This window comes from Anolis sagrei, chromosome 3, assembly GCF_037176765.1.
Source record: "Anolis sagrei isolate rAnoSag1 chromosome 3, rAnoSag1.mat, whole genome shotgun sequence".
Classification (NCBI taxonomy): Eukaryota; Metazoa; Chordata; class Lepidosauria; order Squamata; family Dactyloidae; genus Anolis; species Anolis sagrei.
In genome coordinates, this window is record NC_090023.1 from 171045434 (window position 1) to 171189612 (window position 144179).

General features: G+C 43.0%; 1 protein-coding gene across 1 annotated transcript; it reads left to right on the forward strand.

Annotated features, from left to right (window-relative positions):
• The first annotated feature begins 21171 nt into the window (after positions 1-21171).
• Positions 21172-100851, forward strand: LOC132771183 (hexokinase HKDC1-like). Its single transcript, XM_067465688.1, has 18 exons — positions 21172-21466; positions 55266-55428; positions 56459-56607; positions 62247-62366; positions 65300-65395; positions 67615-67714; positions 69847-70030; positions 72257-72412; positions 76492-76725; positions 80532-80836; positions 85239-85387; positions 85487-85606; positions 86590-86685; positions 89162-89261; positions 91718-91901; positions 92298-92453; positions 96004-96237; positions 99935-100851. Exons 1-18 carry the CDS (start codon positions 21404-21406, stop codon positions 100077-100079), a joined length of 2754 nt encoding a protein of 917 aa, XP_067321789.1. The 5' UTR covers positions 21172-21403; the 3' UTR covers positions 100080-100851.
• Positions 100852-144179: the final 43328 nt, after the last annotated feature.

The window sequence follows — 144179 nt, forward strand, 5'->3', positions numbered from 1 at the left end:
GGTCTCTTCCTTTCTGTTGAAATTGTCCACATGCTTGTGGATTTCAATGGCTTCTCTGTGTAGTCTGACATGGTGGTTGTTGGTGTGGTCCAACAAAATCTGGCTACCAGTATTAAAAAACTCAAAAATTACAACAGCAAAACAACAGAGAGGAAACAACCAGGCACAGATTAACACCCCCCAGCAAGAGATTTTCCCAGGCTCAGGCAGGCCTTCAAATGCTAATGAAGGTGATCAGCTAAACATTCACACCTAACTGCAGCAGGGAAGAGCTCCTTGCCCCACCCCAGCCATTCCACAGATATATAAACCCATTGTCCTAATTCCAACAGACCTCACCACCTCTGAGGATGCTTGCCATAGATGCAGGCGAAACGTCAGGAGAAATGCCTCTAGAACATGGCTCTATAGCCCAAAAAAACCCACAAGAACCGAGAGTGAACACTGCTTGTCTTTAAGCTTTCTTGCGGATTAAAGCTGCCCCAACCTAAGTAGTTTTAGGATTTCTAAAAAGTATTTGAGGTAAACTTTTCCCACTCCTGCCAACCCCGCTTTTCCCATGGCTCCCAAGATGCCTGTTTGATAAGAGGCTTTTCTGTAGTAGTAAGATGTTAAAAATGCTGGAATTATCACAAAGGCTTGTTGATAGAAAGATGTACAATAGAGACCTTTTTGAAAGTTAAATAGAAAAAGATTTATTTATAAAAAGACAACTAACTACTTCTGAGAGGTACAAAAAGCATGACTTGTTACAAAAGTACTTCAGCTTGATGGTTGCTTGAATAAGTTTCTTCACTTAGTCACAGACAGAATTAACCAAACAGATCTGACTGTTGGTAACAAAAACCCTCACTCTACTTCAGAGAAATAGTAATGAGTACTGACTAACCTATCCTAGGTAGTCCCTGGGTTATTAGCTAACGCTTCCCTAGAGTTCTTCCTGCTAACTACCCCAGCCTGGAGAGGCAATCTCTTGTGTTAACTCTCACAAGAAATCCGCTTGCTGTCTGATCTTTTCCTTGTCAGCTCACAGCACTGTCTGATCCAGACACTATCTCCCAGAAAACTCAGTTTCAAAAACACTTCTTCACACACCAGCTCCCACCTCTCAACTCTCACAGAAGCTGGAATCTTTCCCCTCCTCAGACTTGGCTCCTCCCATCTGCTCTAGCCAATCCTAGGAGACTCCAAACTCCTCCCCTCTTCTAACTATCCTCACTCAAGATGGCTGCTCCCCTGGCTTCCACTCCCAAAATGGAGGATTGCCATACTGTTATCCAGGCTTCCTTTCTGGCCTACTAGGTAAGATTCACTACAGACCACCATGGCCAAGTCAGGCCTCTCGAGGTATAGTTGCAGCTGGCACACAAATTTTAATTGCAAATGCCCTCCCGACCACCACTGACACCTGAGCTGTCAACGCTGAATCCATGAGGACCTCCTGACTGTAGACCTATGTCCTCAGGGGGAGTGTAATCCCGTTGAGCACAGATTGCTTCCCTATACTGCGATTGACCTTGCGACTGACCAGGAGGACCTCTGTCTTGTGTGGATTAAGCCTCATCTTGTTGTCCCTCATCCAGTCCATCAATTATTTGTTTGTAGACTACCTGTAGTAGTCTATTCAAGAAACAAAGGCAGTGTGATGTGAATTCCAAATCCGAGGAAGAGGAACAGGAAGTCTTGCAAGGGATGAAAGTAAGCCAGTGCAGGTTACACAAATGCAATTGAGCATTGGGCAAAAACACTGAGCATAAATGCTATAGCAGCTACAATTCCATCAATAATATTCCTCTGTAAACTCAATTCGATTCAAAGAGATTATAAATATGCACTTATTGTTCTGGTATAGCTGTACCAGGAGCTCCAATTTTGTTTGCTTTTCATTGAATGTTTGTTTGCAGTCCTAAGTTTCAGAGACTGCAGATAGGTGGCTTCTTTTTGGTTGCAGTTATAGGGCAAGCCACCTGTCCATCATCGTTGAGTTTGGTCCCGCCCCTTGCTCAGGGCAATTGGGAGGGGAAGGGGGCCATTTTTCAGTTAGTCTCAGCTAGGAAGTCAATGTACAGGACTTGTTCAGACTTTCTCCTGTACAAAGGCTTCAACCTGTAAGACTTTCCGGGGAGAACAGTCTTAAGAGCATCTAAAGATTCCCAAAGGTTCCAAGAAAACAGCCTTACAGCCCTGAGGAATTTTGGAGGGAATAACAGCTTTAAACACCAAGAACTCCAGCTAAGTGACTACAGGCCTACTGGTACGTCCACTTGGTTTTGAGACGCAGTTCAGCCCAGTAGTGGATCCACACCAATCAGGTTTAGGTTCACAGTTAGCCTGGGAGGAGCTAGAAAGGGATTTTCCTTTGAAGTAAAGCAAAGAAACAGAAGCCACCAGTTGTTTGACGACTGGAAGCATTTGTTTAACCTTAGAAGATAAAAGAAGTTTCTGTTTAACTGTTCATCAATAAAAGACTTCGTTGTATTTAAGCTGAAGCCTTCTAAAGACTGTTTAATGGGGGGAAATTCTCTAAGGGCTTCTCTTCGGGCCCCCTGGCTTCCCGTTGGACTAAAGTTGCATGTCCTGTTTTAAAGGCACTTCGTTTCAAGCCCAGCAGTGACAGAACACTTATCCTTTGAATGTCAGCTATCTCAAGACACAGTGAGTCATGGGACAAAGTACAGGCATGCTTCCCTAACAATACGTGTAGTTTGTCAGTCAACTCATTCCTCAAAGTACATAGTTCAACATATTGATATATTATAAATTGTAATATATTACTTCACAGGAAATCTGATTACTACACTGGCCAATTCAACTACCGTATATAGTTGAATTAAAGCCAGAATTGTTGAATGAACTTGCACAGTAGGAAAGTTTATTGCCACTTTTGGAAGGATAAGTGTAGTGGAGGAAAGGCCAAGGTTCTACTTAATGAAGGTATTGATATTGACAAGCTGGAATGTGTCCAGAGGAGGGCGACTAAAATGATCAAGGGTCTGGAGAACAAGCCCTATGAGGAGCGGCTTAGGGAACTGGGCATGTTTAGCCTGAAGAAGAGAAGGCTGAGAGGAGATATGATAGCCATGTATAAATATGTGAGAGGAAGCCACAGGGAGGAGGGAGCAAGTTTGTTTTCTGCTTCCCTGGAGACTAGGAAAACGGTAGTACACGCTTTGGTTACATCCCGCTTAGACTACTCCAACGCTCTCTATGTGGGGTTGCTTTTGAAGACTGCTCGGAAGCTGCAGCAAGTCCAACGCGTGGCAGCCAGATTACTAACGGGGGCTGGTACAAAAACTCTTGTATTCTGTATTCATCTCGCACAGTTGCCGAAATCTACTGAATCTTAAAGAGCGCCATTTGGACTCCTAACAGAAGAATTTTGTTCTGTGCCAGCAAGCTTCAGAACATGGTCGCAGGGCATGAGTGCAGTAGTACGCCCTTTTCCGTGAGCTCATGTGAAATTGGCATTCTTCGCCAAGTCTAATTCCGTCCACATCATTAGCTTGGAGGAAAACGTTCCTCTAAATAAGCTTTCAAAATGGATGAACTAGCTTCGGGGAGCTTACAACCGTTACTGTGGAGACACCATGGGAACATGCAACGAATTAAAGGACATGCTGGTCTCAGCAATATCCCAAAGAATGTCCTAGAGTTAATACGGTATTTATAATCCTTAAAACTTTAAGGATAAAAAATGTATGAACATTAACCCTTCAGGACTCACATGGCACAGAACAGATTATCATACCTCCTGTGCAGGTTCAACCCCCCCCCCCCCGAAATGTTTCAGATTTTTTTAAAAACCTGGTTTACTCATGAATTTTAACTGGTTAACCATATCCTCATGCTAAGTCTATGAGATGCAAAAAAATAAAGAGTCCCTCCAGAACTGCAAGCACTATCTCAGGCAAACATTGACAATTTATTCACACTGTTTGGGACTCGAATACCTGCGTGACTGCATCTCTGTGTATGAATCCACACGATCTCTTCGCTCATCTGGAGAGGCCCTACTCACGATCCCACCTGCATCGCAAGTGCAATTGGCAGGGACGAGGGATAGGGCTTTCTTAGTGGTGGCCCCTCGACTCTGGAACTCTCTCCCTAAGGACATCAGGCAAGCCCCAGCCAGGATAACTGCATGCCCACCCCCCTCCAAACACCTACCCTTTTCACCTGGTCATGCCCAGCACTTTTTAATTTTAATTATTACATTTGGCCCTGCCACAGATTCTAATTGTGTCATGGTGTGTTGTTAATGTTATTGCCTTGTTTTTGAGTTATTTTGCTGTATTGTTGTTGTTGTTTTTACTGTTGTATTTGGGCTCGGCCTCTTGTAAGCCGCACCGAGTCCTCCGGGAGATGGTAGTGGGGTACAAATAAAGGTTTATTATTATTATTATTATTATTATTATTATTATTACTGTCATTGTGGGGTGTGTGTGTTGCATGCTCTCATTAAGGAGGCCAGACTTGGTGGAGGTGGTTGACGGGGGTGGAGCTGCAGACTATTGAAGGCTGCTCTGCCCCCTGCTGTGCTCTTTGCTTCAGCGTGAGCTAGGAGGCAGGTTTCAACCCCCCCCTGTGAAATTTTCAAACACCCCCCCCCCCTGAAAATTTTAACCCCATCTGAAATTTTTTTCTGGCTACGGCCCTGCTCCTGTGCACTTGTGTTTCTGTGCTTTGCTTAGCTCAGGGGTCCTCAAACTATGGCCCGGGGGCTGAATACGGCCCTCCAAGGTCATTTACCTGGCCCTTGCTCAGGCTCAACTTAAGTCTGAAACGACTTGAAAGCACGCAACAACAACAACAACAACAATCCTATCTCATCAGCCAAAAGCAGGCCCACACTTCCCATTGAAATACTAATAAGTTTATATTTGTTAAAATTGTCCTTCATTTTAATTATTGTATTGTTTTAGGTGCTTTTAGCAGTACAAAAAAGATATGAGCAGTGTGCATTGGAATTCATTCATGTTTTTTTTCAAATTATAATCTGGCCCTCCAACAGCTTGAGGGACTGTGACCTGGCCCTCGGTTTAAAAAGTTTGAGGACCCCTGGCTTAGCTATTGGAAAATCTGTGCACGATGGGTTGTGGAAACAGAGTGTCGACTTCTTCCGTGACAACTTCAGAAAACTTGTTCATCGTTGGCTGAAATATCCAATTGTCTGGTGATTATGTGGAAAAGTAAATAGTGGTAGTTAAAGAGCACATTCTAAGGATTATTTCTGTGTTTGATTTATTAAAATATTCCCATCCAAACGCAAGTAACAAAGGTAGAGGCATTACTTTTCATTCAACCCTCATACCACAAAGCCTATTGCTGGGTGAAGTGACCCTCTGTGAAGTCATAGGGAAAGAAATGTGATGCGGATGAGGGGAAGGAAGACAGGATGCCAGAGTATTGCCAGGGAGACATTGTGAGATTGACCTTCTCAGAGCTGGAGAAGGGAGAAAGTAGGCAAGCAGTGGCCCATCTGATAGAATCATAGAATCATAGAATCAAAGAGTTGGAAAAGACCTCATGGGCCATCCAGTCCAACCCCCTGCCAAGAAGCAGGAATATTGCATTCAAATCACCCCTGACAGATGGCCATCCAGCCTCTGTTTAAAAGCTTCCAAAGAAGGAGCCTCCACCACACTCCGCGGCAGAGAGTTCCACTGTTGAACGGCTCTCACAGTCAGGAAGTTCTTCCTCATGTTCAGATGAAATCTCCTCTCTTGTAGTTTGAAGCCATTGTTCCGCGTCCTAGTCTCCAGGGCAGCAGAAAACAAGCTTGCTCCCTCCCTGTGGCTTCCTCTCACATATTTATACATGGCTATCATATCTCCTCTCAGCCTTCTCTTCTTCAGGCTAAACATGCCCAGCTTCTTAAGCCACTCCTCATAGGGCTTGTTCTCCAGACCCTTGATCATTTTAGTCACCATCCTGTGGACACATTCCAGCTTGTCAATATCTCTCTTGAATTGTGGTGCCCAGAATTGGACACAATATTCCAGATGTGGTCTAACCAAAGCAGAATAGAGGGATAGCATTACTTCCTTAGATCTAGACACTATGCTCCTATTGATGCAGGCCAAAATCCCATTGGCTTTTTTCGCCACCACATCACATTGTTGGCTCATGTTTAACTTGTTGTCCACGAGGACTCCAAGATCTTTTTCACACGTACTGCTCTCAAGCCAGGCATTCCCCATGCTGTATCTTCTCATTTCGTTTTTTCTGCCTAAGTGGAGTATCTTGCATTTGTCCCTGTTGAACTTCATTTTGTTAGTTTTGGCCCATCTCTCTAATCTGTCAATGAATCCTGCTCCTGTCCTCTGGAATATTGGCTATCCCTCCCAATTTGGTGTTGTCTGCAAACTTGATGATCCTGCCTTCTAGCCCTTCATCTAAGTCATTAATAAAGATGTTGAACAGGATCGGGCCCAGGACGGAACCCTGCAGCACTCCACTGGTCACTTCTTTCCAGGATGAAGAGGAAGCATTGGTGAGCACCCTCTGGGTTTGTCCATGTAACCAATTACAGATCCACCTCACCGTAGTTTTGCCTAGCCCACATTGGACTAGTTTCCTTTCTAGAAGGTCATGGGGGACCTTGTCGAAGGCCTTACTGGGATCTGAGCAGTGCCACACATATACGCTAGTAATTACATTAAATAACTAAAAATGTGCTATCTTTTCAGGAAACAAAAAAAAAAAAAAACAAAACCAAAAAACGGTGGTCTACAGCAACCACTTCATTGCCAATGGTAGGGCTGTCCAGGCTTTTCCAATTGTTTTAGGTCAGGAGGCCATCATTAACCCAAATTTGTGTGTGAGAACCATCCTCTTCATTTTCACAGTATATTTTCATGGTGATGATGCTGCTCTTGTTCCAAACCACCTTAGGCCATATTTGGGTCATAGCTTGGAAGGTGGGAAACTTCCCTCTCCAAGGGCTCATTTGAATAGTGTGTCATTGCATTGCTATTGTAATGTACTCAGTAACTGCTGTTCTTTAATTGAGGGTAAGTAGTGATGTCACCAGGATACAATTAATCTATTGTTTTCCTTTTTTATGGGATGGCAGAAGCTTTCTGACCGAGGTGCAAAGAGAGAGACGGGTTGGCCCATCTCTATATTGGTCTGAGGCAATGTAAGAACCATTCTGCATGCCCTAGATTTCGACAGAGGGAGAATCTTGGACCAGGGAGAGATGTACAGAATCATATGGAGTGAGTGAAGTCTTTGTTTGCATTGCATTGTCAGGATGGGGAATTGTGTCAGAATAATAATAATAAGCCTGTGTTGGATGGGGTCGCACTCCCCCTGAAGACGCAGGTTCGCAGTTTGGGTGTGATCCTGGACTCATCGCTGAGCCTGGATCCCCAGGTTTCGGCGGTGACCAGGGGAGCATTTGTACAGTTAAAACTCGTGCGCCAACTGCGCCCGTACCTTGGGAAGTCTGACTTGGCCACGGTAGTCCACGCTCTGGTTACATCCCGTTTAGACTACTGCAACGCTCTCTACGTGGGGTTGCCTTTGAAGACGGCTCGGAAGCTCCAATTAGTCCAACGGTCGGCAGCCATGATACTAACTGGAGCGGAGCGCAGGGAGCACACAACTCCTCTGCTGCACCAGCTCCACTGGCTGCCGATTTGCTACCGGGCTCAATTCAAAGTGCTGGCGTTGGCCTTTAAAGCCCTAAACGGTTCTGGCCCAACCTACCTATCCGAACGTATCTCGGCCTATCAGCCCACCAGGACCCTAAGATCTTCTGGGGAGGCCTTGCTCTCTATCCCGCCTGCTTCACAGGTGCGGCTGGCGGGGACGAGAGACAGGGCCTTTTCTGTGGTGGCCCCTCGGCTCTGGAAAGCCCTTCCCATGGAGGTAAGATCAGCCTCCTCGCTGATGGTATTCCGAAGAAGACTAAAAACTTGGATGTTCAAGCAGGCATTTGGCTAATTCGGTGCAATAAATGTGTTGATTACGGATTGGTAATATGGATGATGCAATTGGACCACGATTTTAGTTAGGAGATGTATTGGATTGTGATTTCGTGTAATATTGTGTATTATGTTTTTTATGGTTTTAATTGTATACTGTGCACTGTATATTTTGTTGTAAACCGCGTTGAGTCGCCAATTAGGCTGAGAAACGGCAGTATACAAGGACAGTAAATAAATAAATAAATAATAATAATAATAGTAATGTAATACAATATAATACTACTAATAATAATGCAATTTTATTTATTTATTTATTTATTTATTTGGAATTTTTATCTTCTCGACCTCCAGAGAGGGACTCAGGCCGGATTACAACAAGATTCATAAACAGTAGTTTAAAAACATCACACCATATAACACACAAATACATAAAATACATTAAAAGCAATCATATAATTACATAAAGCCAAGTCGTCCAAAAAGAATCAGAATTCATTACCATCCGTCCGTGTGGTCAGAAGTTCTTGACTCACTCATCAAATGCTAAATTCCAGAGCCAAGTTTTCACCAATTTTCTAAAAGTCAGGAGGGAAGGGGCAGTTCTAATCTCCAGTGGGAGAGAGTTCCAGAGCCGAGGGGCCACCACCGAGAAGGCCCTGTCCCTCGTCCCCACCAGAGCCAATTAACACATTTAATTATTATATTTGAATTCAGCATGTTAAATTTATTAAGAAACGGCACATTTCGTTTCCGTAACTGAGAAAAACTGAAAATTTGTAGAACGGTGTAATGTTCATTATTCGTGGTTTCACACTTCCATGGTAAGTCTAGGATGTGAGCAGGCATGTAGCCAGGGGGGGGGGGGGCTTGAGGGGTTTCAGCCCCCCCCCCCCCCCCGAAATTCTCATGGTGGTTCGCGAGAAGGCCTTACTGGTGCATTATTTAAACTGTTATGTTTATTCATATCATGATCTGATCACCATACTCAATATATCCCATATGCATGAGGGTATTGGGGTAATGATACAAAAGGCTTGCTAGGCTAGACCCTCTTTCACTCAGACTCAGCCCCCCCGAAACTCAGCCCCCCTGAAATCCCCCCTGAAAAAAATTTAGCCCCCCCCCCCCCGAAACGAAATCCTGGCTACGGGCCTGGATGTGAGGGGTTATATTACGTCATAAATTAGGTGTGTTGAGCTATATTTCACAAGAAGGAACTAGCAGAACCACTTTATAATATTCCTCGCTGAAGAAAACACTATGAAATTCATAGGGTCTCCATACGTTGAGATGAGACTTTGGGAATCATGTATGTAGCTCCAGATAACAGGATCTAAAACTGTTCTTTGCACTGTTTTTGATTTAGGTGCCCATATTTGTTATTAATGTCACGTAGTAATTTGAGTGTTGAATTACAACTCTGAAGACCAGGGTTTGAAGCTCCACTTGATCATGTGTGACCTTGGGGAAGTTGTACACTCTCAGTTTCAGAAAACCTTCTGAAAGGGTCTCCTTAGGGTTGCGGTAAGTCAGAAATGACTCAAAGGCACACAGTAGCAGCAGCAACAACAACAGGATCTACAAGCATTCCTTTTTTTTTTTGAACTTTGACTTCATGTCATTGTTTGAATGCGAGTAATCACACACGTCTTCTGTTAAGTAAATAAATAGGGGGAGGGGGAAGTGGATTGAAAAGATTTGAGAGAGGTATTTGACCTTTAGATTCAGGAGAAAAAAAAGACTTGCATAGAAACTAAAAACTACCAGTGTCAGCGAAGAGAGGATGGATGTCCAAGGAATCCCAGAGGACCAGATTCCAGTCCAGAGTATGAGGTTCTCCACCCCCGCTCAACACCAGGTTTCCGAAATCTATACACCTTTGTTTTATGCCCTCAAGGCTAGATGTACACTGCCCAGGATACAATCCCAGATTAGCTTCTTATCCCAGATTATCTGGCAGAAAGTCCATAAATTTGTTCAGGTTCCTTCTGAATCTAAACACATTTATGGAAGTTCATCACAAAAGATTTTTGGTCAGTGCCAAGTGTAGCCAGAAAGTTTTAAACACCAGCTTCCCAGGTCTGTTTATTCTAACATGATTTAAAATCACAATGAATAGGAACAAAATCTAGCACTTGCAATCACTCTGCACAAACCTTAAAGTGTCCCCAGAAACTACTGATCTCAGGATCTCATAGTTTGGAGGCAGGCACACTAAAAGTGTGTGGTGTGGAGTTACCGTTCATGGAGAGATCTGAAAGTTTTGCGATGAGGGTCTTGCTTTGCGGTGGTAGCATTTGACACCTAGAAACAATATTAAATGAAAGCTGACTGGCACAACATGGGGATCACAACCAGACACAGCGAAGACATCTGCCCTTGCGCTATGCTACTCTACTGCTGAGTACGCATGCCCAGTGTGGAACACATCTCACCACACTAAAGCAGTGGATGTGGCTTTTAATGAGACATGCCGCATTATCACGGGGTGTCTGCGCCCTACACCACTGGAGAAATTACATTGTTTAGACTGACTGTACCTTCTAACCTCCGCAGGGGTGGTGGACCCATTAGAATGGTCCGCCCCAGGAGACTCATGGATCCAAATGGCTTCCTGATGGCTCTTGGGGAATTTCCCACCTCCCTGGCTGGCGACTCTGTCGATGCCTTGGTGTTAGCTCACAGCAGCCGCTCCCAGAAAGGACACAGGACGCCAATCCGTAATCAATCAGGAAACTTTTACTACTGGATGCATATACACAATGAAAGCCAGGATTGGCACACAGACGCAAGTCAACCCTTATATACCCTCCCCCACATTCGAATCCCCTCTTCCCGCCTGACAATGGTCCCGCGCAATATTCCCCGCCAAACCACCAACGGTCCCTCCCAAGGCCACCAGCTGCAATTCCTTATCAGTTCTCCATGTCAGGAATCCGGTTTTTTGCGCCAACATCCAAGGCCAGGAAACCGAGTCCTGACATAACGTCCCCCTCCACCTCTTCTTCTTCCTGGAAGGGAAACATACGTCACCATTATGTCCCCTCTTTGTCTAGTGGGCCTTGGTATTTCTTTAGCAAACTACAATGGAATGTTGGATGTACCTTCCCCAATGTCTTAGGGAGCTTCAAAGTATAGGTTACTTCATTTATTTTGCTAGAAATTCTGAAGGGACCAATAAATTTGGGAGACAATTTCCGTGAGGGGGCATTTAGCTTGAGGTTCTTTGTGCTCAGCCACACTAAATCCCCCTCCTCCAACCTATCACCTTCCCTCCTTTTCCGATCTGCAAACAGTTTATATTTACGTTGGGCCTCTCGTAGTGATTTCGCCACCTCCTCCCAGTTCGCTTTCATTTTGTCCGGCCATCCTTCCCTTCTCCCCAGCTCTTCCCCCCAACTCGGCAGTTTGGGTAAAGGGGTTACTTCCATGCCGTACACTACTTCAAAGGGGGATTTCCCTGTGGATGCATGACATGCTCCATTATACGCAATTTCTGCAAACGGGAGTAAATCAGCCCAATCGGTTTGGCATTGGTTTGTGTATGTCCTTAGGAACAGCCCCAAGGTCTGTTGCGTGCGTTCAACTCCCCCATTGGTCATGGGATGGAATGCTGAACTCAGGGTCCTTTCCACCCCCATTAACTGCATGAATTCTTCCCAGAACCGGGCCGTAAATTGCACCCCTCGGTCACTAATCACTTGATCCGGACAACCATGCAACCTATAGATGTGTTTGATAAACAGCTCGGCCAACTTCTCTGCAGATGGTAATTTAGGCAGTGCTATGAAATGCGCTTGCTTTGAGAACAGATCCATTACTGTCCATATGTAACGTTGACCTCGGCTAACTGGGAGTTCGCCCACAAAGTCCATAGCAATTACCCTCCACGGTTGTGAGGGTTCTGCGACCTTTTGCAATAACCCCGTTGGTTTTTGTGGGGTTGCTTTGCTCTGTGCACACGCATTGCACCGGGACACATACATTTTGGTGTCATTCCTCATACCTGGCCACCAACACTGACGTGCTAACATTTTTAGGGTTTTTGTTACTCCCCAGTGCCCCGCTCCCTTATTGCCGTGGCATCTGATCATCATTCTTTCCCTCAGGTTGTCTGGGATGTATAACTTCCTACGTACAAATCCCAATCCGTCCTTCCATTCCACCTTTTCCTTATTTCTTTCCAGCCACTCATCCTCCCTACATGCCTGCCTTATCTCCTCCTCCCATCCTCCGTCTTTGCTCTCAACCCCCACCAACTTCTGGCTGCGTTCCGTTTGCGCTCGTGTTTGCACTGCCATGCCCCACTGCTGTTCTGAGAATACGCTCCCCTTCGGGCTTTGCCCCCTCCCTTCATCCTCCGGCATTCTCGACAACGTGTCTGCCACCACATTTTTTTCCCCTTTTGGAAATGCAGCTTAAAATCAAATCTACTAAAATACTGAGCCCATCTTATTTGTTTTGCTGACAATTGCCTGGGTGATGTGAGGTATTGCAAGTTTTTATGGTCGGTCCACACTTCAAAGGGGATGCCGCTTCCCTCTAATAGGTGCCTCCATGTTTCTAGAGCCCTCACCACTGACAGAGCCTCCTTCTCCCACACCGGCCAGTTCCGTTCGGTTTCGCTGAACTTTTTTGAGATGAACCCACAGGGTTTCAACCTCCCTTCTGGATCCCTTTGCATCAGAGCCGCCCCGTAAGCCCAATCTGATGCATCACAATGGATTATGAAGGGTTTAGTCAAATCGGGGTGGATTAACACTGGTTCCTCAGTGAACCTGCGTTTCAATTCTTCAAAAGCCTTTTGGCACTCTGCTGACCAGTTCAACTTCGCTCCCGGGGACCGCACTTTCACCGTTTCCCCCTTTCCCTTCGTTTTGAGCAGTTCAGTTAAGGGCAACGTTATCTGCGCAAAATCCCCTATGAACCCCCGGTAGAAATTTGCAAACCCGAGGAATGACTGCAACTGTTTGCGCGTTTGGGGAGGGCTCCACCCCCTGACATCCTCCACCTTTGCCGGATCCATTGCTATCCCTCCCTTGGATATCCGGTACCCCAGGAAGTCTATCTGTTCCTTATTGAACTCACATTTTGATAGCTTTGCAAACAGTTTTGCCTCCCTCAATTTCTGGAGTACCTCTCTCACCAATTTGACGTGGGATTGTCTATCCCGGGTAAACACAATTACATCATCCACAAAGCAAAACACCCCGCGATACAATAATGGATGTAACACCTCATTAATCATTTGCATAAATGCTGATCCAGAGCCTTTGAGCCCGAATGGACAAATTAAATATTCAAAATGGCCGAGCGCACAGGCAAACGCCGTTTTCCACCTGTCCTCAGGCCTTATGCGCAACTTGTGATAGGCCTCGATCAAGTCAATTTTCGTGAACACCCTTGCTTCTGACAACCTCGATAGTAAGTCCTTGGTTAGTGGCATGGGGTAGTTGTTGGTGGTGCTCACTGCATTCAGCCCCCTATAGTCCACGCACAGTCTCAGCGAACCGTCCTTTTTGTGCCTAAACAGCACTGGGGCTCCCAAGGGTGACTCGGATGGCCTTATAAACCCTCGGGCTAAGTTTTTTTCAATATACTTTCTCAGTTCCTCCATCTCCTTGACCGACATAGGGTACAATTTACTCCTAGGCAACTTAGCATCCTCATTGAGTTCAATCTTTACTTCGACCCTCCTAGGAGGGGGAAGCTGGTCTGCTTCCTTTTCGTCAAACACATCCTCAAAGTCTCTGTACTCAGGGGGAATTTCCTGCACCCCATCCACCGTGTTTTCTTCCCCCTTGCAACATCTTCCTCTTTCTTCGCTCTGGAATGTCATGCTGCCTTCCCTCCAATTGATCTGTGGGTTGGCTTCCTTTAACCATGGCATTCCTAGTATTACATTGTAAGTAGCCATAGGGGACACTACAAAGGTTATGCTGCCTTCCCAGCTCCCCACTTTACATTTCACCTCTCCCACTTCAAATCGCGCTGGGGCTCCAGCCGCCACTGACCCATCTAGCTGCGAGAATGCTATGGGGCTCTGCAAGGGGGTTTTCTCACATTTCAGTTCGTCTGCTAACTCTGGGGTCATAATGTTCCTTGAGCAGCCGCAATCCATGAGAGCTTTGCAGCTGGCCCACTTCCCCTCCCCTTCTAGCCTGATCGGGAATACTAGCATTCCTGGGCTGTGACTCACCAGATCTCCCACTGGGGCCCTAGAAGGGGGGTTCTCCTCCGCTCTCTTCCCTGCAGCCGGTTTGAACTTTGGGAAATGGGACTCTCCCCCTTTCCTTTGTCGGCAATCGGCGGCCCGATGGCCTAGGCGACCGCATACATAACAACCGCCCCTCTGCTCCTTGGGCCCTCCGGTTGGGGCTTTCCCGACCGTGCCTCTCTCCGTCCTCCGACTCTCCTCCTTCGCTCTCGTCTGCTGCGGTGCCGCTCCTTGATGCCTCTTGACCTGTGCCAAGGTCGTCTCGACGCGGCCGGCCAGCTCAATCCATCCGCCTATCTCCTCCGGGTCGTCGCGATGCAGCGCCCAGGTCAAGATTTCCTTCCGCAGGCCCTCTTTGAATATCTGGACTTTGGTGGTGTTGGACCACTCTGGGACCTTCTCCGCCCTCAACCGGAATTCCTCCACGTATTCGGACACGGAGCGATGTCCTTGGGTTATCGTCTGCAGCTTTTCCCTCGCCCGGACTCTCTCGAGCGGATCCCTGAAGCGCGCCTCCATTGCAGCCAGGAACCGCCTTACAGATCCCAAACATGGGTCGTGCCTGGCGTGGAGCTGGACGTACCACTCCGCTGCTCCCCCTCTCAGTGCTGCACCCACTGCTCGCACCCTGCTTGCCTCTGACCCGAAGGTAAGGGCGTTATCTTCTAGATATCCCCTCACCATAGTCAGGAAGTATGCGAGGTTTCCGGCTTCTCCTCCGAACTCGATTCTCAGCTCCTCCCTCCTGGGTTGGTATAGAAGGGGTTGCCTCTCCCGGTTCTCCGCTCGCGGTGGCCCTCCCTGGAGCCCTCGCTGCTCCGGGGGCAATTCCTGACGCCCTGTGCCACGCCCGGCTCCGGCCGGGGGCACCAGGAACGTCTGCTGGGACGCCAGTCCCCGGGGTCGTTCCTCCTCCTCATCGCTCTCCGCAGCGGCCCTCCAACTCGTCTGCGTCTTAGGACGTGCCCCGGGTCCCCGGTCACTCCTCTCCTCCGCGCTCCACATCGATTCCCCTCGGGGTGGTGGTTCCTCTAACAGGGGGGCCAGCCGCTCCATCACCTTTGACATCATCGCGAGGGTGGTCTCCATGGATGCCATCTTTTCCTCCAGGAAATCCAACCTCTGCGGGGAGGGAAAGTCTAGCCCGCTGCTTTCTCTCGCTGCTGCCCCTGCCCCCTTCACTCGCCTCTGTGTGACTCCGTTGGGCTGGGCGTACGCAGTCGATGAAGCCAAGGCATTCACTCTCTCCAGCTCCTCTTCCGCATTCTCGAAAGGGGAGGCTGGTTCTCCCCCCTCTGTTGGATCTTCCTCCTGTTGCATAGGGGTACCTCACCACAGCCGTGGGATGGCACTGAAGAATCCTGGCTTAATGTTAGTTCACAGCAGCCGCTCCCAGAAAGGACACAGGACGCCAATCCGTAATCAATCAGGAAACTTTTACTACTGGATGCATATACACAATGAAAGCCAGGATTGGCACACAGACGCAAGTCAACCCTTATATACCCTCCCCCACATTCGAATCCCCTCTTCCCGCCTGACAATGGTCCCGCGCAATATTCCCCGCCAAACCACCAACGGTCCCTCCCAAGGCCACCAGCTGCAATTCCTTATCAGTTCTCCATGTCAGGAATCCGTTTTTTTGCGCCAACATCCAAGGCCAGGAAACCGAGTCCTGACACCTTGGTCTCTCATTGGAACACCGAGATGACTAGGGCAATTGACACAATCGCTCCGGAACGCCCCCTCTCGAGTAACCGAGCCAATCCAGCCTCTTGGTTTACTGAGGAGCTGGCGGCAATGAAGCGAAAGAAGAGGTGGCTAGAGCGCGTGTGGCGAAAGAATCCGACTAAATCAGCCCAAACACATCTGAATGCCTTTCTAAGGTCCTACGGTGTGGCAATAGAGGCAGCACAAAAAACATCCTTTGCCGCCAATATTGCATCTGCGAAGAATCGTCCAGCTGAGCTCTTCCGAGTTGTCAGGGGTTTGCTAAATCCGCCAAAAAGCGAGATCCCTGACAGCTCAGGAGCTCGCTGTGAAGCGTTTGCTCGATTCTTCGCAGATAAAATTGGGCGGATTCGGTCGGATTTCAACGCCACTTTACCTGCAGTCTCTGAGGATGTAACGAGAGCATCTGCTTGTCAGGTCTTATTGGATTCTTTTCAATTGGTTCAGCTTGAGGATGTGGACAGGATCCTTGGAGAGGTGCGACCCACCACATGCATCCTAGACCCCTGTCCATCCTGGCTGATAAAAGAAGCCAGAGGGGGTTTGGCAGAGTGGGTGAAGGTGGTGGTTAATGCCTCCTTACAGGAGGGCAAGATTCCAGCGAGCTTAAAGCAAGCTATTATCAAACCGCTGTTGAAGAAACCATCACTGGACCCCACTCAATTAGACAACTATCGGCCAGTTTCCAATCTCCCCTATTTGGGCAAAGTCATGGAACGTGTGGTGGCAGCACAACTCCAGGGGTTTCTGGTAGACACTGATTATCTTGATCCGGCACAGTCTGGCTTTAGACCGGGACATGGAACGGAAACAGCCTTGGTCGCCTTGGTAGATGATCTGCGCAGGGAGCTAGACAGGGGGAGTGTGTCCCTGTTAGTTCTGCTGGACCTCTCAGCGGCCTTCGATACCGTCGATCACGGTATCCTTCTGGGACGCCTCACAGAGATGGGACTTGGGGGTACTGCTTTGCAGTGGCTCCAGTCCTTTCTGGAGGGACGGTCCCAGAAGGTGTTACTGGGTGACACCTGTTCGGCCCCACAGCCATTGTCATGTGGAGTCCCTCAGGGATCAATTCTGCCCCCAATGTTGTTTAACATCTACATGAAGCCGTTGGGGGAGATCATTCGGAGTTTCGGACTGCGATGTTATCTCTATGCAGATGATGTCCAGATCTGTCACTCCTTCTCACCTGTCACCAAGGAGGCTGTCCAGACCTTGAACCGGTGTCTAGCTGCTGTGTCGGACTGGATGAGAGCTAACAAATTGAAATTAAATCCAGACAAGACAGAGGTCCTACTGGTCAGTCGTAAGGCCGAACAGGGTATAGGGTTACAGCCTGTACTGGATGGGGTTACACTCCCCCTGAAGTCGCAGGTTCGCAGCTTGGGAGTGATCCTGGATTCACCGCTGAGCCTGGAACCCCAGGTCTCGGCGGTGGCCGGGAGAGCTTTTGCGCAATTAAAACTTGTGCACCAGTTGCGCCCGTATCTTGGGAAGTCTGATCTGGCCACGGTGGTCCACGCTCTTGTTACATCCCGAATAGACTACTGCAACGCTCTCTACGTGGGGTTGCCCTTGAAGACTGTTCGGAAACTTCAACTAGTCCAGCGAGCGGCAGCCAGATTGCTCACCGGGGCGACATACAGGGAGCATACCACCCCCCTGCTATGCCAGCTCCACTGGCTGCCGGTTCAATTCCGAGCACAATTCAAGGTGCTGGTCTTGACCTATAAAACCCTGTACGGTTCCGGTCCAGTGTATCTGTCCGAACGTATCTCCCGCTACGTCCCACCTCGGAGCTTGAGATCTTCTGGGGAGGTCCTGCTCTCGACCCCACCACTCTCACAAGTGAGGCTGGTGGGGACGGGGAGCAGGGCCTTCTCAGTGGTGGCCCCCCACCTGTGGAACTCACTCCCCGGGGAAATTAGAGCATCACCATCCCTCCTCTCCTTCAGGAGGAGGGTGAAAACTTGGTTGTGGGACCAGGCCTTTGGGCAACCAGGCAATTAAAGACCAGCAGGATGGACAAAATGGTATTAAAAGCGGAACTATGAGACAGCAAACACTGACAATGTATGGGAGGAATTTAGGTTTGTATTGATTTTATTGATTTTATTGATTTTTACTGGAATAATTGCATGAAGCTGTTAGTAACTGTGAAATTTTACTGTAAGTTGTGATGATTGTTGTGTTGCTGGCATCTAATTGTTGCCTTTACTGTGTAAGCCGCCCTGGGTCCCCTTCGGGGTGAGAAGGGCGGGGTAAAAGAACCCCCAATAAATAAATAAATAAATTGTTTAGCCGGTATTGCACAGAACAGAACCGTACAGGTTAGCTACAGAGCGGAAACTGAGCACAGTTGTTCCCGAGGCATGCCAGTACCCGACGCTCGCGCTCGTTGCGGTATGTGCGCGAACTACTAGTGTCTACAACAAAACGGACCTTACTTAAAAAATACCCCTCGTATATCCCGGATCCTCTTCCTCTGTTGCTCCTCATCAGACTCCTGCTCCCGAGTAGTCCTTTTCCTTCCCTTAGACCAATCCATGATGTTTCCTTCCTCCTCTTCACCTGTTGACCCATCATCCCCAGAGAAACCCTCGAATGACTCCTCATCTGAGGGTGCCATAATTATGTCCCGGACCCTTTTCCTCTGTTGCTCATCATCAGATTCCTGCTCCCAAGTAACCCTTTTCCCCCTTCTATTGCCCAAAGTACTGTTAGCATCGTTACTCACAGGCTCTACTATAACAACCTCAGCAAGTGAGAGTCCAAAAGTGGCAGGCTAAAACCCGGAACCTCAATCCATGGCTCATACCAAATGAGAGACTCCCTCCTGGGCATACACATGACTGGGCAACTTGGAAAGCGCTGAAAAGACTGTGCTCTGGCAACACAAGATGCAGAGCCCACCTTAAGAAATGCGGCCACAAAGTGGAGTCCACAATATGCAAGTGTAGAGAAGAGCAAACCACAGACCACCTGTTCCAATGCAGCATGAGCCCTGGCACATGCACAATGGAGGATCTTCTTGCGGGCAACACCAGAGGCACGCCAAGTGGCCAGATACTGGCCAAAGGACATTGAATAGAATGCCAAGTTTTCAAATTTTCAAAATTTAAGAAGACCAATTCAAATGAGGGAGTGGGAACAGATGTGGAACAAAAAAATTAAAATATACATATGCAACAGACTTAAAAGAAAATTGGATAAAAATGTTCCACAGATGGTATACCACACCGAAACAACTTGCTAAAATGTATTAAACAGTTTCTGATAAATGTTGGAAATATTCAGAACAAGTGGGTTCCTTCTACCATATGTGGTGGACTTGTAAAGAAGCAGTAAAGTTTTGGAGGGTAATTCGTGAAGAGACGCAAAAGAACTTAAAAAGAACTTTTCCAAGAAAACCAGAGTATTACTTGTTAGGCTTTACAGATTTGGATTTACAATTGACGGAACAAGAGGACAAACTTTTTACATATACAACGACCTTCGCTAGAATTGTTTTTGCTAGAGAGTGGAAGCAAGACTCAGTCCCACCCATACAGGATTGGGTGGAAAAAATCAGAGAAATAAAGGACATGGACGAACTGACTTTTTTGTTGAAGAAAAATACAGATATGATAATAAAAAGAACGAATTGGGACAATCTTCATGACTATCTGGACAATTTGCGAATATAAAAAACAAGAGAGACAATTTTATTATCTTTAATAATTTTTTAATATTTTTGAATAATAAGAATATTTTATCCAAGAAGATGGAATTGAAGTCACTTTTTTTCCCTTTTTTCCTTTATTTTTATTTTTTCTATTTCTTTTTTAATTTTTTCTTTTTTTCTTTTTTGTGTGTGGATGTATTCTTGTAGTTTATTTTTTTTAGGGTTTTATTTAGGATATCTTTTTTTACTTCTTACTTTATTGGCCTTTCCCTCTCTCTTTTTTTCTTTACTTTTCTATACTCAATTGTTCTCACTCTTTCGTTGTGTGCCGTCATGCTTGGGGGCTATTAGTCTTAATGAAGGAGGGATGGACGTGGCATTTTTCCCCCAAGGGATTGCTTCTTGCCCTCCTTTAGGAAACTGGAACTCCCAAAAACCCAAAACGATGTAAATAGCTCAAAATAAGTTTTATTGATCACAAAGTCATTTCTTCAGAGCAATAAGCTGGAAAACTTTAGAGGGGTGAAGAAAAACATACTCTACAGTCTCAATTAGTCCTGGGTCCAAGGGGTTTGAAGCTGAGAAGCCTCACCAAGTTTCCTCTTTCCTCAATGGCTGTGAATGCCGGAGCAAACCACAACCCCAGTTCAGATGGCCTATGTCTTGAAGATTCAGAATCTTCCTCTGGTGCCAAAAGAACCGGCTTGAAGGCTCCTGGGTCTCCTCAATAATTGTCCAGGACGATCTGGACATAAAGCATGAGTCCCAGGGGTAACTGGTGCTAAGAGGTAACTTAAATCAGGGTCCTTTAGAGTCAGGTCTCTTACTCACGTCCATCTGGTACGAACTCTGAAGGCAGAATGAAAAGAAAAGGAAGTTCTCCCCTCTTGCAGGAAGAGGTGGACCCAAACAGTACTGATTGACAGCTACAAGCAACCAATCCATACAACTGTACACAAGCAATGTAAAAAGGGGGCAGGATTAAGCATGATACAACAGTTTAAGTCTAACAACTAACAGTTCTATACATAAGTGGTGCCACTCGTGCCGTCACACATTGTATTCTATATAAAATTTAATAAAATTTCTTTTTTTAAAAAAGAATAAAATGCCAAGTTTTCAAACTTTGTGTTTTTGTTTTTGTTTTAAAAAATACAGTACAACTGTTTGGTTCGCTCCTGATATGACAAATAAATAAATAGCATTTGACAAAGAACCATCGTGAAGATCCAACTAGATAGGACATGAATGGGAAATAGGCGCAAGTGTGAGTGTGTGTGACATGCTTGACTGGGAAAACACACGGAAGGACTTGTCGAACCTTACAGTAGCAACCAGACAATAGGGGAAGACAGAGGTGCCCTCGTTCCCATAATCCCCAAAGTAAAAGCTGTAAGTGAGATATACTGCCTATTGAAGTGGGTTGTTTTTATAGCATTTTTTTCCCGTACTGGAAGTGTGCCATGCTGTGGAAATTCATGCTGGGCTTCGGTTGCACAAAGAAGGCACCATAGCAACCGGATTGTTCAGAGGTTGTTTAAAAAAAAAAACCCCCAAAGTTGGGCCAGTAACTAATCATTTCTTTTCTCCCCATTTGGCAGCCGGCCACCTGCTCAGTATGAGACTGTACCAAGTGGAGGGAGGGACTGCCGGGCTGGAGAGCAGGAGGCTGAGGTTTAATCATTGAACCGGCCACAGTGTATAGATGTGGCTGCTCCACGGGATTCTCAGAAATCGCTTGGGAAATGGCACGGCGGCTGAAGACGTCCTGTCAGAGCCATCTTACTGTGTGAAGAAGACCAGGAGTTATTAGTTCAACAACACAGTGGTTCTGTCTGCTTCAAAGAACCTGGGAAAATGTTCGCTGTACACTTGGTGGCCTTCTATTTTACAAAGCTAAAAGAAGATCAGATCAAAAAGGTAAGCTTTGATTGTGCTGGATTATATATTTATTTACGACATTTATATGCCGCCCTTCTCATCCCGAAGGCGACTCAGAGTGGCTTACAAGATATATATATATATATATATATATATATATATATATATTATACACACATACACACACACACACACAATATATTATATTATTAGCACAATATCAGTATTATATATCACTATATTGTACTATACCATTATATTATTAGTAATATTACATGTGATATAAAATATATAATTATAATATTGTATTACTACTAGTAGTATTATATTGTACTAGCTGTCCCCTGCCACGCGTTGCTGTGGCCCAGTCTGCTGATCTGGAAAATAAAGTAATTTAAAAGTGTTGGTTTCTAATATATGTAATTTCTTTATATTGTTGAAGGCTTTCATGGCCGGAATCACTGGGTTGTTGTAGGTTTTTCTGGGCTATATGGCCATGTTCTAGTGGCATTTTGTCCCACCCTGGTCATTCCACAGATATATAAACCCATTTTCCTACTTCCAACAGACCTTACTACCTCTGAGGATGTTGCCATAGATGCAGGTGAAACGTCAGGAGAAAATGCCACTAGAACATGGCAATATAGCCCGGAAAAACCTACAACAACCCAGTAATTTCTTTATGCTTGTCGGTAAAAGGTATTTCTTGCTGTTTCTTTGTCAGTGATGTAGAGATTGCCTCATTTGCCTATTCTGGAACATACAACATATTATTGTCCCTTCAAATCTATGATACTATATCTCTGTATGTGTGAATCATATCTATCTATCTATTTATCTATCTATCTATCTATATCTATGGTTGGATGGCTCTTTGTCAGGAGAGCTTTGATTCCATCTTCAGAGTTTCCAGAGTTGGACTGGATGGCCTTAAGTATTTTCTGTTGGTCATGGGGGTTTTGCGAGGGAAGTTTGCCTCAAATCTGTCATTGGTGGGATTAAGAATGCTCTTTGATTTTAGGAGAACTATAAATCCCAGTAACTACAACTCCCAAATGTCAAGGTCTATTTCCCCCAAACTCCAACTGTGTTCATATTTGGGCATAGGGAATATTCGTGTCAAGTTTGGTCCAGATCCATCATTGTTTGTGTCCACAGTTCTCTCTGAATGTAGGTGAACTACAACTCCCAAACTCAAGGTCAATGCCCATCAAATTCTGCTACTGTTTTCTGTTGGTCATGGGAGTCCTGTGTGCCACATTTGGTCCAATTCCATCATTGGTGGAGTTCAGAATGCTCTTTGATTGTAGGTGAACTATAAATCCCAGCAACTACAACCAGAAGCGGCCCTAGGTAATTTTCAACGGTAAGCAAACAGTATTTTGGCACCCACCCCCAACCAATCACTGATATATATTTTCTGTTCGTCGTGGGAGTTCTGTGTGCCATATTTGGTTCAATTCCATCATTGGTGGAGTTCAGAATGCTCTTTGATTGTAGGTGAACTATAAATCCCAGTAACTACAACTCGCATATGTCAAGGTCTATTTTCCCCCAAGAGCGCCTCAAGAGCGACCCTGGGCAAAATCAACTATACTGCAAATGCCTACTTTGCGTAATGGGTTGAGCCGCCCCTGACTACAACTCCCAAACGACAAACTCAATTTTTGAGTGATGGTCACTCCTTGGGTTAGTAGGTATCTTGAGACCAAATTTGGCGGCAATTCATCCAGTGGTTTTTGAGTTATGTTAATCCGACAAATGAACATTACATTTTTATTTATATAAATTAGCTGTCCCCTGCCACGTGTTACTGTGGCCCACATGGGGGTTCTGTGTGGGAGATTTGGCCCAGTTCAATCGTCGGTGGGGTTCAGAATGCTCTGTGATTGTAGGTGAACTATAAATCCCATCAACTACAACTCCCAAATGTCAAGATTCTATTTTCCCCAAACTCCACCAGTGTTCACATTTGGGCATGTTGAGTATTTGTGTAGAGTTTAATGTATTGTCGAAGGCTTTCATGGCCGGAATCACTGGGTTGTTGTAGGTTTTTCTGGGCTATATGGCCATGTTCTAGAGGCATTTTCTCCTGATGTTTCACCTGCATCTATGTCAAGCATCCTCAGAGGTAGTGAGGTCTGTTGGAAGTAGGAAAATGGGTTTATATATCTGTGGAATGACCTGGGTGGGGGAAAGGACTCTTGTCTGCTGGAGCTAGGTGAGGCAACACAACATACAAACTATCTATAGACCCACTATGAAAATCCAACAAATGCTACATTCAGCAAAGGACAAGAGGGATCCTCTCACCTCTGCAGGAGTCTACCACATACCATGCACTTGTGGACAAGTCTACATAGGGACCACCAAATGCATTGCGCAAACACGAATCAAGGAACATGCTCATCTCCATTTCTAAGCCAAAGAGCCAGCGTTGTCGGTAAATACATCCAAGGTCATGAGGCCGCCAGCATGACTGCATGCAGAAGCAGTACCTATTGATCTACTCACATTTGCATGTTATTGAACTGCTAGGTTGGAAGGAGCTGGGCCTAACTGCGGGAGCTCATCGTACTCCCCAGATTTGAACTGCTAACCTTCTGATCAGCAAGTTCTGCATCTTAGCAATTTAATCTGCTGCGCCACTGCAGCCCTTAATTAATAATTAAGTGATACATAAGTAATAATGCAACCATAGCTGTTAATGTGGAATCAAAGTGCAACTGTGCAATGTGAGAAAAAAACCCAAGTATGACTTGATGCTAAAGCAGTCTAATGGATAAGAGACCTGAGATTGTGAAATTGTCCATCCATGATTGGCACCACAGCAGCAGATGTAACAAGCGTCTGCGACAGTTCCTTGGAGCAAGGAATTTTCCCAGATTGCCTTAAAGAAGCAGTGGTCCACCCTTTCTTGAAAATTCGTCGTCAATTAGACCGAGGCAGATCAGCGCTATTGGTATTCTTGGACCTCACAGCTGCATTCAACACCGTGGACCATGACTTGCTGATTCATCGATTGGCTATGTCTGGTGTACGAGGTTTACTCCTGAAATGGTTCAATTCGTTCCTCCGGGACCGGAGAGAGAAGGTGGAGTGGTTAGGCCAAAGCTCTGGGATCTATTGTCTTTGCTGTGGAGTTCCTCAGGGTGCTATCCTCTCGCCCCTGTTATTTAACATCTACGTCCGGCCACTTGCTGGACTGGTGCGGAGCTTTTGCATAGAGTGCTACCAGTATGCAGATGATACCCAGCTACTCTTGCGTCTTGAACCTGGGACAACCGCGATTCCCGAGAACTTTAGGCTGTGTTTGGAAGCAGTGATGAGTTGCTAAGTTCTTGTGGGTTTTTTCGGGCTATATGGCCATGTTCTAGAGGCAATTCTCCTGAAGTTTCGCCTGCATCTATGGCAAGCATCCTCAGAGGTGAGGTCTGTTGGAACTGGGAAAAAGGGTTTATATATCTGTGGAATGACCAAGGACTTTTGTCAGTTGGGCATGCAGCTGTGGACAAGTCTACATAGGGACCACCAAACGCAGCGCCCAAACAAGAATCAAGGAACATGAAAGGCTCTGCAGACTACTCCAACCAGAGAAATCAGCCATAGCAGAGCACCTGATGAACCAACCTGGACACAGCATTTTATTTGAGAACACAAAAATGCTGGACCACTCTCATAACCACCATGTCAGACTACACAGAGAAGCCATTGAAATACACAAGCATGTGGACAATTTCAACAGAAAGGAGGAAACCATGAAAATGAACAAGATCTGGCTACCAGTATTAAAAAATTCTAAAATTGCAATAGCAAAAACACCAGAGAGGAAACATGCAGGGACATCTAATTACCTCTCAAGAAGAGTTTGCTCCAGGCACAGTCAGCCCATTCTTTGCTAATCAAGGTGGTCAGTTGAAACATTCACACCTAGCCCAACTGACAAAAGTCCTTTGTCTCACCCTGGTCATTCCACAGATATATAAACCCTTTTTCCCAGTTCCAACAGACCTCACCTCTGAGGATGCTTGCCATAGATGCAGGCGAAACGTCAGGAGAAATGCCTCTAGAACATGGCCATATAGCCCGAAAAACCCCACAAGAACTTAGTGATTCCAGCCATGAAAGCATTCGACAATACAGTGATGAGTTGACAGTGAGCGAGCAGACTAAAAGTGAATCCTGCAAAAACTGAGATACTCTGGTCGGCCAGCCGCCAGAATTAATCCAGTCTCTGCCTGCTTTCGATGGGGAAGCTCTGGTTCCGTCTGCCACTGCCTTGGGGTTGTGTTGGACTCATAGTTGACGATGGAGGCCCAGATCACTGCCATAAGTAAGCAGGCCTTTTTTCATCTTCGCCAGGAAAGGAAATTGGCATCCTACCTTTCGGTAGAAGCATTGGCAACGGTAATCCACGCAACAGTCACTACGAGGTTGGACTATTGCAACGCCTTGTATGCCGGCCTTCCGAAGTCAACAACTCAGAAGATTCAGATGGTCCAAAATGCAGTGGCCAGGCTGCTAGCGGGATCATCTATAAGATCCCATATCACACCGATTCTGCAACATGCATTGGCTACCAATAGAACATTGGATCTCTTACAAGATACTGATCCTGACATTTAGAGCTCAAAATGGCCAAGGACCTTTATATCTTAGGGACCGCCTCATTCCTTTTCTCCATCCGTGGTCACCTCGATCCACCCAGGAAAATTTCCTATATATACTGGGCTCTAGGGAGGTACATCTGGAAGCTACAAGGCGTAGAGCCTTTTCGACCTATACTCCAACTCTGTGGAACTCATTGCCTCCATACATTAGAGCAATGTCGGAGTTGGCGACCTTTTGTAAAGGCACTCAAGACTTGACTGTTTGGTTGTGCATTTAAATAATCAGATCTAATTTGCCAAACAGTCACTGTTGAATGTTTTTATGCTGAATGTTTTATATTGTGTAAATGCTATTTTAGATTGTAAGTTGCTCGGAGCACCTTGGTGAAGAAGGACTAATTAAGAAATAAAGTGAAGTGAAGTGAAGCACACAGTTTACTTGGCCATAGTCTCTGCCCATTTTTTGGTAAATTAGATATAGCTATATATCAATATAGACACTAATGATATATGTGTGTTATTGATTTTGCTATGGTTTTATATTATTTTAATGTTTTTAATTGTATTTTATGTTCTTGGTACCTACTGTGAACTGCCCCGAGTTACCTGCGGGCTGAGTGGGATGGTATATATGTATATATTGTTGTTAATTCGTTCAGCCGTTTCCGACTCTTTGTGACATCATGGACCAGGCCACGCCAGAGTTCCCTGTCGGCCGTCACCACCCCCAGCTTCTTCAAGGTCAATCCAGTCACTTCAAGGATGTATATACATCTATATATATAAATTTGTTAGGGGCATCCAACGAGGAAACAAAACTCAAAAACCCCCCAACGAAACTTAACCAAAATTCCCATGCCCATAACACAACCCACAAGGTACAAACATATCTACTCAAAATGAAAAACAACACAACAACACACTCACAAAACGGCAAAACAACAAAACTAAAAAATCCCCCAACTAAACTTAACCAAAATCCCCGTGCCCATAACACAACCCACAAGGTACAAACATACCTACTCAAAATGAAAAACAACACAGCAACACACTCACAAAACGGCAAAACAACAAAACTCAAAAATCCCCCAACGAAACTTAACTAAAATCCCCGTGCCCATAACACAACCCACAAGGTACAAACATATCTACTCAAAATGAAAAACAACACAACAACACACTCACAAAACGGCAAAACAACAGAACTCAAAACTCCCCCAACGAAACTTAACCAAAATCCCCGTGCCCATAACACAACCCACAAGGTACAAACATATCTACTCAAAATGAAAAACAACACAGCAACACACTCACAAAACGGCAAAACAACAAAACTCAAAAATCCCCCAACGAAACTTAACTAAAATCCCCATGCCCATAACACAACCCACAAGGTACAAACATATCTACTCAAAATGAAAAACAACACAACAACACACCCACAAAACGGCAAAACAACTGAGCATGCACATTGGCGCCCAGCCGCAAGTTCCCTGGCGCGCGCACATGGCCTTCCGGCCAACGTTCCCTCTGCGGAAACCATGCCCACTCCAAGCCCCGCCGCGCCGCTTCCCGCACACACACACACCCCCTGCCGCACACACACACGCGAACCCCACGCTCCATCACTCCCTCCGCCGCCGCATACACACACGCAACCCCACTCCCCCCCGCCGCCACACACACACACGCAACCCCACGCTCCATCACTCCCCCCACCGCAGCACACACACGCAACCCCACTCCCCCCGCCGCCGCACACACACACGCAACCCCACGCTCCATCACTCCCCCCGCTGCCGCACACACACATGCAACCCCACGCTCCATCACTCCCCTGCCCCAATCTTACCTCCTTTTACTTCACGCCACCTCCAAACCCCACCCCGCCCCTTCCCGCCCTGTCAAAATCTATGAAAGACAGGAAGGAAGGAAGGAAGGAAGGAAGGAAGGAAGAAAGAGAAAGGGAGGTAAAGAAAAAGGGGGAAGGAAGGAAAGTTAGAGGAAGAAGAAAAGGAAAGAAAAGGAAAGATGGAAGGAAAGAAGAGAGAGACAGCAGAAGAGAAAGAAAAAGGGGGAAGGAAGGAAAGAGATAGAGAAAGAAGAGGAGAAGGGAAGGAAGGAGGGAGGGAGGGAGGGAGAGAGGGAAAGAAGGAGAGAAAGAGGGAAGATTGGCCACAGCAACACGTGGCGGGTAAAGGTTGTTATTTCTATTATTATTATTATGCTATTGTTCCTATGAGACCCTTTTAGGGGGAATGGGAGAGGTGTCAGGTCCCGGAGGCAATGCATTGCATTATTGTTATTGTTATGATGGTGGTGAAATAAAAGGAAATAAAAAGCGAAAGAAGGAAGCAAACAGGGAGGGAAGAAAGGCAAAGGAAGAAAGGGGGAAGGAATGAAGGAAAGAGAGTAGGATGAAACCAAGTAGTGAAAGAAGGAAAGAATGAAAGAGGTAGAGAAGGAAGAAAGGAGAGAAAGGGGGAGGAAAAGGGGGAAGGAATAGGTAGGGACCTCTCTTTCATAATAGTCCAGATATCTACCTCAACTTTGATAAGTTTTACTATAGGCCACAGCAACGCGTGGCAGGGCACAGCTAGTGTATATAGTAAATCTATAATGTAATGTTCGTTTGTGGTATTCACAGAACTCAAAAACCACTGGACTAATTGACACCAAATTTGGACACAAGACACCTAACAACCCAATGTATGTCCTTCACTTAAAAAAATTGATTTTGTCATTTGGGAGTTGTAGTTGCTGGGATTTATAGTTCACCTACAATCAAAGAGCATTCTGAACCCCACCAACGATGGAATTGAACCAAACTTGGCACACAGTTCTTCCATGACCAACAGAAAATACTGGGAAGGTTTGGTGGGCAGTGTCCTTTGGTTTTGGAGTTGTAGTTCACCTACATCCAGAGATCGCTATGGACTCAAACAATGGTGGATCTGGATCAAACTCTACACGAATACTCAATATGCCCAAATGTGAACATTGGTGGAGTTTGGTGAAAATAGAATCTTGATATTTGGGAGTTGTAGGTCCTGGGATTTATAGTTCACCCCACCACACAGAACCCCCACATGGGCCACAGCAACGCGTGGCAGGGGACAGCTAGTAAATAAATAAATAAATAAATGTATCTATATACCTGTCTGTCTGTTTCTCTGTGTATATGTATACGTGTGTGCGTACATGTATGGTGTCTATATCTTAGCATAAGAACATTTATGGAAACCATCTTTTCCTTGCCTCTGCAGGTGGTAAATGTATTTTGAAAAATCACATCTTTTTAAAAGAAGGAGGTTCATGCATTTAGAACATCAATTGGTTCAAAATAGTCAATTGAATGCATGAATGAGTTAATCCATTATAAAACAATGGGCCTTTCTTCTTCTTCATTTGATTGACAAGCTTAATGATAAAATATTCAGCCTCATATTTGTTGTCTGTGTTTTAAAAAATAATTGGGAAGAGAGACTCGTCCTCCTTGTGCAACTTGTTGTGCAACGTTTGAAAATAATTGCAAATTAAAAAAGTGTGTGAGATCATACATTAGTGACATTTTTCTAATCCTCGGTGTACTTTCTCAGATGATGGAATTTCACAGTCATCATGGTCAATGATATTGTAAACTGGGAGAATCTGGGATTTATAGTCCAAAAAGTAATTTTAGAGGCTCTGCCGCTGCTTCTATCTGTCCATTAACACATGTTGTGGATGAGTCTCTGAGTAGTAGTAACAACAGGGAGTTGGAGACTAGGCAGGCAAAAAGGTCTATTCGGGAGCAAGAATCTATTGAAGAGCAACAGCAGAAGAGAATTCGGCAAATACTTACTGAGCCCACGGATGAAGAGTCTTTTGAAGGGTTTGATGGGGATGATGGGTTTGGCAATGAAGCAGATTCTATGAGAAGTGCTGGGAGTGACACTGATGGGGTTGGGGATGAGATGGATTTCATAGGGATTTCCTAAGCAAGGAATACTCCGACCTAGTTTTGCTAGTTCCCGCTTCTATAATACAGCCTAAAACACTTTGGATTTGTGAGTACTTTTCCATCCAAATAGTAACCAGAGCAGACCCAGCTTAGCTTCCAAGATCAGACAGGATCTAATGCCATTATGGTGTTTGTTTAGCTTGTTAAATATTGGTAAGGCTCTTTTGAATATAAAGTTGCAATCACACAATGACTAATTTATATACAATGACAATTAATATAAATATTCCCTTCTTCAAAAATTTTAATAATACAGGGTGAGGCGGCATAACTTCCTTTTTTAAGTTGGTTGAAGATGTAGCGGAGCGCTAGTGGTCTCGTTTGAGAGGCGGGAGTATAAAGTTTTGTCCTGACACAGTTCAGTCGCAATCATGCGTTGGAACAGTGAGGAGCGTGGTTTTGCCGTTGAGGCCTACTTTTCGAGCGGATTTGGAGTGGCTGGCCCGCTCTCCAGATTTGGCCCCTTGTGATTTTTTTTCTATGGGGTTTTTTGAAATCCCGTCTTTATGTGAACCATCCAAGGACCCTACAAGATTTGAAGACCAACATCCAGGAAGAAATTGCTAACATAACGCCTGCTATGCTGGCAAGAGTCATGACAAACGCCAGAAATTGGTTTACTCAGTGTATGGAGAATGGGGGACGTCACCTACCTAATTTGATCTTCAAAACTACATAAAACAAAACTTTAGGTATGCATCTACATCAGTGGTTCTCAACCTTCCGACGCCACGACCCCTCAGTACAATTCCTCATGTTGTGGTGACCCCAACCCTAAAATTATTTTCGTTGCTACTTCATAACTGGAATTTTGCTACTGTTACAAATCATCATGTAAATAACTGATAGGCAGGATGTATTTTCATTCTCTGGATCTTGGGAGTTGTAGTTGCTGGAATTTATAGTTCACCTACAATCAAAGAGCATTCTGAACTCCACCAGAGATGGAATTGACCCAAACTTGGCACATAGAACGCCCATGACCAGGAAAAAAAATAATGAAAGGGTTAGATGAGCATTGGCCTTGAGTTTGAGAGTTGTAGTTCACCTATCACCAGAAAGCACTGTGGACTCAAACAATGATAGATCTGGACTAAACTTGGCACGAATACTCAATATGCCCAAATGTGAACACTGTTAGAGTTGACATTTGAGAGTTGTAGTTGCTGGGATTTATAGTTCACTTACAATCAGAGAGCATTCTGAACCCCACCAACGATAGAATTGGGGCAAACTTCCCACACAGAACTTCCATGACCAGCAGAAAATACAGTGTATCCTGATGGTCTTTGGCGACCCCTCCAACACCCCATCATGATCCCCCCAGGGGTCCCGACCCCCAGGTTGAGAAACACTGGTCAACATTATAATTTTTTTCTGATTCATACAATGGGTTTTATTAAGTTTTGAAAAAAGGAAGTTATGCTGCCTCACCCTGTATTTGTAGTTGGGTTGCTATGAGTTTTCTTGGCTGTATGGCCATGTTCCAGAAGCATTCTCTCTTGACTCTTCATCCACACCAGGCCTGTAGCCAGCATTTTGATTTGGGGGGGGGGGGGGGGGTTGAGTCTGAGTGAGAGAGGATCTACCCTAGCAACATCATATCTGGACCAAACATGGCCAATTGTGCATACAGGACAGGCGGGGGTTGGGGGTGATTGACCTTGGATCTGGGAGTTGCAGTGCGGCCTTATCAGAGGGCATTGAACCAAGCCTCAATTGAACCATGGCCTCAAAGCCAACCTTAAAATCTCTGGCATAGACACTGAGAACTGGGAAGCCCTGGCCCTTGAGTGCTCCAGCTGGAGGTCAGCTGTGACCAGCAGTGCTGCAGAATTCGAGGAGGCACGAGTGGAGGGTGAAAGAGAGAAACATGCCAAGAGGAAGGCGCGTCAAGCCAACCCCGACCGGGACCGCCTTCCACCTGGAAACCAATGCCTTCACTGTGGGAGAAGATGCGGATCAAGAATAGGGCTCCACAGCCACCTACGAATCCACAAGGAAACCCATCATGGAAGACCATCTTACTTGTCCAACGAGGGATCACCTAAGTAAGTAAGTAAGTAAGTAAGAACCAAGCCAATGCTGGATATGGACTAAACTTGGCACAGATCCATCATTGTTTGAGTCCAGAGTGCTCTCCGGATGTAGGTGAACTACAACTCCCAAACTCAAGGTCAATGCCCACCAAATCCTTCTACTGTTTTCTGCTGGTCATGGGAGTTCTGTGTGCCAAGTTTGGTTCAATTCCATCATTGTTGGGGTTCAGAATGCTCTTTGATTGTAGGTGAACTATAAATCCCAGCAACTAAAACTCCCAAATGACAAAATCCATTTTTTGATTGATGGTCACTCCTTGGGTTAATAGGTATCTTGTGTCCAAATTTGCCGGCAATTCGTCCAGTGGTTTTTGAATTATGTTAATCCCACAAACACACATTGCATTTTTAATGTATTGTTGTAGGGGACCCCCTGCTTGGGGTCCTTGCTGAGTCCGTCACAGAGGGCAGCAAAATGAAGAGAGTCTAGTCTCCAGAGGTAAAGCAGAAATCTCTTTATTTCAAGTGTGGCCACACAGGGAGAAACAGCCCAGACAGACCAGTGTCTTCAAAGAGAGCTGTCTCTGATATTTGGATATTTCAGTCTCCTTATATACATGTCTTTTCACTGTGTCATGGGCACACACCTCTCTTATCGGATCAACCATTCAAAAACATGTTTTTTCTCATATTTTGCCACTCCAATGTCTTTCACTGCTAACCTTCTACAAACTACGTAAACACACACATTATTGTTACAGATAAGCATTTTGGGTGTTAACCCACCCTTGGGTACTCCCTGGGCGTAGTAACCCACCCTGGGTGTACTTGACAATACAGCATCTTGTGTCTTCTAGATACATTATCTCCTCTTAGCTTCTGGTCTTCTGCAGGCCAGAGGAGAGGCACAAACCCCTCTCTAGGTTTGCATTTTAGAATTTCAACATTTCTGAGTTCTGTTAGCCCCTTCACTCCTCCATTTTTATTTTTTTTTGCGAAAGCTGATCATACAGAAGCTGAAGCAAGATCAATATCTAGTTATAACATTTTTATGATACCCCAGCATTCTTGTAATCACCACCAATTGCCACGAAGTGGGAACCGCACTTGTGGTGAACTTATCACACATCTTCATGATGATGGGAAAATACATCAAGGAGAGCTCTCGTGCACACACACATTCATTCATACTCATGCACACACAGGCCTTCTCCGGCAAAGATGATCAGTCTTTTCTGAGGAAGCGTGGACACTCCATTGCTGCAGTTCAGGAAGCATGGAGATTGTCAGGGGTCCCCTGCATTTATAGGCCAAAATCCATTTTTCTTCATTTCAACAGCAGGTTGCTCTGTCCTCTTACTAAAGGACAATATGTCTTTGTTCTCTCCAAAGTTCAAGACATTCGCATTCCAGGCCTCATGACTTATGGGGTACCTCCTGCACTCCTTACATGCTCGGCCGCATACCTCATTGTCCATTGTTGTTCAGTTATGCCTTGCTGCCTCCTCGCTTCGACTGCCAAGTTCATCCCATATCATGCCTTGCGAGAACTCCATGTTGGTTTTTCTTCAGGCCTGTTTCTTCTCTTTTCCATGCATTCAAACATTCATTCCTCACATATTCCTCCCCTTGATACATAAATGCTAATTTATCGTATCACATACATGATCCATACATGATAAGCAATTCAGTGTTGGTTATACTTATAATCAAACTTGATTAAGTGTAGAGTACATATCTTTAGGTTAATATTGAACTTCTATGATTAATCAAACATCATAGTTCATAATTGTGTTTCTAAACACGTTAACTTGTTTTCAAATATAGATAATCGATTTGTCAATCCTGTCATTTGTCTAAGAGGCCATAAGATCCAAATGATTGGCAGCAATATAAGTATCCCTATCCATACTATTAAATGTATCCTATGAAGATATCATACCAGTGGTGTTCTGTGTTTCCACCAATATAATTCATTAGGTGATATAGCACATAGGCATTACATTCCATTGTCATATACCATGGTTTTGGGCTTTAGCTTTTGTAACCTGCAGATTGCATCTGCCATTTCCAATGCACATGGTTCAACTTGTTTTACTGTTAAAGGACATACATATCCCATTTATTGCATCTATCAATATCAATTATTTCATTCAAATTTGTATATTTGGACCTTGTGCATATGGTTTTCTTGGATAACAAATATGGAACCCAGAACCATTTTCCCGCATGCATAGGCATAGGAACTATATCACAAACCAATTTTTTTCCAATATTGACCATTTTTCCCAAGGTTTCCAGTTTCAATCTTAGTATATCATCTTCCCAAGAATATTTGACAAGCTTACTCCATCCTTTATAATCTGTTCTTAACCAATAATGTAATTTTGTTAATTCTAGGAAGGCTTCTGAGTGTCCTCCCATTATTAACATCAACATTTTTCTCTCCAATCTCTCAAATTTATTTCCATAGTCAAACAACTCATAGACTTACTTATTTGTTGTAAGGTTTCATTTTTAGCTTTCATTAAAGCAACCAAGGAATGATTCAGCTGGTCAAATATACTTAATTGCAATCCGGCAGTAATCCCATATACCAAAGCTGTACTTCTCTATTTGAAGCTCAATATTCTTCATCCGTTGTATTCTGTGTCTTTCCTTCTATCACTTGGTTGATCTGATTCAAAACATCATTTCATCCTTATTTTTTCTATACCCTTTATACAATAAATCTTACACTTTATACCATATATTGCTTTCATTTGTGTTAGAGCAATTGTTCTTTACCAATCATGTAAACCAATCTTAGCAAATCCTGCACTTTTGATATCTCATTTGCTTTGTTTTTCAAAGAGGTCTGATGCTGAATAGCTCTGGCCTCTGAAAAAACAACTGCCAATAGGTTCTGGTACCAGATAATAATATGAGTCACCATTATTATTATTATTATTATTATTGCACTCCTTAAAAACTATAAAACACAAACAATACATATATTTACTGTTCCAATTAATAGTCCAATTGCAATTTTTTTTCATAAGCTTTGCATCCTTTTAATTGGTGGCCAGTTGCATTCCTGTTTAGAAACCAAATAAAACTATTAATTAACTTGCACAGCTTTCCAAGTTTTTCCTGGTTCGGATGAACCCACTTCTATTTATCATTAGCCTGTAATCAATAAGGATGAGGATCTTCTGCTCAAAACTGCAAACACTTTATGAAAAGTATCATCAATAAGAATGAGGCTAAATAAAATCTAAAATTACATATGTCATGAATGACTTTTCAATGATTTTAAAGCAGAGGTTCTTTTTTAATGCAATTTCCAGTGTGAGAAGGTATATAAGATTACAGAAAACATTTAGGCAAAGAATGACATTGGACATTGGACATACAGACATACAGATTCTATGTAACTACATTGGATTCACAATTACATTGGTTAACAAACAAACCAGAGGTTCCCAAAAGACATCACGGCTCTGTTTCACCATTGCCTCACCACCAGTTACTTTCAGTGGGACAATGAATTCTACGAACAGAAAGATGGAGTAGCTATAGGGAGCCCTCTCAGCCCGGTCATAGCTAACTTCTACATGGAACACTTTGAAAAACAAGCCCTGGAGACAGCAACCAAAAAGCCCACGATATGGTTCAGATATGTGGATGACACCTTCACCATTTGGAGCCATAGAGAAGAAGAACTCAAACGGGTTCCTGGACCATCTTAACAGCATCCACCCAAACATCCAGTTCACTATGGAAAAAGAAAATGAAGGAAGACTGCCTTTTCTAGATGTCCTAGTCATCCGCAAACCAGATCAACAATTGGGTCACACCGTCTACAGAAATCCCACACACACAGATAGATATCCACATAAAAACTCCAAGCATCACCCAAGTCAAAAAAGAAGCACCATCAAAGCCTTGGCAGACCGTGCAAAAAGAATCTGCGAAGCCCACCTCCTCCAAGATGAACTGAACCACCTCAACTGGGCTCTCCAGGCCAATGGATACTCCACCTCAGACATCAGAAGAGCAGCAAGACCAAGAACAAGCCACGAGAGTAAAGGTGAAGATCCACCCAGAGGAAAAGTGTTCCTGCCATACATCAAGGGAACCACTGACCGCATAGGGAAGCTGATGAGGAAACACAACATACAAACAATCTACAAACCCACCAAGAAAATCCAACAAATGCTACGTTCAGCAAAGGAAAAGAGGGATCCTCTCACCTCTGCAGGAGTCTACCGTATACCATGCAGCTGTGGACAAGTCTACATAGGGACCACCAAACGCAGCATTGCCCAGACACGAATCAAGGAACATGAAAGGCACCGCAGACTACTTCAACCAGAGAAGTCAGCCATAGCAGAGCACCTGATGAACCAGCCTGGACACAGCATATTATTTGAGAACACAGAAATGCTGGACCACACCAACAACCACCATGTCAGACTACACAGACTACAAGCATGTGGACAATTTCAACAGAAAGGAAGAGACCATGAAAATGAACAAAATCTGGCTACCAGTATTAAAAAAAACTCTAAAATTATAACAGCTAAACAACAGAGAGGGAAAAAAAACTCAGGCACAGATTAACACCTCCCAGCAACAGATTTTCCCAGGCTCAGGCAGGCCTTCTAATGCTAATGAAGGTGATCAGCTAAACATTCACACCTAACTGCAGCAGGGAAGAGCTCCTTGCTCCACTCCAGCCATTCCACAGATATATAAACCCATTGTCCTAATTCCAACAGACCTCACACCTCTGAGGATGCTTGCCATAGATGCAGGCGAAACGTCAGGAGAAATGCCTCTAGAACATGGCTCTATAGCCCGAAAAAAACCCCACAAGAACCTAGTGATTCCAGCCATGAAAGCCTTCGACAATACATTAAACATAGGGGAATTACATTTTCACTCAACATTCACACACATGTACACGCATTCATCCACATGCATCCAAATATTACCATATCCTTTTCTCCCTCCTTGGAGAAGCACCTGTAAGGCCAGACCCTGCTTTCCTGCAGCCTGCCAATGCACAGTTCCATAACTTCCATAATGCCATAACTTCAAAACACTGAAATGCCAAAACTTCTTTCCCTAAGCACAATGCCAAGGACCAGACCTCTGTTTTCCATACAGCAGAACCTGACTCCCTGCACAAAATCTAAGACTCCAAAAGCGCACTTCTTCCTCTTCCCTTGAGAAAGAAGCCCCAAAGTGTCCAGAATCATGCTTTCCCATAGCATATCTGACACTCTCTGAATACACCACTCTGTCCTTCCCATGGAGCAGAGCATGTAAGTACTGGAGTCTGTGTCTATTTTTTCTCTGAAAGTGCCTAATGCAACCTGTCTCACTAAAAGCAGAACCTATCTAATGTTTTTAAAAGTACTTATGACACATATGGTGGGGGCTGGGATTCCAGCTCTAATTGTCCTTCTGCAGAATCAAGGTATATGACCTTCTTACTTTCACCATTAAATGGTGCTGTTGGATTGGCAAGTAAGGGCATGCAAGAGGGAGTTTCTTTGCAACATTTTAAAAGCCAAGGAGATCAGGTTTGCAACACAACACTCCATGCATTTATATAGCAAAGCTAATCTAGATGGTTGGCAGCTATGTAACGAAGGTATTGCCTTACTATTTTCAAATCATAAGTTCCGGTTTCTGGCCATCTGGGATTTAAATTAAATTTCGGCCATTCCACCTGACACAGAAATTGCAATTTCTGGGCATTGTTACATCCTGGCATCTGTTGCCTAAACTTAGAGAAATTCTTAACCATACATTCCAATGGGCTTGAGCATTTCTTACTCCCTTTTTGCCCCATTTTCCTAAGGGTGGTGCCTATTCAGTTGTATCACACTCCCGAACAGACAATACTTTCCAACCTTCCACCCTTCTGGCGCCTGTTTACTAGTCTAGACTTTCCCTTTCCCCAAGAAAACCTCTACTCGCCTGGTAACGATGACTTGCGTTCCCTGACGTTCCTGGGGACGAGATTTCCAACTTTCCTCTCAAGTGGAGCGTTCCTGCTGACGAGGGCACCCAACAAAGATGAACAAAAGGATCGGTCTGTTGTTTTGGGATCCCTTCTCGATCTCTGTTGATACATCCCAATTGGGCAGCCTTCGCCTTCAGGAATGGGTTGCCAACAACCTCTAGAATCTCATCAAACCGGCACCTCTGCTAGATCTCGGCGGAACCTCCAGAAATGTAGGGGACCCCCTGCTTGGGGTCCTTGCTGAGTCCGTCACAGAGGGCAGCAAAATGAAGAGAGTCTAGTCTCCAGAGGTAAAGCAGAAATCTCTTTATTTCAAGTGTGGCCACACAGGGAGAAACAGCCCAGACAGACCAGTGTCTTCAAAGAGAGCTGTCTCTGATATTTGGATATTTCAGTCTCCTTATATACATGTCTTTTCACTGTGTCATGGGCACACACCTCTCTTATCGGATCAACCATTCAAAAACATGTTTTTTCTCATATTTTGCCACTCCAATGTCTTTCACTGCTAACCTTCTACAAACTACGTAAACACACACATTATTGTTACAGATAAGCATTTTGGGTGTTAACCCACCCTTGGGTACTCCCTGGGCGTAGTAACCCACCCTGGGTGTACTTGACAATACAGCATCTTGTGTCTTCTAGATACATTATCTCCTCTTAGCTTCTGGTCTTCTGCAGGCCAGAGGAGAGGCACAAACCCCTCTCTAGGTTTGCATTTTAGAATTTCAACATTTCTGAGTTCTGTTAGCCCCTTCATTGTCAAAGGCTTTCATGGCTGTCTGGAATCACTGGGTTGTTGTAGGTTTTTCCGGGCTATATGGCCATGTTCTAGAGGCATTCTCTCCTGATGTTTCGCCTGCATCTATGGCAAGCATCCTCAGAGCTTGTGTGGTCTCTGAGGATGCTTGCCACGGATGCAGGCGAAACATCAGGAGAGAATGCCTCTGGAACATGGCCATATAGCACGAAAAAACCTACAACATCCCATAATCTATCTATCTATCTATCTATCTATCTATCTATCTATCATCTATCTATCTATCTATCAGCTGGCTGGGAGTCAGCTGCATTAAGATCACTACTGACCGAAAGGTCATGAGTTCGAAGCCAGCCCAGTTTGGAGTGAGCTCCTGACCAAAGTTGTGTAGCTTGTTGTCGACCTTTGCAGCCCGAAAGACAGTTGCATCTGTCAAGTAGGAAATTTAGGTACCACTTTTATGGGGAGCCAAATTTAACTAATTCACGAGGTCATAAAAAATGTCCAGGAAGTATGCAAAGAATGTGGAAGTACTTCATCAGTGTCACAAATGGACGATGAAGTGACAGCTCCCCAGAAGCTGGAATGTTAAATTGCTTCTGTGTCCATCTATATATGTTGTGTGTCTATGGCATTGAATGTTTGCCATATATATGTAATCTGCCCTGAGTCCCCTGCGGGGTGAGAAGAGTGGAATATAAATACTGTAAATAAATAATAATAAATATATAATTTCCACATAGAAAGATGGCTTTGCCCATCTTTCTATATGGATCTCCCCATCTTTCTATATTTACCCAGTGAAAGGAGAGAGAGAGTATGACCCCCTATACTCCAGTTTCAACATCCTACTAGTCTAACTTTTTTTAAATGACAGGAAATCCTGTTTGGAGTGGAAGAGAATACCACTGGTGCCAATTGAATTGCTGGAAGTAAACCTGGCAGGTAGAAAAAAATGTTTTTGAAGAAGTTAAAGGGAAGTTATCATTGAGCATGGTGGGGCTTGGCTCCGCTTTCCTGCCCATGGCCTTTTAGTGCAAGTCGATTGTATTCTCATTTCTCTCTACCTCTCACTTACACACACACGTTTACGTCCACTAACACCCAACAATTCCTGTGGCAAACTCAAGGGTTTTTTTTAAAACCCTCTGGTGTTGTGATGGGTTGCTTGAGATATATATATATATATATATATATATATATATATATATATATTTATTTATTTCCTGGCAGCACATCAGTGATGAATGATACATTAAAAACCACACACCCATCTTGGATAACTCAGCAGAATAGTTCACAGAATGGGAGGTAATCAGTAATCTCTTGATATCTTCACAAGGATTAATTATTGCCTACTAGTAGACTTTGGGCACTGCCAATAAAAAAATAGTCTATTCTACTGAGGAGAAGTTAGATTGTGTTATTTAAACAAGTTTTAGGAGGTAAAATTGCACTTACCCATCACCATAAATAGAGCTTTCCAAACCACTGCAATAGTACAGTGATTGTGATCAATTATTTTATTATTTTATTATTATTTCACGTATTTCTACCCCGTCCTTCTCAACCCCCGAAGCGGGACTCACAGCGGCTTACAAAAGGCACAATTCGATGCCAACACAACAATAAAATAGAACATATATAGACAACAATTATAAACAATTAACACAATCAATTATACATCATAATCAATAAAACCAGTCTAATGCTCAACGTTCGCCAGCTCAGAATCCGCAAATTCATTCCACATTGTCAAATCCTATCAATTCTAGTCGTCACTGTCCTTTGTCTATCTGACAGATTACCCAAAAGCCTGGTCCCATATCCATGTTTTTAGTTTCCTTCTAAAGGAGAGGAGGGATGTCGATGACCTAATTTCCCCAGGGAGTGAATTCCACAGGCGAGGGGCCACCACCGAGAAGGCCCTGCTCCTCGTCCCCACCAATCTCATTTGTGATAGAGGTGGGGCCGAGAGCAGGGCCTCCCCAGAAGATCTTAAATTCTGAGGCAGGACGTAGAGGGAGATGCGTTTGGACAGATACGCTGGGCCGGAGCCGTATAGGGTATTGTAGGTCAAAACCAGCACTTTGAATTGTGCTCGGAATTGGATCGGCAGCCAGTGGAGCTGACACAACAGGGGAGTGGTATACTCCCTGTATGACGCTCCGGTGAGTAATCTGGCTGCTGGACTAATTGAAGTTTCTGAACAGTCTTCAAAGGCAACCCCACGTAGAGTGCGTTGCAGTAATCTATTCGGGATGTAACAAGACCATTGTGGCCAGATCTGCCCCCCCAACTGAAATAATAGCTTACTTATAGTTTGAATAAGGGGCTGCGGTGGTGAAGCAGGTTAAACCGCTGAGCTGCAAAACTTGCTGATCAGAAGGTTGGCAGTTTGAATCCACAGGACAGGGTGAGTTTCTGTTGCTAGCCCCATCTTCTGCCAACCTAGCAGTTTGAAAACATGCAAATATGAGTATCATATTTTCTGGCATATAAGACTACTTTTTAACCCAAGAGAATCTTCTCAAAAGTCAGGGGTCGTCTATCTGGACAATTTGGGAAAATAAGAAACAAGAGAGACAATTTCTTTTTGAACTTATTTTATATTTTTGAATAATAAGAAGATATGATCCAAGAAGATGGAATGGAAGTCATTTTTTTTTGTTTTTCTTTTTTTGTGTTTTTTGTGTATTTTTGTAGATTTTTTTTTAGGGGTTATTTGGGATATTAGTATATTTTTTGTTTCTTCTTTTTTCTCTTTTTTTCTTTATTTCCTCACTTTCCTATACTTTATTGTTCTCACTTTTTCGTTGTAATCTATATAAAAATTAATAAAATTCTAATTAAAAAAAAGTCAGGGGTCGTCTTATACACCAGGAGTAGACTTATACGCTGGGAGTAGTCTTATACGCTAGGAGTAGTCTTATATGGCGGGGGTTGTCTTATACACCGGAAGTAGTCTTATAGAGCGGGTGTTGAAACTTCCAATCCGGATTGGAGAATCTGTGGTTGCCGCATATGGGGGGGGGGGGGGGGAGCTCAAAAATGGCAGTGGTCACGTCCCTGCCGTATGCAGCGACTGTATGAAAGCATTAAGGGCGATGCTGTTCAAGTACGGTAGAAGAAAATCCATTCATCAGGATTCGTGGACTTGATGTGGTCTCGATGGTGAGGTGAAGGGGTGCCTCACCGGGAAGGTGTAAGTGAAGGGCGGACAAAGCTGCAGGCATCCGGGGCTCCTGGGGTATGGAAAAAAGAGATAGAATGGCTCTGGGCCCAGAAAAACACAACTCTTTTACTTGTCTGGCCCGCCCTTGAATCCTATTACCGTACCTCCTTCTCTGCCTCTCAGATCTCGCTCCTGAAGACTGCAGTGAAGCGGTGCAGGTGCACATGTGCGAGATCTGAGAGGCAGAGAAGGAGGTACAGTAATAGGAAAATTACCAAATTGAAATCAAATCTGATGTTTTTTAAATTTTTATTTGGTGTGTGTTGGAAGAGGGGTAGTCTTATATGGCGAGTATATCCCAAACTCTATATTTTAACTGGAAAAGTTGGGGGTCGTCTTATATGCCCAGTCGTCTTATATGCCGGAATATACAGTAAATCAATAGATACCACTTGGACGGGAAGCTAATGGAGAGGTGAGGACTACCACATGTATCCTAGACCCTTGCCCATCCTGGCTGATAAAGAAGCCAGAGGGGGTTTGGCAGAGTGGGTGAAGGTGATGGATAACCCTTCCTTACAGGAAGGCAACATTCCAGCAAGATGTTATAAAACCGCTGTTGAAAAAACCATCACTGAACTCCACTCAATTTGTCAACTTTTGGCCAGTTTCCACTCTCCCCTTTTTGGGCACAGTCCTGGAATGTGTGGTGGCCTCACAAGTGTAGGTGTGAAGACATGGATTATCTAGATCTGGCACAGTCTGGCTTTAGGCAGGGACATGGTACTGAAACAGCCATGGTCGCCTTAGTAGATGACCTACACCAGAAGCTGGACAGGGGGAGTGTGGCCCTGTTGGTTCTGCTGAACCTCTCATTGGGTTGACCACGGTATCCTTCTGGGGCGTCGCGCAGGAATGGGTCTCGGAGGTACTGTTCTACACTGGCTCCAGTCCTTCTTTTATTTATTATTTATTTATTTTGGGCATTTCTACCCCGCCCTTCTCAACCCCCGAGGGGGGACTCAGGGCAGCTTATAAAGGCACAATTTGATGCCAGCATAAACATAACAATGGATAAAACATGTAAACAGCAATTATAACAATTTAAACAGTCAGTATATACATCAATAAAACAATCTAATGCTCAGCGTTCGCCATCTCAGAGTCCATAAATTCATTCCACATTGTCAAGTACTATTGATGGTCGTCTTTGTTGTTATCTAACCTCCAGATTGCCTGAAAGCCTGGTCCCACAACCATGTTTTTAATTTCCTTCTGAAAGAGAGGAGGGATGTCGATGACCTAATTTCCCCGGGGAGTGAATTCCACAGGTGAGGGGCCACCACCAAGAAGGCCCTGCTCCTCGTCCCCACCAATCTCACTTGTGATAGAGGTGGGGTCGAGAGTAGGGCCTCCCCAGAAGATCTCAAACTCCGAGGTGGGACGTAGAGGGAGATGCGTTCGGACAGGTACGCTGGGCCGGAACCGTATAGGGTTTTGTAGGTCAAGACCAGCACTTTGAATTGTGCTCGGAACTGGAGCACTTGAGGATTGTTCCCAGAAGGTGTTGTTGGGTGACACCTGCTCAACCCCACAGCCTTTGTCCTGTGGGGTCCTGCAGGGCTCAGTCCTGTCATCCATGTTGTTTAACATCTACATAAAGCCGTTGGGAGAGATCATCCAGGGTTTCAGAGTATGATGTCATGTGTACGCAGACGATGTCCAACTCTGTCACTCCTTTCCACCTGTTAGAGGTCCTGAACCAGTGCTTGGCCACTGTGACGGTCTGGAAGAGGGTAAACAAATTGAAACTCAAGACAGAGGTCCTCCTGGTCAGTCGTAAGGCCGAACAGGGCATAGGGTTACAGCCTGTGTTGGATGTTGTAACACTCCCCCTGAAAATGCAGGTTCACAGTCTGGGGGTTCTTTGAGACTCATTGTTGAGCCCGGAGCTCCAGGTTTCAGTGGTGGTCAGGGGAGCTTATGCACAATTAAAACTTGTGTGCTAGTGCACTTGTACCTTGGGAAGTCTGACTTGACTACAGTGGTCCACGCTCTAGTTACATCCCGCTTAGATTACTGCAACACACTTTATGTGGGGTTGCCTTTGAAGACTGTTCAGAAGCTCCAAATAGTCCAATGAGCAGCAGCCAGATTGCTCACCAGAGCAACGCACAGGGAGTGTACAACCCCGCTGTTGCATCAGCTCCACTGGGTGCCAATATGCTACCGAGCACAATTCAAAGTGCTGGCTTTAGCTTATAAAGCCCTAAATGGTTCCGGCCCAACTTACCTGTACGAATGTATCTTTGAGTCACCTAAGGGCTGAGAAAACCACTTTGGGTCGCCTAAGGGCTGAGAAAAGCGGTATATAAATGAAGTAAATAAGAAATAAATATCTCTCTCTATGGACCGTCTTGGAGATTGAGATCATCTGGAGAGACCCTATTCTCAGTCCCGCCTCCTTCACAGGTACAGTTGGTGGGGATGAGAAACAGGGCCTTTTCAGTGGTGGCTCCTCCCTCCCCAGTGATATTAGATCAACCCCTTCCCTCTCGACTTTCACAAAAAAAAGTGAAAACATGGCTTTGTGGACAAGCCTTCTGCAACTAATACAGTGCAATAGATGTCTTTGATTTATGTGTAACAATAATTGGAATGGCCCAACCTTGATTTTGGATAATGTGATTTTATAGCTGTAAGTGGTATTGTTTATGTTTTAATTGCTTTTAACCTCATTTAGATTTTAACTAAATGTTATTTAATTGTTGAATTGTTTAAGGCATTGAATTTTGCCTCTGCTTTAAGCTGCCTTGAGTCCCCTTTGGGACGAGAAGGGTGAGATATAAATATAGTAAATAAATAGTAGTTCAAAAGTAAAGTTTATGGTTAGAGTTAGGGTTAGGATTCCCATCAGGTGGGAAAGTCCTTTTTACTTGTTGCTTGGTAGTCTACTAACAGGTAATATGCTCACAGTTTTTTACTGTTTAACTTAGCAAGGAAACAATGTCAGGCAGCGAAAATGGAATCACGCCACCTCTTCTTAATCGGAGGCAGCAAAGGTCAGGTCATGTCCTCAAAAGACGTATCCACAAATGTTAGCTTTTTGATAATAGCGTTGTCATCCTATCTAGTGAAAAGACAGCCTGCGATGTGCCTAAGTAGGTAAGCAGGTTTCTCCGTGCTTTATTATTGGAAGCAAAGTGGGGTTTTTTTTCTATATCTTCCCTTTTCTCCAGGAAGTCCAGTGCGGCTATTAAACCACAGATGATAAATATCTTAAACCATAAGCCTCAAATATCTAACAGAAGCACAACAATGTAAACATCAAGGAGGCAAACATTTTCTTACACCCTAAAATATATGTTTGTAACTTGCACATAAATAATAGAATCATAGAATCAAAGAGTTGGAAGAGACCTCATGGGCCATCCAGTCCAACCCCCTGCCAAGAAGCAGGAATATTGCATTCAAATCACCCCTGACAAATGGCCATCCAGCCTCTGCTTAAAAGCTTCCAAAGAAGGAGCCTCCACCACACTCCGGGGCAGAGAGTTCCACTGCTGAACGGCTCTCACAGTCAGGAAGTTCTTCCTCATGTTCAGATGGAATCTCCTCTCTTGTAGTTTGAAGCCATTGCTCCGCGTCCTAGTCTCCAAGGAAGCAGAAAACAAGCTTGCTCCCTCCTCCCTGTGGCTTCCTCTCACATATTTATACATGGCTATCATATCTCCTCTCAGCCTTCTCTTCTTCAGGCTAAACATGCCCATTTCCCTAAGCCGCTCCTCATAGGGCTTGTTCTCCAGACCCTTGATCATTTTAGTCGCCCTCCTCTGGACACATTCCAGCTTCATGGCAAGAAGGTGGGTAAATTGCTCGAAAGCAGAAATCTCCAAAGGAAGACAGTTTCAGAGCAAGGGGCGCCACCACTGAGGAAGCTTACATTTCCATAATATGGACAAAACAATATTGTCAGAATAAGTTTGTACTCTATAAATATTCACGACTTAGGGATGGAGCCTTGCCGTTTCCTCTCACATTTCTTTTTTTTTAAATCCCAAATCATATTTATAATGATACATGTGAGATATTATTATGGAGCCCCCGGGGGCAAAGTGGGTTAAACCGCTGAGCTGCTGAATTTGTTGATTGAAAAGTTGCAGGTTCAAATCCATGGAGCGGCATAAGCTCCTGCTCTTAGCCCCAGCTTCTGCCAACCTAGCAGTTTGAAAACATGCAAATGTGAGCAGATCAATTGGTACTGCTCCGGCAGGAAGGTAACGGCGCTCCATGCAGTCATGCTGGCCACATGACCTTAGAGGCGTCTACAGACAACTCCGGCTCTTCGGCTTAGAAATGGAGATGAGCACCACTCCCCAGAGTCCGGCTCAAGTAGACTTAATGTCAAGGGGAAACCTTTACCTTATAGTTCGAATGAGAAACTGAAAGTAGTGTCACAGTACTTCCAGTTGTTTATAAACTGGCATGTGAGAATAATAATAATAATAATAATAATAATAATAATTGTTAATACCAACCTCCAGAGTCGGACACGACTGGACTTAATGTCAGGGGAAAACCTTTACATTTAGTCTGCAGATGCAGGCTGTAGCCAGGAAATCAGAAGACGCTTACTTCTTGGGAGGAGAGCAATGTCCAGTCTCAATAAAATAGTAAAGAGTAGAGACATCAGACTGGCAACAAAGATCCGCCTAGTCAAAGCCATGGTATTCCCTGTAGTAACCTACGGATGTGAGAGCTGGACCTTAGGGAAGGCTGAGCGAAGGAAGATAGATGCTTTTGAGCTGTGGTGTTGGAGGAAAGTTCTGAGAGTGCCTTGGACTGCGAGAAGATCCTACCAGTCCATCCTCCAGGAAATAAAGCCCAACTGCTCACTGGAGGGAAGGATACTGGAGACAAAGTTGAAGTACTTTGGCCACATCATGAGGAGACAGGAAAGCCTAGAGAAGACAATTATGCTGGGGAAAGTGGAAGGCAAAAGGAAGAGAGGCCGACCAAGTGCAAGATGGATGGATGACATCCTTGAAGTGACTGGACTGACCTTGAAGGAGCTGGGGGTGGTGACGGTTGACAGGGAGCTCTGGCGTGGGCTGGTCCATGAGGTCATGAAGAGTCGGAGACGACTGAACGAATGAACAACAACAACATGTGAATATATGAATTTCTTTCCAAAATTAAGCTGAAAGAAGTTCTCACTCATTTACAACTTAACAGATTCACTTGTTCCCTAGTATGGAAAAAAAGAATGTCATGTTGTAGCTCCTTGCCATGTAGCTGTTGGACAAAAAAGGAGGCATTGGAAGCCTAATTCAGCACCTAGTACATCAATGCTGACAACTCACTCAGGGTTCTGGCAATGTCCACTTGCTTTCCAAAGATTGTTATCTCTGTTTACATGGAAGTGCAGTGGATCATTTCTGCTCATTTGATTTCAAATGAGATCAAGAACGGGCACTATATACCCAAATGTGTCTCATGAGTACATGTTTATGTCTGTCTGAGTACAAGACAGACCTATTTGTTCAATACCTTTGTAAATGGAAATTCCCTTCCCATTAGGTCACCTACATGGCTGATTTGGCCCCACTCTCCACCGATCCCAGATAACAGCCTCTAAAATCCATTCTTCTTGTTGTTATTAAGTGCTGTCAAGTCAGCTTCTATTTTGAGCCATGCCATGAATGAGAGATCTTCAAGTCCTGCTGCTATCAACAGCCCCTGATCGGATCTTGCAGATTTGGGGCCGAGGCTTCCTTGATTGAATCTAACCATCTGGAATGTGGTCTTCATCTTTTCCTACTAACCTACCAAACATTATTGTCTTTTCTAGTGAGTCATATCACCCCATGATATGTCCAAAGGGCAACAATCTCATTTTAGTTACCTTGGGACTTAGGCTTGGGACCTAGTTTAGGCTTGATTTGCTTTAGAATCCACTATTTTGACAGTCTAATATGTTGCGCATTGCGTGTTTCAGTCAGGTCCAATGCAGAAGACATAATAACATTGCACCCAAACAAGAGGAAAAAGAACAGAAAAAACTTTATTCTTATCAGCAGAGTTAAAACATAAACTTGCAATGTTGCAAACAAAACAACAACAACAATGCAACAAACTTGTAAGCAGTACACGATAAGACTTATTTATTTTGTCGTGTCAGGGCAACGAGTCAATTATATTACATTTCTAACAGAACAAAGCAATCAAACAGGCAAAATACAAAATTTGTGAGTTTGATAGTTGATTAAATGTCCTTTGACCAGTATCTGGCCACTTGGAGTGCTTCTGGTGTTGCTGCAAGAAGGTCCTCCATGGTGCATGTGGCACGGCTCAAGGTGCTTTGCAGCAGGTGGTCAGTGGTTTGCTCTTCTCCACACTCGCATGTCGTGGATTCCACTTTGTGGCCCCATTTCCTAAGGTTGGCTCTGCATCTCGTGGTGCCAGAGCACAGTCTGGTTCAGCGCCTTCCAAGTTGCCCAGTTTTCTGTGTGGCCAGGGGGGAGTCTCTCATTTGGTATCAGCCATTGGTTGAGGTTCTGGGTTTGAGCCTGCCACTTTTGGATTCTCGCTTGCTGAGGTGTTCCAGCGAGTGTCTCTGTAGATCTTAAAAAACTATTTCTAGATTTAAGTTGTTGACGTGCTGGCTGATACCCAAACAGGGGATGAGCTGGAGATGTCTCTGCCTTGGTCCTTTCACTATTGGCTGCTACTTCCCGGCAGATATCAGGTGGTGCAATACCGGCTAAGCAGTGCAATTTCTCTAGTGGTGTAGGGCGCAGACACCCCGTGATAATGCGGCATGTCTCATTAAGAGCCACATCCACTGTTTTAGTGTGGTGAGATGTGTTCCACACTGGGCATGCGTACTCAGCAGCAGAGTAGCATAGCGCAAGGGCAGATGTCTTCACTGTGTCTGGTTGTGATCCCCAGGTTGTGCCAGTCAGCTTTCGTATGATATTGTTCCTAGGACCCACTTTTTGCTTGATGTTCAGGCAGTGCTTCTTGTAGGTAAGAGCACAGTCCAGAGTGACTCCCAGGTATTTGGGTGTGCTGCAATGCTCCAGTGGGATTCCTTCCCAGGTAATCCTCAGAGCTCGGGATACTTGTCTGTTCTTGAGATGAAAGGCACATGTCTGTGTTTTAGATGGGTTGGGGATCAGCTGGTTTTCCCTGTAATAGGCAGTAAGAGCACCTAGAGCTTCAGAGAGCTTCTGTTCAACCATCTCAAAGCTCCCTGCTTGAGCGGTGATGGCATGATCAACAGCATAGATGAAACTCTCTGTCCCTTCTGGCAGTGGCTGGTCATTTGTGTAGGTGTTGAAAGTGGATGGAGCAAGCATGCTCCCCTGAGGCAGGCCGTTCTTCTGTTTCCGCCATCTGCTTCTCTGGCCATGGAACTAAACAAAAAAGCTCCTGTTTCGTAGCAGGTTTCCTATGAGGCGGGTGAGATGGTAGTCCTTTGTGATATTATACATTTTTCTCAGGAGGAGGCGGAGGTTCACAGTATCATAGGCTGCTGACAGGTCTATGAAGACAGCTCCTGTGATCTGCTGCCTTTCAAAGCCATCTTCTATGTGCTGAGTCAGGTTCAAGACTTGCGATGTGCAGCTTTTGCCTTTCCTGAAGCCAGCTTGCTGTGGAATCAGGCAGGGGTCTATTTTTTCCATAATTCTATGCAAAATAAGTCTCTCCAGAACTTTGTAGAGGTGGCACAACAGGGAGATTGGTCTGTAGCTTTTTGGATCATTACGGTCTTTGCCTGGCTTCAAGATGGCGATGACTCTTGCTTTCCTCCAGTTTTTGGGGATGTGACAGGATGCAGTGCAGTTGTTCATCAGCTCCAGCAGCCAGCGCCTTGCTTTTGGACCAAAATTCTTCATAATAAGGCTTCTTCATCTACATCCAAATGAGAGAGCAGTAGAAATGGTTGAGCAAAATGCCTGAACAAAGCCTCCTCAGAGCAAAAGCTAAACTGTATTCTAAAAACCATACAATTATACCCCACCGGGTATGGTCCAAACTTACTAGTTGACCTACATTAGCAGCTGCACATAATAATTAACAGCATAAGATTTTCTTTAACACACATGCACACACACACTTGATCCTGTTATGACTTACTGTAACATAATAGGGGTTCTATGCAGTCATCAAACTCCTGTTCTTGTGGAAGTGACTCTATTGTTCTTGTTGTTGTTAATTTGTTCAGTCGTTTCCGACTCTTCATGACTTCATGGACCAGTCCACGCCAGAGCTCTATTAGTTCTGGTTAAAGAACCAGGTATCCGAAAGCACAGTTGTAGTGGTCTTTTATGTGACCAATAAAACACAGAGACTTTTGTTCTTTCCCAAATAAGTGAGAAGATTTATCTTTCTCCTTTTTTGTAACAGTATACAAAGTATATACAAAATATACAAACTTTACAGCTTCTACTCACAGCAACAATTCTCCAACACACTCTGCAAAACACCATCTGTCCCTCAACAAGTCTCATCAAACTTAGTATAACTACAACCTATATACTACTCCCATTGCATTAACCACTACACCCTAATTATAGTGGCTTAACTCTTTTACAGGTGGTTAGTAGCCTTGTTTGATGAAAAAAATGGTTCAAAACTCGTTTCGGATGTAGGGGGCACTGGTGGTTCGATTCGGAAGTAAAATTCCGAATTTCACAGAAAAAAATGTTCAAAGCTTTTTGTAACTTCCAAGACTTCTGAATCTTTCCTTAATGGTTTGAAAGTGTTATTTCCTGTTTAATTAGATGGCCTTTACTTTGAAAGTAGTTGTTTTACTCTAGAAAGTGGGGGGAGCAAAAGCAGGAAATCCATCCAGTCTGGTTTAAAACACTTCCCAGGCTTGAGACCAGAAACTAGGGGAGAGGAAAGGCAGGAAATTCATCTAGTCTGGTTTAAAACGCTTCCCAGGCTTGAGACCAGAAACTAGGGGAGAGGAAAGGCAGGAAATCCATCCAGTCTGGTTTAAAACGCTTCCCAGGCTTGAGACCAGAAACGAGGGGAGAGGAAAGGCAGGAAATTCATCCAGTCTGGTTTAAAACGCTTCCCAGGCTTGAGACCAGAAATGAGGGGAGAGGAAAGGCAGGAAATTCATCCAGTCTGGTTTAAAACACTTCCCAGGCTTGAGACCAGAAACGAGGGGAGAGGAAAGGCAGGAAATCCATCCACTCTGGTTTAAAACACTTCCCAGGCTTGAGACCAGAAACGAGGGGAGAGGAAAGGCAGGAAATCCATCCACTCTGGTTTAAAACACTTCCCAGGCTTGAGACCAGAAACGAGGGGAGAGGAAAGGCAGGAAATCAATCCAGTCTGGTTTAAAATGCTTTCTAGGCTTGAGACCAGAAGCGAAGGGAGAGGAAAAGTAGGGAATTCATCCAGTCTGATTTAAAATGCTTCCCAGGCTTGAGACCAGAAGTGGGGAAAAGCTGAATAATTTCCGACTCACTGCTTTGTAACAGAAATGGCAGAAAAAACTTCGGAAGGGCAAAGGGACTTCCGGTTTCCTTAAAAACTTCAAAATCGCTTCAAAAAGCAAATCTTTCCGAATTTATTCCGAATTACAAAGATTCCGACCGAACCTAACCATGCCTAGTGGTTAGGCCAGAGGTATTTCCAAATCCTGACAGTTTCTGTAGAAGTCTTTTCCAGAACAACATCTCATATCAGTTGATTTTCTTTTTATGAGTTTTCTTCATTGTTCAGCATTCACCACCTTACATAGAAATGGAAGACATAGTGGTATAGACAACCCCAACTTCAGTATTTAACAATATATCTTTACCCTACAGGATCTTGTCTAGTCCTTTTTAACTCTTCCATGAGCAACCCCTTTGAACAAATCTTGCCAAGAAAACCCCTTGATAGCCTTAAGGTTACTATGTCAGAAACACAACAAACAGATAAATGTCCTTGTCTGTGCTATCAAGAGCCCAAGTATGATTGAGTTGAGCACAAATGTGTGACACTACAACTCATCATTCTATATATAGCATTGCATGAAGTATTGAAAACATTGTTTGAATTCTGGAGTTTACTGTAGCATACTTTACATTTCTGGGAAAACATCCTTCCATGCTTGCAACATCCAGTCGGACAAGTTTACTAACTTTTGTGTGACTTCTCGGCAATTGACAAATGGATTACCTTGGGTTTTTTTCTTCTTCTAATGATGCTCCCCCCCCCCCCCCAGGTTGTATGGGGATCTCAAGAAGATTGTACGGTTAATCTGTGTCAATAGTATGTAAAAGGCCATTGTAGCTATTTGTGCTCGCATTTTTGGGTCAGATCATTATTAGCCAGTGCAAAAATGTTTACTCTTCTGGGGCAGTACACTATATTGATAACTGGCAAATAGAGGGAGAAAACATGGAGGCAGTGACAGACTTTGTATTTCTAGGTGCAAAGATGACTGCAGACGCAGACTGTAGCCAGGAAATCAGGAGACGTCTACTTCTTGGGAGGAGAGCAATGTCCAATCTCTCTCTTCTTTTTTTTGGAATAATATTTATTGATTTTCAACACACGTTAAGAATAAAATCAACATATAGACAAGAATAAACAATAATAACCAATAATGGACGTTTACAAAAAGCCAATACACCCAAAAAACGAAGAAAAAAACAAGAGAAAAAAAAACACCACCACAAACATCGACCTACACCGTGACCTCCATTCATCTTACTTTGCTTTCTTTCTCTCCTTTTTTTGCTTTCTTTCTCTCCTTTTTCATTTTCATGTCGTATCTTCCCTTTATGTTTGGAGAGAAAGTGTAAATTATATTCTGTCTATCTCTCTTATTTCATTCAACTTAACCAATCTTTTCTCTTAGGGCTGGGTAACCATGGAAAAATTTGTTTCTAAACTCGATTCGTTTTTAGGGGGGTTTTGCGTTTCGTTTTTAAAAAGAATTCCGAAATTTTTCTTTAAAAAAGTTCGAAATATACGAAATTTTGTAAATTACGAAACAATTACGAAACAATTACGAATCGATTCGTTAATGGCGGACGCGATTGCGCAATATGCAAAAAAACCCCCTCCAAATGGGACAGGGGGAACTTCTGAAGCTTCCCTCTCCCTCTGTTGTTGACTGTTGGTGTGATAATTTATTTTTTATCACTGATAAAACAAACAACAACCCTAAAACTTGCACCAGACATTCGGAAACAATTACGAAACAATTACGAAACAATTACGAAACAATTTCGAAACAATTACGAAACAATTACGAAACAATGACGAAATAAATTGAAAAATTTGTTTCGATTTTTAATTGCTCCTGCATGGCTCAATATCGGATCGTAAGCTAATTTAAATACGAATTAATAACGAATTACGAAATTAACGAACGAAACCGACCAGCCCTATTTTCTCTCTATATATTCCTGTAATGCCATCCAATCTGTTGGGTTTACAACTCATCCATTATGTTGCCTTAACCAATATGTAAGCTCATCCATATTTTTAATGTCTATTATTTTCCCAATCCAGTCTCCTTTGTTAGGTATTTCCTCCTGTTTCCATACTTTAGCATACACCATTCTTGTGGCTGTAGAAAAGAAGGTAAAAAGTTTTTCCTTATTTTTGTCTTTAAAGATATCTACGTCCCACATTCCCAAGAGATATATCTCCGGCTGTAGTGGGATCTCTAATTTTAAGATTTTTTTACATTCTAAGTGTATCATTTTCCAACATTTCTTTGTCTTATCACATGACCACCCCATGTGGTAGAAGGATCCCTCATGCACTTTACATTTCCAGCAATTCTTATTTACTTGTTTATACATTCTTCCCAATTTTTGTGGTGTCATATACCACCTATGCATAATTTTTAGCCAGTTCTCCTGTAAATCTGATGCATATGCATATTTTAGCCTTTTACTCCATATTACTTCCCACTCTCTTAACATAATTGTTCTTCCAATATTCTTAGCAATGTCCAATCTCGATAAAATAGTGAAGAGTAGAGACATCACACTGGAAACAATGATCCGCATAGTTAAAGCAATGGTATTCCCCATAGTAACCTATGGATGTGAGAGCTGGTCCATAGGGAAGGCTGAATGAAGGAAGATAGATGCTTTTGAATTGTGATGTTGGAGGAAAGTTCTGAGAGTGCCTTGGACTACAAGAAGATCCAACCAGTCCATACTTCAGGAAATAAAGCCCAACTCATTGGAGGGAAGAATAGGAGATGGCAAGATGAAGTACTTTGGCCACATCATGAGAAGACAGGAAAGCTTAGAGAAGACAATGATGCTGGGGAAAATGGAAGGAAAAAGGAAGAGGGGCCGACCAAGGGCCAGATGGATGGATGGTATCCTTGAAGTGATTGGCTTGACTCTGAAGGAGCTGGGGGTGGTTATGGCCAATAGGGAGCTCTGGCATGGGCTGGTCTATGAGGGAAGATGGATGGATAGCATCCTTGAAGGGACTGGCTTGACTCTGAAGGAGCTGGGGGTGGTGATGGCCGACAGGGAGCCCTGGCTTGGGACAGTTATGCTGGGGGAAAATGGAAGGAAAAAGGAAGAGGAGCAGACCAAGGGCAAGATAGATGGATGGTATCCTTGAAGTGATTGGCTTGACTCTGAAGGAGCTGGGGGTGGTGATGGCTGACAGGGAGCCCTGGCTTGGGACAGTTATGCTGGGGAAAATGGAAGGAAAAAGGAAGAGGAGCTGACCAAGGGCAAGATAGATGGATGGTATCCTTGAAGTGATTGGCTTGACTCTGAAGGAGCTGGGGGTGGTGATGGCCAACAGGGAGCTCTGGTGTAGGCTGGTCCACGAGGTCACGAAGAGTTGGAAGCGACTGACTGAATGAATAAACAACAAATACTAACCCTGTAGCGAGCCATGTGATCTTATATTTCGAGCTCTGGACTTCAGCTCTGGAGTCCAGAGTTCAAATTCCCAGCTGGCCATTAAACCCACTGGGTGACCTTGGGCAAGCCATGCCCTCTCTCCGTCTCAGAGGAAGGCAATGGCAAACTTCTTCTGAACAAATCTTGCCAAGATAACCCGATTATAGGGTGATATAGATCAGTAGCACCCTCAAATGTTGGGGATGCTTTGAATGGGATTTTCCTGCTTCTTGGCAGGGTTGGACTGCATGGCCCGCGAGGTCTCTTCCAACTCTATGATTCTATGATTCAGATATATCAACAATAATGAAGATCCTTTATGTGCCACAGGTTGATCGGTACCTCTACCACATGCGGCTTTCGGATGACGTCCTCCTTGATGTGATGACCCGTTTCCGGTCAGAGATGGTGAAAGGTCTGGGAAGAGACACCAATCCAACTGCTGCGGTAAAAATGTTGCCCACACTTGTACGATCACTTCCTGATGGCTCAGGTAAGCAGCGATTTGGAGTTTCTTCTGTCACTATCATTATAATATAAACATTATATCAGGAATTACACCCCCGGTGGCACAGTGGGTTAAAGCACTGAGCTGCTGAGCTTGTTGACCCAAAGGTCGTAGGTTCGATTCCAGGGAGCGGCGTGAGCTTCCGCTGTCAGCCCTAGCTTCTGCCAACCTAGCAGTTCGAAAACATGCAAATGTGAGTAGATCAATAGGTGGGAAGGTAACGGCGCTCCATGCACTCATGCCGGCCACATGACCTTGGAGGTGTCTATGGACAATGCCAGCTCTTCGGCTTAGAAATGGAGATGAGCACCACACCCCAGAGTCAGACATGACTGGACTTAATGTCCGGGGACGACCTTTACCTTTTTATCAGGAATTACTACATTGAAGTTTCCCAAAAATCTTGCATTTGAAAGTCAAGAGTTGTGAGGGAAAAGCGACATCTGTGAAAGTTTAAAGTTGTATATAAAGTATTATTACCCCGAGAATAATAGATATCCAGTATCCATGTCTAATTTACTACAAAGACTCTGCTTTCTGTATGTGATTTAAGCGAAGTGTGGAAGATTATACCATTATACCATTGAAATCCACAAGCATGTGGACAATTTCAACAGAAAGGAAGAGACCATGAAAATGAACAAAATCTGGCTACCAGTATTAAAAAACTCTAAAATTAAACAGCAAAACAGCAGAGAGGAAACAACCAGGCACAGCTTAACACCTCTCCACAAAAGATTTTCCCAGGCTCAGCCAGGCCTTCAAATGCTAATGAAGGTGGTCAGTTGAAACATTCACACCTAGCTCCAGCAGAGAAGAGCTCTTTGCCCCACCCCAGCCATTCCACAGATATATAAACCCATTGTCCTAATTCCAACAGACCTCACTACCTCTGAGGATGCTTGCCATAGATGCAGGCGAAACGTCAGGAGAAATGCCTCTAGAACATGGCCCTATAGCCCAAAAAAACCCACAAGAATGTAGTGAGTATACCATTTCTCCTACTGTGTTACAGAAAAGGGTGACTTCCTTGCTTTAGACCTTGGAGGCTCCAAATTTCGAGTTCTGAGGGTCAAAGTATCTGAAGATGGAAAGCAAAATGTTCAAATGGAAAGTCAATTCTACCCAACACCTAAAGAAATTATACAAGGCCGTGGGAATGATGTAAGTAACCTGTTTTCTTCTGGGCTTTGCTCTCAGTGGCTGATTATCTAATGCAGCGTTTCTCAACCTGGGGGTCGGGACCCCTAGGGGGATCATGAGGGGGTGTCAGAGGGGTCACCAAGATCACCAAAACACACAGTATTTTCTGTTGGTCATGGGGGTTCTGTGTGGGAAGTTTGGCCCAACTCTGTCATTGGTAGGGTTCAGAATCAAGTTGGTGAAAACAACAACCTCAACTCCCAAATGTTAAGGTCTACTTTCCTCAAACTCCACCAGTGATCACATTTGGGCATATTGAGTATCTGTGCCAAGTTGGTCCAGATCCATCATTGTTTGGGTTCACAGTGCTCTCTGGATGTAGGTGAACTACAGCTTCAACACTCAAGGTCAATGCTCACCAAATCTTTCCAGTATTTTCTGTTAGTCATGGGAGTTCTGTGTGGGAGGTTTGGCCCAACTCCGTGGTTGGTAGGGTTCAGAATGCTCTTTGATTGTTGGTGAACTATAAATCCCAGCAACCTCAACTCCCAAATGTCAAGGTCTACTTTCCTCAAACTCCACTAGTGTTCGCATTTGGACATATTGAGTATCTGTGCCAAGTTTGGTCCAGATCCATCATTGTTTGGGTTCACAGTGCTCTCTGGATGTAGGTGAACTACAACTTCAACACTCAAGGTCAATGCTCACCAAATCTTTCCAGTATTTTCTGTTAGTCATGGGAGTTCTGAATGTCACGTTTGGTTCGATTCCATAGTTGGTGGAGTGCTCTTTGATTGTAGGTAAACTATAAATCCCGGCAACTACAACTCCCAAATGACAAAATCAATCCCCTCCCAACCCCACCAGTATTCAAATTTGGACGTATTGGATATTTGTGCTAAATTTGGTCCAGTGAATGAAAATACATCCTGCACACCAGAGACTTACATTACAATTCATAACAGTAGCAAAATTACAGTTATGAAGTAGCAATGAAAATAATGTTAAGTTTGGGGGTCACCACAACATGAGGAACTCTATTAAGGGATCATGGCATTAGGAAGGTTGAGAACCACTGATCTAATGGGCAATAAATGAAGCATAAATCTTGTCTTTTAGAATAGAATAGCTTTATTGTCATTATGCTATTGCACCATGAAATCGAATGCCTTCCTTAGCACATATCACAAAACAACATACCCATCCTTCCATACCCCAACCATCACCGCACAGCTCCCAATGCCACATCAACACGAAACCATGGAGTTCAACATAGTCATAGCTGTAGGATAAATGCTACCTCTCAGTCTGTTTGATCTTGTCTTTGTCGCACTGTACCATCTGCTAGATGGCAATAATTGAAAAAAAATGCTGAGTGTGATGAATTCTCAAGAATGCTCTGGGCTTTCTTAAGTCTGTGGGATCTATTAAGTTCTTCCAAAGAGGGGAAGGGTCAACCAACAATTCTCTGTGCAGAAGTGGTGAGCGCTTGGAACACCTTCCTATCTGCCACTGTGCAGTTACCAAACAATGTGCAAATGCAGTAGGTTAGGACACTCTCTATTGGACAGCGGTAGAAAGTCACCAGTTATTGGCCCAATCTAATTTTAATATTTGCAAGCAGAACTAAGCCTGCCATTGGGACATCTCCAAGACATTGGAGGGGATGGGGGAACGGGACTGTATGTCAGAAATCTTACTCTGAACTTCCCAGACTCTCAGAGCTTGAAAAGACAACTGCCTTAGACTACATTTCCCAATAACCATATTGACTGGGGGATTCTGATATTTGTTATCCAATAAGTAGATTTTCCAAGCTCTGCACTATCCTTTTGCCTTGTACATGAAAGGAGAAGTGAGACCATCTTGTTCTTCCTGTCAGCTGTTGGAGCTCAGCCTGTGATTGTGTTTCAAAATCAAGGTGCTTTAGATGTGGGGAATGATATCACTGAGGGTCAAGATGGCGATGGTCTGGTCAATGATATTAATGCAAAGAATGACATAGGGACACTGGTTCAAAGTGTAGTTACCCATGAGAATGTTCCTACAGGGTATAGGGATGATAGTTTACTCCCTGACCCAGAGAGTTCCCAGGATTTGGGGTTTGAAAACAACTTGGTACCTGGAGAAACTAATGAGCAGATAGATAATAAGCAAATAGGCAGACGGCTGGAAATTAGCCAAAACAGACAGCTCGGCCAAGGCCTTCGCCATTCTGCCAGGCTTCGAGATATAAGGGTGAGAGGCTGTCAAGGAAAACGAAACCAGTTTCTGGGTGCTTGGAATAGCCTAATGGAGGGATATAAAGTTCCCACCTTGGTAAATATAGTCAGATGAAGCATCATTTCAGAATCCTGCTAAGTTCTTGTTCTTGTCCCATGGAAGTCTTGCTTGGAAGATTCATGTCAAGGATTTCTTGTTTATGGTTGGACACTTTGTCTCTTGTGATTATATATTCATGCTGTGGATCAATGTTTTCCTGGTTCTTTGGATTTTATTACAAAGTCTGGATTTTGCTTTTGAACTTTGCTGATCCCTACTTTGGAATACTTTGTTCCTGCTTATCTTCCTACCTAATTGGACTTATCTATTTTCTTAAAGCATAGTTTTATTATCCCACCTTAACTTTCTCCCATTTTCTTACTATCTTTGTACGCTGGCAAAACGGAGTCCCACTGAGGCCATCCATGATACACCGTCACTTCCGGTGGCTGCCTGTGGGAATCTCTCTTGTCAGCATGCCAAGATGGAGAGTGGACTCCATTTTCAGGAGTCAGGTGTTCTGATTGAAGAAAGCAGTGTGAAGTGAAGAAAGTGAGAAGAAGATAAGGAAACATCATGGGATAGCTAGCCATCTCCAAAGACAGACCTTGACAGGTTAAGATGGGTCTCCACTCTTCAAGTTGCTTTTCCCCACTTTCCTTCCTTTGCACTGGTGAGATAGAGAATTATGAGAAAGAATATATATTAATTTTAATGAAAGTTAATATATAATAATTTTATTTATTTGACTAGTCATCTGACCATTTCAAAATACATCACAAATAAAATACAAGACAAAAAGGAGAGGGCAGCACCTGACCTTCTATTTACATGAAAGGAGCACACTAGAGTTAACAGTTGTGTTGATATTCGTGAAAGTTACTTATGTCAGACATCCCTAGAAAGGCACTTGGGATTCAAGCTGACCCCTGGATTTGCAGCCTCCAGAAATTAACATTATCTGTGGCTAGGGCCATAGCCAGAAAAAAAATTGGGGGGGGGGGGGGGGGTTGAAAATTTTGGGGTGTGTGTGTGTTTGAAACCTGCCTCCTAGCTCACGCTGAAGCAAAGAGCGCAGCAGGGGGCAGAGCGTCGTTCAAGAGCCTGCAGCTCTGCCCTTGTCAACCACCTCCACCAAGTCTGGCCTCCTTAATGAGAGCATTCAACACTCCCCCCCCCCCCCCCAACTTAGTTGCTTCACTACATTGGCTATTGCTGCAAGTAATGACAGTGTGAATAAATTGTCAATATTTGCTTGAGATAGTGCATGCAGTTCTGGAGGGACTCTTAATTTTTTTGCATCTCATAGACTTAGCATGGGGATTTGGTTAACCAGTTAAAATTCATGAGTAAACCAGGGTTTTTTTTAACCTGAAAAATTTCAGGGGGGGGGGGTTTGAACCCCTAGCCCCCCCCCTCCAGCTACAGGCCTGTCTGTGGCATGCATGCTGTGCCTTATCTGCCCTTCCTTATCTGCCACTGTGCTTTAATTAAATATGCTCGAACTGGTTTTCATCTGCCAAGAATCCTTGATGTCAATCCTTTAATTTTTGTTCCAGTTCTTGAACTGTGTTCAAGTAGTAACAAGTGTCCAGCACAGAGAGGCAATCGTGGCGAAAGAGAAAGATCAAGCACATGGTCTCCGCTAATATAGTTTCATTGCCCCTCCTCTGCTAATCTTTTGGTGACTTGTCCATGTCGTTCTTGGTCTGGCGCTTCTATGCTCTGAGTAATTTAACTGCTCAGTAACCAATTCTACCTGGCACGTGTCTTTGGAATGATTTTGGAACCTGAAAACCTGGTTATTTCAATGTGCCTTCAAAGATTGAATGTAGGACACTCCCTGACCAAAATGACCTTTATTTTATGGTATGTGCAATAAATCCTTCCTCATCCCCGGATCCCCCTTCCCGACATTTTTACATTGCCCTATGTCCCAGTGTTTTTAAAATTTTAAAATTCTATTTTTGAATTGGCCCCGCCCAGTGAAATTCCTTTGTGTTTTAATGTTTGATTTTATATTGCTGTATCGTCTATTATATTGGGTTTTTTATTTTATGTATTTTATTTTCTGGTTTTGTTATGTTTTTGTAATATTGTATTATTGTACTGATGGGCATGGCCTCATGTAAACCGCCTCGAGTGCCCTGGGGGGGATGGAGCGGGGTATAAATAAATTATTATTATTATTATTATTATTATTATTATTATTATTTTCCTGACCCATGGCTCCACCATCATTCAACAACCTATTTCCTCTCTTTCTTATTTTAATGCACTGAAGTAGCTTGAAGTCATTTCCATGGTTCTCTACTCACCCACATTTTCATCATTTCAGCAAACCTATGCTGAAACGGTTCTGGCCCAGCTTATCTATCCAAACGCATCTCTCCCTATGAACTTGAGATCGTCTGAGGAGGCCCTGCTCTCGATCCTGCCTGCTTCACAAGCACGTTTGGCGGGGACGAGAGACAGGGCCTTCTCTGTGGTGGCCCCTCGGCTGTGGCACTCCCTGTCTAGGGAAATTAGATCGGCCCCTCCTTCCTGACCTTTCGAAAAAGAGTGAAAACCTGGCTCTTTGAGCAAGCTTTTGGAACCACAGCATGACCAGAAAAACTCAAACCGGAAAATGAACTAGGAACAGCTAAAATGATGGAATGGCTGAGGATTTGAACAAGAAGACATAGTTTTTTTTTTAATGTTTGTTATTCATTGCTTTTATGGTTTTTAAATGTATTGTGATGTTTTTGCTTTTTATTGATGTATGTATTTTTATATATGGCATCTAATTTTGCTGACCTGTACGCCGCCCTGAGTCGCCTTCGGGCTGATATGGGCGGGATACAAATGTTGTAAATAAATAAATAAATAAATAAATAAATAAATACATGTGCTGTAGGTCAGTTTAAGAGCTGTTGTTGTTGTTGTTCATTCATTCACTCGTTTCCGACTCTTCGTGACCTCATGGACCAGCCCACGCCAGAGCTCCCTGTTGGCCGTCACCACCCCCAGCTCCTTCAAGGTCAAGCCATCCATCCATCTAGAATCCAAGTATTTAACTCCCTGTACTGAACAGCATTCTAACCAGCATAGCAAGAGACTGAATTGCAGGGGAAATACAATCACTCTTAATAAAAATCCAGTTTTAGCTCTTGTTCTACTTGAGCTGTTGAATGTTGAATGTTTTTATGTTGATTTTTTTAATATTGTGTAAATGCTACAGTAAAGACTGTAAGTCGCTCGGAGTACCTTGGTGGAGAGCGACTAAGTAAGAAATAAAATAAAGTGAAGTGAAGTGAAGAAGCTTTGTGGAACCCTTACCTGGGGAGGGAATATTTTGTGTGTGTGCATTCACTGATAACGATAATAACTGGTATGTTTCCCTTGATTTGAGGCAGCTCTTTGAATATATAACCGATTGCATCGCAGACTTTATGGAGACCAAGGACATAAAGCATAAGAAATTGCCCATTGGGTTTACTTTTTCATTTCCTTGTAAACAAAGTAAATTAGCAGAGGTAAGTGACACTATTTGTAGTTTATTAACTACACCGAATCTTTAGCAGGCTTCTTAATGAGCAGTTTGAATTAGAGGAGGTACTATAGTGATGTCTGTTTGTGCTAGAAAGTAATTATTAAGTAATGACTTCTAGAAAGGATACAAAAATACTGGATAACAGGATGCATAGAACACTGTATTTATTTATCGTGTCATCAGCAACTATACCATTGGATTACATTTCTAACAGAACAAAACAAACAGATTAAAAACAAACAAACCACAGATTTTGCAAACTTGTAGTTGATTAAATGTCCTTTGACCAGTATCTGGCCACTTGGAGTGCCTCTGGTGTTGCCGCAAGAAGGTCCTCCATTGTGCATGTGGCAGGGCTCAGAGTGCATTGCAGCAGGTGGTCTCTGGTTTGTTCTTCTCTGCACTCGCATGTCGTGGATTCCACTTTGTAGCCCCATTTCTTAAGATTGGCTCTGCATCTCGTGGTGCCAGAGCGCAGTCTGTTCAGTGCCTTCCAAGTCGCCCAATCTTCTGTGTGCCCAGGGGGGAGTCTCTCATTTGGTATCACCCACGGATTGAGGTGCTGGGTTTGGGCCTGCCACTTTTGGACTCTCGCTTGCTGAGGTGTTCCAGCGAGTGTCTCTGTAAATCTAAGAAAACTATGTCTTGATTTAAGTCGTTGACGTGCTGGCTGATACCCAAACAGGGAATGAGCTGGAGATGTCTCTGCCTTGGTCCTTTCACTATTGGCTGCTACTTCCCGGCGAATGTCAGGTGGTGCAATACTGACTAAACAGTGTAATTTCTCCAGTGGTGTAGGACGCGGACACCCTGTGATAATGCGGCATGTCTCATTAAGAGCCACATCCACTGTTTTAGTGTGGTGATATGTGTTCCACACTGGGCATGCGTACTCAGCAGCAGAGTAGCATAGCGCAAGGGCAGATGTCTTCACTGTGTCTGGTTGTGATCCCCAGGTTGTGCCAGTCAGCTTTCGTATGATGTTGTTTCTAGCGCCCACTTTTTGCTTGATGTTCAGGCAGTGCTTCTTGTAGGTCAGAGCACGGTCCTCAGAAGCAACCAGCAACCAGAACACCGTAGAAAGCTTGTTAATACGAGTAGCTATGATTTTTCTGTATATATGTCATGCCTGTGGATTGTTTGTGGGATAGCCTTCTACGCTAATTCTTCTGGCAGATTTTCTTTCCTCTTTCTTCTATTTTTCTCTTCCTTCTTTTCTTTTTTCAGATGCCTGGCATGGTTGTCCTATCAAGTTCTTGCTTGGTCCATATTGTTTGTAGGTTTTCTAAATTAGAAAGGTTTTACCAAATAACAATAGCAAAAAATGACTGTTTAAAATGTAGATTTGGTTTGGGCAGATTGCAATTGAGTTTTGAAAGATGATTCCATATCTTCATTCTGTCCATTCGTTATTCTTAGAAACAATAATAGCTATAAGTTTGGTTCTGATTGTAAGAATTGGACTTATTAGATCCGTAGCATCAAGATCTACAATAAGATGGCTTAGTGACCAGGGGTCCTCAAACTTTTTAAACAGAGGGCCAGGTCACAGTCCCTCAAATTGTTGGAGGGTCGGATTATAATTTGAAAAAAACATGAATGAATTCCTATGCACACTGCAATATCTTACTTGTAGTGCAAAAAACACTTTAAAACAATGCAATAATTAAAATGAAGAACAATTTTAACAAATATAAACTTATTAGTATTTCAATAGGAAGTGTGGGCCTGATTTGGCTGATGAGATAGGATTGTTGTGTTCTTTCAAGTCATTTCCGACTTAGGTTGACCCTGAGCGAGGGCCGGGTAAATGACCTTAGAGGGCCGTATCTGGCCCTTGGGCCTTAGTTTGAGGACCCCTGCCCTAACCCAGGGGTCCTCGAACTTTTAAAACAGAGGACCAGGTTACAGTCCCTCAAGCTGTTGAAGGGTAGAATTATAATTTGAAAAAAAACACGAATGAATGAATTCCTATGCACACTGCCGGCAGGACTGAAGACCGACAGGTCGCAGGTTCGAATCTGGGGAGAGGCGGATGACCTCCCTCTATCGACTCCAGCTCCTCATGTGGGGACATGAGAGAAGCCTCCCACAAGGATGATAAAAACATCAAATCATCCGGGAGTCCCTTGGGCAACGTCCTTGCAGACGGCCAATTCTCTCACACCAGAAACGACTTGCAATTTCTCAAGTCACTCCTGACACGACAAAAAAAAATTGTAATGAAAAAAAATCACTTAGAATACAATAATTAAAATGAAGAACAATTTTAACAAATATAAACTTATTAGTATTTCAATGGGAAGTGTGGGCCTGCGTTTGGCTGATGAGATAGGATTGTTATTGTTGTTGTGTGCTTTCAAGTCATTTCAGACTTAAGTTGACCCTGAGCGAGGGCCGGGTAAATGACCTTGGAGGGCCGTATCTGGCCCCCGGGCCATAGTTTGAGAACCCCTGCCCTAACCAATCAAAGATGTCTGTTCATTGTAGTATAAGTTTTCTTCACCTACATATGTTGTAGTTAGCACACTTTGTTTTATGGTTGTTTTTGGAAGGAAAACATTGATTTAATTTGCAAGTCTGATTACTGAGTCATATACCCTTGAAGAAATTCTATTAAGGGAGGAAAACCAAGTTAACTGTAAATGGTTAGGTGTCATTTGCTGGTCTGCCTGAAGCAGCAATATGTCTCGGCTAATTGTTGCCCATTAGTATACTTATATATAGGACTTTCCGCCCAGGATACCTATAGACCATTTAATTTAAAATTGTTAGTTGCCATTATTTAAATATAATAAGAAGAGGGGTTTGTATTTTTGCTGTGTCCTTCTGAAAATCAGCATATAGATTGGTGTTATATCATTACTGTTGTTATTATTATTTATAAGAATAATACGTAACTGCAGTATTTTTTAGGGTGTGCTACTTTCTTGGACAAAACATTTTAAAGCCCGGGGAGTACAACAAACAGATGTAGTGCAATCTCTTCGCAAAGCCCTCAGGAAACATCAGGTAAGTTCAGAATTATTACTACTACTATTACTACAATGACTCCTAATAATTGTGGACCAATTACTTCTAATAATTGTGGACCAATTGACACCAAATTTGGACACAAGACACCTATCAGGCCAACGAGTGACCATCACTCATAAAAACACTGGAAAACACAGCAGAAGGGACTTAAAAAGCCCCAAAATAAGAATACATTACAACACATGCACAAACCACATATATACACAAACACACATATATACACATATACACAAATATATATATACCCATAAAATATATATACAGACTGGGCCATAGCAATGTGTGGCAGGGGACGGCTAGTATTACAATATAATGTTATAGTACAATATAGTAATATATATCTGGCCGGGGTGGTCCATGCCTTGGTCACCTCCAGATTGGACTACTGAAATGCGCTCTACATGGGGCTGCCCTTGAAAATGGCTCGGAAATTCCAACTGGTTTAACGGGCGGCAGCCAGATTGTTAACTGTTGCTCCTTACAGAGAGAGGTGAACTCTCCTGTTTAAAGAGCTCCATTGGCTGCCGTTCATCTTCCAGTCCCAATTCAAGGTGCAGGTGTTCACCTACAAAGCCCTAAACAATTTGGGACCCGCCTACCTACGTGACCGCATCTCCGTATATGGACCCACACGATCCCTCCAATTATCTGGAGAGGCTCTGCTCACGATCCCACTTGCGTCGCAAGCACGTTTGGTGGGGATGAGGGACAGGGTCTTCTCTGTGGTGGCCCCCCGACTCTGGAACTCTCTCCCCAAGGACATCAGACAAGCCCCAATGTTGGCAGTCTTTAGGAAGAGCTTGAAGACCTGGCTGTTCCAGTGTGCCTTTCCAGAATAGGAAACTCCCAGCATCATGTCCAAACGCACTTTATTAGAGATTTAAGATTGTCTGCACATCGCACCTACCTCTAAAAAAACCTACATTTCACCTATCATGTCCAGCACTTTTAAATTTTATTCCTTTAGTTTTAAATGCGTCATGGTGTTATTGTTTTAATGTTTTATTGTTATTGCTTTAATGTTTATTGATTTGCTTTATGAGTTTTATTGTTGTATTTGTTATGTTGTTTTATTGAGGGCCTTGGCCTTTGTAAGCCGCACCGAGTCCTGTGGGAGATGTTAGCGGGGTATAAATAAAGTTAATAATAATAATAATACTGATATTGTACGATGCTAATAATATAATATACTGTATGTAAGCTAATAATCTAAAATATTGTATGTATATATATCTTGTAAGCTGCTCTGAGTCCCCTTCAGAGTGAGAAGGGTGGCATATAAGTGTTGTAAATAAATAATTAAAAGTAATAGTAATAGGAGTGTAGTGCTTTTTAAAAAAGGAAATGGTGTACATCTGGGACAGGGATGTGTGGCTCTCTAGTTCTGGACTGCACCTCTCATCAGCTGTAGTCAACACAGCAAGTACAGATGGATAATAATAATAATAACAACAACAACAACAACAACAACTTTAATTATACCCTGCCACCATCCCCCCAAAGGGGACTTGGAGCAGCTTAATTTTAGAGTTTTTTTAATTTTAATTTTTATTGGTAGCCAGATTTTGTTCATTTTTATGGTTTCCTCCTTTCTGTTGAAATTGTCCACATACAAAACCATGAAAATGAACAAAACCTGGCTACCAGTATTAAAAACTCTAAAATTACAACAGCAAAACAACAGAGAGTAAACAATCAGGCACATCTAATCACCTCTCAACAAAGGATTCCCCCAGGCACTGCCAAGCCATCAAATGCTAATTAAGGTGGGCAGTTGAAGCATTCACACCTAGCTCCAGCAGACAAGAATCCTTTGTCCCACCCTGGTCATTCCACAGGTATATAAACCCTTTTTTCCTAGTTCCAACAGACCTCACTACCTGAGGATGCTTGCCATAGATGCAGGCGAAACGTCAGGAGAAAATGCCTCTAGAACATGGTCATATAGCCCGGAAAAACCTACAACAACCCAGTGATTCCAGCCATGAAAGTTTTCGACAATACATTTCCTAGTGATTTAAAGACCTGTCTATTAAAATGCATGAGCGATCATAACCGTCTTCCCCATTTTTGAATGCCCAAACCTATGGGTTAAGTTGAATCTGTTTACAAGCACAGTAATATTGAACTTATTAGTGATCGTAGGAATATGAACAGAACTTATATTTACTAATGTGTTGTATTTGTCTCATTAGGACATAGATGTAGATGTCTTGGCGATGGTAAATGACACAGTGGGAACAATGATGACCTGTGGATATGATGACCAACGATGCGAAGTTGGAGTTATTGTCGGTAATTATTTGCCATGTTAATGTAGGGGTCAACTGGACTTAACTAGAAATGAGTGCAAAAGAATGTGATAGTTCATCAAGTTTGCAGATGACACCAAATTGGGAGGGATAGCCAATACTCCAGAGGACAGGAGCAGAATTCAAAACGATCTTGACAGATTAGAGAGATGGGCCAAAACTAACAAAATGAAGTTCAACAGTGACAAATGTAAGATACTCCACTTTGGCAGAAAAAACGAAATGCAAAGATACAGAATGGGGGATGCTGGCTCGAGAGCAGTACCTGTGAAAAAGATCTTGGAGTCCTCGTGGACAACAAGTTAAACATGAGCCAACAATGTGATGTGGCTGCAAAAAAAGCCAATGGGATTTTGGCCTGCATCAATAGGAGCATAGTGTCTAGATCTAAGGAAGTAATGCTACCCCTCTATTCTGCTTTGGTTAGACCACATCTGGAATATTGTGTCCAATTCTGGGCACCACAATTCAAGAGAGATATTGACAAGCTGGAATGTGTCCAGAGGAGGGCGACTAAAATGATCAAGGGTCTGGAGAACAAGCCCTATGAGGAGCGGCTTAGGGAACTGGGCATGTTTAGCCTGAAGAAGAGAAGGCTGAGAGGAGATATGATAGCCATGTATAAATATGTGAGAGGAAGCCACAGGGAGGAGGGAGCAAGCTTGTTTTCTGCTTCCTTGGAGACTAGGACGTGGAACAATGGCTTCAAACTACAAGAGAGGAGATTCCATCTGAACATGAGGAAGAACTTCCTGACTGTGAGAGCCGTTCAGCAGTGGAACTCTCTGCCCTGGAGTGTGGTGGAGGCTCCTTCTTTGGAAGCTTTTAAGCAGAGGCTGGATGGCCATTTGTCAGGGGTGATTCCTGCTTCTTGGCAGGGGGTTGGACTGGATGGCCCATGAGGTCTCTTCCAACTCTTTGATTCTATGTTGTTGCACCAAGTGTGTTTTAGCCAAGTTCCATGCAAAAGACACACAAACATGAGGAAAAAGTAACAGAAAAACTTTACTCTTATCACTGCCCCTCTTTTCTTTTTTTGTGCTGATGCGTAGAATGCTTGCCCTAGATTTTTATTCTCTAGGTGTTTTGTATGTCTACTCATAATATGTGTTTCTTGTAATGCCCATTGAACCAATTGTTTAATAGTGAGTTAACATGGAAGTAAATTCCCTTGGTTCAGTGTTTTTTTTACTAAGTTTTCCTAATCAGTAGGATTCAGGCCACAGTCTACACATTTTTGGAATGACATGGTTTGCATATTTGTTTGCCCGTACCTTGGGAAGTCTGACTTGGCCACAGTAGTCCACGCTCTGGTTACATCCCGTTTAGACTACTGCAATGCTCTCTACGTGGGGTTGCCTTTGAAGACAGCTCGGAAGCTCCAACTAGTCCAACGCTCGGCAGCCATGATTTTAACAGGAGCGGAGCGCAGGGAGCATACAACCCCCCTGTTGCGCCAACTCCACTGGCTACCGATCTGCTACCGGGCTGAATTCAAAGTGCTGGCATTGGCCTTTAAAGCCCTAAACGGTTCCGGCCCAAGCTACCTATCTGACCGCATCTCTGCCTATGAACCCACCAGGAGTTTGAGATCTTCCGGGGAGACCCTGCTCTCGATCCCGCCTGCTTCTCAAGCTCGGCTGGTGGGGACGAGAGATAGGGCCTTCTCGGTGGTGGCTCCTCGGCTGTGGAACGCCCTTCCTACGGACATTAGACTAGCACCATCTCTAATGGTATTCCGCAAAAAGGTGAAGACCTGGATGTTTGTGCAGGCGTTTGAGTAATTTAGTGCAATCTGGTAATGGAACATAGGAATGGAACAATGGACGACGAACCTGGACTACGCTTGGATGATGAGAAGATTGGGTACGGTTGTTTTTTGTAATAATTGTGCATTGTAATTGCTTATTGGTAATTTATGGATAATGTGTTAAGTCAATTGTTATATGTTGTATGGAACCACTGCTGTTTCTACTGTTTTTACTGTTTGTGAACCGCTGTGAGTCGCCTTTGGGCTTGAGATACAGCGGTATATAAACAAAGTAAGTAAATAAATAAATAAATAATATTTCTGTGTATTTTTCTCCCTCTCCAAAATCAATCTGCTGGACTCAGGAACAGGGACAAACGCTTGCTACATGGAAGAAATGAGCAATATTGACCTCGTGGAAGGAGATGAAGGAAGGATGTGCATTAACACAGAATGGGGAGCCTTTGGAGACGATGGTTCACTGGAAGACATCAGGACAGAATTTGACAAGGAGAACGACTTGGGATCAATCAACCCTCGGAAACAATTGTAATTTGGGTCACCAGTATGGTATAAGTTTTCTTTCTAATAACGAAACAATGAGGTATATCTCAACCATGACATAATTTGGAACAAAAGTAGCTTCGGTTTGTTCACCTGCCAACATAGACTGTAGGGGATGAATACTATTTCTGGAGAGTTATAGTATAACATGGAGAAAACTTTTGGGCAGAACATTTGGTAGGTCCTAAATTCCAGGGACAAGTTGCAGCTGGTAAGAACTATTTTTGAAACCCGAGCGGCAGCCAGATTGCTCACCGGAGCGTCATACAGGGAGCATACCACCCCCCTGCTGTGCCAGCTCCACTGGCTGCCGATTCAGTTCCGAGCACAATTCAAGGTGCTGGTTTTGACCTACAAAACCCTGTACGGTTCCGGTCCAGTGTATCTGTCCGAACGTATCTCCCTCTACGTCCCACCCCGGAGTCTGAGATCATCTGGGGAGGCCCTGCTCTCGACCCCACCACTGTCACAAGTGAGGTGGTGGGGACGAGGAGCAGGGCTTTCTCAGTGGTGGCCCCTCACCTGTGGAATTCACTCCCGGGGGAAATCAGGGCATCACCATCCCTCCTCGCCTTCAGGAGGAGAGTGAAGACGTGGTTATGGGACCAGGCCTTTGGGCACTCTGGCAATTAAATCAGACAGTCAGGCGAGTATGTCCAACAGGATTGATGAAGTGGAACGTAAAACTAGATCTATGAGTTAGCGAACGCTGACCATGTAAGAGGAGAAATTGGGTTGGTATTGGTTTTTATTGATTTTATGGTTATAATGCATGAATTGTTGTTAACTGTGAATTGATGTAATTTTGTGTATGATTGTTTTATGATGCAGGCATCGAATTGTGCCTTTGCCTTGTAAGCCGCCCTGAGTCCCCTTCGGGGTGAGAAGGGCGGGGTAAAAGAACCCCAAATAAATAAATAAACCCTGAAAAATAAATTTATTTATTATTATTTTATTTACAGCATTTATATTCCGCCCTTCTCACCCCGCAGGGGACTCAGGGCGGATTACAGTGTACACATATATGGCAAACATTCGATGCCAATTTTTGACATACAACATATACAGACATACACAGAGGCTATTTAACTTTTTCTGGCCGCCAGGGGAGTTGTTGCTTTCATCGTCCATCTGCGACACCGCATGCTTTTTTGCTGGAGTGCTTTGCTGGAGTCTTTTTTATGGCCTCATAAATTAGTTAATTTAGCCCCCCCACACTTTAAGGTGGTACCTAATTTTCCTACTTGAGAGATGCAACTGTCTTTCGGGTTGCAAAGGTCGACAACAGGCTACACAATTGGTTGGAAACCCACTCCAACCCAGGCTGGCTTCGAACTCATGACGTTTTGGTCAGAGTGATCTTAATGCAGCTGACACTCAGCCAGCTGTGCCACAATCCCGGTGCTTTAGTTGCTGGGATTTATAGTTAACCTACAATCAAAGAGCATTCTGAGCTCCATCAACAACCAACCAAACTTGGCACACAAAACTCCCATGACCAAAAGAAAACACTAGAAGGGTTTGGTGGGCACTGACCTTAAGTTTGGGAGTTGTAGTTCACCTACATCCAGAGAGCACTGTGGACCCAAACAATGATGGATCTGGACCAAACTTGGCATGAATATTCCATATGTCCAAATATGAATACAGATGGAGTTTTGGGGAAATAGACCTTGACATTTGGGAGTTGTAGTTACTGGGATTTATAGTTCACCTACAATCAAAGAGCATTCTGAACCACACCAATGAGAGAATAGGGACAAACATCCCACAGAAAACTCCCATGACCACAGAAATGCTGCCTTAAGGCCATCCAGTCCAACTCTTCACCAAGGCAAGAAAACGTAATCAAAGCCCTCCTGACAAAGAGCCATTCACCCATAGATATAGATAGATATATATTATTCACACACTGAGATACAGTATCATAGATTTGAAAGGGACCCCTAAAGAAGGACAATGATATGCTGCATGTTCCAGAGTAGGCAAACCACATCAACAATGACAAACAACAAAAAAATACTGTTTACACACAAGCATAAATAAATTACATAGATTAGAAACCAACACTTTCTCATTACTTTATTTTCCAGATCACCAGACTGGGCCACAGCAACACGTGGCAGGGGACGGCTAGTATAGTAATATATTAATGTAACTAGAAATGGTTATGCATTTTGTCAAAGTTTAACAACTGCTTTCTATTGACAGGTTTGAGAAGATGATTAGTGGGTTGTATATAGGAGAACTCGTCCGGCTTATTCTTGTGAAAATGGCAAGGGAAGGACTGCTTTTCAATGGGAAATTGTCAACTGCTCTCTGCACCAAGGGCAAGATTGAGACAAAACATGTTGCTGCCATGGAACAGTAAGAGTTCTTAGTTTGTTCATCAGATACGTTACTACAGATGCAATTATCTTGTTTTCGTTCTGTAACAATCTGCTCAGCCACGTTTGGTCTTAACATTTGACTAAGTCAAGCAGCTTTTGTGTATTATAGAACAGTTTGATTTTCTTTATTACTTCCAACATCTCACAGATGAAAACTGGCACTTGTTTGGTGAATCAACATTAGAGTGTTTTTTGCATGGAAAAGTTGTAAACGGTTCCGGCCCTACTTACCTCTCCGAACGCATCTCCTCCTATGAACCGGCTAGGACACTAAGATCACCTGGGGAGGCCCTGCTCTCTGTCCCGCCTGCATCACAGGCGCAATTGGCGGGGACGAGAGACAGGGCCTTCTCAGTGGTGGCCCCTTGGCTGTGGAACGCCCTGCCTGCAGATATCAGATCGGCCCCCTCCCTGCTGGCATTTCGGAGGAAAGGGAAGACTTGGCTGTTCGAACAAGCATTTGATTAAACAGTGTAATTGAACATAGGAATACGAAATACGGAATAATGGATGATGAGACTGGATTCTGATTTTACTGTTGAGGCGCTAATGATTGTTATATTTATGTTACAATTGTTTTTAATTGCCCTATACTTATCTTGTGATGTTTTGTACTGATGTTGTTCACCGCCTGAGGGCTGAGAGAAGCGGTATATAAATAAAGTAAATAAATAAATAAATGAGGAAAAAGGAAAAGAAACTAGGGGCAGTTTCACACAGTGAAAAAGTTTGTGTTAACCCAAGTTTTAAAATCCCAGGTTGGGGCGGGGGTTGTCTAGATTTCCTCCCGGTACCTTCTGGGAGTACACAGAGACACCCAAACCACCCCCCTAAAAAGACTTAAAAATAAGTCTTTCCATGCCGCCATTAAACAGCTGCTGGAGCTCTCCTGTGCCATTTCTACACACCAGAAGAGGGCCAACAGCAATTTACTGGCAGCTGGGTAAGTTATTTTATTTTTAAATAATAATAATAATAATAATAATAATAATAATAATAATAATAATAATACTTTATTTGTAACCCACTACCATCTCCCCAAGGGACTCGGTGCAGCTTACATGAGGCCGAGCCCAATCACAACAATACAAGCAATAATAACAAGCAATTAAAAACACATAGACAATAAGATAAACAACATTATCAATAAAACACATAATTAAAAACAGTGGGAAGGCCAAATGTTAAGTTAAAATTGGAAATAATGCTGGGACATGAATGGAAGGTGATACTGGTGCTTAAAGACTTTTTTCTGGGGGTTTGGGGAGGACGTTAGAGCACTTTCAGATATTCCGGACTTACAGAGCCCGGAAAACATGAGAGGGCTGTACGGACTGCACCCACAGAAGTCCCAGGACTTCTGAGGGGGCAGTCCAGACGGCGCCCATAGTTGGAAAGAACCGGGTCTTCTGAAAGACCTGGGTCTTTCCCGCTGCCAAATTCCTTCGGGACAAAGCAGAGTTTGGACACCCCACATAAAAATGCAGGTGCTCACGTGTTTTTAACATTGTTTGGATGCACCCTAAGACATATTAAAAGCAGCCGAAAAGGTAGCAAGGGAAATGATTATTTGTGGCTGTCCTTTCAATGATTTGTTTTTGGATGTACTGCAGTTTTGATAGATCTAAATTATAGCTATTTCTGTACTTCCAAGCCCTGGTCTGCTCTTTCTACCACGAATGCTACTTTTTTGGCACAGTTTCCCTCTCGCAGCTGACAGCACTATCTAGCATTTGTTCTTGCATTGACAAGCTTAAAATCTGGCTCCACTTTTTTCCTGATTCCATTTTCTGTTAGTGATCTAGTCCCTTAGTTGTCAGATAAGTTGGAGGGTATATAATTATTATTGTAATATCTCTCTAAAGATGACAAAATGATTTAGCTGGCCTTTGGTACTATGCATTCCGACTAGTGTGCTTGGGGGTAGAATATTTTCTGCTTTGTGACAGACAGCAAAACATTTTGGTTTGGTCCTAAGACTTATTTATTTATTTATCGTGTCAGGAGCAAACCAAAGCACTTGTATTGCATTAAAAACAAACAAACAAACAAAACACAAAGTTGGTAAGCTTGGTATTCTATTAAATGTCCTTTGACCAGTATCTGGCCACTTGGAGTGCTTCTGGTGTTGCTGCAAGAAGGTCCTCCATTGTGCATGTGGCAGGGCTCAGGTTGCATTGCAGCAGGTGGTCAGTGGTTTGCTCCTCTCCACATTCGCATATCGAGGATTCCACTTTGTAGCCCCATTTCTGAAGGTTGGCTCTGCATCTCGTGGTGCCAGAGCGCAGTCTCTTCAGCACCTTCCAAGTTGCCCAGTCCTCTGTGTGCCCAGGGGGGGAGTCTCTCATTTGGTATCAGCCATTGATTGAGGTTCTGGGTTTGAGCCTGCCACTTTTGGACTCTCGCTTGCTGAGGTGTTCTAGCGAGTGTCTCCGTAGATCTTAGAAAACTATTTCTTGATTTAAGTAGTTGACGTGCTGGCTGATACCCAAACAAGGGATGAGCTGGAGATGTCACTGCCTTGGTCCTTTCACTATTGGCTGCTACTTCCTGGCAGATGTCAGGTGATGCAATACTGGCTAAACAGTGTAATTTCTCCAGTGGTGTAGGGCGCAGACACCCCGTGATAATGCGGCATGTCTCATTAAGAGCCACATCTACTGTTTTAGCGTGGTGAGATGTGTTCCACACTAGGCATGCATACTCAGCAGCAGAGTAGTATAGCACAAGGGCAAATGTCTTCACTGTGTCTGGTTGTGATCCTCAGGTTGTGCCAGTCAGCTTTCGTATGATATTGTTTCTAGCACCCACTTTTTGCTTGATATTCAGGCAGTGCTTCTTGTAAGTCAGAGAACAGTCCAGGGTAACTCCCAGATATTTGGGTGCGCTGCAATGCTCCAGTGGGATTCCTTCCCAGGTGATCTTCAGAGCTCGGGATGCTTGTCTGTTCTTAAGGTGAAAAGCACATGTCTGTGTTTTAGATGGATTAGAGATCAGCTGGTTTTCCCTGTAATAGGCAGTAAGAGCACCTAGAGCTTCGGAGAGCTCCTGTTCTACCATCTCAAAGCTCCCTGCTTGAGCGGTGATGGCACGATCAACAGCATAGATGAAGCTCTCTGTCCCTTCTGGCAGTGGCTGGTCATTTGTGTAGGTGTTGAACATGGATGGAGCGAGCACGCTCCCCTGAGGCAGGCCGTTCTTCTGTTTCCGCCATCTGCAGGTTTCCTATGAGGCGGGTGAGGTGGTAGTCCTTTGTGATATTATACAGGGTTTGTCAAAATGCATAGGCCAATAAGCCATTCAATTGAATGGCTTATTGGCCTATGCATTTTGACGAACCCTGTACATTTTTCTCAGGAGGAGGCGGTGGTTCACAGTATCATAGGCTGCTGACAGGTCTATGAAGACAGCTCCTGTGATCTGCTGCCTTTCAAAGCCATCTTCTATGTGCTGAGTCAGGTTCTTGTCTGTTCTTAAGGTGAAAAGCACATGTCTGTGTTTTAGATGGATTAGGGATCAGCTGGATTTCCTTGTAGTAGGCAACCAGAAGCAACCAGAAGCCATTTAGGTGGATCAGAGGAAATACCCTGTCTCCATAGTTTAGGTGAGGGGTCCCCAAACTATGGCCCGGGGGCCGGATACAGCCCTCCAAGATCATTTACCCGGCCCTCGCTCAGGGTCAACCTGAGTCTGAAACTTGAAAGCACACAACAACAACAACAACAACAACAACAACAATCCTATCTCATCAGCCAAAAGCAGGCCCATGCTTCCCATTGAAATACTAATAAGTTTGTATTTGTTAAAATTGTACTTCATTTTAATTATTGTATTGTTTTTCAGTGTGGTTTTTTGCACTACAAATAAGATGTGCAGTGTGCTTTTTTCAAATTATTTTGAGTTTGAGGGACTGCGACCTAGCCCTCTGTTTAAAAAGTTTGAGGTTTAGGTGATGTGTGATGTGTGATAAGGTTTCAAGACTCATTTTGCCCTGCACCCTAGTTCTGCCCTCAAAGTTGCGATCACTTGCCTTCTTCTCCTGTTTGTCTTGGTTAGGTATAAAGAAGGTCTGAACAACACTAAAGAGATTCTGACTGAATTGGGCCTGACTCCATCTGAAGATGATTGCATTGCCGTTCAGCACGTCTGCACTATTGTTTCATTTCGTTCAGCCAACCTCTGTGCTGCAGCTTTGGCAGCAATACTGACCCGCTTGCGTGAAAACAAAAAATTGACAAGGCTTCGAACCACTGTTGGAATGGATGGCATGCTGTACAAGACGCACCCTCAGTAAGCGACTTAGTAATTCAGAAGAACAGGTCTGGTTGTCACCCAGTTTTTGTTTTTTTGTCGTGTCAGGAGCGACTTGAGAAACTGCAAGTTGCTTCTGGTGTGAGAGAATTGGCCGTCTGCAAGGACGTTGCCCAGGGGACGCCTGGATGATTTGATGTTTTTATCATCTTTGAGGGAGGCTTCTCTCATGTCCACGCATGAGGAGCTGGAGCTGACAGAGGGAGCTCACCCGCCTCCCTCCAGATTTGAACCTGCGACCTGTTGGTCTTCAGTCCTGCCAGCACAGGGGTTTAACCCACTGTGCCACTGGGGGCTCCCAGTAGGAGAAGGGAATCGTTGCTCATCTGTATGTTGTAAACATTTTATATGTATGCAAAGATAATAATTACAACCTGCAGCGATGGTTTTGAAATGGTGTTATAACACTGCATACTCTATCAATACCATTTTTAACATAAGGCAACACTAAGTCTTAACATATTTATTTTAGACTGAATGTTCATTGAATTGATTATCATTCTATCTATATAAATAAAAATATAATGTTCGTTTGTGGGATTAACAGAACTCAAAAACCAGTGGGCGAATTGACACCAAATTTGGACAGCATACACCTAACAACCCAATGTATGTCCTTCACTCAAATCTTTTTCGATTTTGTCATTTGGGAGTTGTAGTTCTTGGGATTTATATTTCACCTACAATCAAAGAGCATTTTGAGCTCCACCAATGATGGAATTGAACCAAACATGGCATACAGGACTTCCATGACCAACAGAACACACTGGAAGGGTTTGGTGGGCATTGACCTTGAGTTTGAGAGTTGTAGTTCACCTACATCCAGAGACCACTGTGGACTCAAACAATGACGGATCTGGACCAAACTTGGCACGAATATTCCATATGCCCAAATATGAACAAAGATGGAGTTTGGGGGAAATAGACCTTGACATTTGGGAGTTGTAGTTATTGGGATTTATAGTTCACCTACAATCAAAGAGCATTCTGAACTCCACCAATGATGGAATTGAACCAAACATGGCATACAGGACTTCCATGACCAACAGAACACACTGGAAGGGTTTGGTGGGCATTGACCTTGAGTTTGAGAGTTGTAGTTCACCTACATCCAGAGACCACTGTGGACTCAAACAATGACGGATCTGGACCAAACTTGGCACGAATATTCCATATACCTAAATATGAACACAGATGGAGTTTGGAGGAAATAGACCTTGACATTTGGGATTTGTAGTTACTGGGATTTATAGTTCACTACAACTAAAGAATTGGAGCCCCCGGTGGCGCAGTGGGTTAAAGCACTGAGCTGCTAAGCTTGTTGATCGAAAGGTCGCAGGTTCAATTCCGGGGAGCGGCGTGAGCTTCCACTGTCAGCCCTAGCTTCTGCCAACCTAGCAGTTCGAATGCATGCAAATGTGAGTAGATCAATAGGTACCGCCCCGGCGGGAAGGTAATAGCGCTCCATGCAGTCATGCGGCCACATGACTTTGGAGGTGTCTACGGACAACGCTGGCTCTTCGGCTTAGAAATGGAGATGAGCACCACACCCCAGAGTCAGACATGACTGGACTTAATGTCAGGAGACTACCGTTACCTTTACCTTACAACTAAAGAGCATTCTGAACCCCACAAACAACAGAATTGGGGTAAATTTCCCACACAGAACCCCCATGACCAACAGAAAATACTTAAGGCCATCCAGTCCAACTCCACCAGGGCAAAAAAAAATGTAATCAATGCCCTCCTGACAGAGCCTTCCAGTCATAGATATAGATAGATATATGTGATTCACACACACAGAGATATAGTATCATAGATTTGAAAGGGACCCCTAAAGAAGGACAATGATATCTTGCAAACCAGACACTCTCCACATCAACACTGACAAAGAAACAACAAGAAAAACTGTTTACCCACAAGCATAAAGAAATTACATAGATTAGAAACCATTACTTTATTTTCCAGATCACCAGACTGGGCCACAGCAATGCGTGGCAGGGGACGGCTAGTTCATAATATTAATGGTGTGTTGTTGTTCATTCGTTCAGTCGTCTCCGACTCTTCGTAACCTCATGAACCAGCCCACGCCAGAGCTCCCTGTCGGCCGTCACCACCCCCAGCTCCTTCAAGGTCAGTCCAGGGTGTACACTATTCAAATATATATCATGCTTGGGCCCAAATTGGTTTGAATGGAAATGATTTGTAAAGTCGGTGGTCCATTTCACATAATCTCTGAAAACATAACTGGGAGGAGAGAGCCAAAAAGCCCTGCAAAATGGATTAAGAGAACCAGATTTAATTGGTTCCTGGAGAGGATAGAGATAAGTCTACAATATACCTGAGGCAGGGGCTGCTGCTGGGCTTGTGGAGAAGATGGGATTATTGCAACGTGTTTTTCTCCCTCTCCTGGCAGCAGTAGCAGCACCCGTCCATTTCTTTTTGGAAAGTTTCCTTGGCTCCTCCTCCAGAGTGGGTCCTGCTGGGAACTCACTTTCCCATCAGCATTTGCATGGGGTGGACATTGAAAAGTCCTTGAGTTCTTCTCAGAACATGATGAGAAGTTTCTCTCCCTCTCTGATTTTCAGCCAATAAAAGTCCACTTTGTGTCCTTGCTCTCATTGGCTGAGAATGGACACAGCCGGTGACACAGTTCCCAGAACTTTCTCTTGCGGTTTGTCTTACTTTAAAAAATGTTATGGTAAAAACTTAAAATAATTCTAAAATATCAGTAGATTGGTGAATTGTTCTGAAACTTGGCGGGCCTGCAGTTGTTAATGGGGTCTAAAACTGAGGTAGGTTTCATGCAGATAGGCCTTAAAATGACTGAGGATCGAGCCATTAGAATTTTCCATTGTAATGAAAACAGCAATGCCCCTGCCGATTAAAGTAAATTCCCAGGAAACAGAATGAGGGGTCAGATGACGACCCCAAAACGGCATGTCTTGGCTGAATTGCACACCTCTAATATATTACTTGCATACTTAGGCAATCCCTCGTTGGCCGAGTAGGACAGTCTTCAAGGATCAGTGTTCTGGTGGGTCCATAGGTGACCATGGAGCCCTATTCTTGATCTGCAACTTCTCCCACATTGAGGGCATTGGTTTCCAGGTGGAAGGCGGTCCCGGTCTCGGTTGGCTTGACGCGCCTTCCTCTTGACACGTTTCTTTCTTTTGCCCTCCATTCATACCTCCTCAAATTCTGCAGCACTGCTGGTCATAGCTGACCTCCAGCCTTCCTCTTGGCATGTTTCTCTCTTTTGCCGTCCATTCATGCCTCTTCAAATTCTGCAGCACTGCTGGTCATAGCTGACCTCCAGCCTTCCTCTTGGCATGTTTCTCTCTTTTGCCGTCCATTCATGCCTCTTCAAATTCTGCAGCACTGCTGGTCATAGCTGACCTCCAGCTGGAGCGCTCAAGGGCCAGGGCTTCCCAGTTCTCAGTGTTTATGCTGGAGTTTTTAAGGTTGGCTTTGAGCCCATCTTTAAATCTCTTTTCCTGTCCTCCAACATTCCTTTTTCCGTTATATACCTCTAATATATATGCATGTGTTGTATAAGATAGGAACAGTGTTAAATTGGATACAGAGAATGACAACACTGGCTATAAGTGATTGTCATCATCATTTGGGCAGTAAATTAGAGATGCAACATATATTTATCATGCATTACTGAATATACATCTAGAAAAAAGTAATTTCTGCAAGTTCAAGATCATCAAATATATTGCAAAGTGATTACAGTTATGCATGTGGCATTTGCAATAACCTAGCTTCTTTCCTTCCAGGTATGCAAAACGTCTCCATAAAGTGGTTAGAAGGCTGGTTCCTAATTGTGATGTTCGATTTCTGCTTTCTGAGAGTGGCAGCGGAAAGGGAGCTGCAATGGTAACTGCAGTTGCAGCTAGATTGTTATCCCAGCACAAACAGATTGATGCGGCCTTGGCAAATTTCAAGCTAACCAAAGAAAACCTCATAAATGTGATGAACCAAATGAGGGTTGAACTGGAACGTGGGTTAAAGAAGGAAACAAACCCCACGGCTACTGTGAAAATGCTGCCAACGTTTGTTTATGGAACTCCAGATGGAACAGGTAGGAAACTGGGAAAAGAAATGCCCCAAAGTATCGGCCCCAACCTGGTCCCCATTTTGCCCATTTATTTATTTGAAGAAGAAGATGCGAGGTTGCATGGGCACCCCCAAAGACAAACAAATACCAACACACTCTGCTCTGAGTCCCCTTCGGGGTGAGAAGGGCAACACATAAATGTCGTAAATAAATAAATAAATAAATAAATATTTGTCCTTCTAGTTGTATTAGCAACCTTCCCCCTTTTGAAACTAGCTTGGTTCTTCCTATACATCTGTTTTACAAATGGGCACAAACTTCCACAAGACATAAAGCGTATGGGAGCATGCATCCTATTTTACATGAAAAATTATAACTTTCCCCCCATTAAGGTAAAAGGCATTATTTATTTATTTATTTATTTATTTATTTATTTACAGTATTTCTATTCCGCCCTTCTCACCCCGCAGGGGACTCAGGGCGAATTACAATGTACACATATATGCCAAACATTCAATGCCAATTTGACATACAATGTATACAGACATACACAGAGGCTATTTAACTTTTTCTGGCCGCCAGGGGAGCTGTCGCTTTCATCGCCCATCTGCGACACTGATGAAGTACTTCCGCATTCCCTGCTGCTTTTCCTGGAGTGCTTTGCTGGAGTCTTTTTTATGGCCTCATAAATGAATTAATTTACCCTTCCTACACAAGGTAGTACCTAATTTTCCTACTTGACAGATGCAACTGTCTTTTGGGTTGCAAAGGTCGACAACAGGCTACACAATTGGTTGGAAGCCCATTCCAACCCGGACTGGCTTTGAACTCATGACCTTTTGGTGAGAGTGATCTTAATGCAGCTGACACTCAGCCAGCTGTGCTACAATCCTGGTGCAAAGGTAATGGTTTTCCCTGACATGAAGTCTAGTCATGTCCAACTCTGGGGTGTGGTGCTCATCTCCATTTCAAAACTGAAGAGCCGATGTTGTCTGCAGATACCTTCAAGGTCATGTGGCCAGCATGCCTGCAGGGAGCACCGTTACCTTCCTGCAGAAGTGGTACCTATCTAAATCACATTTGCCTGTTTTCAAATTGCTAGGTTGGCAGAAGCTGGGCCTAACAGTGGGAGCTCACCCTTCTCCCTGGATTCGAACCACCAACTTTTCAGTCAGAAAATTCAGCAACTCAGCAATTTAACATGCTGTGCCACCAGAGTGCCCTTCTCCCCATTACAATGGCATATTTGGTATTTGGAATCTGGGACAGGCAAATGTGGTCCATGGACATGTCCCTGATTTAAATTGTGCAAATCCTGTAAGCTAGAAAGTCTCCCAGAACTACCCACTGATTTTTAAAAAATCCTATTCCTTCCTTCAGACTTACAATTTTAAAAGACATGTCCTGAAGGATAAAAGGAGTGAGGAGGGAAAAGAAAAGCACAAAAACTCAGACACCAATGTCTTTTCCCTATTTTTTTGTCGTGTCAGGAGCGACTTGAGAAACTGCAAGTCGCTTCTGGTGTGAGAGAATTGGCCGTCTACAAGGACGTTGCCCAGGGGACGTCCAGATGATCTGATGTTTTTATCATCCTTGTGGGAGGCTTCTCTCATGTCCCCGCTTGAGGAGCTGGAGCTGATAGAGGGAGCACATCCGCCTCTCCCCGGATTTGAACCTGTGACATGTCGGTCTTCAGTCCTACTGGCACAGGGGTTTAACCCACTGCGCCACCAGAGGCTCCTCTTTTCCCTATATGGCAAGGAAAAACCAAACTGTATGCAACAGTGCAAACTGTCAGTGACATTGGCAGCACAGCAAGGCAGGAACAGATCAATCACAGCCACCTAGGCTATAAACTACTTTATTTTACAGCTATATACATTAGAAGCTACTTAACACTCAGCACATCGTAAACTTGCTTCTTTACCTTCCGATTGTAACATCGCAAACTCCTTCAACTGTTATCAGTACTAGTCTACACCTCCTGCATTCCAGAGTGATGTATGATGTATGATGCTGCGGTCCATTTGTTCTACACACTTGATTTATGACCTCTTTAGGAATGTTGTTCCCTCCATGGTTCAGTTAACTCTTTCCACACAGGAATACATTACACTCAGCACATAGCTACTGCATTTTAAAACATACATGCATGCTCAGTTCTTGTGGGTTTTTTCGGGCTATATGGCCATGTTCTAGAGGCATTTCTCCTGACGTTTCGCCTGCATCTATGGCAAGCTTCCTCAGAGGGTGAGGTCACCCTCTGAGGAAGCTTGCCATAGATGTAGGCGAAATGTCAGGAGAAATGCCTCTAGAACATGGCCATATAGCCCGAAAAAACCCACAAGAATTGAGTGATTCCGGCCATGAAAGCCTTCGACAATACATCATACATGCATACTTTGAAATCTACATTATAAATTGCAAACAGCTTCAACACAAACCACATCGTAGATATATCTTCCTGGCAACTTCACTAAGTTGGTGTTGTTGTGCAAAATACAAAAGATGGTATGAAATGACTTGAAAGAACTGCCATTGAACCTTGGTATTTGGGACAAGGGAGCAATCTTTGTTGTTGCTTGTCAGAAGGACAAGTTCAAGTGAAGTGAAGCATGGGGATACAAACTGAATCAGATTCCCAAAGTAAACAACTGAGGGCCCTTCCACACAACCATATAACCCAGGACCCATCCAGACAGTACCTTTATTGTGGTAACTCCTGCAATAGAGAAGTGGCTGTCCAAAACCCTGGCTGGTAGTGAATTAATTAGATAGTGGATTTATTCTGTGCCTTCTTGGAAGGCGTGGGATAAACCCACTATTTCTGCCGTCCAGACAACAGTCCCAGAGTTTTCCAGTAACCTACAGCTTACTTCTTGGGAGGAGAGCAATGACCAATCTTGATAAAATAGTGATGAGTAGAGACATCACACTGGCAACAAAGATTTGCATAGTTAAAGCAATGATACCCCCCATAGTCACCTACGGATGTGAGAGCTGGACCATAGGGAAGGCTGAGCGAAGGAAGATAGATGCTTTGGAACTGTGGTGTTGGAGGAAAGTGCTGAGAGTGCCTTGGACAGTGGCAGTCCATACTTCAAGAAATAAAGCCTGACTGCTCATTGGAGGGTAGGATAGTAGAGGCCAAGATGAAGTACTTTGGCTACATCATGAGAAGCAAGGAAAGCTTAGAGAAGACAATGATGCTGGAGGAAATGGAAGGAAAAAGGAAGAGGGGCCAACCAAGGGCAAGATGGATGGATGGAAACTTTGAAGTGACTGGATTGACCCTGAAGGAGCTGGGGGTGGTGATGACCCACAGGGAGCTCTAGCATGGACTGGTCCATGAAGTCACGAAGAGTCAGAAACGACTGAATGAATCGGTTGTTAGAGTATTCATGTTTGCCAGCAGGATTGCTAGATCAGCAGACACTGTATGCGAAATAAGGACTCTGCGGTCTTTCAGTTACAAAAGAAAACTAAGTTTTACTAAGTACATCAAACACACGTCTTAACACAGCGAGCTACAAACAGGAACTAGTGGGAAACGAAAGTCTCTCTTCACAGCTGCTTATCTCTCTCCACTCTGGCTGAGACGGTTGACTCCCTTCTGTTCCCAGCCAGAACATATATTATCTCATATCTCTTAAGGTTACTTAATCACAGCCTCATGAACATTCTGCATAGCAATTTATAACACACAGTAGACTCCATCTTGAAATACATAGAAACACATTAATCCTGACATGAACAACAACAACCTATCGGAATACCCCCCCCCCCACATCCCCCAACCCCCTTTGAAAAGTAAAATAAACTTACCCAGCCTCCATTACGGTCTTGGAGCAGCTCTCCTGGTGTGTAGTAATGATGCACCAGGAAAGGGGGGAGGGAGGAGGAAAATCGCTCCTTCCCCGCTCTCCTGGCATGTCATTTCTATGTGCCGGGAGAGCTGCTTCAAGACTGTAATGGAGGCCGGGTAAGTTTATTTTACTTTTCACAGGATCTGGGGGTTGGGGGGAAGGGGTAGAGCCTTCAGATGTTCTTGTGAGCCAGTCCCGTGAGATCATCTGGAAACCCACCCCAGAAACAACCTGCTTTCTGAGGTGTGTGTGAACAGGGCCCAAGAAGATACACATTTTTAAAATGTGGATTCTCCTGGGATAAAGGCCTGTCTGGATCCTCCCCCAGAATATCAAGGCAGAAAATCCCACAATACCTGCTTCAAATTGGGTTGTCTGAGTCATATATTCCAGTTCAAAGCAGATAATGTGGGCTTTTATTCAGCTCTGTGGAAGGGGCCTGAGAAGCATTGTAACATTGTGTTACTGCTTGACATTGTTCAATTCTATGGAAGAGAGTCCAATGGTTGTTCAGCATGAGAAGAACTTTGGGGGAAAAGTAATATCTTTTTCTGTTACAGAAAAGGGAAAATACCTAGCCCTTGATCTTGGGGGAACAAATTTCAGAGTTTTGCTTGTAAAAATCAGAAGCGGAAGGAACAGGTCAGTCCGAATGTACAACAAAATCTTTGCCATTCCTTTGGAAATTATGCAAGGAACAGGAGAAGAGGTAAAGTAAAATAAAAGCAACCACCAAGAGAATTCTTTTTGTTGCTTCAAATATACATTGAAAATAGAAATGCCTCATTTTCTTTCCTCTATTTTTTAGCTGTTTGATCACATTGTCCAATGTATTGCAGACTTCCTGGAGTATATGGGCATAAAGGGTGCACGGCTCTCTCTTGGCTTTACTTTTTCTTTCCCCTGCAGACAAGCAAAAATTGACAAGGTAAGCTGGAGGGCATGGTTGGTGCTGGGATTTTGACATGTTTTTTAAAATTTGTTTTAATCTCAGTATAGAAATTCTAACTGTCTTTGTTTACTTGCCTTTCCTAGTTCTATCTGACTCCCTCCTACACAGGGTTTACCCTGGAGGTGTTTAATTAGTTTTTATTGGATACTAGCTGTACCCGCCACCAGGGGCGGCTCGTCCATTACGCGAAGTAAGCGGTCGCAGAACACTTTTTTTTTGCCAGGGGTGCAGAGGCGCCTCTGTAAATGACCCTCGACTGCCACTTGAGGAGTGCCCCCTCAGCTCACAACAGCCCTAGCAGTCTGGGGGGAGCCTCGGCTTTCTTGCCTTGCTGCCGGGCGATCCTCTTCCCAAAAGGGCCGGGCCCTTGAGCCTCGCCTAGCCCCTCTCGTTCCTGCTCCACCCGGCCACAGGGTGCGCGAGCAGAGCCAGCACTCAATCGTTCTCCGCATTCGATCCCTTCTCCATGACTGGCTCCTTTTCCCGATCCCCCGGCTCTCCACCCGCCTCCTCCCCTCTCCCCAATCCACGGGTGGGCCAAGGGGCGGAGCCGCTTCGGGTCCGGAGGCGTGTCTGAAAACCCCAGCGTGCGCACCAAAAGTCGCCTCTTCTCCTGACTTTCTCTTCAGCCATTGGGACCAAAAGAGAAAGAGAGAGAGAGAGAGCCCCTCTGGCTGGAGGTATCTCGAACCTCCGCTCCCTCCTTTGTTTTTGTGCCTACCTTCAGGAAAGGTGGGCATCTCCACCTATGTCTATTTCTCTCTTTTGAAAGTATCATCCAGGTTTGGATGTGTGCTGGTGGTTGGGGTGTGAAGGAATTGGTGTGTTGTTTTGTGATGTGTGCTGGGGAAGGCATTTAATTTTGTTGTGCAATAGTACAATGACAATAAAGCTATTCTATTTTATCTTGTCGGTGAATATCTTTATTTAATCACCCTTTAACCACTTTTCCTCTCTAGGGAACTCTTGTTGGGTGGACCAAAGGTTTCAAAGCAACTGACTGCGAAGGAGAAGATGTTGTTGACATGCTGAGGGAAGCTATTAAACGGAGGAATGTAAGTATGGCAGGAGTCCTGTTATGTGAATCTCGGGTGCCTTCTACACTGCCATATAACCCAAATGATCAACGCTGATAATCCATGTTATCTGCTTCAAACTGGATTATATGTGTCAGGATTCACAGAGCTTTAAGAAATCCAGTGTAGATGGGGATGAGAAGTATTCATAGCAGAAGTGAGGGTGGATCTGGATGTATAGAATTTTTGCTTATAAACACAGTTTTTGAAGAACTGCCATAGTTACAACAACGAAATTCCAGATTAAAAGCTACATCTAGCACTTTCCCCAATGATATTATTAATGTATTGTCAAAGGCTTTCATGGCCGGAATCACTGGGTTGTTGTAGGTTTTCTTGGGCTATATGACCATGCCCTAGAGGCATTTTCTCCTGATGTTTCTCCTGCATCTATGGCAAGCATCCTCAGAGGTTGTGTGGTCTCTGAGGATGCTTGCCATAGATGCAGGTGAAACGTCAGGAGAAAATGCCTCTAGAACATGGCCATATAGCCCGAGAAAACCTACAACAACCCAGATATTATTAATCTTTGCAGCTTAATTTAGTTTACTTCTTGTACTTGTTGACACCTTTTACATTTTGTATTCTTTGGAAAGTATTGAAAAGCTTTTATATTTTTATGAAAAAATTTAAAGAAATAATTATCCCCATATAGGTTTTCAATATCAAACTTTGGCCCGGACCAAGAGAAATCAAATGCATTCCAAGGACATAATCTGGATTTTATATGGCAGTATGGAAGGGGCCACCCCCACCCTTTCAAATGGAAAAAAAATCCAACTTCCTTAAGAGCTCAAACGTCTCTTGATCTATGTGGAAGAGCCCATTGAATGTTGACATAATTTTGATGTTCCTTTGCCCTCTACTGCCCCACCGCCATTACCCCATATACCTGGAAGTCTTTCCTAGCATATCTTGTATCAAACAATATTTATAACACAAAATACGATTAACCCCTATGTAAACAAGGCCACAAGACAAGTAGCTTATTTTTATTTATTGTGTCAGGAGCAAACCAAACAGTTGTATTGCATTTTTTAACAACAAACAAACAAAACACGAAGTTTGCAAGCTTGGTAGTTAATTAGATGTCCTTTGACCAGTAGCTGGCCACTTGGAGTGCCTCTGGTGTTGCTGCAAGAAGGTCCTCCATTGTGCATGTGGCAGGACTCAGGTTGCATTGCAGCAGGTGGTCTGTAGTTTGCTCTTCTCCACACTCGCATGTTGTGGATTCCACTTTGTAGCTCCATTTCCTAAGGTTGGCTCTGCATCTCGTCGTGCCAAAGCACAGTCTGTTCAGCGCCTTCCAAGTTGTCCAGTTTTCTGTGTGACCAGGAAGGAGTCTCTCATTTGGTATCAGACATTGATTGAGGTTCTGGGTTTGAGCCTGCCACTTTTGGACTCTCACTTGCTGAGGTGTTCCAGCTAGTGTCTGATACAAGTAGCTGATTTACATTTATCCTTCTTTATTTACCTAGACCTCCATCTCTTGCCTTTAAGGCCCCATTTACACAGCCATATAAAATCCAGATTATCTGCTTTGATCTGGATTATATGGCAGTGTAGAGTAACATAATTCAGTTCAAGGATTTTTATATGGCTGTGTCAATGGGGTCTTAGTGTTCAGTTTCAGATTGTGAATCAGGGATTTGCCATCTTCTTGTTATTTAAGCAATGTGTCTGATGCTAACGTTGTTAAATCTAGCAGTTCCATAATCAAAATAGCATATGTGATTTCAGTTATTTGATTTATTGAACAATCTTTTCCTTTTAAATGTAGCTAACCTTCAACTTATATTACATAGAATCATAGAATCATAGAATCAAAGAGTTGGAAGAGACCTCATGGGCCATCCAGTCCAACCCCCTGCCAAGAAGCAGGAATATTGCATTCAAAGCACCCCTGACAGATGGCCATCCAGCCCCTGTTTAAAAGCTTCCAAAGAAGGAGCCTCCACCACACTCCGGGGCAGAGAGTTCCACTGCTGAACGGCTCTCACAGTCAGGAAGTTCTTCCTCGTGTTCAGATGGAATCTCCTCTCTTGTAATTTGAAGCCATTGTTCCGCGTCCTAGTCTCCAGGGAAGCAGAAAACAAGCTTGTTCCCTCCTCCCTGTGGCTTCCTCTCACATATTTATACATGGCTATCATATCTCCTCTCAGCCTTCTCTTCTTCAGGCTAAACATGCCCAGCTCCTTAAGCCGCTCCTCATAGGGCTTGTTCTCCAGATCTTTTATCATTTTAGTTGCTCTCCTCTGGACACATTCCAGCTTGTCAATATCTCTCTTGAATTGTGGGCCCAGACCTGGACACAATATTCCAGGTGTGGTCTAACCAAAACAGAATAGCATTACTTCCCTAGATCTAGACACTATTCCCTAGATCTAGACACTATAGACACTAGACACATCACAGCACATGCTTGTTTATTAACTTAAGGAGCTTCCTGTTGCAGGAATTTGATTTGGATATTGTAGCTGTGGTGAATGACACTGTCGGGACGATGATGACCTGTGGCTATGAAGATCCGAATTGTGAAATTGGCCTCATTGCAGGTAAAAATAATAATGGCCTAGGTTGTTCTAATAGGTAATTTAGTGGTGGTTTGACCTTTAAAGCGCTAGATGGTTCAGGTCCAGGTTATTTGGCTGACTATATCCCCTTGTACAAACCTCCCCGAGCCCTGAGAGCTTCAGGAGAGGCTCTTCTCTCAGTCCTACGTCCATCTCAAGTATGTTGGGAATGAGAAAGCAGGACTTTCTTCTTGGTCGCTGCCCCTCAACTCTGGAACTTCCTTCTTCCTAGGGAAGTCAGAATGGCCCCCTCCTGACTGTCCTTCCAGCAACAGGCTAAAACCTTTTTTTTATTAACTAGCTGTCCCCTGCCACGCATTGCTATGTATATGTGTTTTGTGTGTGTATATATTTGTGCATATGTGTATATATGTGGATTTGCACCTGTGTTATAATGTATTTCTGTTTTTTGGCTTTTTAAGTCTCTTCTGTTGTGTTTTTCAGTGTTTTTATGAGTGATGGTCACTTGTTGGCCTGCTTGGTGCATTGTGTCCAAATTTGGTGTCAATATCCAGCATTATTTTTAATTTTAATTACATTTGGCCTACCCATAGTTTTTAAAGTGTGTTGTCCTATTGTTAATGCTTATGTTATTGTTTATTGTCTTGGTTGTTTTTAAATTGCTTGTATTGTTGTTGTTATTGCTTGTATTGTTGTATTCTGGGCTCGGCCTCATGTAAGCCGCACCGAGTCCCCTGGGGAGCTGCACGACAGCTCCAAGAAAAATGCAGAGAACAAAATCAACCTCTGTACATGGCATTCATCGACCTTGCAAAGGCATTCAACACAGTGAATCGCAGCACTCTCTGGACCATCCTCCAAAAAATCGGATGCCCAAGCAAATTTGTGAACATCCTGCGGCTCCTCCATGATGACATGATGGCAACAGTCTTGGACAGCAGTGGCTCCCAAAGTGACCCATTTAAGGTGGAATCAGGTGTCAAACAGGGATGTGTTATTGCCCCAACTCTATTCTCCATCTTCATTGCTATGATACTTCACCTTGTTGATGGGAAGCTTCCCACCGGAGTGGAAATCATCTATCGGACAGATGGCAAGCTATTCAACCTCAGCAGACTGAAAGCCAAAACCAAGGTCACAACAACATCTGTTATAGAACTCCAGTATGCTGATGACAACGTCGTCTGTGCGCATTCAGAAGAAGATCTACAAGCCACTCTAAACACCTTGGCAGAAGCATACGAGAAGCTCGGCTTGTCATTGAACATTGAAAAAACCAAGGTGCTTTTCCAGCAGGCACCAGCCAGCCCCTCTCCAATGCCAGTGATACAGTTTAATGGTGTAACATTAGAAAATGTTGATCATTTCCGCTACCTTGGCAGCCACCTCTCCACCAAAGTCAACATCGACGCCGAAATACAACACCGCCTGAGCTCTGCAAGCGCAGCATTTTTCCGAATGAAGCAGAGAGTGTTTGAGGACCGGGACATCCGTAGGGATACCAAGGTGCTTGTTTATAAAGCTATTGTCCTCCCAACCCTGCTCTATGCCTGTGAGACGTGGACTGTCTACAGACATCACATGCAACTCCTGGAACGATTCCATCAGCGCTGCCTCCGGAAAATCCTGCAAATCTCTTGGGAAGACAGGCGGACAAACGTCAGCGTGCTGGAAGAAGCAAAGACCACCAGCTTTGAAGCGATGGTCCTCCGCCACCAATTCCGCTGGACCAGCCACGTTGTCCGTATGCCCGACCACCGTCTCCCAAAGCAGCTGCTCTACTCCGAACTCAAGAACGGAAAATGGAATGTTGCAGGACAGGAAAAGAGATTTAAAGATGGGCTCAAAGCCAACCTTAAAAACTCTGGCATAGACTGTGAGAACTGGGAAGCCCTGGCCCTTGGGCGCTCCAGCTGGAGGTCAGCTGTGACCAGCAGTGCTGCAGAATTTGAGGAGGCACGAGTGGAGGGTGAAAAAGAGAAACGTGCCAAGAGGAAGGCACGTCAAGCCAACCCCGGCCGAGACCGCCTTCCACCTGGAAACCAATGCCCTCACTGCGGAAGAAGATGCAGAGCAAGAATAGGGCTCCAGAGCCACATACGGACCCACAAGAATATTAGAAGACTATCATCCTCGGAAAGCGAGGGATCGCCTAAGTAAGTAAGGTAGCGGGGTATAAATAAAGTGTTACTATTATTATTATTATTATTATTATTATTATTATTATGTGTGCGTCTTGTTTTTTGTGTTTTGATGTAGATTCATAGTTAGTAGTAATATGTAAAATGTAGCTGTGTATTTTTGCTATTACAGATTGCAAAACCTTGCTTATTTGTATTACTATTGTCATTCTAATGTTCTTGCTTTCCTTCTTAAAAAAAGAAATCAGACTTTCTTTTCTATGCTTCATGGTTCTCTTCCAATTTTAAATACGGTTTGATCAAAATAAAGTATACATGACCCTTGTTCTGTTCCAGGAACAGGCAGCAATGTGTGCTACATGGAGGAGATGAAGAATATAGAAATTGTAGAAGGAGAAGAAGGCAGAATGTGTATCAACACAGAATGGGGAGGCTTTGGTGACAACGGCTGCCTAGATGATCTCAGAACAACGTATGATGAAGATGTGGACGAGGGCTCCCTGAATCCTGGGAAACAGAGGCAAGGATGAGTACTTACTTACTTACTTAGGCGATCCCTCGTAGTCCAAGGATGATGGTCCTCCAAGGTTGGTGTTCTGGCGGAAGGATGAGTATTTTAGTTCAACTGTTGCAATGTTTTCAGAACAATTTATGAACTTTTGATGTTTCTTTCTATCTGGCGGACACCTCCACTATTTCACTTTGCAGGCATTAATAGCAATCATCTTTTCAAAAAATGGCAAAAATGTATTGCTACCATATTGTATTGTGCACTCTTCTCAACAGCACTTGGGTTTAACACTTGGAATTCGATGGAAAGAAGTAGAGTTGGGTGTCATCAGCATAGCAATAGGGATGCAGCAATACTAAATAAGAAATGTATGAAAACACCCTATATTTTTCTTTTGTGTAACAGGTATGAAAAAATGACCAGTGGCATGTATTTGGGAGAAATAGTAAGACAGATCTTGATAGACTTGACTAAGAAAGGACTTCTCTTCAGAGGTCAGATTTCAGAATCACTGAGAAGACGAGGAATATTCGAAACCAAATTCCTGTCTCAAATTGAAAGGTAACATCATACATTGCACGACCCCTAGACATATCATTTTTTTCTCATAAAGCTGTTCAGATGATGAATGCTTGAAGGTTAACATACTGTATGTGATGGGAAAATATGACATAGGAGAGCTGCTGTCTGCCCTAGACACTTTTGCTTTTCATTATATCTCTGTATGTGACCAAAAATGTAATGTAGTCAACAAGCCTCTGCAGAGAGATGCTTGCTGGCAGTGATGTGGTACAACGGCAGCGCCAATGCAACCTCAGCTGAGCTGGATGTTTGGATGTCTAAGGGACTCTGGGGATGCTATATTGAAATTGAATCCAGACAACACAGAATTACTCCTGGTCAGTCGCAAGGCTGAACAGGGCATAGGATTACAACCTGTGTTGGATGGGGTTACACTCCCCCTGAAGACACAGGTTTGCAGTTTGGGGGTGATCCTGTATTCATCACTGAGCCTGGAATCCCAGGTTTCGGTGGTAACCAGGGGAGCATTTGTACAGTTAAAGCTTGTGCACCAGCTGCACCCATACCTTGGGAAGTCTGACTTGGCCATGGTAGTCCATGCTCTGGTTATATACCGTATAGACTACTGCAATGCTCTCTACGTGGGGTTGCCTTTGAAGACTGTCCGGAAGTTTCAATTGGTCCAACGGACAGCAGCCAGATTGCTAGCAGGGAGCATACAACTCCTCTGTTGTGGCAGCTCCACTGGCTGCCAGTCTGCTACTGGGCACAATTCAAAGTGCTGGCTTTAGCCTATAAAGCCTAAACCAGGGGTCCTCAAACTTTTTAAACAGAGAGCCAGGTCACAGTTTCTCAAATTGTTGGAGGGCCCGATTATAATTTGAAAAAAAAACTTGTATGAATTCCAATGCACACTGTACATATCGTATTTGTAGTGCAAAAATTTTTTTTTTAAAAACAATACAATAATTAAAATGAAGAACAATTTTAACAAATATAAACTTATTAGTATTTCAATGGGAAGTGTGGGCCTGTTTTTGGCTGATGAGATAGGATTGTTGTTGATGTTGTGTGCTTTCAAGTCGTTTCAGACTTAGGTTGACCCTGAGCGAGGGCCGGGTAAATGACCCGTGTTCGGCCTCCGGGCCTTAGTTTGAGGACCCCTGCCCTAAACATGTCCAGAGAAGGGCGACTAAAATGATCAAGGGTCTGGAGAACAAGCCCTATGAGGAGCGGCTTAAGGAGCTGGGCATGTTTAGCCTGAAGAAGAGAAGGCTGAGAGGAGATATGATAGCCATGTTTAAATATGTGAGAGGAAGCCACAGGGAGGAGGGAGAAAGCTTGTTTTCTGCTTCCTTGGAGACTAGGACACGAAACAATGGCTTCAAACTACAAGAAAGGAGATTCCATCTGAACATGAGGAAGAACTTCCTGACTGTGAGAGCCGTTCAGCAGTGGAACTCTCTGCCCCAGAGTGTGGTGGAGGCTTCTTCTTTGGAAGCTGTTAAACAGAGGCTGGATTGCCATCTGTCAGGGATGATTTGAATGCAATATTCCTGCTTCTTGGCAGGGGGTTGGGCTGGATGGCCCATGAGGTCTCTTCCAACTCTTTGATTCTATAAAACGTTTCTGGCTCAACTTACCTGTCCGAATGCATCTCGCCTTATGAACCCTCCAGGACTGGGGAGGCCCTGCTCTTGCTCCCACCTTTGTCACAAGAACAGCTGGTGGGGACAAGGGACAGGGCCTTCTCGGTGGTGGCCCCTCAGCTATGGAATGCCCTCTCTAAGGATATTAGATCGGCCCCTTTCCTTCTAACTTTTTGAAAGAGAGTCAAGACTTGGCTCTTTGAGTAGGCATTTCCAAATACAATGTACAGATATAGAAAAATGAAATGGTTGGATTATGTGATTGGACAATGTTTTTAATAGGAGACTCTAATGTTCATGTTTTTACTGATTTTGTTATGGTTTTATAATTCGATGGTTTTATTGTATTGATGTTGTATTTTATGGCCTTGGTACCAACTGCAAACCGTCCCGAGTCACCTGCGGGCTGAGAGGGGCGATATATAAAAATAGTAAATAAATAAATAAATAAATAGCTCCGGAGCACTTCCACCTAGCATATTTGGGTAAGAGTAGACATGGCTATTATCACTTTAAAGATTTTAAACATCACTGCCAACATTCATCTGCCATGTACTGTCAAAATAAAAAGGCAAAACCAATCAGGGGGATACTGCATTTTGACATTGGTGTGCTTTTCCTTTTGGCCCCATTCAGGGTATTATATTAGGGAAAACAATGGCCCGTGTATTGTCGAAGGCTTTCATGGCCGGAATCACTGGGTTGTTGTAGGTTTTTTCGGGCTATATGGCCATGTTCTAGAGGCATTCTCTCCTGATGTTTCGCCTGCATCTATGGCAAGCATCCTCAGAGGTAGTGAGGTGGCCCATGCATAATCAAAATATGTTGCAGAAGAGCTGATGTGAATACTTAGATTTTTTTTATTTCTTGTGTCAGGGCAGCCAGTCAAATATATTACATTTCTAACAGAACAAAGCAAACAAACACGGAAAATACAAAATGTGTGAGTTTGGTAGTTGATTAAATGTCCTTTGACCAGTATCTGGCCACTTGGAGTGCTTCTGGTGTTGCTTCAAGAAGGTCCTCCATTGTGCATGTGGCTGGGCTCAGGTTGCATTGCAGCAGGTGGTCAGTGGTTTGCTCCTCTCCACACTCGCATGTCGAGGATTCCACTTTGTAGCCCCATTTCTGAAGATTGGCTCTGCATCTTGTGGTGCCAGAGGGCAGTCTGTTCAGCGCCTTCCAAGTCGCCCAGTCCTCTGTGTGCCCAGTGGGGAGTCTCTCATTTGGTATCAGCCATTGGTTGAGGTTCTGGGTTTGAGCCTGCCACTTTTGGACTCTCACTTGCTGAGGTGTTCCAGCGAGTGTCTCTGTAGATCTTAGAAAACTATGTCTGGATTTAAGTCGTTGACGTGCTGGCTGATACACAAACAGGGGATGAGCTGGAGATGTCTCTGCCTTGGTCCTTTCACTGTTGGCTGCCACTTCCCGGAGGATGTCAGGTGGTGCGATACCGGCTAGACAGTATAATTTCTCCAGTGGTGTAGGGCACAGACACCCCGTGATAATGCGGCATGTCTCATTAAGAGCCACATCGACTGTTTTAGTGTGGTGAGATGTGTTCCACACTGGGCATGCATACTCAGCAGCGGAGTAGCACAGCGCAAGGGCAGATGTCTTCACTGTATCTGGTTGTGATCCCCAGGTTGTGCCAGTCAGCTTTCGTATGATATTGTTTCTAGCACCCACTTTTTGCTTGATGTTCAGGCAATGCTTCTTGTAGGTAAGAGTACGGTCCAGAGTGTCTCCCAGGTATTTGGGTGTGCTGAAATGCTCCAGTGGAGCAATACTCAGATGGGAAACAACTATTCCCCAAACTCTGAAAGACAGGATATCACTGCCAATAATGTTCTTGTCTTATATTACTACTACCATCCAGTTCTTTCTGCAAAAAGCTATGCTCTGACCAGAACTCTCTGTTGTGTTTTGGCCAAGTACAGTGACCGGCTTGCTCTGCTTCAAGTGAGACGGATCCTGCAACAGCTTGGGCTTGACAGCACTTGTGATGACAGTATCATTGTGAAGCAGGTGTGTGGCTCTGTTTCTAGGAGAGCAGCCCAACTCTGTGGAGCGGGACTGGCTGCTGTTGTTGAGAAGATACGCACCAACAGAAACCTCGAACACCTAAAAACCACTGTTGGTGTGGATGGCACCTTATACAAACTCCACCCACAGTAAGTCCCTATCAGAACTTTTTTTAAAATTTTGCAAACAGAAATATTTGATTAAACAGAAATATTAATGAAATATCTTTGCCTTAATTGATAGGGATGAAAAGTATTAAAGGCACTGTTCCAATTACCCATTATACTTAATTATGCCCCTTCTACACTGCCATATGCGGTGAAGGGTAAATTTTTAACTTGCAGTTATGTATAACGTAGCCAGCTCAGCTAATTTTGAGCTGGATTGTCATTGAAACAGGGGCGGCGCTAACTGCCACTTGGCAGGGCAGCCATTTTAAAACAGTTAGTCTGTAGTCAGCGAACTACAGGAGTGGCTGGTTCTGTTGTATAGTGAGAACCAGGGAAGTAATCTGTAGTTTAAAACTACAGGGAAAGGCTGATTCTATAGTAGTAAGAATTAGGAAGGTTTTGGCTTTTAGCCTGAGTCGTTCAAATAAGTCGAGTTGACCTATTTATAGTTAGTGTATGAGAGAAAGGGTGAGAGAAACCCAGTGAGAATCTCTATTGCAAAAGAAACATCACAAAGAAAGAATAAGCTTGTAACTGAAGTAATCTATTAGGGAAAGAAACACAGTTTGAAGAAAAATAAGTTTGAAACCTGTTTAGTGGAAGGAAGAGTCCTTTCCATAGTTGTTTAAGGAATGTTATAAATGTAATCTTTGAAGATATGTGCCTCTAAGAGTAAGAAACATTGAAACCATCACGCTCCTTCTACATTTCAATAAACTTGTTACTATTTTTCCTAAAGATCTGTCTCTCTTACAATTCCTTTCCAAGTTAAATCACGCTACACATTAAAGGAAGACCAAGTCAATATCACTAGCTAATAGCTACGCTATCAAATTAATAGACCCTTACAAAGTGGTGGCTCCTTTACAAAATCTTCACAAATTAGTGGCCTCGTCACAAATTGGTAGCATCGTTACACCATATAATCCAGATTATCAAATACGATAATCTACATTATCTGCTTTGAACTGGATTATATGAGTCTACACTGTCATATAATCCAGTTCAAAGCAGATAAACTGGGTTTTGTATGGCAGTATAGAAGGGGCCTCAGGAAGGGAATGCTAGATTTCATCTAGAAGTCAGAGGAATTAAAGATAATAATAAGTTGATTTTTTTCAATTCATGCTCACAGATGTCATGAATGACTTTTTAATAACATTAAAAGCATAGGTTCTTTTTATTGCAATTTCCAGTGTGAGAGGGTACATCAGATTACAGAAAAACATTCAGACATACAGATTCTATGCAACTATATTGGATGTACAACAACTTATAGTTACATTTGGACTAACAAACAGACAAAGGAGAATTACATTTTCACTTAACATTCACACACATGTATATGCATTCTTTCTCATGCACCCAAATATTATTAAATTATTTTCTTCCTCCTTGGAGAAGTACCTGTTAGGCTAGACGCTGCTTTCCTGAAGCCCTTCCAATGCATAGTTCCAAAACTTCCATAACGCCATAACTTCAAAACACCAAATTGCATCCTTTCCCTAAGCACAATACCAAGGACCAGATCTCTGTTTTCCAGACAGCAGAACCTGACTCCCTGCACAAAATCTAAGACTCCAAAAGCATAGTTCTTCCTCTTCTCTTGAGAAAGAAGCCCCAAAGTGACTAGACTGCTCCCTAGCAAATCTACCACTCTACGAATACACTATCTCTCTCCTTCCCATGGAGCAGAGCATAGCAGGTGAAACAGACTCCTCAGGTCTGTCACACTTTGAGCATTATTAGATCGAGTCTTTTATAGGAATATTCTGCTGATGTAGTCCCAGAGTTGTAAATTAATGATAGACATCTTCCGTCCTGGCTCCATCTCAGTTTCCTGGCCAGATGTTGATTCTTCTTGATTGGTGTTGATCGTATGTTGACTTCCTTCTTAACACTGTAAACATTTCTGTTATCACTGTCCCAGTTTTTATCAGAGTTTACTTTTCAGTTCTTATTAGCAACTTTTATATATGAACCCACACATTCCCTTCGATCATCTGGAGAGGCCCTGCTCACGATCCCACCTGCGTCGCAAGCGCGTTTGGTGGGGACGAGGGACAGGGCCTTCTCTGTGGTGGCCCCCCGACTCTGGAACTCTCTCCCCAAGGACATCAGACAAGCCCCAACGTTGGCAGTCTTTAGGAAGAGCCTGAAGACCTGGCTGTTCCAGTGTGCCTTCCCAGAACAGGAAACTCCTGGCATCATGTCCCAAATGCACTTTGTTAGAGATTTAGGATTGTCTGCACATTGCACCTACCTCCAAAAAACCTCTACATATCACCTGTCAAGTCCAGCACTTTTTAAATTTTGTCCATTACATTTGGCCTGGCCTTTAGGTTTTAAATGCATCATGGTGTCGTTGTTTTTAGTGTTTGATTGTTTTGCTTGATGTTTTATTATTTGCTTATGAGTTTTACTGTTGTATTTGTATGCTGTTGTTTTGTTGGTGGCCTTGGCCTTTGTAAGCCGCATCGAGTCCTTCGGGAGATTTTGCAGGGTATAAATAAAGTTAATAATAAAATAATAATAATAACTTTTAATTACAGTCCAGCAAGCAGTTAGTTAGTTATTGCAGGCCTTAATATTTTACTGGTGCTCCGTTCATTTTCCATTCATTCCCACACATCATATTAAATTATCAAATCTGCACATTGAATTTCTTATTACATGGACCCCAGGCATCTTTCCCTAAGAACCCATGGTGTAAATCAAAATGGGGCTTTTCAACGCTCCATTTGGAAATTAAATGAATGATTCTCCTACCTGTTATCCTTCGTTCAGCTTTCTTTTCAAATTATCAATTTATTTATTTATTTATTTACTTACTTACTTATATACCGCTGTTCTCAGCCCGAAGGCGACTCACAGCGGTTCACAACAAATAAGAACAGCAAATATTCAATGCTACAGTGTAAAAACAGTTAACAACCTGACATATTACATAATTAATAAACAATTACTACAATAACCATTCAATTTGCCTTCCCATCACATAAGAGACATTTCCCTTCCACTGTCTCCTCCCTGTTATAGATATAAAAATTAGGAGGAATGCAGTAGATATATTACTTTTAATTAAAAAGAGGATGGGAAGGATAAGAGGGGAAAAATTAATAAACATCCTATTAACAGCAGCTAGGTTATTAATTGCAAAATATTGGAAATGGGAAATGAAAATACAGATTAATGAATGGTATAAAGAAGTCTGGGAAATAGCACTGAACGATGAGCTAACATCAAACTTAAAAGTAAAGAAGGGATTATGTAAAAAAAAAAAAAGAGTATTTGGAGAAAATTTCTAGAAAAAGTATTGGAAAAAGAAGATGGGAATTTACCTCCAAATGAAGAATTGAACTTTTGGTGGGACTTTAGAAGAAAAGATGGCTCCGGAGAAGAGGAGCACAGGGGTGAATGTAAATAAAAGAGAGGGAAATGTATAGTAGATATTTACATATTTTTTCTCAAATAAAAATTTATTAATTTTTCAAAAAGACAGTTGTGTGGAAGGGTCCCTGGAATAAGCCAAGGAATATTGGGAGGAAGAGTTCTTCATTGGTTTCCTGTTTCTGAAACACCTTTTGCATAGTATAAGGATGGTATTATTTTCTTATTACAGGTATTTAAAACCTTAAAGCCTTTTAATCCTTTGTGTCTTCCCTTTGTATATTAGTTTTTCTAGGATCTTGCAAGAAACAGTGAAGGAGCTGGCTCCTCAGTGTGATGTTTCATTCATCTTGTCTGAAGATGGGAGTGGAAAGGGAGCTGCCTTGATTACTGCTGTTGCAAAAAGGATGCATACAGGCTCTGAAAACTAAGAGGATCCAACATACACACACGTGTGTGCAGCAGCAATATATTGTGGAAGGTCTCATAAAACCCATGGAAGATAGCTGCTCAGAAGAGGCACTCTGTTCCATGGTTTTTGCTAGCTGCATGAACAGAAAAGAGGTTTTGCCAAAACATGCAAGTTATTTTTATTGTCACGTGACCCGAGTTGCCTTATATACTTGATATGTCTGCACTGTGCCTAATGTTGTTCATTAATATGAGACATCCAAGTCATTTAGCTATTATTTCAAAAATCAGTAATTTTTTTTAGGTTCTTGTGGTTTTTTTCGGGTTATAGGGCCATGTTCTAGAGGCATTTCTCCTGACGTTTTGCCTGCATCTATGGCAAGCATCCTCAGAGGTACCTCACTACCTCTGAGGATGCTTGCCATAGATGCAGGCGAAATGTCAGGAGAAATGCCTCTAGAACATGGCCCTATAGCCCGAAAAAACCCACAAGAACCTAGTGATTCCAGCCATGAAAGCCTTCGACAAGTAATTTTTTTTAAAAAAGTATTTATAAGATAATCTGTCCCTGATGTACTACTGTTTAATACTTTCTCATACATTTGAAGTAGACATGTTGTAACATGGATGTAGGCATCATGTTCCCATATTGCTGGATGTAGGTCTGATATTCCTGTATCTCCTTGGTTAGATAAGTGCTAAGGCACACTTTTTAAAAACTGTAATTGTTTTTTTTTAAAGAAAGCAAGACATAATAATAAATTAATGGGGTCTTTTCCCAACAAAACCTTGTCTTTAGTGTCTTTAGTTGTATTTTCTTTCAGTTTGTTTGATGCTGGATGTCAGGGAAGGGGAGTAGCTCAGTGGTAAATTAATTATTTACAGCTTTTATATTCCGCCCTTGTCACCCCGCAGGGGACTCAGGGCGAATTACAGTGTACACATATATGGCAAACATTCAATGCCAGTTTTGACATACAAACATATACAGACATACACAGAGTATATTTAACTTTTTCTGGCTGCCAGGAAGCTGTCGCTTTCATCGTCCATCTGCGACACTGATGAAGCACTTCCGCATTCCCCGCATGCTTCCCTGCTGGAATGCTTTGCTGGAGTCTTCTTTATGGCCCCATAAATCAGTTAATTTAGCCTCCCCACACTTTAAGGTGGTACCTTATTTTCCTACTTGACAGATGCAACTGTCTTTCGGGTTGCAAAGGTCGAGAACAGGCTACACACAATTGGTTGGAAACCCACTTCCAACAATTGGTTGGAAACCCGGGCTGGCTTCGAACTCATGACCTTTTGGTCAGAGTGATCTTAATGCAGCTGACACTCAGCCAGCTGCGCCACAATCCCGGTCTTGACTCCGAATGCTGCAGATTCAATCCCTGCTATTCCCAGGCAGGGCTACTCGGATCCCTGGAGAACTGCTGCCATGCTAATAGGACAGTTTTAAGCAATTAAGTTTAATAATAGTCCTCAAAATTAGTTTATTTGATTTAAAATGAATGGATACGTCTAGATCCCTCAGGCCATGTCCATCATGGTTGTCATGACTTCAGGGAATACTTCTCTTGCTCCTTTTATGCTCCTTCATGAGCATATAAGGAGCATATATGCTCCTTCATGAGCAATATGAGTCTCCCTAGGGGTGAGAAAAGCGGTATAGAAATTTTGTTGTTGTTGTTCATTCGTTCAGTCGTCTCCGACTCTTCGTGACCTCATGGACCAGTCCACGCCAGAGCTCCCTGTCGGCCGTCATCACCCCCAGCTCCTTCAAGGTCAGTCCAGTCACTTCAAGGATGCCATCCATCCATCTTGCCCTTGGTCGGCCCCTCTTCCTTTTGCCTTCCACTTTCCCCAGCATAATTGTCTTCTCTAGGCTTTGCTGTCTCCTCATGATGTGGCCAAAGTACTTCAACTTTGTCTCTAGTATCCTTCCCTCCAATGAGCAGTCGGGCTTTATTTCCTGGAGGATGGACTGGTTGGATCTTCTCACAGTCCAAGGCACTCTCAGCACTTTCCTCCAACACCACAGCTCAAAAGCATCGATCTTCCTTCGCTCAGCCTTCCCTAAGGTCCAGCTCTCACATCCGTAGGTTACTACAGGGAATACCATGGCTTTGACTAGGCGGATCTTTGTTGCCAGAAATACTTTAAATAAATAAAGTATAGAAATAGAAATACTTAATAGAAAAATAATAGAAATATTTAATAGAAATACTTTAAATAAATAAATTCATGAAAAACCACTGTGTAGAGAGTTACGAGACCAAATTTTGAAACCACTGTCACAACAGGTTGTTGTTATGCTGCGTTTCTCCTTGATTTTGGCTCCTACAAGAGAGAGAGAAATGCTGTGAATTAAAACAGCCTCATTGACTTGATCACGTAAATCAGGATTGGAAATATAGCAGTCACACTGCAAGATTAATATATGCAAAAATTTGGAGATTGAAAGAAACCCCCTCAAAAGACCGATGGCAAATAAAAATAATGGATGTAATGAACATGGATGAATTGACCCAATTCCTAATGAAACACCAAGGAACATCAAGAAAGAAAACAGACTGGCAACCATTTAAGAAATACATGGAAAAAGAGAAGAAAACATTAATTATCTAAATAGGGAGGAAAACGGAAAGGGAGGAAATCAGCACAAAGGGAGAAAGAACATATAAATACAAATATTAGTTATTTCTTTTTTCCTTTTTTCACTTTCCCTTTTAAGGAAGAAATGAAGGACATAACAAGCAAGGAAGAAGACCGGAAGTACAGAAGCTTAATATTTTATTTTTATTTTTATTTTTGTATCATTTTCTTTTCTTTTTTTCCTTCTCTTTTCTTCCCTTCTTTTTTCTTTTTTCCACTTACCTTCTTTCATTTATTGCATCTATCAAAAATTACCTTTAATAAAAATTATTCAAGGAAATATAGCAGCCACACTGATGTTTCTGGACTGCAAGCAGAGGCAGCCCTAGGTAATTTTCAATGGTAAGCAAACAGTATTTTGGTGCCCCCCCCCCCCCCAACCAATCACTGATATATATTTTCTGTTCGTTGTGGGAGTTCTGTGTGCCATATTTGGTTCAATTCTATCGTTGGTGGAGTTCAGAATGCTCTTTGATTGTAGGTGAACTACACATCCCAGTAACTACAACTCGCATATGTCAAGGTCTATTTTCCCCCAAGAGCACCTCAAGAGCGCCCCTGGGCAAAACCAACTGTACTGCAAATGCTTACTTTGCGTAAGGGTTGAGCCACCCCTGACTGCAAGGCCCAATAGTCCAACCCAACATGGCCACTGCAGTCCAGAAACATCTACTGGACCTTAAGATGCTCCCTTTGAGTTAAATAATTAATGTATCATGAAATAATTTAAGAGCTGCATTGTGTTTTTAATTGAAGAGGAATGAGATAGGAAATGAGAATTGCACCATTGTTCTGCAAAAAGGTTTATCAACCTTTAGGACTCACTTATTTTTTCTGTCCTTGGTTAATGATACAGTACGTAGTTTCACATTATGCTCATGAAAGCATGAGCAGAATGTTGCAAAGTTGCAATCCCATGTGTACATGCTGTAAAATGAATAGAAATGATCTCTTCATAAGAGTAAAAAAATCTCTCAGTTCTTGTGGGTTTTTTCGGGCTATATGGCCATGTTCCAGAGGCAAGATTCACACCTAGCCCAACTTACAAAAGCCTTTTGTCTCACCCTGGTCATTCCACAGATATATAAACCCCTTTTTTCCCAGCTCCAGCAGACCTCACCTCTGAGGAAGCTTGCCATAGATGCAGGCGAAACGTCAGGAGAAATGCCTCTGGAACATGGCCATATAGCCCGAAAAAACCCACAAGAACTGAGTGATTCCGGCCATGAAAGCCTTCGACAATACAGTAAAAAAATCATTTGAGAAAACGGCATTATCTACCATATGAAACAGACAAAGACAAGATTACATTTTGTTATGCTAACCAGGACCTGATGGGCTCTGCGGTCCAATAGCATCTGAAGGACTATATATCCCCCTTCCCTGTGCTAGTGTTCATTTGGTCTTAAGCAGAGGGGGCCTAGATAATTTTCAACAGTAAGCAAACAGTATTTTGGCGCCCCCCCCCCCCCCCAACCAATCACTGATATATATTTTCTGTTTGTCGTGGAGTTCTGTGTGCCATATTTGTTTCAATTCCATCATTGGTGGAGTTCAGAATGCTCTTTGGTTGTAGGTGAACTATACATCCCAGTAACTACAACTCGCATATGTTAAGGTCTATTTCCCCCCAAGAGTGCCTCAAGAGTGCCCCTGGACAAAATCAACTATACTGCAAATGCTTACTTTGCGTAAGGGGTTGAGCCGCCCCTGGTGTTAAGAAAAGAGATTTAAACACATATGCCAGTGCCTAGCAATGACTGGCCTCCAGATCCTGTTGTCAGGCCCATTTAAATTTCGCACACATTTGAATTTTCCACACATGTGGAATTGCCCCACAAACAACAGCATTTGGTAAGGTCCGTTGGAACATAAGTACACGACGAAAGTTATTTTCAAAAAAGTAAATTTATTTTCAGAAAGTACATACTTCACTCTATTTTTCGACATAGTTGCCAAGTTTGTTCAAACACTTATCATACCTCTGAACCAATTTTAAAATACCCTCTTCACGAATCCTCGCTTCAACTGAAGCCACCAAATCGTCTGTAATCAAAGAAGGGTGACTGGAATGGTCGTCATCATGGACGTTGTCACGGCCATCTTTGAATTGTCGTACCCACTTACGCACTTTGCTTTCACTCATTACAGTATCACCGTACACTTCACAAATCTGTCGATGAATTTCTGCAGCAGGCAAGTTCCTTGCTGACAAAAACCGTATCACTGAGCGAACCTCGCATGCGGAGGGTGAGTTGATGGTCTTAAACATTTTTAAAGCACAGAACAGAACCGTACAGGTTAGCTACAGAGAGGAAACTGAGCACAGTTGTTCCTGAGGCATGCCAGTACACGACGCACGTGCTCGTTGCGGTATGCGCATGAACTACTACTGTCTACAACAAAACGGACCTTACTTAAAAAATACCCCTCGTATACTACCAGTATTTTAAACCTTACATCCTTGTAATGCTTTGTGTCTACCCCTATTAACCTGATGGCACAATGGGTTAAACCCTTTTGTCGGCAGGACTGAAGACCAAGAGATCGGAAGTTTGAATCTGGGGAGAGCGCAGATGAGCTCCCTCTGTCAGCTTCAGCTGCCCATGCGGGGACATGAGAGAAGCCTATCAGAAGGATGGTAAAACATCAAAACATCCGGGCTTCCTCTGGGCAACATTCTTGCAGAACGGCCAGTTCTCTCACACCAGAAGTGACTTGTAGTTTCTCAAGTTGCTCCTGAGAACATCATGGGTTTGGGGAGAAAAGGAGGACACTGTACTGTTCAGTTTCTAAAGGTTCGCAGCACTTTGAAGATGCTACATTAAGGCTTGCTTCATGGAAAATATGCTCTTGCATTTAGGTTTATAAAAAGTACTAGCTGTCCCCTGCCACGTGTTGCTGTGGCCCAGTCTGTTGATCTGGAAAAGGGAATAAGAAAGTGTTGGTTTCTAATATATGTAATTTCGTTATGCTTGTGGGTAAACAGTATTTTTTGCTGTTTCTTTGTCAGTGTTGATGTGGAGAGTGCCTGGTTTGCCCACCCTGGAACACGCAAGATATCATTGCCCTTCTTTAAGGGTCCCTTTCAAATCTATGATACTATACCTTTGTGTGTGTGTGTGAATCATATCTATCTATCTATCTATCTATCTATCTATCTATCTATCTATCTATCTATATTTATGACTGGATGGCTCTTTGTCAGGAGGGCTTTGATTATGTTTTCTTTCCAGGATTGTGGCGCAGCTGGCTGAGTGTCAGTTGCATTAAGATCACTCTGACCAAAAGGTCATGAGTTCGAAGCCAGCCCGGGCTGGAGTGGGTGTCCAGCCATTGTGTAGCCCGTTGTCGACCTTTGCAACCTGAAAGACAGTTGCATCTGTCAAGTAGGAAAATAAGGCACCACCTTGTGTGGGAAGCTAAATTTAACTAATTTATGAGGCCATAAAGAAAGAAGACTCCGGGGAATGTGGAATGCGGAAGAACTTCATTGGTGTCGTTGATGGACGATGAAAAGCAGCAGCTCCCCTGGCGGCCAGAAAAAAAGTTAAATAGCCTTTGTCTGTTAAATGTTGTTTGTCAAACTGGCATTGAATGTTTGCCATAGATGTGTTTACTGTAATCCGCCCTGAGTCCCCTGCGGGGTGAGAAGGGCGGAATATAAGAACTGTAAATAAATAAATAAATAAATTTTCCTGGTGAAGAGAGTTGGACTGGATGGCCTTACGTATTTACTGTTGGTCATGGGGGTTCTGTGTGGGAAGTTTGCCCCGATTCCGTCGTTCATGGGGTTCAGAATGCCTTTTGATTGTAGGTGAACTGTGAATCCCAGTGACTACAACTCTCAAATGTCAAGGTCTATTTCCCCCAAACTCCATCTGTGTTCATATTTGTGCATATTGAGTGCTTGTGCCAAGTTTGGTCCAGATGCATCATTGTTTGAGTCCACAGTGCTCTCTGGATGTAGGTGAACTACAACTCCCAAACTCAAGGTCAATGCCCACCAAACCCTTTCAGTATTTTCTGTTGGTCATAGGAGTTCTGTCACTCCTGTGTGCCAAGTTTGGTTCAATTCCATCATCGATGGAGTTCAGAATGCTCTTTGATTGTAGTTGAACTATAAATCCCAGCAACTACAACTCCCAAATGACAAAATCATAAATTTTGGAGTGATGGCCACTCCTTGTGTTGTGAGACATTTTGTTGCCAAATTTGGTGTGATTTTGTTCATTGGTTCTTTTGTTTTACTCATTATGAAAAGAGCAGATAGATGATAGATAGATAGATAGATAGATAGATAGATAGATAGATAGATAGATAAAAATGATTGAACACCTCAGAGAAGAGAGTTATTGACCTAAAAATATTGTCTGCCTTACCTAGCTTGACAAGAGGTGGCAAATAATCAGAATAAGTTTCACAAATGCACGCAGATGAGAGAAAAGCAAATTAGATTACCCAAGCATTCTGTCAATAAGCTTCATTTATTTAAGTTAATTTGAAACTTGGTTGTTCCCCTTTAAGATCACACCTCATTTCAGTCTGACGTTTGCAATTCATGCTGTAGGGCAACCAGCCTCACGACTGCATGCCAAAGCACAGTCTTTGGACAATGAGTGGGCCTGGCACATCCAGCCAGGCTGCGGCAACTGGCACTCTGGACCAACATGTCACAAATCACCATCCTGCATCTGGGATCTCCAAATTACTCAGATATAAGAGACACCAGTATGGATGCATATTTTTCACAGGCTCTAACGCTTCAGGCGAAATAAGGCAGCGTTACAATACCAAAAGTTACAGGTTTTCTTTTTTAAACATGCACACTTTTACGTTAGAGTTGGCTCCTGTTTTGAAGACTTAATGGAATTAAATGGTAAGTCCAAAAAATGTAATTCTCACTTGAGATCTACTGCTGCATGATGAGGGACTCCACTTGCGTTATAGGAGTGTTTATGATTTCTACAATATCCAAACAATGGCTGTGATATTGGCAGTGGCTAGAATCCTGCATGGAAGGTATGTCTCCATAAGTGGATTTCAATATGCATGGATTAAAATTGGGTAGTCTTGTAACATTTGCATCCAATAGAGGACAATTGTTATGTTACCATGTAGCAGAGCCAGCAAAGTAACAGTGATGGGGAGATATTGGAAAAAATAGATATTTATTTATGCATATATTGTATGTACTTTACCAGCACTAAAATGTAAGAAAAATCAGGTTCTCTCTGTGTAAGAAAGCCAGCAGGACAGAGAAGGAATGTTGAAAGGAGGAGGAGAAGAGGGACCTGTTATCTATACATTCCACAGAGACTGGTACAATATAGCCTTTAACTTCTAAGTAAGGAACCTATCTGTCTCCCTCCTGACAGGTTAAAGTAGGCCACTTGATTGATGAATGTAAGCTGTAAGCTGTATGCTACTCTCAGAAAAAAATATGGAGACATGCCTTTTGTATGTTGGAAGATAGAATTTGATATTTCTATGATGCTAAAGTGACGTAGTGAATGATGTCAATGTATGCAGAAGCATGTTTCTTTGTTTGCCTGCATTTGTAGAGTTATACGAGGGGTATTTTTTTAAGTAAGGTCCATTTGAACATAAGTACACAACGAAAGTTTATTTCAAAAAAGTACATTTATTTTCAGAAAGTACATACTTCACTCTATTTTTTGACATAGTTGCCACGTTTGTTCAAACACTTATCATACCTCTGAACCAATTTTAAAATACCCTCTTCATAAAAACTTGCCACCTGCTCCGATAACCAAATCGTCTGTAATCAAAGAAGGGTGACCGCAGAGGTCCTCATCATGGACGTTGTCATGGCCATCTTTGAATTGTCGTACCCACTTATGCACTTTGCTTTCACTCATAACAGTATCAATCTGTCGATGAATTTCTGCAGTAGGCAGGTTCCTTGCTGACAAAAACCGCATCACTGAGCAAACCTCACATGCAGAGGGTGAGTTGATAGTCTTAAACATTTTTAAAGCACAGAACAGAACCGTACAGGTTAGCTACAGAGCTGAAACTGAGCATAGTTGTTCCCGAGGCATGCCGGTACACGACGCATGCGCTCGTTGTGGTATGCACGCGAACTACTAGTGTCTACAACAAAACGGACCTTACTTAAAAAATACCCCTCGTAAAAGGCACAGACAACACCTTTATCGGGCACTCTGGTTTGCTTTTGAACACAACTCTTCACCAGATTCCCAGCTGGAAATAAAGCCGTACTTTTCTTTCTCCGGAGAGGATCTCTCTTGATACTATCTCTCCTATGATGCTGCAACAAAAATTCTTGATAGGATTATGGAGGTAGGAAATGTCCATGCAGCCAGCAAGTCCTGGGGCCTGCGAGCCAGCCAGTTCCTATTGTCATTGAGTGGCTGCAATAAACATTGATGTTTGGCGATCCTGCCAAGGTCCGGATTTTTCCAGTGCAGAGATATGGGAACAATGGGGAACTTTGGCTGAAGTCTTTAGTGAAAGAAAAGTTGAATGGGTGACAGATTTGGACGAGGTGTGGCTTTCCTAAGGCCCCCTCCATCCTATTGAGATATGATCATAATTGCCAAATGACCGCTTCCTCTGGGGGACCAACTCCGAGCCCAGAGGTCACGGTCCTTTGTTATTGTCCATGCAAATAGTGTATTTTGATAAGGGTCTTTTTCAACTGGAGATTTCCTTCTTTCCAGGGTCAGAAAAAAAGGAAAAAAAATTGGAAATCATTTTGTAAGAGCATCATTATTAAGAGTATGGATGAAATACAAGAATCATTTTTATACTAAAACGCCTCTATGGGTTTCACCGATGGAGGCGTATCAAAGAAGATTACTGGGTTGGAGAGCGTGGCCAACATATAGAGATATACTAGTGAGGAATACTATGGAAATTAAATCCTTCCAGCAAATGAAAGAAATAAATGGTAATTTGACGTGGTTACACTACTTGCAAATGAAAGAATATATCAAGCAAGACAATAAGATAGGCTTCGCCTGGGAAGAGTCAACTTGGGACAAAATATTAAAGACGAATAAGAAAGTAATTTCAGTTATTTATAATACACTATTAACCTGGCTAACGGAGTGCGAGCAAGTGAAAACATGTATGATAAAATGGGCCGAAAACATAAGAAGACCTATTCAATTTAGGGAGTGGGAGCAGATGTGGAACAAAAAATTGAAATATGTATATGCAACAGATTTAAAAGAAAACTGGATAAAAATGTTCCACAGATGGTACACCACTCCTAAGAAATTATCTTTAATGAACAAGAATACTTCTGATAAATGTTGGAAGGGTTGCCATCAAACAGGTACTTTTTATCATATGTGGTGGACGTGTAAAGAAATAGAGAAGTATTGGACGAAAAAGTACATGAAGAGCTACAAAAAATTTTGAAGAGAGTTTTTAAGAAGAAACCAGAATATTATCTATTGGGATTTACAGATTTGGAATTACAATTAGATGAGAACGAAGGTAGACTATTTACCTATGCTACAACAGCGGCGAGAATATTATTGGCGAAGTTTTGGAAACAGGAAAATATCCCTACCACTGAAGAGTGGTTAGGGAAATTAAGAGAAATAAGAGAAATGGACGAATTAACTTTTTTCTTGAAAAAGAATACCAGGAACCCGATAAAGAGGACAGATTGGACTCTATATGAAAATTACGAAAAGGAAATAAATAAATAAGAGAAATACTATGAAGTGGATATAATGGAAATATCATTGAGGACACAACACCTGATGGAGAGATGGAAGTCAATTTTTATTTTATACTTTTTTTCTTTTTTTCTTCCCCCCCCCCCCTTTTTTTTTCTCTTTATTTTGTGTGGCTTTTATATTTTTGTATTTTTTGGGTGGACTTGGGGGTAGGGGGATGTATTTCTTACTTTTTTCCTTTTTTCCTACTTTCCTATCATCTTTTTTAATATTCTCCCTCTTTCGATGTTATTTTTAAAACCTTAATAAAAACTATTATAAAAAAAGAAAAAGAAAACATACCCACTTACCCCCAGAGTCCCAAGAGAGCACATAAGTATAAAGAGAGGCGGTTTCTCAGTAATAAACGTGCTACCTTCTGCTATATATGAAACCTAGGGCATAAAACCTTGATTAAATGTACACACTATCTAACATGGGAAGGGTATTTGTTGTTGTTAGTGTCTTGACAAATTGACCAAGGCTTAACCCTTATTATCCAGTCTGGTGTCCTTGTCCTTAGCAAAACTATAAGTTACTATCTTTTATGGGGGGGGGGGGGTCATGTTCAACTTCAGGAAGATGATTAAGGTATAAGAAGTCCACCACTATTAAGTCACAGTCAAGCATGCCTTAGGAGAAGCCTGTAAACCAGTGTTTCTCAACCTGGGGGTCGGGACCCCTGGAGGGGTCATGAGGGGGTGTCAGAGGGGTCGCCAAAGACCACCAGAAAACACAGTATTTTCTGTTGGTCATGGGGGTTCTATGTGGGAAGTTTGGCCCAATTCTAACCTTGGCGGGGTTCAGAATGTTCTTTGACTGTAGGTGAATGATAAATCCCAGCAACTACAACTCCCAAATGTCAAGTCTATTTTCCCTAAACTCCACCAGAATCCACATTTGGACATACTGATTTTCATGCCAAGTTTGATCCAGATTCATCATTGTTTTGAGTCCACTGTGCTCTCGAGATGTAGGTGAACTACAATTCCAAAACGCAAGGTCTATGTTCCCCAAGCCTCTCCAGTATTTTCTGTTGGTCATGGGAGTTCTGTGTGCCAAGTTTGATTCAATTTTATCATTGGTGGAGTTCAGAAAGCTCTTTGATTGTAGGTGAACTATAAATCCCAGAAACTACAACTCCCAAATGATGGAATCAATCCCCCCAAATCCCACCAGTATTTGAATTTGGGTGTATCGGGTCTTTGTGCCAAATTTGGTCCAAAGGATATACATCCTGCATATCAGATATTGACATTACGATTAATAACAGTAGCAAAATTATAGTTGTGAAGTAGTAATGAAAATAATTTTATGGTTGGGGGTCACCACAACATAAGGAACTGTTTTAAGGGGTCACAGCATTAGGAAGGTTGAGAACCACTGTTGTAAACGTTCACTCATATAGTTTAATGTGACAACAGACCTAGACAGGCAAAAATATCTGTAATCTAGAGACCAGAGTGGTTTCTTTCAGTGGACAGGATGGTGTTTCCTGGTATATGCTTTCCCGACATATGACTTTAATTCATGTAACTTCTTTTGTGAAGTAAGGGGCTGCATGAGGACTATTGTTTACATAAATTGCTTTAAACTTAAATTTATGGGAAGCCTTAATGCTTGTAGGCACTACTGTTTAACTTTCCAAATCAAGCATCCCAAGTTTGCTCCATCCATGTTCAACATCTATACAAATGACCAGCCACTGCCAGAAGGAACAGAGAGTTTCATCTATGCCGATGATCGTGCCATTACTGCTCAAGCAGGGAGCTTTGAGATGGTAGAACAGAAGCTCTCCGAAGCTCTAGGTGCTCTTACTGCCTATTATAGGGAAAACCAACTGATCCCTAATCCATCTAAAACACAGACATGCGCCTTTCACCTTAAGAACACACAAGCATCCCGAGCTCTGAGGATTACCTGGGAAGGGATCCCACTGGAGCATTGCAACACACCCAAATACCTGGGAGTCACTTTGGACCGTGCTCTGACCTACAAGAAGCACTGCCTGAACATCAAGCAAAAAGTGGGTGCTAGAAACAACATCATACGAAAGCTGACTGGCACAACCTGGGGATCACAACCAGACACAGTGAAGACATCTGCCCTTGCGCTATGCTACTCTGCTGCTGAGTATGCATGCCCAGTGTGGAACATATCTCACCACACTAAAACAGTAGATGTGGCTCTTAATGAGACATGCCGCATTATCACAGGGTGTCTGCGCCCCACACCACTGGAGAAATTACACTGCTTAGCCGGTATTGCACCACCTGACATCCGCCGGGAAGTGAAAGGACCAAGGCAGAGACATCTCCAGCTCATCCCTTGTTTGGGTATCAGCCAGCACGTCAACGACTTAAATCAAGACATAGTTTTCTTAGATCACATTGGTTAGACCACATCTGGAATATTGTGTCCAATTCTGGGCACCACAATTCAAGAGAGATATTGACAAGCTGGAATGTGTCCAGAGGAGGGCGACTAAAATGATCAAGGGTCTGGAGAACAAGCCCTATGAGGAGCGGCTTAGGGAACTGGGCATGTTTAGCCTGAAGAAGAGAAGGCTGAGAGGAGATATGATAGCCATGTATAAATATGTGAGAGGAAGCCACAGGGAGGAGGGAGCAAGCTTGTTTTCTGCTTCCTTGGAGACTAGGACGCGGAACAATGGCTTCAAACTACAAGAGAGGAGATTCCATCTGAACATTAGGAAGAACTTCCTGACTGTGAGAGCCGTTCAGCAGTGGAACTCTCTGCCCGGAGTGTGGTGGAGGCTCCTTCTTTGGAAGCTTTTAAGCAGAGGCTGGATGGCCATTTGTCAGGGGTGATTTGAATGCAATATTCCTGCTTCTTGGCAGGGGGTTGGACTGGATGGCCCATGAGGTCTCTTCCAACTCTTTGATTCTATGATTCTATGATCTACAGAGACATTCGCTGGAACACCCCAGCAAGCGAGAGTCCAAAAGTGGCAGGCCCAAACCCAGCACCTCAATCCATGGGTGATACCAGATGAGAGACTCCCCCCTGGGCACACAGAAGACCGGGCGACTTGGAAGGCACTGAACAGACTGTGCTCTAGCACCACAAGATGCAGAGCCAATCTTAAGAAATGGGGCTACAGGGTGGAATCCTCGGCATGCGAGTGCGGAGAAGAACAAACCACAGACCACCTGCTGCGGTGCAGCCTGAGCCCTGCCACATGCATAATGGAGGACCTTCTTGTGGCAACACCAGAGGCACTCCAAGTGGCCAGATACTGGTCAAAGGACATTTAATCAACTACCAAGTTTGCAAAATCTGTGTGTGTTTTTTTCTTTTTAATCTGTGTGTTTGTTTTGTTCTGTTAGAATTGTAACACAATGGTATGGTTGCTGATGACACGATAAATAAATAAATCCCAAGTTTAGAAAAAATGCAGTATATCTATATTTATTTACTCCTGGCATTTCAGGGACTTTTCCATTGCTTTCAAGTGAGTTATTTTCAGAGCAGCATTGTTTCTAAATCCCAGGCAGTTAGTCTGAAATTTAAATAATTGCACGGTCATTAAATTTTATACAAAAACGGAATTGACTCTAAAAAAAGCAGCTGCTATGTTATCATGATCAGAGCAAAAGCAAAGCCTTCATTCATCACAGCAAAGTTACATTGTTGAAGAACATAATTCACAATTATTATGCCTTTTTTTTCTTTGTCCCTGAATGATTAAGAAGAATGTGTTTTCAGACAAAGAGGTTTTAATTCAGCAAAGCAGATGGGAGTGTGCAGTAAGTAACGTTTTTATCCAAAAGCTTTTTTCACCAGGGCAGGCTTTTGGATACAGAAGCTAGAGAAATCCATAGCTGATCTCCTCCCAAGACAGTCAAAGTTGCATCTTAATGACCGAGAATCAGATGCCATAACATTTTGAGTGTGGGGACACACGTAGGACTATTTATGTTCAGTGCTCTTTGAGAAAGTATCCTTTCGGTCAACCGCATTGCCTTGGTTTGTTTCTCTTGCAGATAAATCAACATCTAGAATTTCTGAGTTTGGGCCTCCACCAAGGACCCTTCGGGAGGATACCCACCAACATGCAGCAAAAACAGGTAATTATCTATGCCAGTGGTTCTCAACCTTCCTAATGCCGTGACCCCTTAATACAGTCCCTCATGTTGTGGTGACCCCCAACCATAATATTGTTTTTGTTGCTACTTCATAACAATCATTTTACTACTGTTATAAATCATAATGTAAATATCTGATATGCAGGATGCATTTTCATTCACTGGACCAAACTGGGCACAAATACCCAATACACCCAAATGTGAATGCTAGTGGGGTTGGGGGAGGATTGATTTTGTAATTTGGGAGTTGTAGTTGTAGGGAGCCCCCGGTGGCGCAATGGGTTAAAGCACTGAGCTGCTGAGCTTGTCGATCGAAAGGTCGCAGGTTCGATTCCAGGGAGCGGCGTGAGCTTCCGCTGTCAGCCCTAGCTTCTGCCAACCTAGCAGTTCGAAAACATGCAAATGTGAGTAGATCAATAGGTACCGCTCCGGCGGGAAGGTAACGGCGCTCCATGCAGTCATGCCAGCCACATGACCTTGGAGGTGTCTATGGACAACGCTGGCTCTTTGGCTTAGAAATGGAGATGAGCACCACACCCCAGAGTCAGATATGACTGGACTTAATGTCAGGGGACTACCTTTACCTTTACCTTTAGTTGCTGGGATTCATAGTTCACTTATAATCAAAGAGCATTCTGAACTCCACCAGTGATGGATTTCAACCAAACTTGGCTCCCATGACCAATGGAAAACACCGGAAGGGTTTGAAGAGCATTGACCTTGAGTTTGGGAGTTCACCTATATCCAGAGAGCACTGTGGACTCATGCAATGGTGGATCTGGACCAAACTTGGCATGAATACTCAAAATGCCCAAATGTGAACACTGGTGGAGTCTGGGGAAAATAGATCTTGACATTTGGGAGTTGTAGTGATTTATAGTTCATTACAATCAAAGAACACTCTGAACCCCACCAACGATAGAATTGGCTCAAACTTCCCACATGGAATCCCCATGACTATCAGAAAATACTGTGTTTTCTGATGGTCTTTGGCGACCCCTCTGACACCCCTTCGCGACCCCCTCAAGGGTCCCGACCCCCAGGTTGAGAAACACTGCCCTATGGTAAGAAAAAGCAGGTTTTTCTCCTACCTATAGCTCAAAATCATGTTTGGAGGCAAATGCCCAATACTATCCCCCAGGTTGAGAAACACTGATCTATGCGTTGCACAAATTTGTTTTACAGGAACGACTTTCCTTTTTGAACAGGAATCAGGAGCTGGTTAGGAAAGTTGCTACTTTAGTTATTCCTGGGTTATAAATGTCATTTCTTAGTTGGGTCTGTCATAAAAACATGGGGAAAGTTTATTAAACTGTAAAAACATTGTTTTTTAGGGACATCCTGCAGCGTATTTTACAATAATTTTTCAATTAATATCTCATAGTCTCAACCAATTCAATATCGTTTGTGGCAGCCACAAAAGCATTTTTTCTAGAGTATAATAACTACTTTGAAAATAAGTACCACACAATTAAACAGGAAATAACACTTTCAGATCAGGAACAGAACACTTTACAAATTTTGTTACATAGTGTTACAGGCCAAAACATATGAGGGACAAACATTCTAATGCCCTTGCTGTAAATCAGGGGTTCTCAAACTAAGGCCCGCGGGCCAGATGCGGCCCTCCAAAGTCATTTACTCAGTCCCTGGTCTAAACTTTAGACTAGGGGTCCACAAACTTTTTAAACAAAGGGCCAGGTCATAGTCCCTCAAACTGTTGTAGGGCCGGAATATAATTTGGAAAAAAAAATGAATGAATTCCTATGCACAGTGCACATATATGTTATTTGTAGTGCAAAAAACACTTTAGAACAATAGCATAATTAAAATGAAGAACAATTTTAATATAAACTTATTAGTATTTCATTGGGAAGTGTAGGTCTGCTTTTGGCTGATGAGATAGGATGGTTGTTGTTATTGTGTGCTTTCAAGTCATTTCAGACTTAGGTTGACCCTGAGCGAGGGCCGGGTAAATGACCTTGGAAGGCCGTATTCGGCCCCCGGGCCGTAGTTTGAGGACCCCTGCTTTGGACTTAGGGTCACCCTAAGTCTGAAACAACTTCAAGTCACTCAATAACAACAACAACATCATCAACAACAATCTGAATTAACTTGACTATCTGATCAGTCAAAAGCAGGCCCACCATTTCCATTGAAATACTGGTAAGTTTATGTTGGTTACAATTGTTCATCATTTTAAATACTGTGTTGTTTTTTCATGTTTTTTGCAGTACAAATAATATACCGTATAGACTTGAGTATAAGCTGACCCGAATATAAGCCAAGGCACCTAATTTTACCACAAAAACTGGGAAAATGTATTGACTTGAGTATAAGCTGAGGGTGGGAAATGCAGCAGCTATTGGTAAATTTCAAAATAAAAATAGATACCAATAAAATTATATTAATTTAGGCATCAGTAAGTTAAATGTTTTTGAATATTTACATAAAACTGTAATTCAAGATAAGACTGTCCAACTCTGATTAAATCATTATTCTAACCTTCTTCAATGTAATTATGCTTACATGACCTCCAATAATAATAAATAGAGTAAAATAATAATAATAGAGTAAAATAATAAATGTAATAACAAAAATAATAAATGTAATAAATGTAATAACAATACGTGGGGTTGCCTTTGAAGACGGCCCGGAAGCTCCAACTAGTCCAACGGGCGGCAGCCATGGTATTAACAGGGGCTGGGCGCAGGGAGCACACAACTCCTCTGCTGTACCAGCTTCATTGGCTACCGATTAGCTACCGAGCCCAATTCAAAGTGCTGGTTTTGACCTTTAAAGCCCTAAACGGTTCTGGCCCTACATACCTATCCGAACGTATCTCGGCCTATCAGCCCACCAGGACCCTTAGATCTTCAGGAGAAGCCCTTCTCTCTATCCCACCTGCTTCACAGGTGCGGCTCGTGGGAACGAGAGATAGGGCCTTTTCTGCGGTGGCCCCCCGGCTTTGGAATGCCCTCCCTACTGAATTAAGATCAGCGACTTCGCTAATGGCATTTAGGAAAAAACTAAAAACCTGGATGTTTGAGCAAGTCTTCAATTGACCTTCGTCGTGATGTTTTATCTGACCATGGATTAGCAATCAAGACAACGAATTGGATGACGATTTTAACTATGAGATGTCCCGATCTGTATTGGTGGCCCAATACTGCGTATGATTTTTGTATGTATTCTTAATTTTAATTTTTATATGCTTAGTGAATTGTATTTTTAACATTGTATATTTTAACATGTTGTAAACCGCAATGAGTCGCCGCACAGGCTGAGATATTGGCGGTATACAAGCATACCAAATAAATAAATAAATAAATAAATAATAAATAGAGTAAAATAATAATAACAACAATAATAAAATAATAAATGTAATAATAATAATAACAATAACAAACTAAAATAATAAATAATATTGACTCGAGTATAAGCCAGGGGAGAATTTTTCAGCCTAAACAAAGGACTGAAAAACTAGGCTTATACTTGAGTATATACAGTATCTGCAGTGTGCACAGGAATTTGTCCATGTTTTTCTCAAAATATAGTCTGGTCCCAACAGTCTGAGGGACAGTGAACCGGCCCTCTGCTTTAAAAGTTTGAGGGTCCCTCATCTACACCATAGAAATAATGCAATTTGACTTTAATTGCAACGACTCAATGCTATAGAATGAGAGTTGCAGTTTTATAAGGTTTTTCTCATTCTATTGCCTCAGCAACCTACGAATTCCAAGATTCCATAGCATTGAATCATGGCAGGTAAATTGCATTAATTCTACAGTGTAGATGTACCCTAATATATTTTAGGTTCTCTAGCTTTTCAGATATGAAAATAGTAGCCTCTTGACTATTGTGGTAGAATAATGATGGTGAATCACTAGAAGCCTAGTTTCTCAAGTCGCTCCTGACATGACAAAACAAGCAAAAAAACAAACAAGCAAAACCTAGAAGTGGGTTGTTGTAGGTTTTTCCGGGCTGTATGGCCATGTTCTAGAGGCATTTTATCCTGACGTTTCACCTGCATCTATGGCAAGCATCCTCAGAGATAGTGAGGTCTGTTGGAAGTAGGAAAATGGGTTTATATATCTGTGGAATGAATAGGGTGGGACAAAGGACTTTTGTCTGCTGGAGCTAGGTGTGAATGTTTCAACTGACCACCTTGATTAGCATTTAATGGCTTGGAAGTGCCTGGGGAAATCTTTTGTTGAGAGGTGATTTGATGTGCCTGATTGTTTACTCTCTGTTGGATGCTGTTGTAATTTTTGAGTTTTTTTTAATACTGCTACAAGATCATTTTGAAAATGCAATGACAACGATTTCCATCTTAGGGTCCTTCCACCATGTCAGACTACACAGAGAAGCCATTGAAATACACAAGCATGTGGACAATTTCAACAGAAAGGAGGAAACCATGAAAATGAACAAAATCTGGCTATTATAAAAATTCTAAAATTACAACAGCAAAACAACAGAGAGGAAATAATTAGGGATATCTAATCACCTCTCAACAAAAGATTGCCCCAGGCACTGCCAGGCCATCAAATGCTAATCAAGGTGGTCAGCTGAAACATTCACACCTAGCTCCAACAGACAAGAGTTCTTTGTCTCACCCCGGTCATTCCACAGATATATAAACCCGTTTTCCTAGTTCTAATAGACCTTACTACTTCTGAGGATGCTTGCCATAGATGCAGGCGAACCGGCAGGAGAAAATGCCTCTTAGAACATGGTCATAAACCCCCCCAAAAAACCTACAACAACCCAACCTTAAATATGCAGATAATACTGGTAGCCAGATTTTGTTCATTTTCATTTTCAAGCCTAGGAATCTACCACATTCCACTTGTAAGATAAGCATTCACTGTGTATGTATGTCTGTTTATGTGTTTGCTGGTGTTCTCGGATTCATTCTAAGCAGTAGACACGGGACATAACATTTTCCCTACATAGTTTTTAGTGACTCCCCTGTTATCAGAAAACAAACAACTTTACTTTACAAATTCTGAGGTATATGAGCTACAATTTCTTCTTATTTTTAATTCAAACAAAACATTGGGTTCAAATTACAAGAAAGGAGATTCCGTCTGAACATTAGGAAAAGCTTCCTGACCGTAAGAGCTGTTCAGCAGTGGAACTCTCTGCCTCAGAGTGTGATGCGAGCTCCTTCCTTGGAAGCTTTTAAACAGAGGCTATTTATTTATTTATCATGTCGGGAGCAAACCAAACAGTTGTATTGCATTTTTAACAAACAAAACACAAAACACAGACAAAAAACAAACAACAGAGGCTGGATGGCCATCTATCGGGGATGTTTTGATTGTGCTTTTCTTGCATGGCAGCGGCATTAGACTAGATGGCCCATGTGGTCTCTTCCAACTGGTAATGTTGTTCATTAAGGCTAAGATGTACATAGCCAGGTGACTTTCATTCACTGGACCCAAATTTTGCACAAATACCCAATACGCCTAAATTTGAATACTGGTGGGATTGGGCAAGGAGGATTAATTTTGTCATTTGGGAGTTGTAATTGCTGGGATTTATAGTTAACCTATAATCAAAGAGCATTCTAAACTCCACCAACAATGGAATTGAACCAAGCTTGGCACACAGAATCCCCATGACCAACAGAAAATACTGGAAGGATTTGGTGGGCATTGACCTTGAGTTTTGGAGTTGTAGTTCACCTCATACAGAGAGCACTGTGGACACAAACAATGATGGCTCTGAACCAAACTTGGCACAAATACTCAATATGCCCACATGTGAACACTGGTGGAATTTGGGGAAAATAGAACTTGACATTTGAGAGTTGTAGTTGCTGGGATTTATAGTTCACCTACAGTCAAAGAGCATTCTGAGCCCCACCAGCGATAGAATTAGGCCAATCTTTCCACACAGAGCTCCCATGACCAACAGAAAATACTGTGTTTTCTGATGGTCTTTGGCAACCCCTCTGACACCTTCTCGCGATCCTCCCAGGGGTCCCGACCCCCAGGTTGAGAAACGCTGCCCTAATGGGACAAGCAAACAAACAAATAAACCCAGAACATGCTCAGTGGTTGCAGTATGCTGACTACTGTTTGGGGGAGGATACAGAAAAACAAGAAGTATGTTCTTATGTGGGGGTACTGAAAGGAATGTCCTGGAGGAAGACAAGACTGACTTGAACACTAAGCAGAAAGACTTTACATTGCAAGATTATGTTACAGCTTCCATTTGTCTGTCAGATTGTATATATTTTCATTTAGAAGTCAATGACACGGAACATGTGAGTGTTAATCTATCATATTTATAATTAATACCCATCTCGATTAATATGTATCATATTTATATTTCGTTCTCCTTGCATTTTTTCAGACTGCTGGAACTATGATGTAACAAAGCAAGAAATACTCCTGGTATGGCCACAGAAGAGCAGCTTTGTGGATCTGACTACAGCTCTTCAGGATGCAAAGTAAGTGGCTGGCCCAGAAATGTAAAAGGAAAACCAAAAGTAAAATTGAGTACCGTATTTTTCTGGTGTATGACTACTTTTAAACCCAAGAAAATCTTCTCAAAAGCCAGTGGTTGTCTTATACACAGGAGTCGTCTTATATGTGGGGGTAGTCTTATACATGGGAGTGGTCTTATACACAGGAGTGTATGGGAGTCATCTTATATGTGGGAGTAGTCTTATACGGGGGAGCCCCGGGGGAGCCCCCGGTGGTGCAGTGGGTTAAAGCACTGAGCTGCTGAGCTTGTTGATCAAAAGGTCGCAGGTTCGATTCCGGGGAGCGGCGTGAGCTTCCGCTGTCAGCCCTAGCTTCTGACAACCTAGCAGTTCGAAAACTGCAAATGTGAGTAGATCAATAGGTAACGCTCCGGCGGGAAGGTAACGGCGCTCCATGCAGTCATGCCAGCCACATGACCTTGGAGTGTCTACGGACAACGCTGGCTCTTCGGCTTAGAAATGGAGATGAGCACCACACCCCAGAGTCAGACATGACTGGACTTAATGTCAGGGGACTACCTTTACCTTTACCTAGTCTTATACGCCGGGAGTAGTCTTATAGAGCGGGTGCTGAAACTTCCAATCTATCTGTGGTTGCCACATATTTTTATTTATTTATTATTTAAACTTATATGCCGCCACTCCCCTGGGGCTCGGAACGGCTTACAAGAGTGGCTAAAATCTAACACAATTTAAAAACAATTTAAAAACAGCAATATCAAAAATCAAAGGCCTGTCGAAACAGGTATGTCTTACAAGCCCTGTGGAAAATCTGGTAAGTCCCGCAAGGCACAGACTTCAAGTGGCAGAGTATTCCAGAGTGATGGTGCCACTGTTGTAAAGGCTCTGCGTCTGGTTGCTGTTAGACGCAAGGTCTTGACACTGGGAATTTCCAAGAGATCTTGGTCCTCAGAATGGAGGGATCTCTGGGGTTGGTAAGGGGTGAGGCGGTCCCTCAGGTACATCGGCCCCAGACCATGCAAGGCCTTAAAGGTGAGTACCATCACTTTGAAAGTGATCTGGTGCTCAATTGGTAACCAATGCAGCTGTAGTAAGATTGGTGTTATGTGGCATCTCATCGGAATTCCCGCAAGAAGCCGAGCAGCTGCATTTTGTACCAACTTGAGCTTCCGGATCACCGATAGAGGAAGTCCAATATAAAGGAAGGCCAATGTAGAAGGCCAATATGGTGGGGGGGGGGGGGCTCAAAAATGGCAGTGGCCACGTCCCTGTCGTATGCAGCGACTGCATGAAAGCATTAAGGGCGATGCTGTACAAGTATGGTAGAAGAAAATCCATTCATCAGGATTCGTGGACTTAATGCACCGGGATTGTGGCGCAGCTGGCTGAGTGTCAGCTGCATTAAGCTCACTCTGACCAAAAGATCATGACTTTGAAGCCAGCCCGGGTTAGAGTGGGTTTCCAACCAATTGTGTAGCCTGTTGTCGACCTTTGCAACCCGAAAGACAGTTGCATCTGTCAAGTAGGAAAATTAGGTACCACCTTAAAGTGTGGGGAGGCTAAATTAACTAATTTATGAGGCCATAAAAAAAATACTCCAGCAAGCACTCCAGCAAAAAGCATGCGGGGAATGCGGGAGTACTTAATCAGTGTCGCAGATGGACGATGAAAGCGACAGCTCTCCTGGCGGCCAGAAAAAGTTAAATAGCCTCTGTCTATGTCTGTATATGTTGTATGTCAAATTTGGCATTGAATGTTTGCCATATATTTGTACACCTGTAGGGTGAGAAGGGCGGAATATAAAAGCTGTAAATAATAAATAAATAAATAAATAAATAAGTAATGCGGTCCCGATGGTGAGATGAAGAGGTGACTCACCGGGAAGGTGTAAGTGAAGGGCGGAACAAGATGCAGGTGTCTGGGGCACCTGGGGTATGGAAAAAAGAGATAGAGTGGCTCTGGGCCCAGAAAAACCTTTTTAACCTGTCTGGCCCGCCCTTGTATCCTATTACTGTACCTCTTCCTCTACCTCTCAGATCTTACTCTTGAAGACTGCAATGAAGCGGTGCAGGTGCGCATGTGCGAGATCTGAGAGACAGAGAAGGAGGTACAGTAATAGGAAAATTACCATATTAAAATCAAATCTGATGCTTTAAACTGATGTTTCGCCTGCATCTATGGCAAGCATCCTCAGAGGTAGTGAGGTCCTCACTTCCTCTGAGGATGCTTGCCATAGATGCAGGTGAAACGTCAGGAGAAAATGCCTCTAGAACATGGCCATATAGCCCGGAAAAACCTACAACAACCCAGTGATTCCGGCCATGAAAGCCTTCGACAATACATTGATGCTTTAACAACATTTATTTGGTGTGCGCTGGAAGAGGGGTAGTCTTATACGGCGAGTATATCCTGAACTCTATATTTTAACTAGAAAAGTTGGGGTCGTCTTATAGGCTCAGTCGTCTTATATGCCGGAATATATGGTACCTGGCATAGCCGTAAGATCAGATTTGCTCATAAGAACCTGGAAGTCATTATAGGGGTTGTCTTAGGCCCCTTCTACACTGCCATATAATTCAGATTATCAAAGCAGATAATCTGGATTATCTGATTTGAACTGGATTTTATGAGTCTACACTGCCATATAATCCAGTTCAAAGCAGATAACCCATGCTTTGCATGGCAGTGTAGAAGGGGCATTAGAAAAGCCCTCACCAATCTGGGGTTCTTTCACATGCTTTTTATGATGTAGTTCAGATTCTCTGCCCGAAAGCAGAGACTATAAATCCCAAGATTCCGTAGAATTAGTGATGCCAAATTAGTATGGAAGAGACCCCTGTTCTCTCCTGTTAGCCAGCTGAGTTTATTATGGAGGGAATTGGATTGGGAAAAGCTGAAATGGGGCCAAAATGTGACAAAAATGTGTCACAGATGCTCGCTGTACCCACAGTTTAACAATAAGTGCAAATCATACTGTTTCCCCCTATATAATAATTTTGGAAAAGAACAAGTCAGAAATGCTTGTCTGGACAGATATGCACTTCCCTGCCATAAAGGTAAAAATATGGAGTTTAATAATGTAAAATTATCTCATAATCATGCGTCTATATAAATAAAAATGTAATGTTCATTTGTGGGATTAACAGAATTCAAAAACCACTGGACGAAATGACACCAAATTTGGACACAAGACACCTAACAACCCAATGTATGTTCTTCACTCAAAAAAACTGATTTTGTCATTTGGGATTTGTAGTTGCTGGGATTTATAGTTCACCTACAATCAAAGAGCATTCTGAACCCCACCAAGGATGGAATTGAACCAAACTTGGCACATGGTTCTCTCATGACCAACAGAAAATACTGGAAGGGTTTGGTCCTTTGGTTTTGGAGTTGTAGTTCACCTACATCCAAAGATGACTGTGGACTCAAACTATGATGGATCTGGACCAAACTCTACACGGATACTCAATATGCCCAAATGTGAACACTGGTGGAGTTTGGGGGAAATAGATTCCTGACATTTGGGAGTTGTAGTTGCTGGGATTTATAGTTCACCTGCAGTCAAAGAGCATTCTGAACCCCACCAACGATAGAATTGGGCCAAACCTCCCACGCAGAACCCTCAGGTGGGCCACAGCAACCCGTGGCAGGGGACGGCTAGTACACATAGTATAACTCTTGACAAAGAAGCTCATTTTCAAAAATTCTCTCTTTATCTATTAAGCCTCCATGTTTTTCTTTTCCTCTGTTTTGCCGGAAATATTTTATTGCTTTTTTGTTATGAGTTTTATTTTATTGCTTTGTATTATTTGTTGTTATTGCTTTATTATTGATGTATTGTGGGCTCGGCCTCATGTAAGCCGCACCGAGTCCCTTAGGAGATGGTAGCAGGGTATAAATAAAGTTTTATAATAATAATAATAATATTTTTAGCAGCTTTGGCATAGGGAAGATAGTGAAGGAGAACTGGGGAAACACAGAGATTCAGTGTCAGGTCTGTAATGAACAGCATAATAAAACTTGAGATGGTAAAGAACAGGAATCTGCTTTTGCCAATCTTTCTGGAGCACTATATGTCTATCTACAAAAGGCAAGGTAAACAGCAGCTGTCTTCACAATCCTATCTTGATCATGTATGAATAGCAAACCAGAGGCCCCTTCCACATTGCCTATATCCCAAGATCTGATCCCAGATTATCTGTTTATTGCAGATTATCTGGCAGTGGAGACTCATATAATCCAGTTCAAAGCAGATAATTTGGATCAGACAGAGGGCAGTGTGGAAGGGACCAGAGAAAAATGGGGAAAGCCAATAAGCCAGCCCAACCAGCTCCACTCGGTATTGAAAACACTAATTTCTCTCCCACTGTTGCTTTCTTAATGACCACTAGAGGATGCTGGTGCAATTCACGAACTCTATTTCAATCTAGTGTTGCAGTTATTATTTTGCTAACTCAGTGATGTAGAGGAAATCTATGCAAGCAGCTAGATTGTACCCTTGACATAAAAGTGATTCATTTCTGCTGTCATTGCAGAATTATTATTGTGCATAAGTTGTTTTTTTCTGTGTCAGGAGCAACTTGAGAAACTGCAAGTCACTTCTGATGTGAGAGAATTGGCTGTCTGCAAGGACATTGCCCAGGGATGCCCGGATGTTTTGATGTATTACCATCCTTGTGGGAGGCTTCTCTCATGTCCCCGCATGGGGAGCTGGAGCTGACAGAGGGAGGTCATCCATGCTCTCCCTGGATTTGAATCTCTGACCTGTCAGTCTTCAGTCCTGCTGGCACAAGAATTTAACCCACTGCATCACAGGGGGCTCCTGTGCATAAGCGAAACAATCCTAATAGGGCAGTGCTACATTGAAAAGGCAGCCCCTGGTGGCGCAGTGGGTTAAACCGCTGAGCTACTGAACTTGTTGACCGAAAAGTCGCAGGTTCTAATCCGGGGAGCGGTGTGAGCTCCTGCTGTCAGCCCCAGCTTCTGCCAAATTAGCAGTTTGAAAACATGCAAATGTGAGTAGATCAATAGGTACTGCTCCGGCGGGAAGATAATGACGCTCCATGCAATCATGCCAGCCACATGACCTTGGAGGTGTCTATGGACAATGCCGGCTCTTTGGCTTAGAAATGGGGATGAGCACCACCCCTCTAGAGTCGGACACCTTCTCATGGAATCTGAATGGGTACTGTTCCATTATCCGGATGGACTCTAAAAGAGGGCCTACACAGAGAAGGGGGGAGTTAAGTTGGTTTTCCTCCGTTTTTGCTGGTTATTTCCGCCCCCCACCCACCCCCAAATATCATAAACAAGGGTTGTTTCCACAGCAGGGGAATGGCAGGGGGATAATAGGTAAATGGGGGAAATGGATTTACAACCCCCTTCTCTGTGTAAAATGGACTATCCTTATCTCTCTAGCGCAGTGGTTCTCAATCTTCCTAATAATGTGACCCTTAATATAGTTCCTCATGTTGTGGTGACCCCCAACCATAAAATAATTTTTGTTGCCACTTCATAACTGTAATTTTGCTACTGTTTCGAAACATAATGTAAGTATCTGATAGGCAGGAAGTATTTCCATTCACTGGACCAAATTTAGCACAAATACCTGATACACCCAGTAGTTGGGTGTGTGTGTGTGATTTTGTCATTTAGGAGTTGTAGTTACTGGGATTTATAGTTCATCTACAATCAAAGAGCATTCTAAACTCCACTAATGATGGAAATGAACCAAATTGGGCATACAAAAACCAACAGAAAATACTGGAAGGGTTTGGTGGGCATTTGATCTTGAGTGTGGGAGTTGTAGTTCACCTACATCTGGAGAGAACTGTGGACTCAAACAATGGTGGATCTGGACCAAACTCGGCATGAATACTCAATATACCCAAATCTGAACAGTGGTGGAGTTTGAGGAAAACAGACCTTGAGATTTGGGAGTTGTAGTTGCTGGGATTTACAGTTCACCCACAATCAAAGAGCATTCTGAACTCCACTAATGATGGAAATGAACCAAATTTGGCATATAAAACCAACAGAAAATACTGGAAGGTTTTGAGTTTGGGAGCTATAGTTCACCTACATCCTGAGAGCACTGTGGACTCAAACAATGATGGATCTGGAGCAAACTTGGCACAAAGACTCCATATGCCCAAATGTGAACACTGGTGGAATTTGAGGGAGAATAGACCTTGATATTTGGGAGTTGTAGTTGCTGGAATTTATAGTTCATCTACAATCAAGAGCATTCTGAACCCACCAACGATAGAATTAGGCCAAAATACCCACACAGAACCCTCATGACCAACAGAAAATACTGTGCTTTCTGATGGTCTTTGGCAACCCCTCTGACACCCCCTCGCGACCCTCCCAGAGGTCCCGACCCCCAGGTTGAGAAAGGGTGCTCTAGTGCCTTTGAATGTCCTGGTTTATTTAAAAAAATATTTTTACGAATGATTTTTTCTCAATTGTAAAATTTAACTAAAGCAGCATAGTCTTAGGGATTCCTCATCTTCGGAAAAGGAAAGGGAGAAGTGCTCAGGAATTGGAGGGAGAAGAAGAATCAGACTATGAGGTTTTGAAAGTGCCAACATTTCTAGAGAGATTAAAAGAGACAGAGCACAGATGGCGTTCAGCTAGAATAGCTGCTAAAAACGCTGAGCTAATTGGGAGATGCCCTAGCACCTCCTGTGTGGGGAATTCAGGGCTATAAATCGTATGTGGAACACACTTCCAAATGAAATATGATCAGCCCCATCCCTCCTGGCATTCAGGAAGAAATTAAAATCTTGGTTTTGGGACCAGGCCTTTAGACAATAAACATAAAGCAGCACTTTGATAGGAAATGGATTGGCAAGATGATATATATGAGGATGCAGTTTTATTGTTCTATCAATGGGTTTGTGGACTATTGTTTTCAATTAATGACTGTTATGATCACTTGGTTAAAATTAATTGCTATTTTAATTTTGTATGCTTTTATACTGTGTTATTGATTGTGGCATTGAATTGTTGCCTATGTTAGCCGCTCTGAGTCCTCCTCCACCCCGGGGGGGGGGGGGGGGTTGAGAAGGTTGGGGTAAAAATGCTGTAAATAAATAAATAAAAATCAGAAGCAGGAGCAGTTTGTTTTCGCTGGTAACAACAACCCTGAAACTGATGTTTTCACTCCAATGGAACCTGCTTTGCGTCTGCTGCTAAGGACTTAGTTGATTGTTCATTGTCTGATGGAAGACTGGTGTTTCTTTTGGGACTTTGTAAGAGACTTTAATTTGTGTCTGGATTAAGACTTCCTTGCTTTCTTTTGCACTTTTCAATTGCATTTGCTTATTTTTTGTGTCTGCTGAAGTAAAGCATTTTTCTTTTACTTCCAACATTGTATTAAGGCTGTTTTTGAAGGGCAATTCAGGACACATAGGGAAGAGGAGATAGAAGCACGTCTAGGAGATGAGAGATCGTATTATAGGAAATTTGTGATTTGCGTTATGAGACTGATACCCAAGATTTCACCAACCCGCATCCAACTAAGGCCCTATCTACACTGCCATATAATGCAGATGGCAAGCTATTCAACCTCAGCAGACTGAAAGCCAAAACCAAGGTTACAACAACATCTGTTATAGACCTCCAGTATGCTGATGACAACATCGTCTGTGCGCATTCAGAAGAAGATCTATAAGCCACTCTAAACACCTTTGCAGAAGCATACGAGAAGCTTGGCCTGTCATTGAACATTGAAAAAACCAAGGTGCTGTTCCAGCAGACACCAGCCAACCCCTCTCCAATGCCAGTGATACAGCTTGATGGTGTAACATTAGAAAATGTTGATAATTTCCGCTACCTTGGCAGCCACCTCTCCACCAAAGTCAACATTGACACCGAAATACAGCACTGCCTGAGCTCTGCAAGCGCAGCATTTTTCTGAATGAAGCAGAGAAAACGAGGGATCACCTAAGTAGTAAGTAAGTAATAATGCAGTTCCAATTGCATTATCATGGACATTGTAGACTCATATAATGCAGACTGAACTGGATTATATGAATCTACACTACAACTTACAGCTGGCATCATACTCTTTGACCACATCCACAACAATGACATCCGGCAGTGCTTTGGTATTGCTCTAATTGCTGACAAACTATGTGAATCATGCCTCAGATGGTATGTTCTTACTCTCCGAGGTGAAGATGAGTCCATCTGCAAGATTGTTCTTGATTTAGAAATGCCTGGGAAGAGGCCAAAGGAACGACTGAAGCAATGCTTGCTGGGCACACTGCACAATGATCTGAAGAAATACAGCCTGATTAGGAACACGATTGGGTGAAATGGCACCATAAAACCAGTAAAGCGGACCCTGCCAATAAAGCAGGACAAATGCTGAAGAAAAAGAAGTGAGTTTACGTTGCCAGATAATCCAGTTCAGTACAGTTAATCTGCATTCTGAAATGATATCATATAGTAATGTAGATGGAGTTTATGTCTTCCCTAGGACTTTTTTGGTTCCTCCAGGTAACTATATGGTTTGCTTCTGCTGGAAATTACCATAGAGTAGGCATGTCCAAAGTCCAGCCCATAGAGGCTTGGCCACTAATTTGCAGTGATGCCACTAAACTGTAAGGAGGTATAGATATAACTGCTAACAAAGGTGGTATTTAACCCCGAAAAGATTAGGTAAGATCTATAACAACACGAGCACCACGTGTAGGAAATGCAGGAGTAAAGAAGGGTCATTTTTCCACATATGGTGGACGTGTAGAAAAGCAAGTAAAATACATAAAGAAATTCAAAATATGCTAAAAATACAGCTACCCTTGAAACCGGAGATATTTTTATTAGGGATGTATGACAGAAATCTGGATAAGGACAAAGACAAAATACTATTTTTGGTGTTAACAGCCGCAAGAATGTGCTACGCCAAAGTGTGGAGGCAAGAAGAGACTCCAGAAGAGAACGACTGGGTAGCAAAAATGTTAGATATCAGGAACTTAGACAAACTAACCTTCCTGCTGCTGAAGAACAAAGAAATTAAAAGGAAAGAAACGGACTGGAGTGAAATGACTGAATATTTAAAAAATAAGAAAAAATAGTAATCTGAGAATGACAAATAAAGACTGAAATATGACAAAAAGAGGGAAAGAAGAAAAATGAAGATCCAATTACGAACTGAATTGTTCGAAAAGATTTCCGGAGGATACCAGGAGGTCAACTTTTAGTATTTTTATGTCTCTTTTTATTCTTCTTTTTTTTCTTTTCTCTCTTTCTTTTTTCCTTTTTTTCCTTTTGCGTTGTTGGTGTCTTTTTATGAAAATCTCAATAAAGAATATTTTTTTAAAAAAGATATAACTGCTACCAATATGTAGAAAGTTGGTAAAAGTAGTCACCTCTTTGTGAGGGCTTATTAAATTGATGACACAACCAATAACTTGTAATGTTGCTTTGATCTTTCTTCAATATGTAGCGTGACTTGACTTGGAAAAGAATGGTAACATAGGCTTGACTTTAAAAAGAAACTGTAACAAGTTTATTGAGGTACAGAAGCATGATGGTTTCAAAGTTTCCTTTCTCTTAGAGGTACAGATTAGGCTTGGGTAACCACGGAAAAATTTGGTTCTAAACTCGTTTCGTTTTTAGGGGAGGCCTTGCGTTTCGTTTTTTTAAAGAATTCCGAAATTTTCCTTTAAAAAAGTTTGAAATATACGAAATTTCGTAAAATTATTAATCGATTCGTTAATGACGGATGCGATTGCGCAATATGCTAAAAAACCCTCCAAATTGGACAGGGGGAACTTCTGAAGCTTCCCTCTCCCTCTGTTGTTGACTGTTGGTGTGATAATTTTTTTTTATCACTGATAAAACTCTAAAACTTGCATCAGACATACGGAAATAATTACGAAACAATTACGAAACAATTTTGAAACAATTTTGAACCAAATATGAAACAATTACGAAACAATACAAAATAAATTGGAAAAATTGTTTCGATTTTTAATTACTCCTCACAGTAGTCCTGCATGGCTCAATATTGGATCGTAAGCTAATTTAAATACGAATTAATAACGAATTACGAAATTAACGAACGAAACCGCCCAAGCCTAGTACAGATCTTTAATGGCTACATTCATAACAGTCCTTAAATAACTCTTAGGAGGTCTAATTCTTCTGACAAACAGGTCTTAGTTCCTTTAAAAAGATGTTTCTTTCTTTAACAGGTTATTTCAAGCACACGCTTATCCTTTCTTTATGATAGTTCTGTTACAATAAAGATGCTTATTAGGGCTTCCCCTCTTTTTCCACAACTGTTACTTTTAATATAAATAAGTCACTCAACTTATCTGAACTGTATTGGCTCAAAGCTTTCCTGATTCTTAATACCAAAGAATCAGCCCTCCCCTGTAGTTCTTTGACTACAGAATCCTCACTGGTTCTCCACACATGACAGAACCAGTCACCTCTGCAGTTCACCGACCACAGACTGACTGCTTCAAAATGGCTGCTCTGCCAAGTGGCAGTTGGCTCTGCCCCTATCTCCATAGCAACTCAGCTCAAAGCAAGTTAAGCTGGCTACCATCCCCCAATATTATGCGATACTATATACTTACCATTACAAACACTTATCTATAACAATACATAACTGTAGATAAAAAATTACACTTCATCACAGATGGTTATTCTGTATTCCTTTAAATGTTCTTACAGTTGACTTTTATTAAACAGTTTCCAATATAACTCTCAGTATGGCTTTTACTTCCACCAGACTGGTTTTAACGTATTTTCCTGCGAAGTATCTTTCGTCTCTTAACTGACAATTCAAGGCACTGGCTTGCCTTTTTCTCCCTTCAGCAATCCCCACTGAAGTTATGGATTTCTACTGGGGTTTCTTTGCCCCTTAACTCACAAGCTACTTGCTCATTTAAACAGGTCCAATTGACTCTCTAAACACACAGGGTGAATACTTAAATCCCTTGGTTCGGATTCTCAACACACCAGAACCACTTTCCTCTTTGGCTTCCTCACCAAAGACTGACCACAAACAATCCTCTCTTTTTAAAATGTCTGCCCCTGTCAAGTGGCAGTTAGCTCCGCCCCTTTGGCTTCTCTAACTTGGATACATTCTAACAGCCAGTTCCATCGCTATGGCAACGCCTCAGCTCAGGCGACACATAAGCTGGCCTGCACTTATCATATCCCAATATCAATAAATACATTTAAAACATACATTATAATCAGCTATTTCATTACATATATTAATGTAGATGGAGTTTATGTCTTCCCTAGGACTTTTCTGGTTGCTCCAGGTAACTATATAGTTTGCTTCTGCTGGAAATTACTAACAGACATGTCCAAAGTCCAGCCTGGGGGCCAATTGTGGCCCATGTTCAAATTTCCACTGGCCTGTAGCCTCTGTCATAAAAATCAACAATATGAGGCCCACCAGTATTGTTGACTGCAGTATAAAATACACACATACAAAAAAGCTATTTTATATTTTACTAGAAAATGATCAAAACCACAGTTTTGAATATGCACTGAGTCTTTTCAATCCATGTATCATTTGTTATTTTGTTTTTCAATTGACAGTCAAACCAGATCTTGTAAACTTGACAAATTAAATATTAAAATCAAATTCCGTCGGGCAGCCCGTTTTTCCATTTCGTATTTTTGATCTGGGTCTAAAATTGAAATATTTAAAAACATGTCTGCAGCGATGCTAGCCCTATTGTAAAGGTTGTGCAACAGTTGTACAGGGCTACCACCAGTTTGCAATGTCTGCACACAAGAGTTGTACAATTGTGCTAACTGCGAAGGTGCTGCAATTCCAACAACAGACAGGGTATAGGGCTTTTAACTTAAAAGTACCCACCCTCTGTCACCAAGTGTAAAGACTTAGGAAGGCTGAGAGGAGATATGATAGCCATGTATAAATATGTGAGAGGAAGCCACAGGGAGGAGGGAGCAAGCTTGTTTTCTGCTTCCTTGGAGACTAGGACGCGGAACAATGGCTTCAAACTACAAGAGAGGAGATTCCATCCGAACATTAGGAAGAACTTCCTGACTGTGAGAGCCGTTCAGCAGTGGAACTCTCTGCCCCGGAGTGTGGTGGAGGCTCCTTCTTTGGAAGCTTTTAAACAGAGGCTGGATGGCCATCTGTCGGGGGTGAATTGAATGCAATATTCCTGCTTCTTGGCAGGGGGTTGGACTGGATGGCCCATGAGGTCTCTTCCAACTCTTTGATTCTATGATTCTATGACTGTTCTTAAATTCTGCTACCAATTAAATAGGTGTGGATGATTATAGATTTAATTCAGGTAACAGCTACCAACGTGAGGTCTTGCCGATGAGAACTAGTTCCCCAGACGCAGATAGATGGAGATGACACGGTCTTCAATCAAAAGTTAATAAGTTTATTTTGCACAAAGCGTATGGTTGCAGGCTGTTGGTTTACTTGGAATAACTTAGAGAACTTGTAGAACTTTAAATGTAACTTGGTTTGCAATACAGTTCACACTTCTGGATTATACAACTTGTAATTGACTTTTACTGTGGTGAAGCATTTTCTTAAACAATGTTTCCTGAGGTGAATAGCCTTCTGGTTTGATCTCTTCGTGATCAAACCCCAGATCTCTAGTTCTTTTCTAACTAGTGATCTAAACAAGCTTCCCTTAGTCCTCTCTGACTAATGAAACTAATTAGGTTTCCCCCTTCAGCCTTCCTAGACTGAAGAAACCTCTAACTATTCACAAACACTGCTTCTCTACTTACCACTCTCTCTCTCTCAACTGCTAACTCCGACTCCAAACCCCCAACTGACTGCTTCTTTTCAAAACGCAGATAACATTTTCTTGCTAGGCTCTGCCCACTTCTCTCTCTCTCCTGCCTGGTCTCCTTGGCAACCTCCTGTGGAGACAACCAGTTAACTCTAGCTTTCAGCTACTGTTACCAAAACAAATATATTCTAACAGTTAAACATATACATAGTTTCAATAACTTCTGTACAATGTCCTTTTTAGTTTTTGATATCCGATTCAAAATCAAATAACAGATTTTTGCTTTTTAATTTTTGATGGTTAATTGAAAAATGAAAGAACGAGTGATATACGGATTCATATGGCCCTCAGTGTTTTGTACTTTTGAATAAGATAACTGTTAATGTTATTTTCCTGTTCACATGATTTGAATTTAGAGGTTAAGGTGAGCATTTAATAGTGAATAATATGTAATGTTTCACATGAACTTAGACATGTTTAATCATCCAGATATACTTTTTCTTTACTTTATGTGGTCTTCAAATGAGAAAGGCAGAGTGATTTTTGTAAAAACTTTAGATTTATTTGTGTTCTGTGTGAAGAAATGAACATTTGCATTTAATGTTAATGGTTCAAAGAATGTCAGGCTGAATGGACTGGCCTCTACACATTTTCACTTCACCAAATCTGGCCCTCTTTGCAAAATAATAATAATAATAATAATAATAATAATAATACTTTATTTATACCCTGCTAACATCTCCCGAAGGACTCGGTGCGGCTTACAAGAGGCCAAGGCCAAATACATAAGTGAAACAACAACATAACAAATACAACAATCAATAAACTCATAAAAACAAAGCAATAAACACAAACCAATAACAATAACCATTACACAATAACATCACAACGCAATTTAAAAACTATGGCCGGGCCAAATGTAGTGGTTAAAAGTTTTGAAAAATGCTGGACATGACCAGGTGAAATGGGTAGGTTTTTGGCAATAGGTGCAATGTGCAGACAATCTTAAATCTCTAGTAAAGTGCATGTGGGACATGATGCTTGGAGTTTTCTATTCTGGGAAGGCACACTGGAACAACCACGTCTTCAAGCTTCAAAAAGTTTGGATACCCCTGCCATAGGGACAACTTGGATGGCATAGCAAATTCCTAGAGGGGATACTGCTCTAGGAAAATATAGGGCCTGCAGGACAACTCTATGATAGCTTCTGCTGGAAGCAGTTCATTTCAGTAGAGTTTGCTATTATCCATGGTTTCCTGATGGATACAGAACTCATATTATATTTCAAAGCCTGCTTGAAAAGTGTCAGGATTTGCCAAGCTTCTTGACCATCTCTTAATTTACTTTGTTTTTGTTTTTTTGTTGTTGTCAGAAGCTTGGAGTTCCCACGTGCCGACTTTAGCAAGTTCAGCATGAAATAATAGGTGGAGTGAATAGAAACTGATTCAGGTTGTATTTTGTCTCCAAATACAGTGATCCCACATTTTCCTCCTGTCATTATTTCCTGCCATGGCTCAGAGTAAAGAGAACTGTAGCTGTGATTTAAGCAAACACTGTATTTCACACCCTGCAAGATAAGCGGGGAATAACAGACAACTTATGTACATTAGCAGCGAGAGGCAGGGCCGTAGCCAGAAAAAAATTTCGGGGAGGGTTGACAATTTCGGCAGGGGTGGGCTGAAAATTTCGGGGGGGGGGGGGTTTGAAACCTGCCTCCTAGCTCATGCTGAAGCAAAGAGCACAGCAGGGGGCAGAGCAGCCTTCAATAGCCTGCAGCTCCTCCCCTGTCAACCACCTCCACCAAGTCTGGCCTCCTTAATGAGAGCATTCAACACACACACACCCAACTTGGTTGCTTCACTACATCGGCTATTGCTGCAAGTAATGACAGTGTCAATAAATTGTCAATATTTGCTTGAGATAGTGCTTACAGTTCTGGAGGGACTCTTAATTTTTTGCATCTCATAGACTTAGCATGGGGATTTGGTTAACCAGTTAAAATTCATGAGTAAACCAGGTTTTTTAAAAAAATCTGAAACATTTCGGGGGGGGGGGGTTTGAACCCCTAAAACCACCCCCTCGCTACAGGCCTGGCGAGAGGTATTTGACGGAGGTAAATAGCTAGAATTGGCAGATAAAACAGAATTCCCAGGGATGCTTGGATTAGGTTTTCCACCTTTTTACCTGCACGAGAGAAGGTAAAAAGTTATAGTTATAGATGTCATTGCCTGGTTTATTGGCTCTCTGCCTAGTAAACAAACAGTTGATAGCAATTATAAGATAAAAGGTGTGGAGGATCTGCTGCCGCCTATGATATTAGTGAGGATATCGACTCATTGAGGGTGGGCACTGAGCATGCTTTCTTGGCCAAGAGTTCTACTAAACTAGAGGTGTCTTAGATCTGAATTCTAGCCTTCTGTTTTTCCCACATATCTGACATGCTACGTACAAGGTCTCAAAGAGGTAAACAGATCCTTGAGTTCAATTATTCAGAAATGAAATCTATTGCATTCAGTAAATTCTGGCTTATGCCCAGACAAGCATAGATAGGATTGTGCTTCAGAAGTTTGTACATACTGCATTCTACTATCTGTGTTTACTGGAGGTCATAAATGCAACCAAAGGAACCCAAAGATTAATTTAAAAGTAGTATGTGTAAGAGGCAGTCTGTCTCTTACACAATTTTGTGCATGACACAAAATGTGTGTACACAGAACAAAAAGAAAGCAAAAGCGTCACTATTGTTTGCATATTTTAAATTGTATGCTAATGCTTTTATGTTAAACTGCCTTGAGTCTCCTTCAGGAGAGATAAAGTAGGATAATAATAATAATAATAATAATAATAATAATAATAGACTCTGCAAAGAATAAGAATAAGTGTAGACTCTGCAAGGAAGCAGAGGAAACAATAGATCATATCCTCAGCTGCTGCAAGAAGATTGCGCAGACACTACAAGCAGAAGCATAACACCGTTGCTCAGATGATTCATTGGAACTTGTGCCACAAATACCATCTGCCTGCGACAAGAACTGGTGGGATCACAAGCCGAAAAAAGTTACAGAGAATGAACAGGTTAAGCTACTCCGGGACTTCTGGATTCAGCTATTGTCCTCCCAACCCTGCAATATGCCTGTGAGACATGGACTGTCTACAGATGTCACATGCAACTCCTGGAACAATTCCATCAGCGCTGCCTCCGGAAAATCCTGCAAATCTCTTGGGAAGACAGGCAGACAAACATCAGCATGCTGGAAGAAGCAAAGACCACCAGCATTGAAGCAATGGTCATCCGCCATCAACTCCGCTGGATCGGCCACGTTGTCCGGATGCCTGACCACCGTCTCCCAAAGCAGTTGCTCTACTCCAAACTGAAGAATGGAAAATGGAATGTTGGTGGACAGGAAAAGAGATTTAAAGATGGGCTCAAAGCCAACCTTAAAAACTCCGGCATAGACACCGAGAACTGGGAATCCCTGGCCCTTGACTGCTCCAGCTGGAGGTCAGCTGTGACCAGCAGTGCTGCAGAATTTGAAGAGGCACGAATGGAAGGTGAAAGGGAGAAGCGTCCCGAGAGGAAGGCGCATCAAGCCAACCCCGACTGAGACCGCCTTCCACCTGGAAACCAATGCCCTCAGTGCGGAAGAAGATGCAGAGCAAGAATAGGGCTCCACAGCCACATACGGACCCACAAGAATACTGGAAGACAATCCTCGGAAAACGAGGGATCGCCTAAACGGGAAAACAGGGAAACATTAATAATAATAATAATAATAATAATAATACCTGCCGATACATCACACAGTCCTAGACACTTGGGAAGTGTCTGACGTGTGATCCAATTCAACAGCCAGCAGAGAATGTGCTGTGGACTCATCTTGTTGTGTTTCAAATAATAATAATAATAATAATAATAATAATAATAATAATAATAATATTGAAGCCACCGGTGTAGACAATTGGGATTTTAATGTCTTTTGGATTTTCAGATAGCAATGTCCACCTAAAGGTATTATAATTATACCACAGTGATACATTTTTCCACCTCCAGCTTTACATTTTGTGGCAAACTGAAGATACTGAACAGAAAGTACCTGAGCAGTAATTAGATTGACCATTTTAGTGGAGTCATTTTTCATCCCGACAGGCATTCGCCTGGTTCCCTCAAGCGGCAATCTAAGTGCTGCTTCAACACTGGGCAGCAGAGGCAGCTGGTGTTGGGTTCTGGCTGTACTGCTGCCGAGTCTCCAATTTTCTATTGGCATAATGCCTGAGACTTTAATCTCCCTCTGTCTGCAGCACCTAGCTCATCCCAGCTTGAACATTTCTGAGCTTGAATTTTTTTTGAAAGTAAAACCACTGCCCTTCACTCTTTGTTTATTTTTAGCTCAGCTTTAAGCATAGCAGACATCTGTTAAGTTCTTCGTAATGTTATATTTCCTACATGCACTTTCCCCATTTACCGTTGAAATCTCTGCACAACCTCCAGCTCTCATCTTCTCTGGTTTCATGTTTCTCAGAACTACTTTGCAAGCACACTCTCCTGGTGTGTTTGTTATCACAAAAGTAGTTTGCCAAGTCAGAGCCGATTCAGGCTGGGTGGTGCGTGACCTTTCCATGCATAGAGAGAATCCCCTGAGGACATTCATTACTGATAAAATTTCCTAGTTGGGAACATGAGCAAAGCAGCTTGGTTGTGCATATATTTGTGTCTTTTCTCCTCCCACACCTTCCAACAAAAAAAATGAAAATCATGTCTAAATTCAAAGCAGTATTTCCTTGCTTCATTAACAAGGCAAGGTTGTTACAGAGAGATATGAAAGGAAGTTTGAGGGTGGTCTTCTACCTAACCTTCTATCTTTAGTACTTCAGATATTTTGCTATCTGAGGTTGAACAGATAGCACCCAACCTAAATCAAAGTATATTGTTATTATGTATCTTGGTGATATCGAGCTAGAATTTGGAGGCTCCTGCCCAGGAGAGAGAAGCCCTTAGACCCACCAAAGAGAGTCCGAAACCCATGGCAAGTGAAAGAGGAGAAAGGCCCAGAATTTTCCCTGATTTTTCCCAAATAAATCTCACCAAGGTTGAAGAAATGGCCACCGAGGCTTTTATTAGCAATTCAGCTGAAAAGGATGCAGAGCCGCAATTATTCGCCAGCAGAGCATGAGGAGAATACACCAATACAGTCATATTTATAGCAAATTCAAAGTTGTAGAGTTCAAACTTCCCGCCCCGGCTTCCGTGATATTCCCCTCCGTGATTGGGCAACAGGAGAACAGCTGGGAGGCGGCCCACCCACCCCCTGGGCTTCAGGACCAATCAGGAAGCTTCAGCGGTGCGTTGGATCCAATGGGAAGGCTCCTGCCGCCTAGCGGCGACAGCGAATCACGAAAGAGGGAGGCGGGACGATAGAACACAAAGGAATCTGTGAATGAGTTTTGAAAAAATAATGCCATGTGGCTCGCGAGACAAAAAAGGAAGTCTCAAGCAGGGCTGATCTATTGTGTTTTGATTGGGATGAATCAAAATGTGTAAAGGAAAATCCGGCCAGCAAACATGAGGACAATGAGGGCGAAACTGGGGTGAGTGTTCCTTAGTGGGAAGTTAGTTAAATCAACCAGTGTGAAGGTGGGGACTTTTTGAAGGTCCCCTGACCTCCAGGTAGAAAAATGATTAAAGTTTTGCCAGGGGGCGGCAACTTTGTTGGGCGATCCTCCGAGAACAAAGGGCAGCCGCCAGGATATTGTTCATGCAAAGGAAATTCTGGATTAAAGTTCTTTAGTGAATGCCTGGGCTCTGCAGTTTCCTGGGGGGATTTCTTCATGAGGAGAAGGGGGAAAAGGTCAAATGGGGGGGGGGGGGGGCTCTGCCACGAGGAAACCATGAAATACATAATATGTGTCCATAGTTCATAAGGGTAGAAATTCATAAGGGTTTGTACTTGTAGAGGAAGGGAAATGTTTGTGGGGAATGATAAAAGTGTAAAATTCATAAGAGAAAGTCTCAGAGGTTCCACTGAGCTAGCTAAGGGAGACCCACCACTCTGGTCCTTTGCCCTTGGAAAACTGTAACTCTTTCCAAGGGTTGGAGCCCAGGGACCAATCTGCTCCCTGAAAGCCTCCTGGGGTCCTTGCTGTTGTTAGTGTCTTGGCAAATTGACCAAGGCTTTACCCCTATTGTGCAGTCTGGTGCCCTTGCCCTTTGCAGAACTATAAGTTAGCACCTCTTATTGGAGGGGGGGGGGCATGCTTGGCTTCATTGGAGTCATTTCTCTGTTATGGCAACCCTAAAGTGACTTTATCATGATGTTTTCTGGGACTGATAATGTATCGGTCTCATCATATTGGCTGGCAGAATTGCCATGGATTGTGACAAATCCGGTGGTGCCCTACATTGCCTGACTTACACTTAACCCCATCCCACAGGGAAAAGCTGTTGCATTCTAGCTTTGGGACACCTTTTCACCCAGGACCACACCAGAGTCCAGTAGTATCTAACTATAGCAGTTTATTTACAAAAGCATGTACAAAAGGTAATAATAATAATAATAATAATACTTTATTTTTATACCCCGCCAACCATCTCCCCTAGGGGACTCGGGGCGGCTTACAAGGGACAAGCCGAAAATTACAATTAAAACACACAAGTAAAACACTTTAACCAATTAAAAACATCAGATAAAACAAATACAACACAATTATAAGCAACTAGCTATCCTCTGCAACGCGTTGCTGTGGCCCAGTCTGGTGATCTGGAAAATAAAGTAATGAGAAAGTGTTGGTTTCTAATATATGTGATTTCTTTATGCTTGTGGGTACTAAACAGTATTGCTTTTTCTTTGTCAGTGTTGATGTGACGATTGTCTGGTTTGCCTACTCTGGAACATGCAACATATCATTGTCTTTGATACTGCATCTGTCATATACATATGTGTGTTTGTGTGAATGGCTGGATGGCCCTTTGTCAGGGGGGCTTTGATTATGTTTTCTTGCCCTGGCGAAAGGAGTTGGACTGGATGGCCTTAAGGCAGCATTTCTCAATCTGGGACGTCAAGACCCCGGGGGTGGGGGGGGGGGGGCACCAGGGAGGTGGTACTATATCTGTCATATACATGTGTGTGTGTGAATCATATATATTTATGGCTGGATGGCTCTTTGTCAGGAGGGCTTTATGTTTTCTTGCTATGGTGAAGGGAGTTGGACTGGATGGCCTTAAGGCAGCATTTCTCAACCTGGTTTTTGGGACCCCTGGGGGAGGGGTTGCGAGGGGATGTCAGAAGGGTCAGCAAAGACCACCAGAAAACACAATATTTTCTTTTGGTCATGAGGGTTCTGTGTGGGAAGTTTGCCCCAATTTTGTCATTGGTGGGGTTCAGAATGCTCCTTGATTGCAGGTGAACTATAAATCCCAGTAACTGCAACTCCAAAATGTCAAGATCTATTCCCTTCAAACTCCATCTGTGTTTATATTTGGGTATATTGAGTATTCGTGCCAAGTTTGGTCCAGATCCATCATTGTTTGAGTCCATAGGTGAACTACAACTCCAAAACCCAAGGTCAATGCCCACCAAACCCTTCTAGTGTTTTCTGTTGGTCAGGGGAGTCCTGTGTGCCAAGTTTGGTTCAATTCCATTGTTGGTGGAGTTCAGAATGCTCTTTGATTATAGGTGAACTATAAATCCCAGCAACTACAATTCCCAAATGACAAAATCATAATGTTTTGAGTGATGGTCACTCCTTGTGTTGTGAGACGTTTTGTTGCCAAATTTGGTGTGATTTCATTCATTGGTTCTTTTGTTTTTAAGGAACTCATTATTCCCAGAGCATTTTTATATATATAGATATAAAAACAATATGACTGAGAGAAAAGAACATAGCTGAGGAACAGATTCAATTAATGCAACACATTTTTACAGAAGCGCAGGAAAGTGCAACAATCCAGTAAACTGGGCAGGAAATACTGTCATAACACAGGTTGAGGTAGATCATATGCCGGTGTAAAGTGCGGAATTTCAAGTAGGGACAGGAAAATTACTGGTGAGCTGCTTAATCAAAAGCATACCAGAACATCCAGGTTTTTAGTTGACTCCAGAAGAAGGACAAAGTGGGAGCCTGTCTGATCTCCCTAGGGAGGGAGTTCCAGAGTTGAGGGACCACCACCGAGAAGGCTCTCTTCCTCGTCCCCACCAACCGTGCTTGAGACGGCGGGGGGAGAGGGAACAGTGCCTCCCCAGATCTCAAGGTACTCACTGGTTCATAAGGGAAGATGCGATCGCGGAGATAAGCAGGAAAAAGGCATTTGCCAAAAAACAGTAGAAAAACTGTTATGAAATAGCAGTAGTCCATACATACAAAGATCAGTAGTCCAAAATAGCAAGGGTCATGGAATCCAGGAAGACAAGATCATAGGCATAAATCCATAAGCATGAAAACAGGAACTTTTCGAGAGAAAACTCTTACAGGAACATATGCAAACACAGGAGACTTGATTCATGAGCATGAGAGCTGAAACAGAAACTTGATTCTATGGCAAGGTTGTCTGCTCTGGAGATACCAAGTAAATACCACTTAATTTAAGCCCAGATCCAACCAAGAAATCACAAGGGTACAGTTAGCCAGAGTGAACCAGAGGATTCTGGGATCCTTGCTTCCCAAGGCAAAGATGCTTCGATGCTAACAGAAAAAGAGGCCGAGGAAAAGGTTCGACCAAGGCTAGATAATGATCGTGAAAGGAATGTACTAATTGGCAAGCCGAGGGAGGACCAGACACTCTTTGATAGGAGAAATCAAATGAATCAACATCGCCACCTGGGACGTTTAAGTACGTTTACGCGCCCTGACTGGCACAAGGGGAAGGGGACAGGAGAGACTTTTAAGTACGTATTGATGGATTTTCATGGGGTTAATGTTAGGGATTCCTCATCTTCGGAGGAGACGAAGACGGTCTGAAATATTAAAAGAAAAAAGGGGCCAGGGAGAGGTTTCCCAAGGGAAACGGAATGCTTTTGCTGTGGCTTTCTGAATAAATATAGGGCCTGTGAATCTATACTTTTCAGTAAGTCCAACGTTTGGCTTTCATATCTGCTTCCTGCTTTCTTGTTTATGCTGAGAATCATGTATAATCTTGCCTTATATTCATATTCTTGCTGAGATTTTTGTAAGCTGGTTTTCCTGATTTCAAGCTACTGCATTTGGATTATTTGATTCAAGTTTGATCCTGTTTTTTTCAAGGGACTTTTACCTTTGCCACTTTTGGAAAAGAAAGACTTTCTTCCTATGGAGTTGCTTATTGGATGTTGGGACTGATTTGTCTCCTGTCTTGGATTTGAATTGGATTTTCTTACATTGCTTATTTTATTATTTTTGTGGAGATTGCCTTTTCTCTATTTGAATGCTTTTACCTTGTTAACTATTGCCATATTAATCTTCAATAAATTGCTTTGCTTATTGGTGTGTTTACGGGTTCAAAGGTGCCTACCCCAGTCCTGGTGTGCAACAGCCTGATTAATCTATCATTCACTCCATCCGTGGGGAGGTCTAATCTGACATCATGGGAAAAACTCCCCATCTTCTGTATTGTCGAAGGCTTTCATGGCTGGAATCACTAGGTTCTTGTGGGTTTTTTTCGGGCTATAGGGCCATGTTCTAGAGGCATTTCTCCTGACGTTTCGCCTGCATCTATGGCAAGCATCCTCAGAGGTAGTGAGGTCTGTTGGAATTAGGACAATGGGTTTATATATCTGTGGAATGGCTGGGGTGGGGCAAAGAGCTCTTCTCTGCTAGAGCTAGGTGTGAATGTTTCAACTGACCACCTTCATTAGCATTTGAAGGCCTGGCTGAGCCTGGGAAAATCTTTTGTGGAGAGGTGTTAAGATGTGCCTGGTTGTTTCCTCTCTGCTGTTTTGCTGTTGTAATTTTAGAGTTTTTTAATCCACCTCAGACATCAGAAGAGCTGCAAGACCAAGAACAAGCCACGAGAGTAAAGATGAAGATCCAAATGTCGTCCGTTTCCCCTTTTCCCTTTTGACCTTTCCCCTGTAAAAATGACCAAGGATTGTTGAACAGCCCGAAGGAGAAACCCTGCCTCCCTCGAAACTCTTTTGTTGATCAACTCATCTCCATGAAACAATAGCCATTATGATTTCCTTATCTCGCCCTCTGAGCATGTCTAGTGAGATGAGGGAGTCTATGAGACTTTGGAAAAAAAGATTAACTTTACAAAGGGCAGTGTTGACCCCACTGAGGTCCGCCGCCTGATCCTGTTTGTGTTCTTCCCAAAAACTCATCAAGGACAGGAAAGCCTTTATAATGGAGATCGCACCTTGCCGGCCAAAACAATGCCTCACATTCCAGCTGGCCGGCAATCTGTAATCCCATCATTTCCCCCATTGTCTGCGGTTGTCCC

Coding starts and splice junctions, on each gene's coding strand:
- LOC132771183 (XM_067465688.1), top strand. CDS start 21,404: ATGTTCGCTGTACACTTGGTGGCCTTCTATTTTACAAAGCTAAAAGAA. Junction 21,467..55,265: donor AAGAAGATCAGATCAAAAAG/GTAAGCTTTGAT, acceptor TATGTGCCACAG/GTTGATCGGTACCTCTACCA. Junction 76,726..80,531: donor CTGTACAAGACGCACCCTCA/GTAAGCGACTTA, acceptor CTTTCCTTCCAG/GTATGCAAAACGTCTCCATA.